General features: G+C 38.5%; 1 protein-coding gene and 1 pseudogene across 1 annotated transcript; both read right to left on the bottom strand.

Annotated features, from left to right (window-relative positions):
• Positions 1-62,012: 62,012 nt before the first annotated feature.
• Otc (ornithine carbamoyltransferase) lies at positions 62,013-128,486 on the bottom strand. The gene is made up of 10 exons (XM_035449765.1): positions 128,410-128,486; positions 114,884-115,022; positions 113,115-113,196; positions 103,406-103,493; positions 85,584-85,737; positions 77,048-77,170; positions 72,049-72,102; positions 71,813-71,962; positions 68,564-68,701; positions 62,013-62,191 (listed from the first exon to the last, which is right to left on the bottom strand). Exons 1-10 carry the CDS (start codon positions 128,484-128,486, stop codon positions 62,132-62,134), a joined length of 1,065 nt encoding a protein of 354 aa, XP_035305656.1. The 3' UTR covers positions 62,013-62,131.
• Positions 128,487-139,319: 10,833 nt separating this feature from the next.
• Positions 139,320-139,927, bottom strand: LOC100761606 (annotated as a pseudogene).
• Between the last annotated feature and the right edge of the window lie 4,252 nt (positions 139,928-144,179).

Here is a 144,179-nt window from a genome sequence, read left to right as displayed (position 1 = left end):
GTCCATGTTGGCACTCCTAACATGTCTATCACACACACTTTGTATTTAGTAACACTTGTTCATTTCACAACTAAAAGGTTACTTTTTGTTTTGCAATTAATCAATAAATAACATAGAAATACTAGTTTAAAAGTCTATGATTTTTTTAAAAATATCCATGCAAACTTTAAAAAAATTTCCGTGTTTAAATATTTTTATTGGCATACAAGATCCTAAGTTTTATCAGGGCACTGCCTTGCATAGGATGCCCTTCAATCGTACTTGGTTCCTAATACTCTCTTTTGTTTCCTTTCTCTCTGTTAGTGTCCTCCATTCCCTCAACAGTCCCCTTCTATATTCTCATATTTGTAGAAAAACAAAGAATCCAAACAACAGCAGAGTATTCTCTTTGTAATGCATTTTTCTGGGGGTAGCAGTAAAGATGGAGCCCCAGGGTGGACTAACTAGCCTAGTCCAGCTGGTAAACTCTATGTTCAGTTAGATACTGTGTTCCAAGAAGTAGAAAGGAGAGTAATAGTGGAATATACCCTAAGTATGCTTCAGATCTCCACACATACACATAGACAAGCACACCCAAAGATGTGCATATACATGCACACATTACATGTACATATACATTCCAGAAACAAATAAATAGCATTCAAATGATGAAAATAGTTTAAAAATGTAAGAAGCACAATTTCACACATGGATATAGTATACACTGACTACTCTCAAACACACACACCCCACAGACACCTGTTCATCCTGTCTTCTTGCCACAAATCTCCCTTTCATGTTCATGTCAGTTGGTTCTTTTGTGACATGTTGAACTTAAATTGCATTTTCAATGTGACCAAGGGAATACAGTTATGCTTTGGAACCCACTGAGCCCAGTTATCAAATGAGTACACAGCTGAAGACAATGGCTTCTCTTCTTCCCAGATTCTGTCTAAAACCAATAGTTTCAAACGACTAAGTAGCATCCTGTGAGGCCCTCTGCTATCAAAGATATGTTTCACCGATTCCATGTTTCCTGTCACTTCTTCCACATTGTTTCTTTGTCTTGTATAGGACTGGATGAGCACACAACCATTACTTAATTTCTGCATAAACATCAGCCATATGTTTCTACATTTGATGTTATATAAGCTTCTGAGTGACTCAGAGCCCCTTTTGTCTACTGATAGAAGCATTGATGTTGAGAAGCCATTTTGATGCCATGTCAGTTAAGTAAAAATAGTAATAAGCCTGTCGTATGGGCCTACGACTTCCCAAAGCCCCATTTGTTAGCCCTGTTTGCAGTCCAATGGGGTGTGCTCAAATCCAGTCAGAGATCAGTTGGTTACACACAACGTTCATCCTACAATTGAACAGATGGATAAATACTGACATAGAGTTTCATCTTTGGGTTCTAAGCCCTCACATCTGAGTGAGACCAATGATACTCTTTTTCCTCTTGCAACTCACATGACATGCCCAGGCACTTAAAATCTAGCTAGTAGGTTTCCAGCTCAGCTCCAGCTTTATTTACTTATATCTTGTTCAAATGATTTCTTACTGCATGCTTTTAATTGCTTTCTGTCCTTCAAACTCACACTCCTATCTCAATTTTCCACCTTTCATTTCAATATACCATGGAAGTAAAATTAGTAAATCTCTCCAATATCTGCCACCTCTTAGTTGAAGAAATAGAATTTATGCCACTACCTTAAATGATAAATTCTGTCAGCAGGGTATTTATAGCTTTCAAGGAGAAAAACTTAAGAAAACAGTTTCTTTATTGCCCCACCTCCTATTGGAAAGCAAGAGAGTTGAGGCTTCTGAGAGTTAATTGTTGTTACCAGGGTGACCACCCATTCTGGTTTATCCAGGACTGAGCTGTTTCTAGGGACACAGAGCTTTCTGTGCTAAACTGCCCCATTTGTTGCCAACTATTGTTTGACAAGAATGGGGGACATGTACATGTTTCCATGGAAGCCAAAGGACATTATTCATTTCCTCTTACACTCTGGAATTTCCCTACTCCTAGCATCATAGCTATTGACTGCTATTAAGTATCATTCATCCCTTTATTATGTTTTCCTGCCTACTAAAGGGATTGTTTCAGGTTGCTGAAGTAGTTGGTGGGTTTCATTTTCTTCAATTTACTTTGAAAGTCTCTGATGTTTGATCTACCATTCCATGTCAATGAGTGGGATAAAAAGTTGGAGAACACATCCTTGGGTGGTTTCCATCTGCATGGACCCCGATTAGTGTTAGTGATGTGCATGGGTAGAGAGAGAGGCACATATTGGGGAACATGTAGCCTACTAGGAGGCACTGAACACAGCTTTGTTTAAATAAGCAATAGACCAGCTGGCACCAAATTTACACTGTCCCTTATTGGTTGTTTAACTGGTTGAAACAAGCACAAAAACAAAAGCTTATTTTAAGGCGTTAAAATTTTTCCTGGATTCAGTCCTCACTAAGAATTTATTTGTTGTTTGCCTAGCTCTAATAGCATCAAGTACCAATCACACTGGAAATGTAATACTCTGAAGGGGATTATTGCCACCATTCTAAGTTTATTAGACTTTAATATCAACAGAATTGATAGATTATGAGTTAGAATTCCTGTTAATAATTCCCTGAGCTGCAGCTTTCAAGTATGCCACAATATAATAAGACTCTTCTGTTTCTAGGCAGCAAGATTCTTTTTACTACCCCACATTTATTATCTCCTGGCTTCAGTGGATCAGGAATGCAGACCCCACTTTCTCTAAAGCCTTTTGGGTCAAGATCTCTTAAGGGCTTCAGGCAAGATGCAGTCAATAAATACAATTTTATCTCAGAGTTATCTGCCTGTGAATGATTGCTCCCAAGCTCACTTATCTAAAAGTTGGCTTGGTCACGTGATCTGAGGGCCTCAGAGACACATTGGATCTTAACTAGAAGCTACTCTAAATTTCCCATCATCCGGTTTCCCCAATGTGGCAGCTTGCTCACTGAAGCCAGTGGGATGATCTGTTACAAGTCTGGCATAACTAGCTAGGGAGTTAAAATGAATTTTACAGTATTTTATTTGTGAAAAGCAAATCACAAGATCCAGCTCTCATTAATGAAGTGGTGATTATACATGTATATTTATAGCAGTAGGCATTGATCTCAGGGTCCATATTAGTTGACTGCTTTCTACAAAACAATGTGCCACTGAATGGATTATAGCAAATCAGTCAATAGGCTACTTTTGAAGTCCTGTTTAGATTCTGAGCATTGCCAACTACTAGCTATACAGCTTTTAGAGGTCTTAACTCCCTTAAACTGTTGTTTCTTGCACTGTTAATTCATAATATGACTTGGTACTCAGAATGGATTTCAGGGTTAAAAAAGAAATTATTGATAGGCACTTTTAGCATGGTATCTGGCACTTGGTATGTACAGTGACCCACCAGTTGACACTTAGAGACAGGTAAATGAGTTAGAGAGTAGAGAATGAAACTAAGACAAGCAAAGGTGAGATCTTATCAGAAATACTACACAATGAAATCACTCTAATCCCCAAAGAATACGTCTACATAGTGAATTAGGCCTTCAGGTTGCATCTCCACAAAGGCCAGGATCTGTGCTTCTCTATTTCTACACAGTCTTCTTGGGAGGCATGTGGGAGGATGGAAACTCCCAACTGCCCCTTCTGAGACTGTAGGCAAAGCTCCAATAGCCTAAGGGCAGCTTTCTTTGAAGAACTAGCAAAAGACTTTGGCCTGGCAATTTGAAGAACACTGAAATTGATGAAGGGACATCATACAAGAGAGACATTATAAAGAGTGATTTAAAATAATCTGTGTGGAGCAATGATGTTGTCTAATAGATAGCCACATGGAGCTAAGTCCTTCCCTGGCTATATGGTATATGATATATATCTTACTGCTTACTTAGACCATATAGTAAATATAGACACAAACCTCATAAATATGCTTCAGTCAACAACAAACTATTTCTATCACAGTGGTACTGTAAGATTATAATGGAGCTAGAGTAAGTATATAAATAATACAAGTTGGACTTTTGTTGTTGTTGGACTGGGTGTCACAAGAGCAGAGGGTGGACGGTGGAGGGCTGGGACATGAATGTGTTGGGGTGATGGGGTATATGATGTGAAATCCCCAATGAATCAATAAAAATATTATATTGGAAAAAAGATTATAATGGACCTACAAAATTCCTGTCACCTTGTAATGTTGTAGGCTTCATGACACTGTAGCACAGAGTTGTGCACTCTAGCAAATGAAGTTAACTTTGTTGGAAAAGAGGAGAGAAAGCACATGCTTATCACAAAAGACAAGGTGAATGATTATGAGAATTGGGAGCAGGGCAGTTGCAATGATGAGATACAGAGCACTGATTCAGATATTAGAAAGAGAGATCTTGCAAATGTGTGAGCTATTCAATAAAAGGAGAAGCAAAGATGGGCTTTGGGCTCTGAGAAATGAGACACCTTGTGGACGGTCAAAATGAAGTTAGCATTGGACCTGTTGAATTTGAGATGCTGTTGTATTAACTGGTAACAGCTATTAGGAAGTTGTGAGCATACTAACAGAAATTGAGAAAGTAAGTGACTTAAGAGATGCAGCTTAGGGAGGCAAAAATATGGACACTGGTGTACTTACCAAGATAAGAGAGATAAGCAAGAGCCAGAGACAAAGTCCTAGCAAAACCTTAGGATCAAATGGAGGAAGAAAATCAAGGCAGGGGGCTGTGAAAGACTATTCCGAATAAAAAGAACAAAACGGTTTTGGAGTTCTAAATGGCAGGGATAGGGGAGGTTAAGAGCAGTGCACAAAGATCTCTGTGAGGAGGATAGGAGAAAAAGGAACCAACAATGGGATTGACAATCTGTGGACAATCACAGTGGGCAAGCCATCTGTGTTATTGGCAACTGATTTCAACACAGTAACAGGAGTGCTATCTATATTTTAAAGAGGTGAATAGAGAGAAGGTATTGGGAATTTCTTTCAAAAAATTTTAGTGCAGTTAGTTTTGTGGCTAGTGGGAGACAGGAGAAAGTATTTTTAATACAAGATAGATTCAAAAATATAAAGGGAAGGGCTATCAAATTAGGAGAAATTAAAAAATAAATACATAAATCCAGTTCAAAAGCATCACCAGAAGAAAATGAAGTTAATATTTGAATTCTTCCTCTCTTTAGATTCTAGTCAACCCCTTTGTGGCAGCTTACTGTCATTGGTGTTGATGTTATTATTACAGCCTTCACTCTTCCTTTTGAGCTTAGAAACTGTCAAATTGTGATTTAAATAGCATCTCTAGTAAAGTGCCTAATTTCAGATGAAGCTTGCCATTTGAGAAAGTAACATGCAAAAGATGACTATCAGGATGAAGAAGAATGGATGCCTGACTAGAGTGAAAGCTCACAAACCCACCCACATACTCATCAGTATGGAAAGGAGCAATCATGCTCAAACAAAATGCCATTTACAGATGTAATTTTTGGTTTCTGTGGGAACAAAAATTTGTATCAGCACACAGAAAAAATAACTTGCATTTGGATTTCCTGTGCCCAGGTCCCTTTTCAGAGCTTTAAAGAGAAAGATGAGGGGGCAAGATTGCTAGTCAAAGGCTCCACACAGAACCCCAGATGATTGAATGCTGAAGCTAGTTACTGTACTGTTTTCACCTTCAATGCATTGCTCTGTTGTTTGGATTCCTTTTCTCAGACAATGGGGATTTGGGTTCATAAAATAGGCCTGGTAATGAAAGAAGTAGGTCTACATCTGTAACATCACCAATGTTTTACCTCAGTTTATTAGAAGTACCAAACGAAGGCTCTTAGATACCGAAAGCCCTTACTTTGTGCAGAGCTTTGCTACGCTGTGCAGCAACCTTTTTGTAAATTGCAAGTTAAACAAACTGAGAGTTTAGTCATATGGTATGTACATGGGATAGTTTCTTAAATCCAATCTATAGTCAACATGAAAAAAGAATCTAAACATCAAACAATAGAACAGAAACCTAGCTTACAGTCATTACTGAAGAAAACATTGCTGGAATAAAAGGTGTCTTGAATATGCAGATTGAGGTGATATATCCTGGAAAAACAGGCACTAAATGAATATGCCAGTAAGGTTCTCAGCTCTAAACTCACCTGCCTCTAATACTGAAGCTGGGATTCTGCAAATTCTAATTTTTATTACCAGTAGGCTCCCTAGAGACAAGCCATAAATAAGAGGGAGCATCTAGCCTCCTGTTAGCATCATGTTCCTGTTCAAAGTATCCCAAGGAAGGCTCTTTGTGGCTCCAATTTCATTTGCCATTCTCACAACTGACTTGCTACTTCAGTAATATGAATAGCATCCAGGAACATGTTCTGTGCAGAGTTCTGAAGTTCAGTTCAAGTTTCTGAAATGTTGGCATCAATCAGACTGCAACGAGTTCCTCCTCCAAGTCTAGGGGCTTTGTTCCTTCCCTTTGTTTCCTCTGTCTTTAGACCTGGGAGCTGTTTTCTGCAGGTAAGTTACTATCTTTGGGTTCCATAGGTGCTTCCCCTTTGTTCAGTTAACTCTTTGATGTTTATTTAAACTATTATCTATACTAAATCTTCACAGAGTGTGATATTTCTTTTTATGATGACACATTGATAAGATGGTCCAAAACAAAACTTACCCATTTTCTAAAATTTTTATTTCATTTTTCCTTTCTGATTTAAATTTTTTTCATACAATATATTTTGATCCTGTTTTCCCCTCCCATTACTGATCCCAGATCCTCCTCACCTCCTCACACACAATTATATGTTAATTCTCTATCTGTCTTCTTTTGCAAAAAAAAAAAGTAACAAAAAATCAAAACAAAGAAAAACAACGATAAGACAAAAATGATTAAAATTTAAAAATAAAGAGGGTACCTTAAAACATAAGTCACCGCCCGGCGTTGGTGGCGCACGCCTTTAATCCCAACACTTGGGAGGCAGAGGCAGGTGGATCTCTGTGAGTTCACGGACAGCTTGGTCTACAGAGCGAGTGCCAGGATAGGCTCCAAAGCTACACAGAGAAACCCTGTCTCAAAAAACCAAAAACAAAAAGAATTAAAAACATAAGTCACCTATAAGGATCATAGCAATGACTATACACTGCTAATGGAAAGAATCTATGGGTATTATGGCAAGATAAAATATTGTTCGTATATAAAGCCATATTTTTAAATATGCAAGGGTTCAGGAAATCTTTTTGATGAAACTGAAATAAGTTTTCTCAAGCAAGAGACTGATAGACTGTGGTAAATGAACAGTAATAGACTTGACTTTAATATATGTCTAATAATAATGCAAGACAGTAGACTGCAGATAGCAAATAAAATTTGCATATTAATGATATGAATGTGCTTGTTTATTTTTACATAAAGAATTAAATCGTGGCTGAGTGATTGATACTGCAGGGCACAAATCATCTTCAATGCTTTTCAGAGTTGATCCACATTTTGATACTATAATTATCAATGCTAAGAACACAGCTTTGCATAAGTATAAAGTACAAAATGTCACAAGTATGCACTTAGATTTGGATTAATTTTTGATTATTGCATGTTCAGAAACATTTGTTGTAGCTAAATAGTTCATAACCCCTCACGGTTTAAGAAGTAGTGTTCCAGAAAAGGAAGAGGTCAAGAAAGTAAAGCACATGCATCACAAGAAGGCTTACTAATATAGTAAACTCATCCCTGTGACAGCTAAGCTACTGCTAGAGATAGCAGCATTAACCTATTTGTGAGGCAGGGCCTTCTAGGATCCAGTCACTTCTTTAAAATATCATCCCCCAATACTATCATAGTGATAAAAAATATTTTTCATATTTTATTCATTTTTATTTTGTCTATATGTGTGTTTTGCTTGCATGTAGCATGGGTGTCCAGTGCCCACAGAGGCCAGAAAAGGGTGCCATAGCTCCTGGAACTGAATTTACAAGTGGTTGTGAGCTGTCATGTGGGTGTTAGGATCGAATGCTCTTAACTGCTCAGCCATCTCACCAGCCCCATGGTAATAAAATTTTAATATGAATTTTGGAGAAGACACTCATCCTTACCATCAGTATGGTCTTTCAGCATTAAGTGATTGATGTAGTGAGCCATAAGTATTGATTTTTCTAGTATCAAATCAATTTGCATTCCTGAAGTCAATTAAACAATGATTTATTTATTTCTGTCAATTTATTTGTTTTTTGCCTTTGTTTTTGTTTGGGGTCTAAAAACCCATTTAGTTTTCTTTGTTTCTATTTTTCATAGTCATCTTTTTATACATTTCAAGATTGTTAATGTAATGTCTAAGGCTCCTTCATGTATACTCAGTGATGATAACAAGCCATTACTTTCTTTTCTTGTACTATCCTTGATTGATTTTTGAATCAAAGTTGTGCTAGCTTTATCAAATGAATTGAAAAGTTTCCTTTTTTGATTCATCACCTAGTCTGTATTGAATTTTACTGACACCCAAATATAAGTACTGTTTATGTGAATAGGATTTGGCAGATTCCTATTTAAGAAATAGTCTCCTTACTATCTGTGTCTGACATGACAGGCAGATTGGGAATACAATGGTCAACATGTATTGACAGGGTCAAATTTTCTTAATGTAATAATTAAATCTACATCTTACTACTTTTTCTGCTTTCCATAATTTCTGAGGTAAATTTGTTAGTATTTTTCTATGAAAATCAAGGACTTGCTAATATCTTTTTGTATTCATATCCATGTACTTATATGGCATATACAAATTTGTTAAGTTACATCTTCTTGTTGATTTAAAATGTGATAAGATAGAAATATGTTTACCCTCCACTTGAGCAGCACAAATACCCTAAGGCTTTCTCTTAAGACAGCTTTTAGGCAGGTGGTGATGACACACACATTTAATTCCAGCACTTGGGAGGCAGAGGCAGGTGAATTTCTGAGTTCAAGAACAGCATGTACTACAGAGCAAGTTCAAGGACAGCCAGGGCTATACAGAGAAACTGTCTTGAAAAAGCAACAGAAAGACAGCTTTCCATACAAGCACATTTGTTAGTATGTTAGTTTTATATTATTTAGATGTCACTATCAGTATATATCAGCATATCCCTTGTTTTAGACAGCCAATTTGATTTCATCCATTAGCATTTGTCCTTAGGTAAGAGTCTTTTCTCTTACTCAGACATAGCAGTCTTCTGAGCTTTAGTGGTGTGGTTGTCTGAATAAGAATGACCCACATAGGCTCATTATATTTGAATGCTTAGTCACCAGGGAGTGGCAGTACTTGAGAAGGATTTAAAGGTGTGGCCTTGTTGGAGGAAGTTCATCACTGGGGGTGAACTTTCAGGTTTCAAAAGCCCAAGTCAGGTCCCTACTGTCTCCCTTTTCTTTGTATGGCAGCTCCTCCAGCATCATTTCTGCATGTCACCATAATGACAATGAACTGAACCTCTGAAGCCCCAAGCCAGCTCCAATGAAGCGTTATCCTTTATTAGAGTTTCTGAGGTCATGGTGTCTCTTCACAGCTATAGAGCATTAACTAAGACAGTGGGATTGGAAGAGCAGCCCAGTGTGAGATACCAGAGTTGATCTACATCACTGTAAAACTTGTTTTCCTTCAATAAAGTATCTTGCTTTAGTGAAGCTCTGCAGGAACCTTGCAAGTTTTCAGTGCCAGCTTGGGAATGCTGAGGCACCCATCCTTCTGGACCAACTATGCATCAGATTATCACCTTCTCCAGGCCTAGTTTTCCCATTGTTTTGATTTAAAAAGGTGTTGGATAGACTCTGTTTGGTTCTAAGTTCTTTCATTGTTACAAACTTGGTTTTCCATACTGTGTATTCTAATCATGCTCACAACTTCTACTCTTCCTACATCCAGTTCCTCACCATAAAATTAATTTTGTTGCTGCTTTATAACTGTACTTTTGCTGGTGTTATGAATCATAATGTAAATATCTATGTTTTTCCAGTTGTGGTAGTTTGAAAGAAAATGGCCCCCATAGATCTATAGGGAGTGGTACTATTAGGAAGTGTACTCTTATTGGAGTAGGTGTGGCCTTGTTGGAGGAAGTGTTTCACTGGGGGTAGGCTTTGAGGTCTCAGATGATCAAGCCATGCCTAGTGTAACAGTCTTTTCCTGGTGCCTTCAGATCAACATGTAGAGCTCTCAGCTCCTCCTCCAGTACTGTGTCTGTCTGTATGCCACCATGCTTCCCACCATGATGACTATGGACCTAAACCTCTGAAACTGTAAGCAAGCCCCAATTAAATGCTTTCCTTTATAAGAGTTGCTGTGGTCATGGTGTATTTTCACAACAATAGAAACTCTAAGACACTGATGGTCTTAAGTGACCCCTGTGAAAGGGTCATTTGAACCTATCGAAGGGTTTACTACCCATGAGTTGAGAACTGCTGCTCTAGAACAAAAAGAAGAAATCACACCCAAAAGGAATAGAAAGCAAGAAACCATCAAAATCGGAGCTACAATCAATAAAATAGAAACAACAACAACAAAAATAAAATAACAGAAAATGGATGAAAAAATTTGGTCCTTTAAGAAAATCATTAAGATTGACAAGTCCTTGTTGAAATTAACTAAAAGGCATAGACAATATCTAGATAAATAAAATTAGGAGAGAAAGGGAGGACATAACAACAAACACCAAGAAAATCCAGAGAATCCTAAGGACATACTTAAAAAACCTGTACTTCACAAAATTGGAAAATTCTAAAAGAAGTAGATAATTTTCCCAGCACATTCCACTTAAATCAAAATCAGACAACTTAAACAATTAAAACAGATCTATAACCCCTAGTGTAATGGTAGCAATCATTAAAACCAAGAAAATCCCAGCACCAGAAGGTATTAGTACAGAATTCTACCAGACTTTCACAGAAGAGTTAATGCCAATATTCTTCAAATTATTCCATGAAACAGAAACATAAGGAACATTTTACAATTTGTTTTATGAAGCAACTGTTGCCCTGATATCCAAACCAAATGAAGTCCCCCAAAAGACAATTACAGACCAATTTTCCTTATGAACACAGATGCAAAAATTCTCATTTAAATACTTGAAACCAAATTCAAGAAAATATCAGTAAGATCATTCACCATGATCAAATAGAATTCATCTCAGTGATACAGGGATGGTTCAATAAATGTAATCTATAGTAAAAACAAACTGAAAGACCAAAACTACAGGATTATCTCATTAGATGCAGAAAAACCTTTTACAAAATCCAGCACTCCTTCATGATAAAAGTCTTGGAGAGATAAAAAATACAAGGAACATACTTCAACATAATAAAAAAATTACAGCAAGCCTATGGCCAACATAAACTTAAATTGATAGAAACCCAAAGCAATTCCACTAAAACCAGGAACACATAAAGATTGTCCATGCCTATTCAATATACTTCTTGAAATCTTGGCAAGAGCAATTGGGTAATTTTTATCAAAGGGATGAAAATTGGAAAGGAAGAAGTGAAATTATCTTTTTTTGCAGCTGATATGATAGTATATATAAGTGACCCCCCACAAAATCCACCAGGAAATTCCTACAGCTATTAAATACTTCCAGCAAAGTGGCAGGATACAGTATTAACTAAAAAAATCAGTATCCTTCCTATATACAAATGACATACAGTCTGAGAAAGAAATCCAGGAAACAACACCTTTTGAAATAGACTCAAATAATATAGACTATCTTGGGGGTAACTCTAACCACACAAGTAAAAGACTTGTCAGATGAAAACTTTAAGTCACTGAAGAAGACATCAAAGAAGATATCAGAAGATGGAAAGGTCTCTCATGCTCATGGATCAATAAGATTAAAATTGTCAAGATAACCATCCAACCAAAAGCAATCTACAGATTCAGTGCAATACCCAAGACAATTTTTTCAGAGATCTTTAAAAGACAACTTTCAGCTTCATATAGAAACACAGAAAACCTAGGTTAGCTAAAACAATCCTGAGTAGTAAAAGAATTGCAGGATGAACCACCATTCCCAATTTCATATTGTACTACAAAGTTATAGTAATAAATAACATGGTATTGTCACAAAACAGACACGTTAACCAATGGAGGGATAGCTCAGCCGTTAAAGGCTAGGCTCACAACCAAAAATTATCTATTACACTTTCATAAAATGATGCAATATATGTAGTCTAGAGAGCTCGGTACAACCTATCCGTATTGTGAGTATTTCCTTCACAACAAATGCAAACAAACAAAAACCTCAACTTCTGGTTAGCTTTGCAAATTAGAGTGAGTACATGGGAAAACTATTGATTGTCTGGGATGAGCACACACTAACATCATCTATTAACAACTCTAATTAGGGGAGCCATCAATGAATGCAAATCAGGCCTTGGGCTGACAATAGACATAACAAAGCAGTCAGGTTCTACTGATTACCTAATCACTAATGGACATTTCGAAGTTGAAGGGTGTTATGACTCATAAAAACAATAAATTTTAAAGTAAAATACCACTTGTTTATTATGTATGCAAGAAGCTTAAAGAGATAGATAAACCTGAACAGAATATAATCATCTTAGCAAATACCCTGACCTACACAGAGACACTAGTAATATTTTGTTAAATATTTATCTAGAAATATAACCAGTGAGCTCCTATATGTTTTTATGTGTATGTGTTTTGACTTTATTTATGTGTGTACACCACATTCATGACTGGTGCCTGCAGAAATCAGAAGTGGACACCAGAACTCTTGAAACTGCAGTTACAGACAGCTGTGATCCACCATGTGGGTGCTAGAAATGGAAATCAGATCCTTTGCAACAACAACAAATTCTTTTAAAAGCTGAACTACCTCTCCAGCCCCAGACATGCACTCTAAAAAATCACACTTTATTATGGTTGAGAGTGTACCGAAATTTTGTTTTTCAAAAGCTTTTCAGTCTTCACCATAAATTTTCCACATTTCCATTTTCTAGGTTACAGAAGATTAGCCTCTGTCTGTCTGTAGATGTTCACCTGGAATAGTCATCCTCAAGAACACAATGCAAAGAGGCTTATGGATCCTACTGAAGAACAGCTAAATTTCAGCTAACTATAGTGTTAGGGAAACTCTCCAACACTGATGATGAAGAGTACATTTAAAAGTCATGGTGTTAGCATGTTCGTTTTGCTTTATTGATCCCATGCTGGTGTTAAAGCAGTGGTAAATTCTTTTTGCTTTCCTCCTGCATGGGTCTTCTTTATAATTGTTGTCTTTGTAATGTTTTTTTTAAATTGCTAATTATGACTGCCACCTAGCTTCAGTTGTCTATGCTGTCAGAATGTCAGTGCTTCCATCAGACAGTGAATGGTCAAGATGGAGGTCCTGTCAAATTCCCTTATCAGTTATCTTTATCACAGCACAAAGAATCTCTTCATTTGGAGAACTGGGGTTTGGGTTTGGTTATATTATCATTGTAGGCAATGAAATTTTCAGAAGAAGAAGTACAACAGTTTCTCCTTGTATAATCAGGAGATGACATAAAAGAACAGAACCTTTGGCCATGTCGAGAATGAAGCAAAGAAGAGTGTGTCATGGTTCTTGGTTAAGGGTAATAAGGGCACCCTTCTCCTACCAGGAGACTGAATCTAACTTTCACACACCACTCATAATAGCAGGTGCCTCATAATAGAAATAGTTGTTTGAATGGCCATCACAGTCAATAGTCCTTAATCCTGCTTGCGCATTAGGATTTTCTGAGAAGCTTTTAAACTGCATCGATTACTAATTCTCATCTCTGGAGACACTGATTTAATTGTTCTAAGATGCTCCTTAGGCATTGGCTATCTATAATGTCCTCAGTGATTAACTAAATTAATTAATTAAATTAACACTCATAATTTCAAATTTCAGGTAGAAATAAATAGAAAATAGAAGCTTCATTAAAATTTAAATCTATAATTTAAAACATGCAAGATGTCACATTGAAGAGATCCTCAAACTCTTTGGGAAAGGAGAAATGGGGTGGAGGGAAGACTTGGGGAATGTTGGTTTTTTTTTTTTTGTGTGTGTGTGTGCTTTAGTGTTGTTGCCTTACAGATGGGATGGCCTTATGGTTGATCATCCAAATATGGACACATTATATAGTGAAATGAAGCTATTACCAATTATACAGGACAAAATTCTGAATTGTAACAATTCAGGCTGCTCTGCTCAGAACTATGTTTTGCCTCTCCTCTTGGTCTCAGTATCTGCTCAAAATTAAGCTATGATGTTGTTGATGTTTTAATATTTCCTTGATTAGAAGCTCTTGAAATCACTTGGAAACTTATTTTTAAGATTTTAAAATTCTTTCCCCCAACATTTTAAATTCACCTCTCCTCTACCATTCTCTTCTGATGCCCATGTATGTGGGCATTAAAATGATTTAACCACAATTGGATACTCTCTAGGACCAGAGTTTAATGAAAGGTAAGTTAGAAACTATTTGCTCTAATTAAGTTTTGAGATTTTATGTAAATTTATACACAAACTGGGTTCATTTTCCTTTTACAAAGATAATTAAATGTTAATGGGATTAAGACAATCATGAATTCATGGTCTTAATTAATTAACTTTATTGATCAGTTTTGTTCTTCTGGCTAAATGCAATGTCAGTGAAGGCTATCCAAAAGAAGTAGAAAGTGACTTCTAAATAGAAGTCATTATTATATCATGGAAATTTTAAACATGTATAATTTTAAGAGAAAGAGAAAGGACACACACACACACACACAAACACACACACACACACACACACACACAGAGAGAGAGAGAGAGAGAGAGAGAGAGAGAGAGAGAGAGAGAGAGAGAGAGAGAGAGATACAGTTATATATGTGTGCACCCTGTAGGGCATCACAGTTTACCTGTGGAGAGGATGACTTTTGGGGATTTGTTCTTTTATCTTGTGGATCCTAGGGACTGAACTCAGCTTGACAGACTTGGGGACAAATACATTCACCTGCTGAGCCAACTCACATGCCTTAAATCTATATTTTAAAACAACAAAACTAGCTTTCTGTTACAGCCTAAAATATGAGTGTACTTCCAGAAGTTTTCCTTGTAGTTGAAGGAGACTAATACAGTCTACCATCTGTCTGCCACTCTGGGATGATGTTTGAGCCAAAGATGATAGCTATGATATGCTTTTATTTCTGCCAATGAAAATTTACACACATCTAATATTTAGTTTGTACAAACAAATCATTACTAATACATTTTTTAAAAAGTCAAGAGGTCAGGAGAGAAAATGTAAGACAGAAGTGTAGCTTCTGAATTAAGGAACATTCTAAGCAGAATCTTATTTTCTGTATTTACTATTTTTAATACAGTCAAGTGTGGTGGTTTCAAGGAGAATGGCCTCCCAGAGGCTCACATATTTTCATACTTAGTCCCCAGTCAATGAAATGTTTGGAATGATTTGGTAGTATGGCCTGTTGGAGCAGGAATTCCCTTGGAGGAGGTGTGTCACTGGGAGTGAGCTTTGAGGTTTCAAAAGCCCACACCAGGCCCAGCCTCTCACTCTGCTTGCTACCTATGGGGTAGGATATAGAGCTCTCAAATATTGCTCCAATACCATGGCTGTCAACTTCCTACCATATTGATAATGGACTGACCCTCTAAAACTGTAAACATCCCCCTAGTTAAATGTTTTCTTCTATAAGTAGCCTTGGTCATGGTGTCTCTTTACAGCAATGGGACAATAATTAAATCACAAAACTAAAAGAGTTCATCCACTCTTGGAATTTTCTTCTCATAGACCAATAGTTGAATAGGATGAGTAAATTGAGATATATCCATAGAGGACCAAATCTCAAAAACGTTGTAAGTGAAAGATGCTAGATTCAAAAGAACAGTTTATAATTCTACTTTTGTAATATTTGAGGAAAGACAGATCAAATATATAGAAACAGAAAGCAGGCCAATTGTTGCCTGTGCCTGAAATTGGAGAGGACTGACTAGAATGGAGTACAAGAAAGCCTTTGGTGTTTCAGAAATATTTTGTATTTATATGGTGAAGCTTACAAGCATTTTTATATATTTGTCAAAACTAACCAAAATATTCATTAAAAGTAACTGCCATGAGATGGTGTAGGAGGTATAGATGTTTACCACCAAGTGGGACAACTTAAGTTCAATAACTAGGTCCCTAGAACTGACTCTTTCAAGTTGTTCTCTGACCTCCACACATGCAGTAACGTATGCGTCCACCCCTAAGGAGGGAGGAAAGAGAGGGGTAAAATGATGATTCTATTTCAATTTAAAATGTATTTAAAAAGAAATAAATATATAAAATTGAAGACTATAGGTACTTTTCAGTATATATAAACAGCATGTAAATTTAGTTGGTTAAATGTCTTATTTTCAAACAAGCAGCCATTTGTTCTTGACAGTGATGAAATATTATTTTGAAACAAGTCTTGTGTGTTATATACACTAGTTGGTCTGCTTTATCCCTTAGACATGATTATATATCTCAAAATGATAAATTCTAAATATGAATGCTACTTCACACTTTTCTTCACTTTATCCTCTGGATTATTATTATTTTGGGTTTTTTTTCAAGACAGGGTTTCTCTGTGTAGCTTTGGAGCCTATCCTGGCACTTGCTCTGGAGACCAGGCTGGCCTCGAAATCACATCCTCCTGCCTCTGCCTCTGGAGTGCTGGGATTAAAGGTGTGCGCCACCAACACCCTGCTATTATTTTTATTAATTAAATTTATTTCCTTTGGATTATTTTATTATTTAAGCTCATTTTATTCTTGCTAATTTTAAATGTTTGACATATATCTAGATGAATTATATGGAATTGCTTCTAGTACAAGGTAGAGGATGTTTTAAAGTAAACTGAAATAAACTTATTTGAGCTTTCTTTTACTATAGCTAAAGGTGACATGTGTTTTTATCTTAGTGTCTTTACACATATTATAGTATTTTCACACATATACACAAAAACCCTGACCACTAAGATACTTGGAAATTCAGTGGAACTGGCCAATTTCAGAAGGCATTTCATTACTGTGGTAAGTTAAATGAATGAATTGTTCTTGTATTATATAAGTATCTTCCTGAAATAAGTAGAAAGTCAACCAAATAGTTTTAACAATAGATACCCTGTAGATGAGAAACCTGGTCAAAAATAATTCTAAACAAATATATAGAAAAAGTATACTGTAGATTTAGGTATTGGTTCTCATTGTTAATGGTGGCAATGGTGATTAAAAAGTCCCTAAATAGACAGGCATTTAGGGATATTCATAATAAACTTTTCTTTCTTGGAATCAAAACTATATCATGATATTAATGAAATGTATTGTTTGAGGAAGATTTGCTATTAGTAAATGTGCCCAAATAAAGGTAAATATGTGAAATTCTAAATAAGGAGTCAATGGACTAAATCTAGAAAAACCCCAATTAACAAGACAAAAAGGAGCCCACAGAATGGAAAAAGATATTTAGCATCCCCACATCTGACAAAGAGCTGATCTCTAAAATTTACAAGAACTCAAGTAGCTAGTCTCCAAAACACCAAATAATCCAATTAAAAAGTGGCATACAGAGCTAAATAGAGAATTCTCAATAGAGAAGTCGAAAATTGATAGACACTTAAGAAAGTGCTACTTAGCCATTAGGGAAATGCTAATCAAAACAACTCTGAGATACCATCTTACTCCTGTCAGAATGGCTAAAATCAAAAAACACCAACAAGAGTTTATGGTGGAGAGGATGTGGAGAAACGGGAACACTCTTCCACTGCTGGTAGAAGTGCGAACTCATACAGCCACTTTGGAAATTAGTATGGCAGTACCTCAGGAAAATGGGAATCAGTCTGCCACAAAATGCAGTAATTCCACTTTTAGGCATATAACCAAAAGATGCACATTCATACAACAAGGACATCTGTTCAACCATGTTCATAGCAGCATTATTTGTAATAGCCAGAACCTGGAAGCAACCTAGTTGCCCCTCAACTGAAGAATGGATAGAGAAAATGTAGTACATTTACACAATGGAGTACTATTCAGTGGAAAAAAATCGGTGTAATCTTGAAATTCGCAGGCAAATGGATGGATTAGAAGAAACCATCCTGAGTAGGTAACCCAGTCACAAAAAGACAAGCATGGTATGTACTCATTCATATATGGATTTTAGCTATGGATTGGAGGATTGAGAGCCTACAATCCACACTGCCAGAAAGGCTGGGAAACAAGGAGGACCCTAAGAGAGACATGCATGGTACCACAGAGAAGAAGGGGATATGATCTCCTGAGCAGATTAGGAACATGGCAGGAGGGCAGAGGGAACTGGGAAAAAGAGGAGGAGGAGGGGAGAGGAGGAAATGGGGGAGCAGGAAGGTTGAGTTGGGGGAAGAATAGAGGCGAGCAGAATGAGAGATATCATAAAAGAGGGAGCCATTATAGATTTGAGGAGAGATCTGGCACTAGGGAGATTTCCAGAGATCTACAAGGATGACACTAACTGGCAATCTAAGCAATAGTGAAGAGGCTACCTTAAACACCCTTTCCCCGATAACGAGATTGATGACTACCTTATATGCCACTCTAGAGTCCTCATCCAGTGGCTGATTAAAGCAAAGGCAGACACCCTCAGCTAAACACTGAATTGAACTCCTGGAATCCAGTTGCAAAGAGGGAGGAGTGAGGAGCAAATGGGTCAAGACAGAACTGGTGAAAACCACAGAAACAGTTGACCTGAAAAAGGGGGAACCCATGGACCCCAGACTAATGGCTGGGAGGCCCGCATAGGACTGATCCAGACCCCCCCAAATGTGGGTGTCAGTGAGGAGGCCTTGGCAATCTATGGGACCTCTGGTAGTAGACCAGTATTTATCCCTGGTTATGAATGGACTTTGGGAGCCCATTCCACATGGAGGGATGCTGTCTCATGGGGGAGGGTCTAAGCCATGCACTGAATGATATAACAGACAGTAGGGATCCCCCATGGAGGACCTCACCCTCCCTGGGTAGCAGAGGGGGATGGGGTGGGTGTTGGTGGGAAGCGGGGAAGGAGGGGATGGAGAGGGAGCTGGGATTGACATGTGAAGCAGGCTTGTTTCTACTTTAAATAAAAATAAATTAAAAAAAGAAAATTCCTATGGAGTATTTCATGTCTTGTATATGAAGCATTTTAAAACCATATAGAAAAAAGCCCTTGTAAAATTATAATAAGGATAAGAATGAACAACTCTGAGTTAAGGTAAAGATGTGAATATATATATATATATATATATACACATATATATATATATATATATATATGTGTGTGTGTGTGTGTGTGTGTGTGTGATTATAATATGAACTTGTAGTTAAGACCTGCAAATTAAATTGAAATTAAGAAAAGACCAAGTTCCAAACTTGTTCAGAAATTTAAAAACTATTACAAATACATACAAAGTAAAATCACAATCATAACTCAAATTTTACTATCATTTCAAGTATTTTTGCTATAAATTAAATGCCAGTTTTTCAAAGTGTTTTTTATAACCATAGATATACTTTTGTCTAGTAACTTAATTTTCTTTTCTTCTTCCTGAATGTTCATAGGGAAATGATATCATATAAACACTTTTTTGAGTTGAAAAGAGAGACACGCTAAGAATAAATTTGAAATGTTTATTGGCTGCAAAATTTGCAATCCACATTATCTCCACGTTTAACTCTTGGTGCTTCAAGTGTGGTCCACAGCTAGATACTGGATGTACAAGCACCACTTAGGAACTGTAAATGCAGATGGACTCCATGCCATACATTTTGAATCAGAATCTGCATGTTCACAAAACCCCCAGGGAATCTGGATACAAAACAGTTTGAGAATCTCAGTCCTAAATTACTAAAGTAACTAGACGTATTGAAAAAAATGCTAGGATGAACAGCCATTTCTGTTTAGGAACACCCAGGACTAAAAGATGTTACCTTGGACTTGAGTTCAGCTTTAGAACTGGGGAGGAAGAAATCTAGTCATGAGTGTTATGATCATGCTATGCCAGAAGCACATGTCTTTCCATAATATTAGAATTTATTAATTAACATTCAGCTCACAGACTATGTCAGTTTTGTTGATTACAGTTTACCGAGTAATCCCTGATTCCCTTGATAGTATCACCGTTGACATCCACAAATCACCTTTTTTCAAATAACAATTACTAATATTAACTTGCAGATCTCACATTATGCTTTACATAATTGTGTGTGTGTGTGTGTGTGTGTGTGTGTGTGTGTGTGCGCGCGCGCGCGCACATGAGCATGTGCATACACACATAAAACAGAATGGATATGTGGATAAAATAAGCTGCAGAGGTCAAGAGAGTCCACTGTAGGCAGAAGCAGATGCAGATAGAAAGAGATTTACAGTAGATGGTTTGGTGTGATATTAATGAACCCTGTTGTAACACTGCTGGAGGGATGTGCAGAGCTGAGTTGGTTTAAGACAGAGCTTCTTCGGGAAAGTAGAAGCAAGACACAAAACAGATCTGGGTAGACAAACAGCAATTTTGGTTGTCAGTGTCAAGCAGTGTACTATGTGTGATGAATTCCTAGAGAGAGTTGGGAGTTCCCTGCCTACTTGTCAGTGGGGTTTCACCTAGTGCAATGTTAGGTGTCCCTCCTACTCTCTCGCTCTCCTTTTAGGTGAAAGGATTAAAGCATTTGTTGGTCTGGTGTATTCAGTAAGCTCACAGGCCTTGTTTTTCTAAGATGCTTTTGATATGACTGTGTGCCCACATGTTTACAGCTAACTTGAATTAGTTTATAGGTGGTGTCTTCTCTACTGCATGAGTAAGTTGTCAGCTCATTTGAATTTGTGGTTTCCATGTGCCTCAGCAACATTCAGAACCATCCCCTTTGCATTTGCACCCAACATGGAGCTAACTAAAAGCCAGGTAGACTGCCCACAGACCTCCTTTGTCTGTTCCCCTAGACTCAATCCTCCAGTCTTATCCCTGGTGCTGCAACAGAACAGCAGCTGCATCCTTCTTTCCCTTCCTGCCCACATCTCCTCTGGATCCACAGACCTTCCCCTCCTAACCTTGTTGCTTTGTTCCAGACCCCAGCTGTAGCAGGCATCCCCTGATAACCCAAGGGCTGCTCCTCTCAAGACAACAAATAGGCTGGCAGACACACTGTTCCTACTGCCCCCAAGATTCAATCCTGCCACTCTCATCCCTAGCTCTGTAGCTGGAAACCTGCTATGGTTTCCCTTTCCTCTTAGACCCTATCCACAAGGGATCACAAAGACCTTCTCCTCCAAACTTCCTCCATAAACTCACCCCAGCCTCCAACACTAGAAGGCTTTCCCTGTGAACACACCAGCTGAGAAGGCCAGCAAAATAGGCAACACACAGCCATCACACTCTCAGAAGATCCAGAGAGGAAACAGAAATCAAGGAACAAAACACCTACCCAACAAAGACAAATCCAGAAATCAGCACATAGACCTATATGCATCCCAATCCCAGATGCTCAGTCTCCAAAATAAAAACAAACCAGTAACAGTCAGGGCAACATATCTCCTGTAGAGCCCATCAACCTTACCACAGCAGGCCCTGAATATTCCAACATAGCTGAAGCACAAGAAAAAACCGTAAAAGACCCTTTATGAATATGATAAAAGTCTTTAAATAAGAAATGAATAAATCCCTTAGAGAAATCCAGGAAAACACAAACATAGTGGAAGAAATGAATAAAACTGTTTAAGACCAGAAAATGGAAATAGAAACAATAAAGAAAATCCAAACAGAGGGATTTCTGGAAATGAAATATTTATGAATTTGAGCAGGAATTGCAGAAGTAGGTTTCACAATACAGTAAAAGATCTGGAAGAGAGAACCTTAGGCAGACATTGAAGATATAAGAAATGGATACATAGGTTAAATAAAATATCAAATCTAAAACCCCCCTAGCACAAAACATCCAAGGAGTCTGGGACACCATGAAAACTCTAAACCAAAGAATAATACAAATAGATAAGGAGGAAGAAGAAACATAGCTCAAAAACCTAGAAAATGTTTTGACAGTTGTGTGGTTTGGCCTGTTTGTACAGCCTCTAGTAGTAGGACCAGGATCTACCCCTGGTACATGAGCTGGCTGTTTTATGCCTATCCCATATAGTGTGATGCCTTGCTCAACCTGGAAGCAGGGGCTTGATCCTGCCTCAATTTGCTGTGCCAGGCTTTGCTGACTTCCCATGAAAGGATAAGATAACAGAAGATGGAATGATCTCCCATGCTCATAGATCAATAGGATTAACATAGTAAAATGGCTATCCTACCACAGGCAATCTATAGATCCAACACAATCCCTATCAAATTTACAACACAATTCTTTACAGACCTTGAAAGGACAATTCTCAACTACACATGGAAAAACAAACAAACAATAACAACATAAAACAGGATATCTATAACAATCATGAATAATAAAATAACTGTTGGAGGGCCCACCATTCCTGATTTCAATTTATACTGCAGAGCTATATTAATAAAAACTGCATGGTGTTGGCATAAAAACACACATGTTGACCAATGGAATTCAATTGAAGACCCAGACACAAATCCACACACCTATGGACACCTGATGTTTTATAAAGAAGCCAGAAATACACACTGGAAAAAGAAGATAATCTTCAACAAATGGCACTGGTTAAACTGGATGTCTGTATGTAGAAGAATCCAAATAGATCATTATTTACAACCCTGCACAAAACTTAAGTGGATCCAAGACCTCAACATAAATCCAGATACACTGACCCTAATAAACTAGCAGGAATAGTCTTGAATGCATTGGCACAGGAGACAACTTCTTGAGCAGAACACCATAGTTCAGGTATTAAGAACAACAATCAATAAATGGGACCTCGTGAAACTGAAAAGCTTCTGTATTACAAAGGGCACCACCAATAGGACAAAACAGCAACCTACAGAATGGAAAAAAATTTTCACCAACTCCGCATCTGACGGAGAGCTAATATCCAAAATATATAAATAACTCAAGAAACTAGACATCAACAATGTAAGATGGGTACATTAAAATGGGGTAGAAATCTAAACAGAATTCTCAACAGAGGAATTTCCAATGCCTGAGAAACACTTGAAGAAATGTTCACCATCCTTAGCCCTCAGTGAAATGCAAATCAAAACTACTTTGAGATTCCATCCTATACCTGTCAGAATGGCCAAGTTCAATAACTCAATTGACAGTTCATACTGGCAAGGATGGGGAACATTCCTCAACCGCTTGGAGTACAAACTTGTATAGCCACTATGGAAATCAGCACATCGGTTCCTCGGAAAGTTAGGAATCAATATACCTCAAGACACAGCTTTACCACTCTTGGATATATACCCCAAGGATACTCAATCCTATCACAAGGACACTTTCTCAACCATGTTCATTGCGGCTTTATTCATGATAGCCAGAAACTGAAAACAAATTGGAGTCCCTCAACTGAAGAAAGGATAAAGAAAATGATGTATATTTATACAATGGAATATTACTTAGATGCTTTAAAAATGACATCATGAAATTTCCAGGCAAATGGATGGAACTAGAAAAAAATCATCCTGAGTGAGGTAAACCAGACCCTAAAGAACAAATGTGCTCACTTATAAGTAGATAGCCCTTAGAAGCCTGTTTTTTTTTTCTAATGATAGAAAGGGAGTAGTTCTGGAGGGTATTAGAAGTGGGGAAGAATTGAGGAAAGAGAAACTATGATCAGGTTGTATTGTATGAAAATATAATTTATTCTCAATAAAAAATACGGAGCTAACTCCTTCTTTGTAAAATGGAGGCACCCAGGGCAAAGCTCAGCTCAAAAGCCACTGTTCCATATGATATAAAAGTAGGGCAAGGCAGTAACTTAAAACAGAGCACAGCTTTGTCTACAGAGTAGGAAAAATGACTGTATAAATGTTTCTTATTTACCTCTGTTCTTGGACTTTACATTTCTGCTCATTGGTTTTGAATATTAAGAAAATAAATGGAAACTGGAGAGATGTCTCAGAGATTAAGAACATTGGCTACTCCTGCAGAGAACACAAGTTTGATTCCCATGACATACATGGCTGCTCACAACTGTCTGTAACTCCTGTTCCAGAAGATCTGAAACCCTCTTCTGACTTCTGTGGGCACTAGGTACACTTCAGACCTATGTGAAGACAATATGGCCATATACACAAAATAAACTTTTTCTAATTAAAAAAAATAAATGGAATTAGTAGCATATCTTGGCTCACTGTCCTGCTGGGCTCTTGCAGCTCCTTGGATCCTCAATAATCAAGAGAATGTCACAAAGAGTTAGGTCCTACATGTCTGAAGAGTTAGCATATGGAAAAAGCAAGCTGGCATAAAGAAAAGCCAGACTGATCGCAAACATATACTCCAGAATGTCTTAAGTTGACCTATAGTTCATATTATTACTAAAATGTACATCCCCAAGGTGAGAATAAAGATGTGAATGAGACTTGTGATGTGGGAAGTTTTATGTAAAAGTACATGTAATAGAGAATTCTTGAGAAAGTCCACGAAGTGCAAATGAGCCCACAAGCCCAGTGGCATCAAAGTTTCATCATATGCACACAGCCCCTTTCTCCCCTAATTTGAAGATTTCTTTTTCTAAACCAACTATCTCTGCTTCTACTGCAATTGTAAATCTCAGTGCAATTCCTTGTTCCAGACACAAAAACCTTGAATCCTTCAGGCAGTACCTTCTGACCCCTGATGTCTACTGGTATCACTCCAATGAATCAAAACACAAGCTACCAGAGTTGAAAGCTTAAGTGTGCAAATGTGTTTTGTCAATAGGATTTTGCCTCTGGGTTAAAGTACTTGCTAATCTCAAGTAGGTTCTATTCCTTTTCTGGGTTTTAACTTTGTAAATTTGAACTATACCTCTGGCCTGTCTATGATCATCTCATAGTTGCAAAACTTCCAAAGAAGGCCACCAGGGATAGCGCTGTTTGCTCTCATTATCAGGAAAACAAAGCTCTGTTTATTCCTCTTGCCACTGTCAGGGGAACCCTAGTTTAATTCCAACACAAGTCTGGGTGTTGATTTCACACAGAGGGATTACCTTGCACATCTGTGAAATTTCATAGGCATTCTCAAAGGAGCCATCTGACTCAACACCGTGTGACTAGGGAAAACCGGGTATACATAATACACTATAATTTTCTCTTAGCACGTGATTAGCAAACAGTTGTGGAGGAAAATCAAGTAAAGAAAATATCAATGACACATTCTTATTTACTTAGAATAAAGTATTGGTTCTGGTCCTTCCTAACAATTCCCATGTGTACATTGCTGACCTCCCATTGGATGGACAGTCACTCATGGAAGAAGATGCTGTCCGAGTTCTACCCATAGTTTCCAATTCCTTTATCATTTTCATGCTTCTTAGTTTCCTTCAGGTATACATCTCCAATAGTCTGGATATCTTAGTTGGATTGTTATTGGTGAAGAGAGAGACATATAGCTTCATGCTGTCACCTTCAGCCATTCTAGGAATTCCCTTGATCTTTTAGAGATTTTGACTCAGGAAAACTCAGGAGGTGTGGCTTGCATCATAAGAGAAAATCATTCAGGGCTAGCCAGAATGAGGCAGGGTTAGAGCTGTGCTAAAAAATAATAAAGGGGATAGGAGCAGCAGTTAAAAGTGCTTCCTGCTCTTCCAGAGGACCTGAGTTCAGTATCCAGAGTCAATGTCAAGAGGCTCCAAGGGGCCTTCTGACCCACTCTCACCCATACACATTTCAAAAGGAAAGAGTAAAATCATAGTCAAAGCATAAGTGTGGCCTTTCCAAAGGATAGTTGCAATTAGTTGTCTTAGCTTTAGCCATAATACCCATTTGGTGTCCTTTATGGTAAATCTCAAAGGGTTATTAAGAAACTTTGCCTCCTTACTATAGGCTAATGCAGAAGTATTTGATGTCATTACAATCTGATAAGATAAAAGCCGAACCCACTAAGCTTTCACAAAGGTTTTCTGGAGAAATTCCCAGAAAAGTGTAGGTTTTCAGCTGGTAAAGGAGAAAGCTCATAAACTATAGGTTATTATACTGGAAATTTTGCTTCTCAGGTGGTGAGAGGCTTCAATCAGATTTCTGGTTGAGAGCTTCTCTCTCTTCTTATGTCCCCATCTTTTGGTCCTGCCTGTAGATGAGCACCCTCAAGTGGCTAGGGCTTGATTTGCCTTGAGACAGACTCTGGATCCCCAAGGACTGTTCTTAAGCAAACAGTGTCTGATGGTGAAGAGAATAAACATCCCAGCTCTCTTGGCATCAGCTGGCTACAACACCAAAGTGCATCTCACATTGCAAATACCCTGAGTTCAAGCCAAAGCAAGATTCCTTGGATCTTTCCTTGCTCTCACAATTCAGGCTTCACCTCCTTCTCATCTTCTCCCCTACTTCCACCAACACACCGCATTTTAATGTACGTACACCCTAACTCATTTCTACAGGAATCTGTGCCTTAAAGTCAGCCCTAGGAGACTTAAACTAAAATATCATCTAGAGAGCATTCCAACCTCGAGGATCCCAAAGAGATGGACTGCAAAAATTGGCACACAAAAGACCAATCACCCTATGAAAACATTTTCTACAATAGCCATTATAGAAAAATGTATATTAAGACTACACTGAACAACCATCCTCCCCCTTATAAAAATAAATTCTATTTTCCTTTTATTGGACAACCCCTTCCCCTAGTCATTTATGAGCTACCTAACCTCTGTAGACATTCTAAATAAAACACACATATCTAAAGCTTAAAAGGAGAAACCAGAATAAGAGGATTAAATGGGAGTGGAATAGTAGGGAAAATAAAAGAGGAAATATGGGAGGCACAACTAACACAAAAGGCCATTTGAAAAGCCATATGGAAACCTACTACTCTAGAAGCTTTCTACGATGTATAAATAAATTTAAATGCAATTACCATACAATGGCCCCAACTATACATCATATGCTGCCAAGTGAAGACCTCAGTGCTGGGAATGAATTACATCTCATGCAATTGGCCAAAGAAGTCCCAAACATTACAAGCTATTGCCAATGTTATCGATTACTGTCCACAACATGATGGTAATGCCCTATTGCTGAGGACAACATTTACTTATGTCATTGAACATGGATGTGAGGGTTTGAATAGATATGGCCCACACAGACACATGTGTTTGAATACTTGGCTCATAAGGAGTGGCACTATTAGGAGTTGTGACCTCATTGAAGTAGGTATGGCTTTGTTAGAGGAAGTGTGTCACTGTGAGGGTAGTGTTTGAATTCTCAAATGCTCAAGCCCAGTCTCAGTGACTCACAGGCCTAGGGATTCACATGTAGAACTCTCAGATCCTTCTCCTGTGCTGTGTCTGCCTGCGTGCCAACATGCTTCTTGCCATTATGATAATGGATTGAACCTCTGAACTGTAAGCCAACCAAAATTAACTGTTTTCCTTTATAAGAGTTGTTGTGGTCATGGTGTCTCCTCACAGCAATAGAACACTGAGTAAGACAACAGGGAAACTGAGCTAGTGGATAACTAGAAGCTTCAGCCCTACTGACTACCTTTTATGATTCTAAAAAGTATGTGCACACTATTGGAAGAGGAAAGTAATCAATATCATCCAGCTACAAGCCATGTGACCTACAACAGCAACTTGCCTGAAAAATATACTGGCACAATAGTGGCACAAAAATTATTGGAGTAACCCATCACTTTTTGATTGAATTTAAGTTCCACTCCATGAGATAGAACCCATACCTGATGCTACTCAAGAGGCCAAGAATTTGAGACTAGATATATCATGGGCCCCAAGGGAAAATCTAATGCTATTCGTCTGATAAATGAACATAGAAATAAAATGACATCCAATGCCATATTGCTAACTACCATTGATCAGAGCTTCTCTCAGCCATCATCAGAGAAGCTGCTTCTTGCAATGAATGGTAATTAAAGAGACCCACAACTTGGCAATGTGAAGTGAGAGACCTTGTATCACTCAGCTGGAAATGGGATGTCTTCAACAAACCCACCCCCTTTGAAGCTAAGGGATCTGTGTGGAAGAGGACGTGGGAAGACTGTAAAAGCCAGAGGTAGTGAATAGCCTTCTAGACACAGCAGGGCTGATGCACATGTGAAGTCACAGAGACTGTGACATCATGCACAAGACCTGCACAAATTCAAGCCAGACACATTTTAGTATGGAAAATGGACATGAACACAAAGTCCCACCCCTAATCAAGAAGCTATTTGCAGCTGACAACTGCTGGGAGAAAAACAATCAGTTTTCTCCAATGGGGTATATCAATCACACTCCAGTGAAAGCCTCATGCTCATGAGTTTGATCAATACAAAGCTGACCCCATGCTTGTTTGGTTGGTTTGTTTGGTGTGTGTGTGTGTGTGTGTGTGTGTGTGTGTGTGTGTGTGTGTGTGTGTGTTGTGTATATTTTTCTGTTTGTTTTGTTGGGTTTGTTTGCTTTTAAATGATTTTAGCACAATATTTTTATTGGTTATTTTGGAATTTCACATCATGAACCCCGAAAACACTCACTTCCCAGTTCACCCAGGTCCAGCCCCTACACTTGTGACCCCACCCCCAAAGAAGAAGAAGAAAAAGAAAAAGAGGGAGAGGGAGAGGGAGAGAGGCAGAGGGAGAGAGGCAGAGGGAGAGAGGGAGAGGAGAGAGGAGAGAGAGGGAGAGGGAGAGGGAGAGAGGGAGAGGGAGAGGGAGAGGGAGGAGAGGGAGAGGGAGAGGGAGAAGGAGAAGGAGAAGGAGAAGGAGAAGGAGAAGGAGAAGGAGAAGAAGACGACGACAACGAGGACAAGTCCGATTTGTGTTGCCCATATACTCACTGGAGCATGTCCAAACTCTAATTGTCCAGTCTCCTAAAGAAAACTGAGCCCTTCCTCACTCCTATCCCATCAGACACCATCAATTGTTGAGAGCTACACTTTAGCATCCTCATCACAATTTTTATTAACATAATTAATAAAATGCTTCTTTGGGAACTTCACATTATGCACCCCAATCCCGATACTTTCCTAGTCCCTCCATATCCTCTCCTCACCCTCATACCATCCCCCCAAAAATATTAGTTAATTCTCTTTAAACCTATAATGGTTCCCTCTCTTGTGGTGTCTCTTTTCTTGCTCTCCTCAATTCTTCCCCTGACTCAATCTTCCTACTCTCTCATGTCCTCCTCACCCCTCCTATTCTCCCCCTCTCTTTCTTCTAGCTCCCTCTCCCCTCCCCCATGCTCCAAATTAGCTCAGGAGATCTTGTTCCTTTCCCCTTCTCCGGGGGACTATGCATGCCTCTCTTAGGGTCCTCCTTGTTTTCTACCTTCTCTGGCAGTATGGATTGTAGGCTGATACTCCTTTGCTCTATGTCTAAAATCCATATATGAGTGAGTACATACCATGTTTTTCTTTTTGTAACTGGATTACCTCACTCAGGATGGTTTCTTCTAGCTCCTTCCATTTGACTGTGACTTTCAAGATTCCATTGTTTTTTTTTTTTTTCTGCTGAGTAGTACTCCATTGTGTAAATGTACCACATTTTCTCTATCCATTCTTCAGTTGAGGGGCATCTAGTTTGTTTCCAGGTTCTGGCTATTACAAATAATGTTGCTATGAATATGGTTAAGCAGATGTCCTTGTTGTATGAATGTGCTTCTTTGGGGTATAAGCTCTGGACAGACCACCGGCTGCTGTCTCCCGTTCCTCTCCTGATGTCTCCCTTTCCTCTCTGACCCCATCCCTAAAAGATCACACAAAGACCTCGTCCTCCAACCTTCCTTCCCCCGAACCCATCCCACTATTCCAGCCTCTAACACCAGCAGACATTCCTTGGAAACACACCAGCTGTGCAGGACAGGGAAACAGCTAAGTTAACAGAAGACATCCTCCACAGCCTCCTATTCAAATCCAATCCCCAGTCACATCCCTAGCTCTGCAGGAGAACAGCAGCTGCATCCTTCCTTCCCCTCTGCCCACATCTCTAGTGGATCCCACAGACCTTCTCCCCCTAAACTTCCTCTCCCCAGTATTGCTTCATCACAGCCCCCAACTCCAGCAATCACTCTCTGCTAACCCACAGGCTACTCCTACCTAGAAAGCAGGTAGGCTGCCTATAGGTCTTTCCTCTCCTTGTGCTCCTCTATATCCAACCTTCCAGTCACATCCCCAGCACTATAGCAACCCTCTGGGGTGACCTCTCTTCACTCTCTCCCCATTCCAAGGAGACAAAATCATCAGATCATGGTTGAACACTATGTTCTCCTTCCTGTGAACCCCTCTAGACCTCTAGCCTGTGCCCATTCCTAAGGGTCAGCTTCCAATACTCAGAAACTCATTTTATCTGCAACACCCAGTGGCCACAACTATCAGATCCACAGAAAATTTCCTACAAGGCAGCGCACAGCCACAACACTCTCAAAATACAGAGAGAAAACAGAAACCAAGGAACAAAATATCCACAACAAAGACAAACCTAGGTAACAGCACCTAGACTGATAATCATCCCAATCCCAGATGCCTAGACATCAGCATCAAAAACACAATAACAGCCAGGCCAATATGTCTTCACTGAAGCTCATCAACCTTACCAAAGTAGATCCTGAACATGCCAACGTAGCTGAAGACCTTAAAGCCACCTGTATGAATATGATAGAGGTTCTTAAAGAGAAAATGAATAAATCCCTTAAAAAGAAACCCAGGAAAACAAACCCAATGGAAGGAAATGAATAAAACTGTTCAAGACCAGAAAATGGGAACAGAATCAATAAAGAAACTCCAGACTGAGGTGAATTCTGGAAATGAAACATTTTGTAATTTGAACAGGACCTACAGGGACAAGCTTCTTGAAGAGAACACAAGAGATGGAAGAGAGAATCTCAGGTATTGAAGATGTGATAGAAGATATGGATACATAGATCAAAGAAAATGTCAAATTGAAAAATTCCTGACACAATTCCTATAGAAAATATGGGACACTATGAAAAGTCCAAACCTAAGAAAAACAGTATAGACACTAAAATCAACAATTAATAAATGGGACCTCATGAAACTGAAAAGCTTCTGTAAGGCAAAGGACACCATCATTTAGACAAAGTGCCAAACCACAGAGAGGGAATTTTTTTGCCAACTCCACATCTGGTAGAGGTCTAATATCCAAAATATATAAAGAATGCAAGAAGCTAGGTATAAAAACCCAAATATCCAATTAAAATTGTGTTACAGATCTAAACAGAATTCTCGATAGAGAATTCTTAAATGGCTGAGAAACACTTGAAGAAATGTTCACCATCCTTAGCCATCAATGAAATGCAAATCAAAACTACTTTGAGATTCCATCTTACATATGTCAGAATGGCTAAGTTCAATTACACAAGTGACAGCTCATGCTGGAGAAGATGTGGAACAAGGGGAACACCCCTCTATTGCTGGTGGGAGTGCCAAATTGTACAGCAACTATGGAAATCAATATGGTGGTTTCTCAGAAAATTGGGAATTGATCTACTGCAAGACCCAGCTTTACCACTCTTGGACATATACCCAAAGGACATTCCATATTATCACAAGGACACTTCCTCAATCATGATAATTGCACCTTTATTCATGACAGCCAGAAACTGGAAACAACCTAGATGCTCCTCAACAGAAGAATGGATAAAGAAAATGTACTATACTTACACAATGGAGTATTTATTACTCAGCTGTTAAAAAGTTACATCATGAAATTTGCAGGTAAATGGATGGAACTGGGAAAAAATCACTCTGAGTGAGGTAACCCAGACCCAGAGAGGTTAGGAAGGACACTTGGATCTCCTTTGGAGGGGGAAATAACATATATGTTACAGGTGCACTGGGGCAAGTGGGGAAGGGGATGGGAGTATCGGGTGGGGATGGAGAGGGGAGATCTGATTGAGGGAGGGGCTTGAGGAAAGGCAGCTGTGATTGAGGGTCATTTAAGGGATGATATGTACAGCAGAAAATTCCTAAACATTTGAAGGTGATCCTAAAGAGGTCTCCTAACAATGGGGGATACTGAATCCAAACTGGCCATCTCTTGTCAACAAATGAGGCTTCTAGTACCAGGGCTGGGTTGCAGTCAATTGAGTTGTTGTTTCCAAGGGAGTCCTATAGAAGTCCTCAAACAACCCAGGCTGTTGTTAAGACAGTGATTGCTCCCTACAAACTGACAATAGGGCCCCATTGCTACATGTAACACTCACACAACCAATTAAACATGGAGAAGACAAGCTGGTGTCTACATGGAGCCTATTCCTTTATGTTCTAGTGTCTTTGGTGCTGGATGGTTACTCTGCAGGGTGCTCAAAGAGGATCATGAAACCAACAAGCCATAAAACCTTTGACTTACAATCTGTTCTGACTGAAAGATATGCTAGGGCAATATGGCACAGAACTTGTGGGAGTTGTTAACCAATGTCTAATTTGACTTAAGACCCACTCCACCAGGTAGATCCCAACACTGATACTTCTTGGGTGACCAAGAACCAGAGACTAGATTGCCCAGGGATCTAGGGTAAAATCAAACACGACTGATCTAAAAATAGCAATAAAAATGACTTCCAATAACATTCTGCTACACTCATAGATCAGTGAGTTATGCAGTCATCATCAGAGATGCTTCCTCCTGCAGCAGATGAGAACAGACATAGAGATGCACAAGGAGACACTATACAGGGGAGAGAGAGAGAGAGAGAGAGAGAGAGAGAGAGAGAGAGAGAGAGAGAGAGAGAGAGAGAGAGATTGGAACACTCTCAGCTCTAAAAGGGATGTCTCCATCAAATCCTTTCCCTTGGAGCTCAGGGAACCTTGTGAAAGAGGAGGCAAAAAGATTGCAAGAGCCAGAGGATAAAAGCCCTGTAAATCAACTGATCAAAGCTCGTATGAACTCACAGAGATTGAAACAGAATGCACATGGTTTGCACAGGTCTGCACCAGGTCTCTGTGTATATATTTTGGATTCCATTTTAGTAATTTTACAGGACTCCTGCATGTGTAAATGAGTAGGTCTCTGATTCTTGTGCCGTCTTTTGGGGCTGTTTTCCTTTTGTTAGATTGGGTTGCCCAGCCTTGATATGATGGCTTTTGTCTTACCCTTTTGTATTTTATTTTGTCATGTTTCATGGTTATTTCTTACAAGCCTGTTCTTTTCCAATGAGAGACAGAATAGAAGTGGATACAGAGGAGAGGGGGAGGTGGGGAGCCACTGGGAGAAGAAGAGGTAGGAGAAACTCTAGTCAGGATAAATTGTGTGAGAGAAGAATGTTTTCACTGAAAAAAAATAACAACAGAGAAAGAACATAAAGTTGAGTGAGCAAGGGGTGGAGGAAGACTTGTGGAAGGAGAAAGAATTTGATCAAAATACACAGCATTAAAACTTTCAAAACATAATTTTAAAATGTAATTTGAAACATAAACAAATATCAGTTGGACATGGTGGCACATTTGAAGCACTAGGGAAGCTAAGGCAGAAGGAGTGCAATAAAGACCAGTGTGGGCCAACCAATGCTACAGTATCAGACTCAATCTCAAAAAATAGAAAGTTAAAAAATAAAGTAAAAGGAAATAAAGAAAACCACAGTGTGATACTACATGAGGGTAAAACACCTAAGGCTTGACAACATGTTACTCTGGACAAGTTTTGTGTACATAGGCATTCCATAAGAACTGTTGGAACTGTTGGAAGTACAATTTATTTGAAGGATTTCTAATATCATTTTTTCTTCTTTTTTTGCAGATGTTTTTATTTGAATTAGAAACAAGATTGTTTTACATGACAATCCCAGTTCCCTTCTCCCTCCCTTCCTCCACTACCCCCCCCAACTAAAACCCTACCCATCACATATCCTTTCTGCTCCCCATGGATGGTGAGGCCTTCCATAGGGTGTCATCAGAGTCTATTGTGTCCTTTGGGATAGGGCCTAGGCCCACCCCCGTATGTCTTGGCTCAGAGAGTATCCCTCTATGTGGAATGGGCTCCCAAAGTCCACACCTATGATAGGGATAAGTACTGAACGACTACAGGAGGTCCTGTAGATTTCCGAGGTTTCCTCACCGAAACCCATGGTCTTGGGGTCTGGATCAGTCCCATGCTGGTTTCCCAGCTATCAGTCTGGGAACCAAGAGCTTCCCATTGTTCAGGTCAGCTGTTTCTGTGGGTTTCACCAGCCTTGTCTGGACCCATTTGCGCTTCACTAATCCTTCTCTGCAACTGGATTCCAGTTCAGTTCAGTGATTAGTTGTGGGTGTCTGCTTGTACTTTTCACCAGTTGCTGGATGAGGGCTATCAGGTGGCATGTCAGTCAATCATCAATCTCATTATCAGGGGAGGACATTTAAGGTAGCCTCTCCTCTGTTGCTTAGATTTCTAGCTGGTGTCATCTTTGTAGATCTCCAGACATTTTCTTAGTGTCTGGTTTCTCTATAAACCTAAAATGTCTCCCTATATTATGGTATCTCCATTCTTGTTATCATCTATTATTCCCCTGACTCAGCCTTTCTGCTCCCTCATGTCCTCCTCTCCCCTCCTCTTCTCCCCTTCTCATTTTCCTAGCTCCATCCCCTCCTCTTCCCGTGCTCCCAATTTGCTCAGGAGTTCTTGACCCTTTCCCCTTATCCAGGGGACCATGTATGTTTCTCTTAGGGTACTCATTGTTTACTAGCTTCTCTGACAGTGTGGATGTTAGGCTGGTAATACTTTACTCTATGTCTAAAATCTGCATATGAGTGAGTACATACCATGTGTGTCTTTTTGTGACTGGGTTACCTCACTCAGAATGGTTTCTTCTACTTCCATCCATTTTCCAGCAAATTAAAAGATTCCATTTTTTTTTCTGCTGAGTAGTACTTCATTGTGTAAATGTACCACATTTTCTGTATCCATTCTTCAGTTGAGGGGCATCTAGGCTGCTTCCAGTTTCTGGCTATTACAAATAGTGCTGCTATGAACATCGTTGAACAGATGTCCTTGTTGTATGAATGTGCTTCTTTTGGGTATATGCCTAAGAGTGGAATTGCTGGATCTTGTGGTAGACTGATTCCCATTTCCTTAAGGAGTCGCCATACTGATTTCCAAAGTGGCTGTACAAGTTGGTACTCCCACCAGCAGTGGAGGAGTGTTCCCCTTTCTCCACATCATTTCCAGCATAAACTGTCATTGGTGGTTTTGATTTTAGCCATTCTGACAGGAGTAAGATGGTATCTCAGATGGTTGTTTTGATTCGCATTTCCCTGATGGCTACGGATGTTGAACATTTTTTTTATGTGTCTTTCAGCCACTTTAGATTCCTCCATTGAGAATTCTCTATTTAGTTCTGTACCCCACTTTTTAATTGGATTGTTTGGTGTTTTGGAGACTAGCTTCTTGAGTTCTTTGTATATGTTGAAGATCATCCCTCTGTCAGATGTGGGGTTGGTGAATATCTTTTCCCAGTCTGTTGGCTGCCGTTTTGTCTTGCTGTCCTTTGCCTTACAGAAGCTTCTCAGTTTCAGGAGGTCCCATTTATCAATTGTTGATCTCAGTGTCTGTGCTACTGGTGTTATGTTCAGGAATTGGTCTCCTGTACCAATTCAAGGGTATTTTTCACTTTGTCTTTTAATAGCTTCAATGTGGTTGGATTTATGTTGAGGACTTTGATCCATTGTGACTTAAGTTTTGTGCAAGGTGATAGACTTGGATCTATTTGCAGTCTTCTATATGCCTGCATCCAGTTATGCCAGCACCAATTGTTAAAGATGTTCTCTTTATTCTATCATATAAATTTATATTGTTTGTCAAAAATCAGTTGTTGGTAGGTGTGTGGGTTAATATCTGGGTTTTCAACTCTATTCCATTGGTCTACCTGTCAATTTTTGTGCCAATACCAAGATATTTTCATGACTATAGCTCTGTAATAGAGCTTGAAGTCAGGGATGGTGATGCCTCAAGAAGTTCCTTTATTATACAGGGTTGTTTTGACAATCCTGGGTCTTTTGTTTCTCCATAAAGTTGAGAATTGTTCTTTCAAGGTCTGTGAAGATTTGTGTTGGGATTTTGATGGGGATTGCATTGAATCTGTAGATTGCTTTTGGCAAGATTGGCATTTTTACTATGTTGATACTACCTATGCAAGAGCATGGGAGATCTTTCCATTTTCTGGTATCTTCTTTAATTTCTTCCTTTAGAGACTCAAAATTCTTATGGTACGGGTCTTTCACTTTTTGGTTAGTGTTACCCCAAGGTATTTTATGTTGTTTGTGGCACTTGTAAAGGGTTATGTTTTTCTGATTTCCTTCTCCACCAATGTGTCATCAGTATATAGTAGGACTACAGATTTTTTGAGTTAATATTGTGTCCTGCCACTTTGCTGAAGATGTTTCTCAGCTGTAGGAGTTGCCTGGTAGAGTTTTTCCGGTCACTCATGTAGACTATCATATCATCTGCAAATAGTGAGAGTGTCTTCTTCCTTTCCAATTTGTATGCCCTTGATCTCCTATTGTTTTCTTATTGCTCTAGCTAGAACTTCAAGGACAATATTAAGAGGTATGGAGAGAGTGGACAGCTTTGTCTTCTTAATGATTTTAGAGGAATTGCATTGAGTTTCTTTCCATTTAATTTTATGTTGGCTGTTGGCTTGCTGTATATTGCTTTTGTTATGTTAAGGTATGTTGCTGTTATCCCTCATTTCTCCAAGACCTTTATCATGAAGGGGTGTAGGATTTTGTTAAAGGCTTTTTCAGCATCAAGTGAGATGATGATGTGTTTTTTTCCTCAATCTGTTTATATGGTGGATTACATTGATGTATTTTCGTATGTTGAAACATCCTTGCAACCCTGGCATGAAGCCTACTTGATCATGCTGGATGATTTCCCTGATATGTTCTTGGACTTGATTTGCCAGTATTTTATTGAGTATTTTTGCTTCAATGTTCATGAGGGATATTGGTCTGTAGTTCTCTTTCTTAGTTGTGTCTTTGAGTGACTTGCATATGAAGGTTATTGAAGGCTCGTAAAAAGAGTTTGGCAATGATCCTTCTGCTTATATTGAGTGGAATACTTTGAGGAGAATTGATATTAACTGTTCCTTGAATTTCTGGTAGAATTCTGCACTGAAGCCATCTGGCCCTGGGTTTTTTTTTTTTTTTTTGGTTGGGAGAATTCTGATGCCTGCTTCTGTTTCATTAGGGTTATAGGTCTATTTAAGTTGCTTATCTGTTCTTGATATAATTTTGGTAAGTGAAATCTGTCCAGAAAATTGCCCAGTTCCTTTAGATTTTTCGAATTTTGAGGAATATAGATTTTCGAAGTATGACCTGATGATTCTCTGGATTTCCTCTGTGCCTGTTGTTATGTCCCCCTTTTCATTCCTGATTTTATTGATTTGCATGTTCACTCTCTGCTGTTTGGTAAGTTTGGATAAAGGTTTGTGCATCATGTTGATTTTCTTGAAGAATCAACTATTCGTTATATTGATTCTTTGTACTGTTCTCCTAGTTTCCATTTTATTGATTTCAGCCCTCAATTTGATTATTTCCTGGTGACTGCTCCTCCGGGGTGTATTGGCTTCTTTGTGTTCTAAAGCTTTCAGTTGTGCTGTTAATTCTCTAGTGTGATTATTCTCTTGTTTCTTTATGTGGGCATTCAGCACTATGAACTTTCCTCATAGCATTGCTTTCAAAGTGTCCCATAAGTTTGGGTATGTTGTGTCCCCGTTCTCACTGAATTCTAGGAAATCTTTAATTTCTTTTTTATTCCTCTACCCATGAATTGTGCAATTGTGTGTTACTTAATTTCCATGAGTTTGCAGGTTTTCTGCAATTTGTGTTGTTGTTGAATTCTAATTTTAAAGCATAGTGGTCTGAAAAGATACAGGTGGTTTTTAATTTTTTTTGTAATTGCTGAGTTGTGCTATGTTGCCAAGTATGTGGTTGATTTTAGAGAAGGCTCCATGTGGCACTGAGAAGAAGGTATATTGTTTTGTATTTGGATGGAATGTTCTATAGATATCTGTTAATTCCAATTGCATCATAACTTCTATTAGTTCCTTTTTTCTTTGCTAAGTTTCTGTCTGGTGTTCCCTTCCAGTGATGAGAGTGGGGTGTTTAAGTCTCCCACTATAAGTGTGTGCGGTTTTATGTGTGATTTTAGTTTTAGTAATGTTTCTTTTACAAATATGTATGCCTTTGTATTTGGGACATAAATGTTCAGAATTGAGACTTCATCCTGATGGATTTCTCCTGTGATGAGTAGGAAATGACCTCCTTCATCTCTTTTGATTGATTTTAGTTTATAGTCCAATTTGTTGCATATTAGGATTGCTACCCTGCTTGTTTCTTGGGTCCATTTGATTGGAAAATCTTTTCCAACCTTTAATTCTTAGGTACCATCTGTTTTTGAAGTTGAGATGAGTTTCTTGTACGCAGCAGAAGGATGGATTCTGTCTTCTTATCCATCCTGCTAATCTGTGTCTTTTTATAGGCGAGTTAAGACCATTAATTTTGAGGGCTATTAATGACTCTTGATTGTTCCTTCTTGTTTGTTTTGGATTTGGTGGTGGTTGTGAAATTAGGTGTGGGATTCTATCCCTTTTTCCTTTTGGCTGTTGGTAAAGTGGGAGTGTCTATTGCCTATATTTTTCTGGTTGTAGTTAACTTCCTTGGGTTGCAGTTTTCCTTCCAGAACTTTCTGTAGGGCTGGATTGGTGGATATGTATTGTTTGAATCTGGTTTTGTCATGCAATATCTTGTTTTTTCCATTTATATTGATTGAAAGTTTTGCTGGGTATAGTAGTCTGGGCTGGCATCTATGGTCTCTTAGTGTAGGTAGAATATCTATCTAGGACCTTCTTGCTTTCAGAGTTTCCCTGGAAAAGTCAGGTGTAATTCTGATAGGTTTGCCTTTATATGTTACTTGACCTTTTTCCTTTGCTGCTCTTAATATTTTCTCTTTATTCTGTATGTTTGGTGTTTTGATTATTATGTGGCGAGGAGACCTTTTTTCAGTTCAGTCTATTTGGTGTTCTGTAGGCTTCTTGTGTTTTCATTGGCATGTCTTTCTTTAGGTTGGGAAAGTTTTCTTCTATGATTTTGTTGAATATGTTTTCTGTGCCTTTGAGTTGGATTTCTTCACCTTCTTCTATACCTATTATTCTTAGGTTTGGTCTTTTCACAGTATCCCATATTTCTTGGATATTTTGTCTTAGGGATTTGTTTGACTTAAGATTTTCTTTGGTTGATGAATCTATTTCAGCTAGTGTGTCTTCAGCTCCTGAGATTCTCTCTTCCATCTCTTGTATTCTGTTGGTTATGCTTGTGTCTGTAGTTCCTGATCGTTTACCCAGCTTTTCAATTTCCAGCATTCCCTCAGATTGTGCTTTCTTTATTGTCTCTATTTCAGCTAAGTCTTGAACTGTTTCAGCTAAGTCTTGAACTGTTTCCTTGTGAGATTTGTTGATATCCTGTATTTTTCGGTTTGTTCTTCTTCCATTTCTTTAAGGGATTTTCTCATGTTCTTTTTGAGGTCCTCTATCATTTTCAGGAAGATGTTTTTAAGGTCATTCTTTTCTGCTTCGTCTGCATTGTGATGTTCAGGTCTTGCCAGTGTATGGTTCCTTGCCTCTGGTGGTGTCATATTGGGTTTTCTGTTGTTGATTGTGCCTTTACATTTTCCTCTTCTCATCCTTTCTTCTGGTGGGTGTAGCAGGAGTCTCTTCCTCTCCTGGTGGGTATGGGACCAAGATTCCCTTCTGGTAGATGCAAACAGTTCCAATACTCTGATGTCTGTCCTTTTGTCGTGGATGGAGGTGGCACTGTTACCGGGGTCTTGGCAGTGTCTGGGTGTGTTCGATCCTGATGCTGAGTTCAGATCTGATGAGCAGATCCCTGGTGTCAGATGTTTCTGAGCAGGGCCGCTTAACCAGAACAGGAAACAGTCCCTGGCCTACCTGGGCCGGTGGATGGAGGCAGAACTATTACTGTGGCCTCGGCAGTGTTCAGGTGTGTTGGGTCCCGATGCTGAGTTCAGATGCAGTAAGCAGATCCCTGCCATCAGATCTCTAGTATATTTGAAAACCAAGTATGCATTAATGAATTTATAAAACTACAGGATGGAATTTACCAAATAATTCATTTTATTGTTATTTATGATAGCAAAATTTTGGAAGTAACTAAGTACCCTAAAAAGGAGAGTGGTTAAATAAACCACAATAATTCTATATAAAAATATATATGTTTACAATAAAAGGATGAGGATGTCTACATATTGCTATAGAATATTAGTTGGGCTAATTTGTAAAAAGTAAAATGAAGGATGTTTGATACCTTTGATAAAAGAAAGGTCTTAGACATACATATATGCATTTTCCTTTTCCATAATACACAATAGATGGAAATAAAAAACTTATTATTTATATGAGGCAGGCAGAAATATATTGGAAAGAGCAATTAAAGCTGGAATTCTCTGAATGTAACTTGTTCTATAGTTTTGACTATGCATTATATAACTGTTATAGACAAAAAAGACAAAATTAAATTATAATAAGAAACAAAGCAACCAATATAATGTAAAACAATTGTAACCACAAATCTAATTATAGTCAGGTTGGGGCATAAAACACAAGTGACTTTAAAATGTACCCCTTCTAAATCACTATTTATTCCTTGAGAAATACAGTCTGAAAACCAAATAACCCCAAGATCAATGTTACACTGCAAATAATAGCCTTATTTCAATAATAATATTGTTATTTCTGAAACTTGATATGTAAAGTAGGAATGTGTTACATGATACTTATGTCATTAAGAATACTTTTAATGTAAATTTGTCTTGGAATGGTCAGTATACAGTCAGGTTTATTTGCAATTTCTAAAAATATACAGATTTCTGAATCCTTTTCATTGAAAATATATAGAAGCACTGAAAACCCAGTAGAATCCACAGTACCCCAATTATGATTTCTAAATAGTAGTTGCCAGGAAAAGAATCAGGACTTCTAGAGTAATTTTTGCTTCCAAGTTTGGAACATAAAATGTAAAGGGAATTTGAGGCATTGCATTGTTCTGAAAAGCAAGGAAACTATCAAAGCTTTTTGGGGTCATGAGGAAATAGCAACAACACGAAGGAACTGCCACTGATGACATCTGCCAATTTGAGTATCAAAAGAAGTAATGGAGCATTCCAGACACATAAATAGTTATGGGTTTGTAAGTTTTGAAATGGGAAGAGATTTTTTGGAGAACCCTAGACCATCAATACTATTCTGAAAACTGATAAAGAAAAATAATCAAGGATTTATGATATTTCTTATATAAGCCATGTTTTAAGAAGCTTCACAGTTAGTGAAGAACATACAGTAAGAATCATCATAAATTGTCAAAATCATTAGACATATCAACCAATACCTTAATTCTGTGTCATCAGTAAAGACATGTCACAGAATTAAACAGCATGGCACTGTCAAATGAGATAGCTAGAAAACAGTTTAATAAAAGGATGGCTTACCAAGTGCTAGTGCTACTTTTCTCATTGCTGTGACAAAATACCCAGGAGAAACCATGTAAGAAAGAAAGAATTTACTTAATTCCCAGTTTCAGGGACTAAATCCATTATGGTAGAGAAGACATACCAGCTGGAGTAGCTCAGTCCATGTTGAGAGCACAAAGTGACTGATCATATTGTAATAGACATTACAAATCCAAGAAAAACCTATATGGAATAATGAAGTGTCTTAGCATTCTGATGATTGATTCTCAGTAGCCCAATGCCTAAATAGTAGAAAGGAAGAGCTAAATTACTAGAATCTAGACAGAGAGTGACAGTTGTAGGAGAAGACTACTAGGTGGGGGTAGTACCTTTTTGTAGAGAAATGTGATCTAGGAAGGATAGAATGGTAAGGAATTATGCTGACATGGGAAGAGAAGCTTAGAAGAAGGAAGGGGCCCACTGTCCTGGTGTGTAATCTGATTTTTCTGCTGAGAAAGCCAAGAAGTCTCAGTTGTTACTAAAAGGCTGACATGGCTCACGGAGGCAATGTATGCTTTCCAAAAGGCACCTCATCAAAGACAATATTAAATTGTGCTTACTTAGACTCAAATAATGCATCCCTGAAGACAGTTTAATCCAGGAAGTCAAAAATGACATAATCCAAGGACCTTTTCTCTTTCCTAACCCTAAACAGTGTCCCTCATAAATCCATTTTACAGCTTTGTGAACAAGGAAAAATTCTTTAACTCTTAACCTTGTAACAAACTATCCTCTGTGAGCAAACACTGAAGATGTGATGTGAGAGCCATCCACATCCTGTAAAGACATTTGCATACAACTTTGTCTCTAGAAGCCATGCTCAAAGTGATGGATGTGTTGTTTTCTTTTAGGGTCACCTTTCTATTTCTAATACAATCAATTTCTGCATCATATTGGCTTATCTTGAAACTCGTTTATTCATCAAGATCACAAATCCCAGTTTTGCGTGAATGGAGATTCCCTAAGAAGGGGAACTCTTTAGACTATTGTGGAGGTCAGGCCAACACAGAGCAGAACTGTGCCTCTGCCTATATCATAATCATTGCTAACACAGAATGCAAGCAACTAGAGGGATAAAAGCTCTTTGCTCTTTCCTTTTTAGTCATATGTACATTTCTACCAATGGCCAAGCAAGGGCTGCAGCCCATTTAGCACCTGTTTCGATGCTTCCGGCACTCCAGATTCAATTCTTCTGCCTTTTAAAGACAAATTGGAAGGACTGAAGGAATAGGGTGGGGATGCTGAGCCACAGAACATGTAATTGACACATTTAAGGTCCAGTGTTCAATTTCTAGCACAAAATGAAAGGAGTAAAGGAAAGACAAGCAATATGAAGCAGGCTGTTGTTGCAATCGATTCTATCAACTTCCTCAGAATGAAGGTTACATTGACCTTGCTTTTGTATCTCATCAACAGCAGGCAGATTAAAACACCTACAGTGAAATTAAGGAGATCTGGATAATTCTGAGTTCTGGGGACTCCAGAGAAAGATAAAACCTGTGGCAAAATCTTGTTCTCAAACACCAAGGTTTCACTTTCTTCACATCTTTACCCCCCATCTTCACCAGTATACAGCTTTTTCATGTTCCTAATCACAGGCCACATTTTAAGTAGGTCATCTCTAGGCCAAAGAAGCTATTGGCATAGTATTCAACAGATCATTGAATTGGTGGAGATGAACCTATGAACAAATATAATGTACAATACCTTATATAGGTGAACACAAAACCTAGTTCAAAATGTTATAGATACAGATCTGGAGGGAGGCCACTGAAACTTCCAGGATCTTGTATCCCAAGACAAAATTCTTACCAGGTCTACATATTTAGAATAAACATGGAGATAGTTTATTAAGGAAGGGAAATTATTCCTGAGAATGAGAATTGAGTAGTGAGCAGGGAAAAGACATTGGCTCAAAAGGTGTTGAGCCACAAAGCTCATGACTTCATAACACTTATGTAGCACTCAGCTCTACTATTTGCATACTATGGTTTGTTTGTTTTTTTCCTGAATATGCTCTGTCTGATGCACACAGCTAAGTAGGGAAGGATTTCCAGTCTTTCTCTACACACTGGCTTCTTTTACATGTTAATCTTTATGCTGCTTTCTCCAGTCCTTATGCTGGTGCCATAATAGCACATAAACATATTTCCCCAATACTTCACCTACCTGTCTAAAAATGACATATGCAAGTCACAAAATGACAAATAAACTATTTAATGCATGTGAACTATTAGGAATGATTTTTCTTTGCTAAAAATATATACTCAAATCAAAATTTTCTGCTATCATTTGTTTGTTCTATGAGATATATTGTGAAATTTAAAAAGAAACAAAAAGCTCATCTGGACTTATTGGTGCATATCTGTAATTCCAGCACTCAGGAGACAGAGAAAGGAGGATGGTGAGTTCAAAATCTGCCTGAGATACGTGGAGAGAACTTGTCTCAACAAAACTAAGAGAGAGATGAGGGCGAGAGAATGGGAGGGGGTAATTTTCTCATAGCTATCATCATGAGCAAGTATTGGTGAATGAAGATTCAGACAACTTCTAACTCAATTACTGTTGGATCTCTGTCTGATCAAGTAGAAACAGGGGCTATTATTATTACCATGTCATATGACAAAAAACAATGAGAACTCATGGCAATGCACTAGGAACAAGTTTTAGATGCATCAGCATGTAACGTGACAGGTAGATAGGAGCTAGATCATAGTGGGATAGAGCCCTGCTTCTTGAAACATGATGGTTTCTGGCCATTCCCCTCTAGATTTCCTCTTGAATGGGTTGTTCTCTTCTTGTCTTCGTTCTTCCCCCAAGAAGAGATTTCTGAAGACAGATTGGTTTGAGAGCTTCTGTGTTAGAAAGCCAAAAGAAAGTGGTGAAATGAAGTACGTATGCTAGAGTTTCACAGATGTGTAAGAAGTGGATTGTTATCATCAAGGTGTTGATGGAAAGAAACACTTTTGGGGATTTTCTTGTTTATGCATGAAGAATAAAAAAGTTTAAAGAGGATTGCCCAGCACTGCATGTTTTCTTTCATGGACTGAAATGTATTATGCAGCTCATCTATTGTAGTTCTAGGAAATGTGTTCCTGTAAAGACAATGGCACATGATGAATTGTTTTTTATCATTAATACTAGCTTATTATTTCCTTTGAGCCAGCAATATAAACTAGTAACACTTGACCTTTCCCTGTCAAAGTGTACAGCATTCAAAGTACCTTCTACACCAGAGCTATCACATCATCTTTTAATAATGTTGAAAAATTTTCTCCACCATTCACAGAGGGAAGGGCACGTCAGCGACAAGGTGCAAACTGACACTGGGGGCACTGCACCTAATCTGCAGCAGACCAATCAGACAACATTTGAAAAAGAAGCACAGTCAGTTATACTTTGCTAAAGCTTTCTTTCAGAGCATACACAAAATTAATTTGAAGTGAAGCTTGTTGGCACACACCTGTAAATCCCAACACCTGAGAATATGAGGCAGGGGTATTATGATGTAAAGCCAGCCTGGGGTAAAAAGTAAGACCCTATGTCCAAAAGAAAAGCTTTAAACCTATTTTGAAATTGTAAATACCCATATTGGAGGCTCTGTACTTACTTTGTTTTCTCTTAAGAAAAGATATACACCCCCTTGGCCCTCATCGCCTGCTATAGGTGAGAAAGCTGGACCTGGGGTTACAAGAGTAAGAGAGATAACTCTGGCCCTCACCGGCTCCAGCATTCAAGAGAGCAGGCAATGCAACTTACCTGGGCAACACAATAGAGCTGACCCTGTTGACAGGGGCACAGGTGATCTGATCCCTTGAATATGCATGGGAGATATGGCCCTACCCCTCATCTGCTATATGGTGGAGTGGGAGAGGGAGAGCTGCCTTCCCCTGTCCCCCAGCCCTCACCACAAGCGGCAGGTGGGAAAGCTGAATTTGAGGTCAAGAAAATGGGAGAGTTGGTCTTGCCCCCTCACTGGCTGCAGCACGTGGGAGGGCAGCACACTAGAGCTGAATCTTGACAGAATTCTTAAATTTGAAACACTGACCTATGAAAGAACACCAGACAAGACCTCAGGATTGCCCAGGAGGTAGTGGCAAGCAGGGTAAAGTTCCAATCTCCATGGAAAGGCTTTGTAGAAGCCTCTAATGGAGCTGTCAAAAAGCTTTAAATCTTCCAGAACACCTCATGCCAGCCCCAAGGTTTGGATAGTACAGCTCTCCAAAACAGTGGAATTCGGTCACTGGTATGTTCATCCAGCACATAAGTAAAATAAAGTTCAATATTAAAATACTCAGCTTGAAAAATATTCCCAGTTGCTTCAAGATTTAAATATGAAACACAAGTTCAAGCATTTAAAAACTCTTGTTATCACAATTAATTTTCCCAGAACACCACATCACTCATGTTTCATTGTTAACATGAGGCATGATTGCTCCTGGCAGCACTAATCTACTCCCGAGAGGATGTTGGGAATTTGTCTTCTTCTTGGCATAATGGCCTGTTGGGCAAAGAACTGTCCTTGCCTCTGCTGCTGACAGTAAGTACACTGTCCATTCCAGATGACTATGACACAAGAAAAAACGGTGGCTGAAAGTTGTCAAGTCAGGGTAGGACAGTCTTTCAAAATTCCAAAATGTTCTGCATCTGAAAATGGTCTGTCAGACATTCTGGACTTGTAGGCTGAAGATGAATGTCCCCAACGATGCAGAGGAACTTTGGGTGACTGTTCAGGCAGCCAGAAGTCTCTGTCATTTCTAGAGTTTTGGAAGTTGCTTACAATGCACTTCCAGTTTACTTAGATAATATTATATCCTTCTGGGGTCTTTGATAGAGTTGAAGACTATATAGTTATAATTATAGTTTTGCTAGTTTCAAAGTAGATATAAAACTTTAGATTCACAAAGATATGATAGATGATAGAGTATTTTCTTTAATTTTGCCAAATATAGACTAAATATTGTAACTGTAATTCTTGTAGTCCTCTACAATTTATTTTAATAAGTTAATTTAAGGCAGATTGTTTCTCTATCTTAATTGCTTATGTAACATTCTAACCGGTGCTAATTGTTCATACAACAAGGCTGACTATTTGGAAGGGTGACTTACCTGGTCAAAGGGAAGAGAAATTATTTTGGGAGATAAACTTCTTCCCAGCATTGATGCATTTTCCAAGATGCTGCAGTAAAATATCATCTTGCCTAGGGATGTAGCAAGAGCTATCTATCTACAGCTTTCTCAAGAACTCTTTCATATTCTCTTTCTGGTTCTTCCAAGGCAGCAATGCAAACTCAGCTTCTAACCAATGGGTCATCGTCTGATTTCTCTTTGTTATAGACTTCTAAGTATATAATGCAATGTGTGCTGTTTCAGATTCTCCGAGAAAGAATTGACTGTGAAAAAGATTTATTTAGAGAAAGGCCTTTAAGGAAAAATTGGGTCAGGGGTAGATGTGATCTGAGGAAACCCCTATGAATCCATAGGCCAGATCTTCCTCCATGGTCAAACCTAGAAAGAGAAAATTAGTGAGATGAACTATGAGCCTTGGGACTAGATTGGACTTGGACCTAAAGTCTCTGTTTATCCTCTTCTCCTCTGCTAGCCCTTCTAATTTTCTATCACCCTGAGCCCTCATCCACATATGTCTTGCTAGCTTTACCAAGTAGTTTGACCTAAGCTGTCTTTCATCCCTGAGTGCTTTGAATCTTTAGCAATCATACCCTCTGAGTTTAGGGCCACTACACTTGCTCATTCATAGTCATCCTTAGGCAAAGGAGTACTGAGAACCATCCAAGTGTATCAGCTGGCTAACATTGGCCCAGAAAAATTTAGTCCTAGTATATGAGAACTGACCACAAATGGTTATAAAAACAAACAATGGCAAAAAGATACAAATTACAGAGTTTGGAACTCAGAAATAAAAGTGTAATGTGGGTATTAGCAAGAGGCTTATATAGTGGTTAGAATAAATATGACTTTCATCTGAGCGGAGCTGTTATCTGATTTATTTATTTATTTATCTGATTTATTTATTTACTCAAGATGAAGTAAAAAATATCAGATACGTTCCTGGTGCTGACAGCAATAGATCCGGACATAAACTTACATATAACACTGGCATGTTTTTATTTATTTATAATATGTAGGAAACCTAGATAAAGGAAACACAGCAGAGATGCTCAGATATAGTCATGACAATTACAACTCAAGTTTACTGCAATTGGGTATAGCTGGATACAAAACACATGGTCTGTCATTGGATAAAATCAGCCCCTCTTTCTTTTGAAAGTAAGTTTTGCCTCAACTTGCTTGGTCCCCAGTTGGTAGAACTATTTGGGAACAATTAGGAGGTGTGGTCTCATTTGAGGAAGTGTGTCACTGGGGGTGGGCTTTGAGGTCTCAAAAGACCATGCCAGGCCCAGGCGCTCTCTCTCTCTCTCTCTCTCTCTCTCTCTCTCTCTCTCTCTCTCTCTCTCTCCTTTTTCTCTCTCCCTCATGCTTGTGGATCAGATATAACCTCTCAACTACCTCTCCAGCATCATGCCTACCTGTCTGTTGCCATGCTCCCCACCAACGGTTATGGGATAGCCTTCTAAAAGTGCAAGCAAATCCCCTATTAAGTGCCATTTAAAATAAGTTGTCCTGGACATGGTATTTTGTCACAGCAATAGAAAACTAAAACAGTGGGTGAAGGCTTGCCCCTTTTATAATAATTGTCTCACAAGAACTCAATGAGTCAGTTTTTTACTACCAAGGAATTCCCCATAAGCTGTCTCATACCCTCAATGACCTAAGGACCTCCTGTTATGTTCAACTTCCCAAGGTTTCAGCTACATTGCAACAGCACCACCCGAGGGACCAAAGTTTTAATCACAATGGACTGTAGAAATATACCCAGACTTGATCAGTTCTTATTTTACATGGGAATCTTCGCATATGAATCAGGCTTTCCATATTCCCTGGATGGGGATGTTGGGTGAAGTTTGGAAGCAGGAAAGACAAATTTATGTTGGAAAATGTATTTGTTGGTGTGAGGAAAATTGCTGTTCCTTATAGAAAGCCCCTTTATTGTCAACTTGAAACCAAGTGACTAGGAGGAAGTGCTATGGACCATGTCTGGAGAGTTCAGTATGGGTCACTCTTGCTAACAAGCTGGCCATTCAGAAGCATCTTTAGCTAGATCAGCCTTAGAAAGCATTGCTGGCCTATGTCTGACAGCATGAGCACTCTGTATATATGTCTGTTGTGCTGGTTCTAAATGGTGTAGAAGGCTGGCTAAGTGGCCAAGTCACTATGGCCCTTAGGTGACACTTTCTGTGATGAGTGCTTACTGGAGAACATTTTTGTGTGGTGCAGAAATCTTTGCATGATGAATTCACTTTCATGGGTCTCTCCACTAGTCTCTATCCCAGAACTCCTTCTCTTTTTATCTAGCTTTCTCCTTGGCCTTCTGACCATGTGACTAGAAAATACAGTCAGTTGCCTATTGACCTGTAAGTACTGTCACCTCTATTCCCCCACACAATGGATGAACAAAGGTACTAATCCAGTTCCATGTGCTTAGATTTTCCCCTCTGTCTTTCAGGCTACCAGCTAACACCACCCTCCATTACAGCTTTCACACGCATATTGAGCATATCCCTCTGAAAGCAAATTAGGAGCTTTATTCTTCTCATTTAATTACTTATTTATAAAGGAGTCCACCTTGTGGGGGTATGGGTAAGAGGCATGGGGGAAAGTACCAGTATACATCACAAGGGTGACATGAGAGTTTGGCCTACCTGCTCATGCAAGTTACTTGTGCCCTCAGGTTTCATTCAGGCTCCATCCTGGATGTTCCATTTCCATAGTAAGATGGATTGACATTAGGCCTGTCTCACATTGTCACCTACTTTACTCTAAGAGGTAGCTCAAGCTACATGATTATTTGCTAGCCATTGTCAAGTATTCTATCTCTGTCAGGACCTAGTAATATGCCAGGACCTGTTTCTCAAAGGACATAACATTTATTTCTGTAGACTGCATGTCCTTCCCCAGACTCCTAAGATTTTCCTTGTTTTTCTCCCATTGGATCATGAAATCCATGCTGCATAGTTCTCCATCACTGACAACTGTAACACCATCTGGTCTAGTACGTAAGAGACTGCACAGATTTGTTTGGATTTATTTTCCCACTGGAGGGAGCAGCCTATCATATCACTGCCCACTCAATTCCTCTATTGGGACATTTTCTCAAATTTCTATCACTGAATTCTTTTGCAACTGATCCACAGCCATGTTTCAGGGGTTAGGTATGTCCAGTCTATCAGCTAGTACAATATCTTTTTGCAGAGGTGTTCGACACAGGGTTTTGTGTGTGTGTGTGTGTGTGTGTGTGTGTGTGTGTGTGTGTGTGTGTGTGTGTGTGTGTGTGTGTGTAGCCCTGGCTGTCTGGGGACTCACTCTATAGACCAGGCTGGCCTTGAACACAGGGTGATCCACCTGTCTCTGCCTCCTTAGTGCTGGGATTAAAGGCGTGCACCACCACCACCAGGCTGTACAATGTTCTCTTTATATACTGGATACTAAATGCCTGAGTCCCAATTTCACATCCTACTTCTTATATTCTCATACTGTACCTAGTACTACTTCCACGGTGTAGATTTTACATGAATAGACATTACAGTGGGATTAACTGCTCAAGAGATGTAATATGAACAGTACTTATTAGGAAAGATGAGAGGGAACCAGGCAAAGCTGGTGGCCTCCAAGCATATCTGAAAGAGAAAGAAGTATAAAATAGAAATAAAGGAACAGAAAGCTAAATGTAAACACACAAGTCTGAAGTCCAGTTCCTTTTGTTTGTTTGTTTGTTTTTGGCTTTTTGGGATAAAGTTTCTGTTTGCCTTGGCTGTTATGGAACTCACTCAGTAAACCAGGCTGGCCTTAAACTCACGGAGATCCACCTTCCTCTGTCTTCAGGGTGCTGGGATAAAAGGCATGTGCCACTTGCTGTATTTCCAAGCTGTGCCAAGCAGGGTACAAATATTTACAGAGTACAAGATTACTTAGTAGATTTGAAAATAAATAACATATTCCTTAAGTTATAAGAGGCCAAAATTTAAGACACAATCATGGATACTTCAAATAGGAAACAAAGATACATTGTTAACATTTTTAGGATGTACTATATATCAGGCCATGCATTAAGTAATTCCTTTGTACTTGAATGCTTACTTCTGTAAGTATGCACAATAATTCCCTATTTATAGGTGATGGATTTGAAGCTAAAGTTCTTATCAATGGGTCATCATACCAGTAAGATGAGAGATGGAATTTGAATAGCCCATATTCTCATCACCTGAGATCTCTGTAAGAGGGACTAAAAAGGTTCAAGTTCAGTTGCCTCATGAGGAAATCAGAGAGACATTTAGTGTGTTGAAATAGTAATAGAATGGTGAATAGAGAGAAATGGAGAAGTGCGTGTGGCAAGAAACACCAGGAATATTGGACCTCTGAGTATGCCTGTGAGAGGCTATCTTAATCACATTAATTGATGTGGGAAGACTCATCTTAATTTTGGGTGGATCATTCATTTGGCAGAGGACCCAGAAGTATGTAAAACAGAAAAAGTGAGTTGAGCACTAACTTGCATTTGTCATTAGATTTCTTGATTGTGGACACAATGGGACAAGCTGCTTCAAGTTCTTGATGCCTTGATTTCCTCATCGTGATGGACTATATGTGTTAAAATAAACATTTTCTCCCTTAAGTTTACTGTCAGAATATTTTACCACAACAATAGGGGGAAAAAGCAAAGGTTGAGAACTAACACAACTAGAGTGGAATATGCATCAGGAAAATGTTAGTTCTAGCATCATTGACTGTTCCCCCCGGCCCCCATATTCTATTTATGAACAACTTCATCTAGGTTCTATCTTGCCTCAAATTTGGTAAGATATTTGTTTTTCAGTTTAAGGCTGTTCTGTTTTATTTTTTATTATTTTTTGGCTTGTCAACAGTTGAGTAGACTTCAGGGGCTGTGTCATATCAATTAAATAGCCAAGAAATCAAAGTAATCATAAAGTTAGCATATGGTGTATTAATTTATAATGACTAAATTTTATGATACATAATGACATACTTTTATGGTACATTGACTCAAAGTTGTCTTCACAGAACATTTCCAATAGATAGGACCTATTGATGCTCTCTAACTGAATGGAAAATAAAAACAAAAGTTATTCTATTAGCCTGAAATGTCAACATGTGGTCACCACTAACAAACTTTCCAGAGTCTCTGTGTTCATTTCTTCCTTGATCCCTGCATTTCCACTACCTGTCCTCTCAGATCCTTGAAGAATTCAATTCCCCTTTCCATCTTACACCAATCAATTCACTATTCTCCCCAGCTAGAATTCTCCTCCTCTCCATTCTTCACTTAAATATATGGGAATCAGAAATTAAATACTTTAATTTCTTTTACTGACCTTAGTTAAAGACATGTAATTTTTACAATTATATTTAATGAAAAGCCTTAAGGGGAGATAATCGTATTAGAACAAGTACTTTGAGAATTAATTTGAAGTGTCATGCTGGTTGTTAACCTTAGCAACACAATGGAGTGAATTTCAGAGAATTTATAGTCTACTGAACATGTAAAAAGACTCTAGGAGGAAGATTCCTGTGTTATTGGTTGTTTTTACTATTTTTACTCTTTACTCTTTGCTCCCAAATAAATCACACACAGAGTCTTATTCTTACTTATGAATGCCTGACCTTAGCTTGGCTTGTTTCTGGTCAGCTTTTCTTCAATTACCCCGTCTACCTCTTGCCTCTAGGCTTTTACCTTTCTCTATTTCTGTATATCTTTCCTTTCCTTCTTATTCTGTGTCTGGCTGTGTGACTGCTGTGGCTGTACCCTTCTTTTCTTGCTCCTTGATCTTTTCCTCCCAGATTTCTCCTGATATTTATTCTCTCTGCCTGCTGGTCCCACCTATTCTTTCTCTGGCCTTGCTATCGGTTGTTCAGATCTTTATTAGCTCAACCAGGTGTTTTACAAAGACAAAGTAACACAGCTTCTTCACAGAGTTAAACAAATGTAGCATAAAAGAATGCAACACATCTTTGCATTAGTAAGCAAATGTTCCATAGCATAAACGAATGTAGCACATCTTAAATTGATTACCACACATACCTGTTAGGGCATAAGTTATTACAGACATACAATCTATCTCATTTTTAAAAATATATAGCTTTACATGTCTTTAAGCATATTCAAAGCTGTTCCATATTCTAGATATGTGATCCGAATTCAATTTTTTATTTTTTGTTTTTGAGATTATAATTTATCATTTCTCCCTTCCCTTTACTCCCTCCAAACCTTGCCATACACCTCTCAGTGCTCTGTCTCAAATCTCAAATTCATGGCATCGTTTGTCATTAATTGTTGTTACATGAATATATATATATATATATATATATATATATATATATCCTAAATGTACCGATATAACCTGCTCAGTGTGTATAATATTACTTGTAGGCATGTTTTCGGGACTGACCTTTTGGCATTGGATCCAATTTTAAAGAGATAAATCTTTCAGAGAAATATTCTGTGTTAAGGCTTATGTATATCCAATATAACCATTTATGCTGAAAAGTATTTGCTGAAAAGTATTTGAAAAGTAGCTGTTAAGTAAATAATGTAAAAAATATTTTTTGTGATAAGAAATGGAATTCAGGCCTGGAAAGATGATTCAGCCCATTCTACATAGAGGGATACTCTCTCAGCCTAGACACATGAGGGAGGGCCAAGGCCCTGCCCCAGAATAATGTGACAGACTTTGATGATCCCCCAAGGGAGGCCTCACCCTCCCTGGGGAGCAGAAAGTGGATGGGATAGGAGGTTGGTAGGGGTAGGGGAGGAGGGGAGGGAGAAGGAGCTGGGATTGACATGTAAAGCAAGTTTGTTTCTAATTTAAATTTTAAAAAAGGAAAAAAGAGAGCACTGGATCTTTCTGAGGACTAGGATTCAATTACCAGCACCCACATGGCAGCTCATAGATGTCTGTAATTTCAGTCCCAGGGGATCCAATGTCTTCTGGCCTCTATGTATACTAGGCATGCACTTGGTGTACAGACTTACATGCAGGCAAAAACTCAATATATGTTTATAGAAAGAAAGAAATGGGCTCACCTAATGACTGAGTGAGCTTGCCAGTCATATGGGTGAGCCGTCATAAGAATAGCATTACCTCCAACACTTCTGGCCCAATCCCAAGGTTTTCAAGTTGGTGTCATCACTTCCAGATTCGCTTTTATTTTTATACACATATTTTTATTTAATTTAGAAACAATCTTATTTTACATATCAATCCCAGTTCCCTCCCCCATCCTCCCATGGCCCCCACCAACCCCCTATCCCATCTCCTTTCTGCTCTCCATGGTGGGGCCTTCCATGGGGGATCTTAAAGTCTGTCATATCATTTGGAGCAGGGCCCAGACCCTTTCCTGTCTGTCTAGGCTGAAAGAGTATCCCTCTATGTGCAGTGGGCTCCCAAAGTCCATTCATACACTAGGGATAAATACTGTTCCATTACCAGAGGCCCCACACAGATTGCCTCCTAACTGACATCCTCATTCAGGGGGTCTGGAACAGTCCTATGCTGGTTTCCCAGCTATCAGTCTGGTGTCCATGAGCTCCCCTTGTTCAGGTCAGCTGTTTCTGTGGGTTTCCCTAGTATGCTCTTGACCCATTTGCTCATCCCTCCTCCCTCTCTACAACTGGATTCCAGCAATTCAGTTCAGTGCTTAGCTGTGGGTGTCTGCTTCTGTATCCATTGGCTACTGGATGAAGGCTCTAGGATGGCATTTAAGGTAGTCATCAATCTCATTTTAGGGTGAAGGCATTTAAGGTAGCCTCTTCACTATTGCTTAGATTCTTAGCTAATGCCACCTTCTTTAAGAGGGCTTGTGCTCTGGCTACTACATTTCAAGCAGCGCTTGTAAAAATTTGGAAATCATTTTGTAGAGCCACAGTGACCCAGACTCTTCCCTATGTCCTCCACAAGCCAGAACTCCTCTATTCTTCATTCCCTCTCCAGATGATCCTGTCACCCACTGAAATTTGAGACCTATGGATCTAAATATGTATTTTTATAGTATCTCTTCATTTTTCTATGACCTTTGTTTCCCACACAGATCTTGTCACAATTTCGATTTCAGGTGGTGACAGTCTCAGCTTCTCGACCAGACAACATGAGAACAAGAAACAGATCTTTCCTGCCAATTACTTTCATCCCAAACCTCAACACAATCCCTGGCACAAACCTGGAGCTAAAATCTTAGATTAGTAAGATAGTCTTTGTAACAGTGAGTCACAAACTTTTTAGTATCCAAGAGAATGTTTTGGAAGATAAAAGAAGTATGTAATCAGTTGTTCTAGATTAATCAAGAATTGACATTCCAGAGCTTTTCTCACTTGGCTTTTGTTGGATCTCTGAGGGCATTATAGCACCATGATTCATGTAGTCTCTGGACCTGGTATATCAAGGAATGATATGAAAGGCATGGTGGCTAAACTTTAGTATAAGTTGAAGTTGAACAACCAAGAGCTATTGTACTCTTCCTAATCACACAGAGTCACTTTGAAAAACAGCTAGGTTCACTTTAAAAGATGCTTTGATTAAGTGGTAAAAAGTATGAGTATCAAATTTCAACCTGCAACTACAGATCTTTTTTGTATTCTCTGTATTATAAATTTAGAGCATTAGACCTTGTATAATGAAGTATGTACATAATAAAGTTATACTAAAAAAGGAAAATTGTACAGTTCTTTGAGCTATGTATTGAACAAGTCATTGTTTTTAAAAATTAGGATACTCATTTTACTTGTAAAAAATGACTAACTATGGTCATTTGGATTTGGACATTTGCAAGACATTGCCTTCTTAAAAAAAGAGGTAAGGCTACCACTTCCAAGAAATTAAGGAAAACTTGAGATTTAATATATATTTCAAAATCTATAAATTTGTATTAGCTTCTCAATACTTAAAAAAGTTTTCCTTTTCTTTTTTCTGGTGAGCCCATTCCTGGTACTTATGTTTATATCAGTTATTCTAGTTTGTCATGATAGGTCATATGTATACATACAGACCTCTCTCTCTCCCTCTCTCTCTCTCTCTCTCTCTCTCTCTCTCTCTCTCATCCAACTTTTATAATTCTTTTAAAGGATTTAAGTATTAGAAATGTTCAAACAAATAAAATGTGAATAATATTTACTTAGCATTTTTTCTTGACTGAACACTAATACATAATACTTCATTTAATCTTTCCAATAACCCTGTGAGATGAGATAGACACTATTTGTATTTTGGATATGATGAGGGCATATCAAAAAAGAAAGAAAAATGCAGGATTCAATGACTTTGAAGACTGAGCAATAGTTACAGCCTTGAGTTGTGTGGACTGCTGTACATTTATGCTTCGTGGCTGTGGAGATGAAAACAACTTTCACAAATCTTCAGACCTGCCTCAGACTGGTGATTCTCAAAGTGCAGTCCCTGGACCAGCAGCACCAGTAACTGGGAATTTGTTAGAAATGGAGACAGGGATCACAGGGGCTCACAGAGACTGAAGCAGCAAGCATGGGGCCTGCATGGGTCTGCACTAGGTTCTTTGAATCTAGTTGTTAGCTTGGTGTTTTTGTTAGACTCCTAATGGGAGTAGGGGTGTCTCTGACCCTTTTACCTGGTCTTGGGACCCTTTTACTCCTGCTGAGTTGCCTCTTCCAGCCTTGATATGAGGGTTTATGCCTAGTCTTATGGAATCTTAGTATGCCTTGCTCGACTGATATCCCTAGGAGGCCTGATTTTTTTCTGAAGGGAAAGGAGGAGCAGTGAAACTGAAGGAGAAGGGAAGTAGGGGGTTGGGAGGAGTGGAGGGAGGGGAAACTGCAGCTGGATATAATGTGTGAGAAAAGAATAAACAAAAAGAAAAAGAAAATAAAGGAAAAGAGACTCAAAGGCCTCACTGTAGACAAGCAGAAACAAGTTTGGAGTTGGGATTCAGTAATTGTGTGTCCAGCTCTAGAGGATTCTGCTGCACCATCAAATGAAATGACTACTAAGTATGCTAACACTATCTCAGAAAGGCAAAGCAGAGGGCAGAAGCACTCAACAGTTGTAAAGATTGCCTAGCCATAGCAATGCAAGATCACCATAGTAATACATCACAAGTACTGGGTCAGTTAGCTTATTTCTGTTACTCTGCAGAGAAGTAGATTGGTCTCCGTCCTGTTCCATATAGGTGATACATTCCCTGTAATGAATTTGAACATTTGAGAGGAAGTCTTTGCTATTATTTATATTCAGAATACTGAAGTATGATCTTGGTAACTGAAATGCTTATTTCTAAACACAACTTTGTCCATATTTGTCTAATGGTCTCTTCCTACTTCTTTGATGCCAGATGGATGAGTAGTACAGTACCCTCCATGTCCCAAAATATCTTATTCAAAGACATATTTGATCTAATTTCCTGGAAGCAGAGCCTGGGGTGGGAATTCTGGTGTAAGCGATGTACTGAGGAAGCATTCTCAGAAGAAAGGAAACAGATTAGAGCAGTGAGGGGAAGTTAAGTATGTTGGTTACAGGGTGGCAGTGAATGTGACTTCCTGCCTAAATGTTCCCTGAATCCTGAGAACAGTACTTGAGAGAAATGGGTAGCTGAGAGCCATTATTAGAAAACCATAACAGCCAGGGATGGGGGAGGGGTAGAGTGAATAAATCCAGGTAAAGAAACCCAGAGGGAACCGCACCAGCAACTATTACATGGATGTTTTTGTGATCTAAAGAAACAGCTTTAGATGCTGGTGTCTATCTCTGCCTCATGTGAGATCTCTCCTCCTTCCTGTATTGCCTCTGACACCACAGAACCATAACTGTGGATCAGCCAGTTTCCTATTCTCAGCCACACCTATGGATAAATCAAGCCAAGTGATTACACCCTAAACAGTTTATAAAGGAGTACTTAGCCCAAGAATCAATCACCTTTGTCAGTTGAATATATATTAATTTTAGAAACACTTGTTATTTATTAATTTTCCCTGTAAGATGAAGGTATATAGTGAATTACTGTTAAATGCTGCTCCATTCATTTTTAAAATAAATTTTATTTAAATTAAAAACAATCTTATTTTACATACTGATCCCAGTTCCCTCTCCCTTCCAATCTCCTATGTCTCTATCAACGCCCCATTCACTCTTGTGAGCCCTTCCATGGGGGATCATCAAAGTCTGTCACATCATTTGGGGCAGGGTCTAGGCCCTCCCCGATGTATCTAGGCTGAGAGAGTATCCCTCCATAGAGAATGGGCTCCCAAACTCAGTGCATTTCCCTGGCCTCCCAACTGACACCCACGTTCAGGGGACCTGGATCACTCCTATGCTGGTTCCCCAGCTGTCAGAATTCATTTGAATAATGGTTTTTGTTCAGAAAATAGCTGTTTCACAAAAACATGAACTAAAAACTAAATCTAGTATTATTGACAAAATCAATTATTAATAAGACTGGAATGTTTTTTTTTTGGTTTTTTGTTTGTTTGTTTGGTTGGTTGGTTGGTTTTTTGAGACAGGGTTTCTCTGTGTAGCTTTGGAGCCTATCCTGGCACTTGCTCTGGAGACAGCCCATGACCCATGACAGGGAATCCCATGCCATTTGATAGGACTATGATTCTTTTATCAATAATTGATAATACTTTTTCTTGATAATTTTAAAGAAGAATATTTTTGTAATATCATAGAACTGCAAAGTTGATCCTCAAATCTTTGTTTCGATGATTTGTGTCATGTATGCATTCCACAAAAAAATCATCAAATGCCATAATTTTTCTACTGTAGGCTCTTAAAGAACACAGCAGGAAATGAGGCAAGACATCAAAATAATTGCTGTGTTATTTGTGTGCCTTGTCCTCAAGTACAAGGTGATATTGAAAAACTGCCTGATGTAAATTGTAGATGGCTGATTACTTACCAAAGGATACCAGCCTTTTGTGTTCATGAGAACAAAGCACCTATTCAGACATATGCAACACTGAAAAAATGTCCCCACTGAGGGGAGAAGTTCCAACAGCAACAATAAAAGCCATGTGTCCTGGCTAAGAGGCCTGCAAAGGCAACACAAGATTGTCACTGAGGTACAGATTAGATTTCAACCTTGACTTGGACTTTTCCTTGTGGATTTGGCCAGAGTACAACTTGCACAGCACCAAAGACATTTCTGCTTGCAGGACCCCTTGACTGACTTTCCATTTTCATTATTACCCTTCATATTTGTCAAAGGTAACAATCCTGAAAGCACCACTGAGTCATTCCATCTCTCAAGACGTGACTTAAAAAGTCATCAATGAGAACTTCTAAAACAAAAAAGGTCCTGAAGGAATGTGTCCTGGCTATCTTCTCAATCAGTATGCATTCTCCACTCTTATGATCACTTGAGAAGACTTGCCCTGGAATTTTAGCAATGGAACAAGGAATCCCCAGCATGCTAACTACGGTTCCAGTGTTATGTGTCATTATGGTTTGAATATAAACTATCACTCCATGGACTCATGTGTTTGAATAGTTGGTCCCTAATAGGTCGCATGTTTTGGAATGCTGTGAAACATACAGGATGGGAATCTTCTGTGGTGATATCTTCTTTATACTCTAACAAATAAAGCTTGCTGAAGATCAGAGGGTGAAGCTAGCCACTAATTAACCATGGAGGTATGGAGGTCTGTAGAGACAGACAGGAAGTGAGATGGCTGGACAGAGAGAGGAATATAGGCAGGAGGAGACAGGAACTTGGTATCTTTTCAGTCTGAGGATTTCGTAGAGCTCTAGTGGCTGGCTGCACTGTTTCTCTGATCTTTCAGCTTTCACCCCTTAATATCTGACTCTGGGTTTTTATTATTAAGACCTATTATAATCCATGTTACAAGTTTCACAGATAAAGGTGGGTCACTGGCGATAGGTCTTTGAGGATTGCAGCCTGGTTCTATGTCCACACTGAGCTCTTTGCTTCCTGAACTGTCCAGATGTGAATAAACTTCAAGCTCCTGCCACCATGACTGATGCACCTTCAGGATAATAAACCCCTATTTTAAGTTGCTTTTGTCAGTTATTTTTTGTCATAATGATACAGGAAGGAACTAATATACATGCATAAGAAGTATAACATGGTGTCAGGTGTTGATCTTCTGGGACGCTGTTTCTACCCTGGGATTTTACATTAGTCAAATCATTAGAACTATGCGTATTAGAAATATCTGACATTTAATTGTCTTTCTGGAAGTAACTAAAGATTGATCACCAAAAATAAAATAAAACACTACTGATGATTCCTTCCCAATGGAGAAATCACTGGAGTGCAATTATGTGTGCTTTTCTATTCCCAGTGTTACAGCAGAGAGAGCTTGGAAGAAAAAACTCTTTGGATAGTTTTGTTAATTAAATGGATAGGATTTCTTATATATGCCAGGGACCCAAGGGTCACTGTTACAGTTTTGTTAATCTCTGGAGTTGTAGTAGTTATATAAAGGGCAGGTAGAACAAGGAGGAAAATGTAAGAAGATACAAACAGCATTGAAAACACTTTAAGGTCAAACTTTCTTCTTTGATTATTTTTTTCTGATGATATAAATAATGCTTTCTTAAAAAGAAAAGTTTTCAGAGCTAACAATTTTTCCAGTTTTTTTTAAATAGAAGTTAAATCATGTGGAACAGAGCACTTGGAGAATTCTGAGGAAAAACTAACTACAGTTTTTACCATAGAAAATGATTTCAAGTTATTTCTGGTTTAGGAACAACACTAGACCATACATTTGGCTCAGGTAAAGTATGAGAGCCCATCACATGGGAGACCATCTGGTACTTGGAAAGATATGACTTTGTGTATATGTACATGTGTTTCTCCATGTGTGTATACAAATGCCAAAGTTCAACATCTGCTATCTTCCTCAGTTGCTCTACACATTATCTTTTGAGATGGGTCCACTCATTAAACCTGGTGCTCACCTACTGCCTGGACTGACTATCTAATGAACTCTGGGTATCAGGCTGCTTACACTCCCCATTCTGCCATGGCCGTGTTAGGGTTACACACACACAAACCACATCTAGCTTTTTAAACATGGATTTGAAGATCCGAATTCAGATCCTCATGTTTGTATGCTGGCAGGTACTTTACCAATTGAGCCATTACCCTAGTATCATTACTTTTAATGTAGTAGTTTGAAGGTGAGCCTTCATAGTCCATATAGCTAGTACCTTCTGGTTGAATTGTTCCAATATTCCTTGCTGAAAGAAGATATTCCAGTAAACCCCATTCTATTTCTCTTTTAAATGCTTACAATAAACTTCAATAGATGTGAAGGTCACTTTTGACATTTACTGGAAAGTTCGATATTTTTCATGATATTATAGAATGTTTTATTGTATCTTCATTGTAAATCTAATTTTTATTCACATCTTGCTTACTCATTTAAGTCATAAATGTCTGTTAAACAATATTAGTCAACCAAACTGAAAACCTTTTTTTAAATAGAAAGGGAATATAAAGTAAATTGCATTATTTGGTCCTGTGTAAAATTGTTGTTTACAAGAACAACTACCTATATTATTTAAGATTTCAACTAAAAACATTTAAAAACATATCATAGTCATTTGATGACATACATTTTGATAATCCACAAAGGAGATCTATTCAAATTGTGATGATCCCAGGTATGGAAAAAATGACAAGCTAAAATATGGCAAATAGAAGATATATGTAAATAGTCAATGTGTATATGAGTAAATTTGTGATAAACACAGATGTGAAAAATTAAATTGCTCCTAGTGGAAAAATCAGAATCAAAGGATATGTCAGTCTCCAATGGACCTGCATTCCTGGATGGGAACCCACGGCTTTACCATATCCTAACAGAGCTTCTTTCCATTTGTAACATGAAGTAGTCCATAAGTAGAGAGATGTATGCTCTTGAAGGTCTCCCATCTTCCCATAAATGACTGGAAAAATACTTCCTCATGGTCAAGTTGTTATTTTTAAACAATTTCATGATTTCTTCTGTGACTGACTTCCTCATTGGCCTGAAAATTGTGCTCTATTTGCAGGATGTCTGTCATTTAATTTTCTCATTGGTCTTAAGGCCAGTGAACATAGCCCATAGACCTGCTAGCAGTTGACTGCCTGGCAAATGTTTATTTATAAATGAGCACGAATGATCATTTATTAAGGTAATAAGCATAGGTTAAATTTAATGAGTAAGACATTATACATTTTAAGTGTAGTGTTTTATGTTTAATAGAAGTAAGTGTGTATAATAATTAATATGATACCAAAATGTCATTCAGTAATTGTGAACTGAAGAGTGAGTTTAAACCCAGTCAAGCAGGGTATTAAAGGGCCTTGACACTTAAACTAGAGGCTTCAATAAAGTCTCACAATAACAAACCAATGACATATGTTACTCATATCATGTATTAGGGGTTTGTTTACATTTTAAATTCTTCTCTTTTCCCATAAACTGACTTATTCTGTTGCTAAAGAGCAGTGATTTTCTCTTGACATGCATCGAAGCATCAAAATTTTGGCTTCTGGAGCACAGGTGAGTAGTCTGTCAGCAGGGATACCATGACAGCCTGGGATGACATAAGAAAGAGAAAGAAATGGATAAACATTAGCAACACTCTGCCTTAGGACCTAAAACAAGAGAATTAGGTTTCAGGTTCCCACACCTAGACTTAAAATATGTTTTCCCAAGGACATGATAAGAGAACAGTTCTCAAAGGATACTCATTTTTGTTTGTATAAAAGAAGGTCCTGAGGGATTAGACAGACTCAAATATACTCATAAGCACCATGCTTACTTAGGATTCATTCCAGGTCAGAGACTGAAATGTGAAGCCATGGTGCTCGAAATGACTGGGTGTTCCAGTCAGTAGTTTGAACATGCATACTGGCTGGTTTTATTGCCATATAATCCCTCCTAACCCTGTTCATTATGTTTACTCTGTGGCTTCGCCACTTTGAACCTAGAGAAGTTTGGGAGAAGCCATATGTAAGTAATAAATGTAAACTATTCAGGCTGATAAATGCCTCTGGAATTTTTGTCCTCTGGAAAATAAGGTTAGCTTTATAGACAAGAGTGTAACTTGGTCTTTGGCTGTCAACCACAAATAGTTATTGTCAATTTTATCTTACTTTCCTCAATATCCATGCTAGGGACAGTAGAAAGTTATCAGAAACAATAATAGTGGATACACACACACACACACACACACACACACACACACACACACACACACACACACACACACCACCATCACCACCACCACCACCACCACCACTACACATCAAGTATTTGTTAGGGTACGTATCAGTATAGTATACTAAATACCTTATTATCTGCTAGTCAAAAATATTTGCCCACCACTAGGCTAGATGATTGGGTGAGCTAGAAATGAACCCTCATGTATTATCTTATTTAATGCAATGACCTTCTAAGGTAGGCATCTGTCATCATTTAGAAATGAAAGAGCAGATAGGGCAGTAGTGGGTTTAAAGCTGAATTCTCCGATTCTACTTTTTTGTGTAATTTTGCTGGTTTTGTCATTTTTTATATTTTAAAAACAGTATTTTCCAATTTTACATACCAATCCCAGTTCCCATTCCCTCCTCTCCTCCTGCTATGCCCTCCTTCCCCTCAGCTAAGCACTGGGCCGAGCTCCCAGAGTCCAGTCTAAGAGAGGGAGGAGCAATAATAGGAGCTCCAAAGGGGTAAAGACCATTTGGGAGAAACCCACAGAGACAGCTGACCTGAGCTAGTGGGAGCTCAGACTCTGGACTGACAGTGTGGAAACCCGCATAGGTGGGTGACAGTAGTGAGGCTTGGGCAGTTTCTATGACCACTGGCAGTGAGACCCGGATTTATCCCTAGTGCTTGAACTGGCTTTTTGGAGCCTTATGAAGGGAAACCTTGCTCAGCCCAGATACAGGAGGGAGGGCAATGGTGTTGCCCCATTTGATGTAACTGACTTTGTAGACTCCTCATGGGAAGCCTTACCCTCTCTCAGGAGTGGATGGGTGTGTGTGTGTGTGTGGGGAGAAGTTGGGGGCAGCAGAAGAACAAGAGGGAGAGAGAACTGGGATAGGGCAGTCTGTAGGGTCACTGGTAGTGAGACCAGGATTTATCCCTGGGGCTTGAACTGGCTATCTGGAGCCCATTCTCTGGAGGGATGCCTTGTTCAGCCAACTCTCCTCTTAAGAAGCAATTTTAGGGCAGAGCAGTGTTGGTGCACGCCTTTAATCCCAGCACTTTGGAGGCAGAGGCAGGCTGATCTCTGTGAGTTCAAGGGCAGCCTGGTCTACAGAGCTACACAGAGAAACCCTGTCTCAAAAATGATAAAAAAGAAGCATCTGTGTTGCCTCTGAAGTACATTCTTCTAAGCAAGCGTGCTGTACCAGTGTCCACTGGCTACAGCAGCAAGGCAGTGTTGTGTTCCAAAGAAGTTCACTGAATATGCTTTAACATATTTTATTTTAATTGTGGGAATATGTGTGCATCTGTGTGTGGGCATGTGCATGTAATTGTGCTTAAGTGCAGGTGTACACAGAATCCAGAAGAGAGCTCTGGATCCCCTGGAGCTGGAGTTAGTAGGCGGTTATCAGCTTCCCTTTGCGGATGCTGGGAACTGAACTCATGTCCTTGACACAAGCAGTAGGCACTCCTAACTGTGGAGCTATCTCTTTAGTCCCCTGAATGTACTTTTAGGCAGCTAGCCTGAGCTGCCTGGTTTCTGTACATCATACCATTTTAGGACCTTTTATAATATATGCAGTGGTAAGATACATGAACTATAAATAATAAAGATGAGGTACAGTTCTTCTGAATGGTTGGTGGTAAAAAGTGGGTACATCCATGCTCGTCCTGGGAATCTCATCTCTGTGCTCAGATAACTCTTGCCTCATTAAACTCTCAAGACCATTGAAATCTGCTTCTGTTTTTAGCCTCAGTTTTTTTCATGTGAGAAAATTTGGTTAAATGAAGTTAAGATATTTCCCCAAGATCAGAAAACTAAATTTAAAACCATTTTTCAAAGCCTACATTCCCAGACCAGTATCATATACTGCCTTCAGAGAAAAAATGCTTCCATCACATATTTAGGATATGTTGCAAGCACTCTTCTAGACATAGTTCAGAACATCACAGACCAGGTCATTATTCTTAGGAATGATCATTGTTTCTCATTTCAGTAGGAGAAAAACGTACAAGGTGTTACTTTTAGACAATAAAATTTTAAAGTAGTTAAAAGGATGCTGAAGAATCAAGTTAGAGTGGACGACAGCCTAGGGAGGCCTTGGTAAAGAGAGACACTGATAAAATGGAAAAGGACCCAGGGAGGCCATTCTAGGACAAAAACATGTAAGAGACAAAACTGTTTTAATTCTTCTAGGAGTTATAGGTCTGCATTTTCAGTCTTCTTTTATTGCTCATACTCATACAACATGTCAAACTGATCTTCATACACACACACACACACACACACACACACACACACACACACACACACACAATTAGAAATGGGCAGTGTTGCCGGATAGACTCGAATTAAAAATTATACTTACATAGAGATGTCAGCTAAACAATACTTTTTTATCTTTACTATAAGTATACCTTATGGAATATATTTATATTAAAAATGCATTGTTCATCTGAAATTTCAATGTAATGGGGCATAATGCATTTAATCTGCCAGTCCTAGCTTGGAGAGAAGTGAATGATTTCAAGTACTGTGAATTGTATTTGCAAAGGTGTTCCATACTTAAGGACCATCCAGATAGCAATGTTTTTAAGTATTTTCATTTTTAAGGAGTCTCTTTAGGTTACTTTAGTAGCATGGGTTAAAAAATGTAGACAAAAGAAAAAATATACCAGGAGTTTTGCAAGTATTGCTTTCTTACTAATCATATAAAAATACAAAACCAAACTTTCTGGAGAGGAAAGGGTGCCTTTTGTTAATGTTTTAAAATGAAAGAGCCTAAAGGCCTGTGCACTACAGAGAGAATGATGTGTTCACGAGAATGCTGGGAAAGGATCTGTGGCAAAGTACTTGGTGTGGAGGTCTTCCAAAGGAACTGAATGAGCACACTTCTGCTTAAAGATCTTACACATTTTAGGAACAGGCTCTACCGTCTTTGAGCGATATACCTTCTAGTAGTCATTGTTTGCATCTCAGACATGGAAGTAAGGTCGTATCTTTTCTTCTTCCTTCTATTTTGATTTTAAATGAAGTTAGATAGTAGAAAATCATTCCCCAGAGTAGGGTTGTTCAATAGAGCTGTCTGCAGTGATGGAAAGGCTGCCTTGCTGTGTAATATAGTAGCCACTAGCTCCATACAGTATTGAACACTTAATGTGGGTTTGAGGTTAGTTTGACCGAGAAATTGAATCTTCAATTTATTAAGTTTAAAATAAATTTAAATAGCTATGTGTACCTAGTGGCTCCTGGATTGATAGAACAATTGTCAGGTATTGTCCATTTATAGCATCCTGTCAAAATTATCACAGTGGTGCTGAATCTAAAGGCCATTCTGAACAAGCAGAGAAGAGTTTCACTGCCTGTAAAACAGGAATGCAGTCGAGATGACCTCTCAGGTCTCATTCTGCTTGTAAATGTTCTGCACTTTGAAAATGTAAAAGGCTGTGTAAGGGTTGCATATTATCCTCTTGTATTGTCATTTTAAATCCCCCAGTGCCTGGCAGAGTATTTGGCAAAGTTTGGAAGCTAAAATCATGTGGCTGAAATGAATGGAACCCCAAGAGACCTCCAAATCCTCCAGCATAGCCATTAGGAGTACAGCCATGTGCTGCCACCTTTTCAGCATTCATGCCAAGTTTCTTAATCAGTTATGCCTTAACAGATTTACTTGGATCATCTTTGGAACTTCAATTTCCCTCTGATTAAAATAGTGTGTGGCTTGGGCAGTCTGTGAGGCCACTGGGCCGTGGGACCAGGATTTATCCCTAGTGCTTAAACTGACTTTTTGGAGCCCATTCCCTATGGAGAGATACCTTGCTCAGCCTAGATATAGGGGAGAGGATCTTGGTCGAGTCTTAAAGAGATGTTCCAGACTTCCTTGACTCACAATAGGAGGGCTTACCCTCTCTGAGGAGTGGATGGGGGGTGGGCTGGGAGATGGCGGGCTGGGGGTGGGAGTGGCAGGATTGGAGAGAAAGGGACTGGGATTGGTATGTAAAATGAGAAAAGATTATTTTAAAAATAAAAATCAATCAATATAAATAAATAAATAAATAAATAAATAAATAAATAAATATGATCAGTAATAGCATTTACCGTCCAGCCCATTTTCTATTTTTTATCATCTAGATCTTTACTACTCAAATGGTGCTCCATAATACAATGGCACCTAAGTTCTCTTAGTCCTCATTAGAAATACCAACTCTTCAGCCCCATCTCAGAACCAAACTTTCACCTAGCAAGATGCTTGATGAGTGAAATGAACATTAAATCTTCAGGGACTAGCCTAGATGACAGAGCAATTGCAATTTTAACCAAAATTGGTGTCCCGCTATTCACTGTATCAGATCAACACCAGATAAAATAATTATGATGCTAATTATAATACTTACAATACTTTAGACACTAAAGAATAAAAAGGTAGTCCTTCCCGACTTGCTTTATTCTACTATGGTTATTAGAAGCTAATACTACATTGCCTAGGTTTCCTTGAAGCTTTAGTGCAGGAATGGCAATAAGTTGTATCTGCTGAAGACTTGGATATACAAGTGAACGACACACAATGGAAGCCATTCTCTGAAAGGTTGAATCTTCTGTTTCATGTGCAGGTAGAAGCATCTGTTTTGGCTAGTTCATCTGATTTCAATTGCCCTAGATACCAGGCTGTGTGGGTGGTTGTATCTCCAATTTTTCTGGCTATAAAACATTCACAGCAATTTGGTGTAATCCCCCTGCCTGTGATGTTCTTGCTATGTGATGCTCCATAATGATTCACTGTATTTCATCTCCCAAGAGATTTTTAATGCCTATTAATGAATCTATTTCCATTTATCCACCTAGGATGGAGTCTGCTGTTTACAGTTAAGATTCTGCTAGTATAGTAATTGAGATTGGTTAAACTGCTTTAAAATGGTGGCACTAACTAACAGAATGTGTGTTTTCACTTTTCCAGAGAAATTTCCCACTGAATATTGCAAAGTAGTTTTAAGGTTGCTATTTCTTAGCATATCAGTGATAAAGATGACCAATGGCTTCATCTGAAAGGGACTAAAATTTGACATGAATTTTGAAAATGTTCTAGATCTATAAACACATATATCTATATGGTCAAAGTCAAGCAGAGAATTACAGTCATTTGGTTAAGGTACCAGGAAAAGAACGATAAAGGAAAAGAGGGAGAGAAAGAAAGAAAGGCTAATTTTTGATAGCCCATTTTATACCAGGCACTGAATTAGCTTCATTGAACACAGATTAAAATCGAAAAAATTCTGTTACATGTAACAGGTGGCCAATAATAGTAGCTACTTCTCACAGCACTAAGAATTTTGTTTAAAATCAATGAATTTGGAAGGGGATCAAGTTTAGTTCATTAAAATATACTATATTTGCTAATAAGGAATACTGACTTGTGAACAAAAATAGATACTAGGCTGGCAAAATAGCTCAGCAGGTAAAGAAAACTTGCCACCAAGTATGAGGATCTGAGTTTGGCCCCCAAAAGCCACATGGTGAAAGTAAAGAGCTGACTCCTGCAAAAACTTCTCCTGGCCTCCAATTACATGCCATTTTAAGTGTATGCCACCCCTGCACTCAGAAATAATTAAATAAAATATAATCTAAAAATAAAAATAGATGCCATATGAGCAATCAATACAGTTGGATAGCCTTGGTTGTTTATTTACCTGAAAGCATGAATTGCCAAGTTGCAAGCACACTTAGAGTTTCTTACCCTTCCCCCACCCCTTTCCTTACCATGATTGTCCACTTCCTATTTTCTGCCTCTGGGAATACTAATGACCGTGGAGAATAAAACACTTCATCATCCACTTCTTCTGGCTTCCTAGGCAAGCAGTGTAAAAATGTCCAGTCAGACGCAGCGACTTGAGCAGTCTAAAGAGATAGGGATAAGATGGCATTTTAAGTATTAACTTTTATATATGTATATAATTTTCAGTATTCAATTGTGCATCTGTCCTGGCATAATGTATCACTACAAAGTAAAGGGGCAGAGTGAAGCTTTAAAAAGACACTAGGGCTAATGCATTAATTCCTTTAACCTATGGCATTTTGTAGCCACTCTTTTAAATTGGGGAGATGATCACTCCAAGTTAAACCAGTAATTCACTTTTCTGGTGTTCTGTCTAGCAGGGTAATGGACAATTTTAGTAATGAACTCTCCTAATATATAGTTGATAGAAAAAGTTGCCAATATCCAAAGAAGTTACTCTGGTGCAGTGGTATTATATTTTGAGCCTTTTTCAAATTACGAGTTTTAGCATTTGATGCATACTTTGTCACAGTAATTTTGAGGAAAGCAGTGAGGTAGGAATACATTAAAAAGGATTCTGAGCACTCTGCATTAGTTATTTTCCTCCCAATGCAAATGTGCTACCACTCGCAATTTTCACCCGCAGTTAATTCCCCAAAGTACCATTCCCCCATCCATTTCCGTTTTTCGCTTACAGATTCAAAACTACATTGCTTCGTGCTTTCTTACCTCAAAATTACTGCCTTTGTACTGAAATTTTATTTCACTTTTAAGTTGAGAATAATTGAGCTTCTAAAGTACTGGCAAAATGAGATGGAAAGGAAGTAACATTTATACCTGTCATACATCAGTAAAATTATTATTCTGCAAGCTTACAGTACCAGAATCAGACAATCACCCAAGGCAAGCAGGAGGCAAACCATAGGTAAGTTAAAATAGCTCCACCAAATATTTGAAACATATATAACAAAAGATTAACCACAGTGTACAAAAGCTCCTAAATACAGTGATAAAGAGGGGTTAGAAAACAAGTAAAGCTATGATAGCAATTTAAAGGCATAGAAATAGAAATGACCAATAAATATGAAAAAGGCTTAGCATAATCAGAAATAAAGCAAATTTTTAAAATCACAAGATACTATTTTCTCTTTAACTTACAAGATGTAAAATGTAAATTGCAAAGATGTATGGAGAAAGAATAATATTCATCTAGAAGACTTTAAACTATTCACCCTGTTGGGATGAAAACCACTGGTATTTTTAAAATTATATAATACATCACAAAAAATTCTTCCTTCAGAAACTTATCATGGGAGTCCACATCCATGAGGAGGAGTGGACCGGGGGTGGGCTGAGGGGAGGCAAGGGTGTGGGAGGAGGGGTGGGAGAGAGAACTGTGGTTGGAATGTAAAATGAAATTTAAAAGAATAAATTGTAAAAAATAAATAATTAAAACGAAATTATTCTCTAGTAACACTTTACAAAGAAATATAAATAAGGTAGAGTTGTTTGAAACTAGGATTTTTAAATACATAGATTAATATATCAATAGGAATCATTATGAACAAATTATCATTCACTTGTACTTTGGAATTTCATGTGCAATATTGTGAAGAATAAAATATCTAAATAGAGTTAACCTTTGGAATTGAGTTGTGACTCGAAGGAAGTGTCAGGGATACTGGTGATGTTTCTCCATCTAGATGCTGGGAGGAAATTCACTTTGTGGAAATAGGATCATCTTTATACTTAGGTTTGTGCCTTTTTTTTTTTTACATGCATACTGTTCCTAACAAAACCTTCATTCAAAAATACCCAGGGGCTGGAGAGATGGGACAGCAGTTAAGAAGAGCCAAGTTCCATTTCCAGCACCTAGATGGTGGTTCACAATTGTCTGTAACTCCAGTTCTAAGGGATCCAATGCTCCCTTCTGACATCAATGGGCACTGAATGTAAGTGGTGCACAGACATACATGGAGGTAAAACAGCCATAGACATAAAACGTAAATGAAAGTAAATGCATTTTTCCAAACTGAAATTATCTAAATGGATTGATAAGAAAATCTAAATTTTGTCAAGTGAAAAAAAGCAAGTGAGAATAATTTGTCTAAAGTACCATGTATCAAAAATCAAATCAGTATTTGTATGTAAATAGGCAAGCATATGTAAATGTGTAGAAAAGGACCAAAAAGAACCATATTATATAATAGCTATCTTTGAAAATAATCACTGTTGAGAGAGAGGTAGAAGGAGAGAAAATACTCATGTTGTTTACAATAGTTGTTAAAAGGGGGAAACAGTTTTGCTGTGTTTTTCAAACTTCCATTCTATTTGATATGTAATGTAAAGAAAATCATTTCTATTACTTTATTCATAATTTTTGTGTAATGGCTTCTCCACCCCAGTGTGCTTCTGTCATTTGGGGTATGCTTTCGAAAGACATTCTCAAAGTGTGGCCCTCAAGTAGCAGAATTGCATCACCTGGGAATCAGATTGAATACAAATTCTTATGTGCATGACTACTGAGTTAGAACCCCTGGGATTGAGGCCATCCAGCTGAGATCAGCAATACACATGGGCCATTCTGATGATTGTTCAAGATTGATGGAAGCAGAGAGTGTGTGGAGGAAGAACTAGTTGAGTGGTCGAGTTCTTTGCCTAACATGAACCAGGCCCTGGGATCCATGACAATGTCCAATACTACAGACAACAAAAGAAAAAGGTTGAGGGAAGGGAAGGAGTCAATCAGGAAAGGATAGATTGATATGCAGCTTGTCTGATCTTCCTGGAAGACATTAGACTGAAGGGGTGTCCCTTAGGAATCCCTAGGGAGAGTTGGCAAAGCTGTCATGAATTTAAGAGACATTGGTAAACAAAAGCAAGAACTAGCCTGGCAAGCACAGTTATGGGGCTTTCCTTATGGGAGAAACCTTAAGAAATTGCACGCACGAGAAGAAACCCAATGTTTCCAAACTTGCACACAGTAAAGCATTTTGGGACCTCTATTATTGTTAGGGGGGGTACTTAATTTTCTCTACAGCTCAGGTTTTGTAAGTGTTTTTTCCCAAAGGATATCACTAATGTTTTAGGGGAGGGGGACCATTTTGTGATGCAGTGAGTTCTTAATAGGGTATGAAAGGCCAGTCTACCGTCCCTAAAGTGAATGAGTGGGGAGGTGGTTCTAGCCTTTATGAATGCAATTAATGACCCTTCAGAGAAGCAGCAGTTTGTACCTTCATTGTAACCTGGTAACCCTGGAAAGCCTGAAGGCGCTTTTTCTTCTCCTCCTCTTGTCCCATGCTTATCCAAGTGTCTGTAATTAATACATTGCCTCCACGTGCTGCTTCCAATGGATCATTTGTCATTGAGAACTTGGTACCATTCTAGCACAGAGAAATTCACTGGTTAAAAAACAAAAACTCCGTGGGACAGCAAAAGGCAATTAGAATACTGTAAGTAAAGAGCATACCTCCTTGGCATACTGCTCTGCCAGCTTGACTATATTGCGATCTGGCTCATAACCCTACAAGAAGAAAAATAGCTGTTAGTTAGGCAACTAGTTTAGTTATACATGACACTATTATATCGTTTACCTGACACATATCTAATGACTTAAAACAAAATAAACAACAGTCAAAAACAGTCTCTCTCTTTGCTTTTAAAAAGATGTTCCATGTTCCATGATCAGTAGAGCACATTAGCTTGCTTGCTGTCCTCTGGACTTCAAAAAGGCAAATGATTCTTTCATATTTCCTGGACAATCTCTGTCTTCCTCGGTCATAAAGACAAATGTAGAGCATGGTTTTCTACCTCATGACAGACCTCTCTTTGACCTTTAAATAGCGTAAGAGGGTTAGGTACATAATTGTACAGCCTAGTGCATTTTTATCTGTGCCTTTGTGCATGTGGCTCTTCCTCACCCAGTCCATGGACAATATTTTGAAGTCTCAGTCAGAATGCCTGCTCCCCAGAAAAGCCCTCTGTGACAATTCAAGTTAAACACTAATGGGCTCTTGCCTTACTCTTTTGCAAGGGAGTGCGCCTTGCTTTGAAATGCCATTGATACATGTGTTTAGAATGATGTGAAGAGGTAAGCAAGCTGCCTATAAAGAAGTACTCATTCTTAGGATTAAGTGATTTTGCATTCTGGGGGTCTTGTTTATTCACCCTAGTCCGAGCACTAACGGACATTCTGTGAGCAACGAAAATGGCTAAAGTTATTGCTATGCTGTGATGAAGAGCTTTCACCACCCTCTTGTCTGTTTTGTATACAACAGTGTGAACTGTTTAGTAATTGCTTCTTATGTCAAAGCTTATTAGGAGTCTCCAGCCCCTCTAACTACAACCCCCACTTCCATCTCCTTTAGTTCATCTCAATGTACTGCCACGGGCAAACCGATCTTCTTGGCGTCCCTGTACAAATTTTGTGCTTTTCTACCATTCCAGCCTTTCACCCTTGGACGCCTCCTGGTGGATGTCTTCATCAGAACATGTCAGCTCACGAACTCTACTCTCATCTTGAGGGCCTCCATATAGCATTGTGTCAGTTCAAACCCCAGCTTATGCTCACCCTCCTCCATCTTCCTCAGTCTTGAATGCTTAGCATTTATTGTGAATCAATTTTTATACATTTTAAATATGGATTTCTGCTGAACATTGTGATATCCTATCCCCTTCACACGCCCACCAATATGGATAATCCTGGTTAAAGGTCTTATAATTCTCAGTTGCCATGGTGGTGCCAGAAAGTGGCCTCATCTGTCAGCCCCCTTGGGACACTGACTCAGCTATAGAAAATCATCTCACTCAAACAAACATAGACTTCTAGGGCCCCATATATTCAAGGAGTGACTGATAGGAAGTTATGAAAACCAGAACCTCTCTGCCCAAGCCCAGACAATTCCAAGAGGCCATTTCATACACAAAATTCTCTGTAGGTCAATTGAAACTGTGGCTTGGGACCACATCATAGCTCAACTTCTCTTCTTGCATACTCCTGTTTCCTTATTCCACCCTTTCCCAAAACCATTGGTTTCAAGGACTTACTGTCATGGGAATCTTATACACTCTACACACTAAACTCTCAGATTCTGCTTTTCAAGAGCCTCAATTTGTGATAGGCCTGCCCAGGTCTGTTCATTGGAAATCTGGCTTCTCTACACATACTTGTCTATCACGGTTCTGCCATCGTAAATTCTGGAGGAAAGAAACCACCAAGATATTGATTATGATAGATGCAGACATTTTAAAGCATGCTTTCTTATGCTCACACAGCCATGAGCTTCTAGAGTCTGGGGTTTATGGGGAATTGGGGAACGTAATTAATAAAGGTTTATGTGTTTGGTAGCAAATGTTGTGAACAATCATACCAGTAAACATAAGTAAAAAGACTTGGATAATACACCAGGTTACCACTGCTCTGAAAGTGTAGTCTTCCCCCCAGAGAGAAGGGTTTGGACCCTCTAAGAATAGAGGAGGAATCATAAGTACTAGACATGAGAGGGGGGGGTGGAAATTAGGAAACCACCCAACCTCACACAACCCGAGCTGTGACTTAGAAATGCAGAGACAAATTCTTCTCTCATGTCTCAGTTTTCAATGCTAAGTCCCCCAGTGGCTTCTACAAAAATCTTCAAACCAAATGAAGAAGATGATTAAGAAACCCAGTCGAGGACCAAAGAGATGGCTCAGCTGTCAAAGGCTAGGCTCACAACCCAAAAATATAAGAAACCCAGTTGACATATTCACTTAGAGCAATGTTAAAATGCATTACCATTGATGGCTTATGGAACACTGATGCAAATCATGGACAGAATAATAATTTTTGAACATGTAAGTTATTCTTGGTTGAGGCATGAGGAAATGGGTAACTTATGACTTTGAAATCTGTTTGGTGTTTCTTAAATTTGCAGCAAATCTCCTAGCTTCATCTTTAAGGGAAATATTTCTAGCAAGTGAAGACTTAGAAATTGATGGAACAGCTTCTGCACTATCAGGCTTACCAGAAGGAGATTGGATTTTTGGTTTTTGTTTTTTAAAAAACACCTTGCTTTCACCAAGATTTAAGTGGATTTTTGTACACTTTCTCATTTAAATGAGTTCCCATAAAAGAACAATATTAAAATTACTCTATAATATTAGAATTTTTCTTTTAATGTTAAAAAACATTTTTGACATACAATAAAATGTTTAACTTGTATATTTCTTCAAGAGAGTGCAGCCATTCCAAAATCACCTTACAGGAGGGAACAATTATTGTCAGTGCACATTGTTGTTGTAAAAACAAATGCAGTCACATGTTGCCTTAATGTGGAGCCCTTCTGCAGACCAGTGTTCTAGTGAGAGTGTGCTCAAATATGCCACATCTGAGCTTTTACTTCAGTGCATGATAAATGGAAGTATGATGATTGCTATAAGAGTCATCTCTCTGAGTCACTAAAATTCACTGTAATAGGACAGCTTCCACAGCATGCTGTTATTGAATGTGTTTGCCATTTGTTCTACAGTATAGCAGGTACGTTTAGAAGTCATGCCCTAGAGATAGGGCATAACTCAGTGGCAAAGTACTTAGGTAGAATATATGAGTTCCTGGCTTTGATCCCCTTGTACCACACACACACACACACACCACACACACACACACACACACACACACACACACACAGTCCAATGGGCAGAATGTAACTTTATTTGAAACAGGATCTTTGCATATATAAGGACTTTAGATGAGGTCATGGTGAGTGACAGTAGATTTAAATTTAATATGCTACTATTTTGAAGATAAGGAATATTGCACATAGAGATATATGGACACAGAAAGAAGATAATAGAAGAAAGGCTTGGAGTAATTCAGGAAGAAGCCAAGTAACAAATGGAATATGGCTGTGCTAACACCTAGGTTTCAGACAACATATTACTGTGTTTTTTGAACCACCCAATTTGTGGTTAATTTTTTTTGGTCATCCTAGGAAACTAAGAGAGAAGGACTGACCCAAATTGACTCAGCTAGAAGAACAGAGAAACTGATGCAGTGTTTTGTGTTAACTTGTTTGGCATATATAACAGACCATGCAAGTATGTTTCCGGCAGAGCTTGCAGCTATTTTCAAAGGCCACTCTCTGGCTACCAGGCTGCTCTTCTCACTGTAAGAATCAGAGAACTTGCCACTCCACTATGCCTGTTGTCACTCAATAGTAACCGGTCCAGAAAGATAGAAACTAGCTCTCATGCCTCCAGGTTGGAACAATTCTAAAGCATACCTTACACTCTGGAGCATGCTTATTGTATCAAGTTAAGCTTCTTTCTGTTGGGCTGAACATATAATGGTGCTAGGAAGACCAAAACATCTAGGTTTTCTAAATACTCTTGAAATTGTAACATTTAATGCCTCTCATCTCTAGAAACACATCAGGTCTAGGGAAGTCAGAATGGTTGGTCCCTGTAAATGGTACTCTTCTTTGATTCTTCCCTTTCCCTGATCTTCTCCTACTAGTTCCCTGTCAGTTTCCTAAATCCTAACCAGGGATACATTAGGAGGAAACATAGCTAAGACACTGGTCAGGTTTAGTTTGTGTAAAATGTGCATGAGATACTCAAGGACTGGGTGACTACTATTAAAACAAATCAGCTAGTCATCTTAATTGCTATAATTCATGTTCTTGGTAGTTTACAAATAAACATCAAATTCAAAAAGCAGAAGCAGAGAGAAAAATTTAAAATTCCCCTATATTCAGGTCAGAATGAGCCACAGGTGTGACTATTGAGAAACAGCAAACATCCCCTGGGGAAGACAATCTCCCTTTTACCTCTACTATTGAACCTTCTAGTTCTATATAGAGGCAACAACCATTACCCTTCCCTTATATAGCACAAGTTAAGATATGAAAGAGTAGACTTCCCATATATTCTATGAAAATTTATAATCAGGATAGAAAACATGTAGGGATAGTTTTCATAGACACATGAGACTCAGATTTAAAAATCCTCAAAGACCCTGGAGATGAGGTTTGAAATCTTAAGCTGGATACCAGCAATGTGTCCTTCACCGAGGATTGACTTTTTTCTTTCTTTAATTCTTTAAATCAAATTGCTATATTGGAGAGATTACAGAACCATTTTCAAGCACTGAGGATCCTACATTGTCTGCTTTTCACTTCATTTTTCAGCCTGTGTGGTGATAGATAATACACAAAGATGCCAGTCATCATAATGACCAGTATTAGGGCATTCAAAGACATAATTTGGATGTGCTTTTATCACAGACTCAGGAATAAAAGGCATCAGCCAAGACTAGTTTCCACTATAGAAATGGAAAATTGGGCTCTTAAGAAGCCAGATAGCCATTCAATAGAAGTGTTAGTAATGTAGCTTAAATTGGGTGGCCTCAGCTATGCTGTACTTGATCAGAAGCTTTGGGTAATAACATCTGATCAACAAGAAAGTTCTTTCAGGGCAGAAAGTTTTCCTACCTTTGGAGTAGCTGCTTGAATGTGCATCCCAAATTTTGCAGCACTCATCATGATGGAGTGCAGGATGTTGTTCCCATCCCCTATCCAGCTGAGGGTAAGGCCTTTGAGAGAGCCATAGTGTTCCTAAAAAACAAGAGGTAAAGTGGATTAACTATCATTTTTATGGAAGTGTTACTAAGGTTAAGATAAAGGAAACTTTTCCACTCAAAATAAATACCCTGTTGGAATGAATAAACTATATTTTGCATTAAATTAAATAACATGAACATACAATCACAAAACAGTAATTAAAAAGGTTCTAATATCTTGATCAGAAGTCCAGCCCCCAACTGGGGTGGAGACTCTATACTCAACCAAAAATCACCCTGGACAAGAGACCAGATAGTAAACAGAAGCCAAGGAACAAAGTAACCATCCAATAAAGACAAACTAAGAAGTCAGCACCTAGACCTATAATCACTTCAAACCCAGATGCCTAGATGCCAGGGTAAGAAGAGAGCCAACAACAGCCAAGGCAATATGTCACCACCAGAAACCAGTTATCTCACTACAGAAATCCCTGAATATTCCAACACAGTTGAAACATAAGCAAAAGATCTTAAACCCAACTTTATGAAGATGGTAGAGGTTAATAAAGAGGAATTGAACAAATTCTTTAATGACATCAAGGAGGGGACAAACAAAAAAATTGGAGAAAATGAATAAATCCCTTTTTAAAAAGTCATGAAAAAATTGAACAGACAGTTTAAGTAAATGAACAAAACTGTTTAAGGCTAGAAAATGAAAATAGAAGCAATAAAGAAAACAAACAGGGAATTCTGAATATGAAAAAATCTAGGCAAATGAACACCAACAGACTACAAGAGATGGAAAAGAGAATCTCAAGCATTGAAGAGACAATAGAAGAAATTGATACATAGGTCAAAGAAAATGTTAAATCTAAAAAATTCCTGACATAAAACATCCAGGTAATCTTGGACACTGAGAAAAGAAAAAAAGAAGAATAATTGGAAGAGAAGAAGGAGAAGCCCAGCTCAAAGACACAAAGTATTTTCAAGAAAGTCATAGAAGAAAATTTTCCTAGGCAAAAGAAGGACATGCCTATAAAGGCATGAGAATCTTAAAGAACAATAAATAGATTAGACCAGAAAAGACAGTCCCCTCAGCACACAATAATCAAAACTAGATATATAGAACAAAGAAAGAATATTAAAAGCTACAAGAAAAAAGGCCAAGTAACATATAAAGGCAGACCTAGTAGAATTACACCCAACTTTTCAATGGAGATCCTAAAGTTCAGAAGGACCTAGACTGTAGACAGACATTGAGGTATGTCCTGCAAATTCTAAAAGGTCACCTATACCATTCCAGACTAATATATCAAGCAAAACTTTCAATCACCATAGACAAAGAAAACAAAATATTCCATAAAAAAGTCAAATTGAAATATCTATCCACAAATCCAGCCCTAGAACTAGAAGGAAAACTTCAACCCAAGGAGATTAGCTACACCCATGAAAACACAGAAAATAAATAATTTCACACAGGCAAAACCAAATGAAGGGAAGCATACACACACACACACACACACACACACACACACACACACACACACACACACACTCACGCACACACCACCACCACCACCACCAAAATAATAGAAATTAACAATCACTGGTCATTGATATTTCTCAGTATCAATGGACTCAGTTTCTCAATAAAATGACACAGACTAACAGGATGTATTTAAAAAAAAAAACAGGATTCATCCTTCTGCTGCATTCAATAAATACCCTTCAACATCAAAGATTACCTGAGAGAAAAGGGATGGAAAAAGATTTTCCATGTAAATGGACCTAAGAAAGAAGCTGCTGTAGCCATTCTAATATGTGACAAAATAGACTTCAAACCAAAATTAATCAAAAGACACGGAAAAGAAAATTCATACTCTCATACTCATCAAAGTAATAATCCACCAAGATGGCCTTTCATTTATTAATGTCTATTCCCCAAACACAAGGCCACCCACATTTGTAAAGGAAACAATACTAAAGCTTAAATCACACATCGAGCCTCACACATTGAAACAAAGTTGGCTCTTTTAGAAAATCAATAAGATAGACAAACCCTTACCAACACTAACTAAAAGACAGAGAATATCCAAATTAACAAAGTCAGAAACAAAAAGGGGGCCATAACAGCCGACATCAAAGAAATCTGAAGAATCATTAGGTCATACTTTAAAAACCTATACTCCACAAAAGTTGAAAACCTAAAACAAATGGATGATTATTGTAGGGAGCCGTCCCTGCATTCTCCATTACAATGATGGCGCCTGAAGGCACTGAATGTAAATTATTGCGCAGGCGCTGGGTAATTTTCCATTTCCTTGATCTCTGCCTATTCCGTGGCGTCATTTGGCCTGATGAGCTGAAGCCAATCATAGGGTGACACGTCCCAGGCGGCGGCTGCCAGCCTTTATTAGGGGACGGGGTTCTTGGCTCGGGGTCTCCGCTCTGGTAAGCTTATCCTCTCCTCTCCAGATGCATTAAAGCTTTACTGCAGAAGGATCCGAATGTCCTGTGTGGTTCTTGCTGGCGAGGCGATTGCACGGGACATCTGGTGCCGAAACCCGGGAACTTGTTAACATCGCTGGCACTGCGGAGACCCCTCTAATGGGGCGGATTCAGAACTGCAGGGTGGTAAGTTCGGAGAGGTATGCTTTATGCTGACACCTTCTTTTTTGACTTTGCTTTTAATTTGTCACCACTATGGGATGGATCAGTAAAAGCCTTAATTCTAGTCTTTATTACATTGATCTTATATTGTGCCCACCGTGGCTGGTGTTCCAGTTCGCAACCAAGCTTACCCCAGGTAGCCTCCAGCATAATGGGCTCTTCAAAACAGAGAGACCTAATTAAAAACTGTCTAGAGATTGAGGCTTGCTGTCCCATGGTAGCAGAGAGTCAAAAAACGCTTAAAGAGGTACAGGATAATATATCAGAAACCGAACGAGATGAGAGATTAGGAGCTCAAAAAAGGAAGGACATGTCTAAGGAAAAAGGCCCTCCCCAGGATACAAAAAAAGGGGGAGAGAAAATAGGGAATAACCGGTCACACCCTGGTAAATTTAAGAGAAATAAAGACTCAAAACCTAGCCTCTACCCTACGGTGAAACTAGAGGCCTTGGAGCTGAGCAACTCAGACTCTGAGATTTTAGACTCTAGCGAGGAAACAGAGCTAGAGCAAGACAGATACCACCCTGATAGATATCGGCTGCCAAAAGTAAAAACAAATATGAGGCCACCGCCTGTTAATCCAGCGGGTGTACTTCCATCAGCACCCTCATTATTTGGTACCGACTCCTTTTTACCATTAGAGGAGCGGAGGAAACTACAGATGGCTTTCCCAGTCTTTGACAGGGGAAAACCAAACAAAAGGAGGGAATGGGAGCATCCTTACCCTCGGTGCCAAGAGTTGCAATATCCATGGCACTCTTTACCCTTAATTTTCTAAACATTGACACTCAGGGCCATACTGCGGCCAAGTGTCACACCTCAGAACCTAAAAGGTCAAAGGAAATGGTAAAAGATATCTTAACTGGTCTTTGGAGAGGCCCGGATCCTATTCTCATAAGATCCAGGGGAGCTATATGTGTTTTTCCACAGGATGAAGAGAATCCCCTGTGGATCCCGGAAAGACTCACATGAAGAGCCCCTTCGGACCCTCAAAAGTCAGAACTCCACCCTCTCCCCGGGAGTTGAGAGCCGCTATTATCCAGATTAACTCCTGTCCTTGACGGAGAGATTGTCATCATGGATTGCTTAATGGGTGGGGATGGGATTGTTTGGTGCAGCCGTTTGCTGCGGATTGATGTTGCTTCTCTGGCTGGTCTGTAGGCTCAGGGCTCAAACTAAGAGAGACAAGGTGGTTATCGCCCAAGCGCTTGTAGCTTTGGAACAAGGGGCTTCCACTGATATTTGGCTAACTATGCTTAAGCAATAGGCCGCCAGCCAGACAGCTCTTACACACCCGGAGCCTAGGCTCATTGCACAGGGTAGAGTGTCTGGTTTGAGCAGCCCATGAGGGATGTTGAGCAAGGCATCGCACAGAGAGTTGCCCAGTATGCAGGCTTCTCTGGGAGGCATGTTGTCCTGCATAAGGGTTGCCTGCCCTAGTCTCCCTTTCCCAGAAAAACGGCAGAGGACAGGTCGAGAGCGCTTCGGGTCAAGCTAACAGCCTGATGGCGACTCTTGTACACAGTCTTAATGTTTGATTGGGAAGGTACAACCTCTGCCTCTATCCCTCAACATATGGGTGACCTATTTGCTTGTAAAAATATAAAGCCTTATCATTAATTAATAAAAAAAGGGGGAGATGTAGGGAGCCGTCCCTGCATTCTCCATTACAATGATGGCGCCTGAAGGCACTGAATGTAAATTATTGCGCAGGCGCTGGGTAATTTTCCATTTCCTTGATCTCTGCCTATTCCGTGGCGTCATATGGCCTGATGAGCTGAAGCCAATCATAGGGTGACACGTCCCAGGCGGCTGCAGCCTTTATTAGGGGACGGGATTCTTGGCTCGGGGTCTCCGCTCTGGTAAGCTTATGCTCTCCTCTCAAGATACATTAAAGCTTTACTGCAGAAGGATCCGAATGTCCTGTGTGGTTCTTGCTGGCGAGGCGATTGCGAGGGACAGATTATCTTAATAGATAACACCAAAGTTAAGTAAAGATCAGATAGACAATTTAAATAGACCTATAACCCCTAGGGAAATAGAAGCAGTCATTAAAAGCCTCCCAAACAACAAACCAAACAAACAAGCAAAAAACCTGAGACAAGACAGTTTTAGCACAGAATTATACCAGACTTTCAAAAAAGAGCTAAAACCAGTACTTCTCAAATTATTCTACAAAATGGAAACACAAATAATATTGCTAATTTTTTTCTATGAGGGCACAGTCCCAACTCACACAAAGATTTATCAAAGAATGAAAATTATAGAACAATTTCTGTCATGAACATAAACACAAATATGATAAAGTACTTGCAAACCAAATTCAAGAACACATATAAAAAGATCATCCACCATGATCAAGTAGGATTCATCCCAAAGATACAGGGATGATTCAACATATGAAAATCATTCAACGTAATCCACCATATAAACAAACTGAAAGAAAAAACATATGATCATCTCATTAGATGCTGACAAAGACTTTGTCAAATACAACACCTCTTTATGAAAAAATCTTGGGCAGATTAGGGACAAAAGGGACTTACATAAACATAAGAAAGGCAACATATGGCAAGACTATAGCCAACATCAAATTAAATGGAGAGAAACTCAAAACAACTCTATTAAAGTCAGGAACAAGACAAGGCTGTCCACTCTTTCCATATAGTACTTGAAGTTCTAGTGAGAGAAAAAAGAAAACTGAAGGAGATCAAAGGGATACAAATTTGAAAGGAAGAACTCAAACTGTTGCTATTCACAGATGATATGATAGTATACACATGTAAGAGGGAAAAAATCCAGCAGGGAACTCTTACAGCTCATACATGCCTTCAGTGAAGTAGCTGGATTCAAAATTAACTAAAAAAAAATAAGTAGCCTTCTTATATACAAATGATAAATGGGCTGAGAAAGAAATTAGGGAAACAACACCCATTACAATAGCCACAAATAATATAAAAATATCTTGGGGTAATTCTCACCAAGCAAATGAAAGACTTGTATGATTAAAAAAATTCAAGTCTTTGAAGAAAGAAATTTAAGAAGATACCAGAAGGATAGCCACCCTACCAAAAGCAATCTACAAATTCAATGCACTTCCCATCAAAATTACAACACAGTTCTTTACAGACCTTGGAATGACAGTACTCAATGTTATATGGAAAAACAAAATACCCAGGATAGCTAAAACACTATTGAAGAATAAAAGAACTTCCAGAGGCATCACCATCCCTGATTTCTGGCTCATCTACAGAGCTATAGTAGTAAAAACAGCATGGTATTGGCATCAGAACAGATAGTTTGATCAATGGAATGTAATCAAAGACCTAGATGTAAATCCACATACCTATTTACACCTGATTTTTGATACAGAACACAGAAATACACAATGGAAAACAGAAAGAATCTTCAAACAAATGGTGCTGGTCTAACTGCATACTGGCATGTAGAAGAATGCAAATTGATCCATACTTAATCACCCTGCACAAAACTCAAGTCCAAGCAGATCAAAGACCTCAACATAAAACCAGATACACTGAACCTTAATAAAAGAGAAAGTGAGGGACACATTGGCACAGGAGACAACTTTCTGAACGCAACACTGATACCACAAGCACTAAAATCAACACTTAATGAATGAGACCTCATAAAATGATAAAGCTCTGCAAGGCAAAGTGCATCATCAATAGGACAAGACAGCAGCCTACAAAATGGGTAAAGATTTTCACCAACTCCACATCTGACAAAGGGCATATATATATATATATATATATATATATATATATATATATATATATATATATATTAGACATCAACAAACCAAATAATTCCATTTAAAATGTACACAGTGGGTTTCACCTCGATCATTATATTTTAAAACAATAAATAAATCCAAAGTAATTGCTTCAGCACCTCAGAATTTGTCATAAGTGCTCTAAAGATGGGGCTTATTAGTAAAGCTCTTTCCAAGCATGCATGAGGCCAAAGTTCCCATCTGTATAACATCCCCAATACCACAAAAGAAAAAAATGTTAAAGTATTATAATGTGCACATAAAAATTGGGTTTCATTTTTGTTTTTTTTAAGTTTAAAAATATTTATTTTATGGAGGAATGGCAAGCACATGCTATAACATGTGTGTGAGTATCATAGGCCAACTTCCAGGGTTAGTCGTCTTCTTCTACCATGTGGTTCCCCATAATTGAACTTGGGTGATGAGGATTGGTGATAAGTGAATTTACTCACTTAGCCACACCACCAGCCCCAGTTTTTATTTGTCTTGAAATTTCTGTAGGCTTAATAAATTAAAATAGTTAAATATTTATAAAGATCAAAAAGGAGGAAGACTGAGACTAAGTAATTTGGCTAAGCTAGGATATGAAGCCAGGGTCATGTCTCTTAGACTTCATGCTCTTGATAAACTGATCTTTATTCACCAAAATCCTACTTTGGTGTCTCTTTGGTAAAAACACTGTGCAGGGGCCAGCAGGAAACCCTATGATGATTAGAAAGAACAGCTCATCCCGACTCCCAGTGAGCTCATGATTTAGTAATGATAAAGTCCCAGGGAGAACCACGAATCCATCTAGTGTCTATATAAGGTTTCACTAAAAAATAGCAACTATCCATCTGACATCAGTATTTCATCTTCTCTGTGTGGATCTTGTCTTCATCTCTGAACAGCATCTCTTTGTGTCTGACCTCTCATTTCAATCTTCCTAGCTTATTCAAATGAGAAATAAGATGAGCGTATCCAGTTTGTCCTGTCTTCTCAAAATCATCCAGAAACACAGAAATCCTGATTGTTAAGATTCCAAGTGACAAAAAACATGTACTTTGGTTGTGTCTAATCAAATAACATCAATCTTAAAAGTTATTCAAGTTCCTGGTGTGAAAGTACATGGCTGAATAGGACCCTTAGCTCTATAACATCAACATTCTATTTTTAATCAATTTATAAAATGAAGATGTTTTCCTCTTTCCATTGCTAACCAGTTATAGACCACCACAAGCATCTGCACTGAACTCCTCTGATCTTCATTACTAAGTTATAAAGTCTGGTGAATGTAGGATCACTGTATTAGTTACTTTTCACAGTGCTGGGATGCAATACCTGGCAAATGCAACTTAAGGAAGGAATGAAGGCTTATTTTTGGCTTGAAGGCTCAAGGATACAATCTATCACTGTGGGAATGCCAAGACGGGTTTGCAGCAGTTGGTCACATGGCACCCATAGTCAGGAAGGAAAGAGAAAGATGAATAACAGTATTTAGCTCACTTCTTCCTTTATTTTCCACTTCAGAATCCCAGGTCATGGAATAGTACTGCCCATAGTTAATATGGCTCTTCCCACCTCTGTTGACCTATTGTAGACAGTCACTCACAGACATATCTAGAGGCTTGTCTTCTGGGTGATTCTAGATCCTACCTACCAAGTTGACAATCTTACACAGCGAAGTCACTTATGTAGGACAATTCTACATGTAATCGCAACCCTTATTCATCCATCGTTAAATCGAGCAACAGAAAGCAAAGTGATTGAAAGAACAGAAGATGTGAGTGGGGCTAGAAGGGGACTGGAAATGGGATTGAGAAGAAAAGGATCATACAATCTGTTTGTAGCAATGCACTGTTTTCTATGTCTATAGCACTCACACATATGCTATCATTATTTTTGAAGATAGTGAGAAGTAATTCATAATAATGATTAAACATCATTTAAGTAAGTGGTTCCACTAGATGATAGGAATTATTTATGATTTTTTCTTTTTTTTTGTAAAGAAAAGAAATACACCAACCTGGAGTGTGAGGTAGTCAGCCAGGATCTGGATAGGATGATACAAGTCTGAGAGTCCATTGACAATTGGGATGGATGCTTCCTTAGCCAGGATGTCCAGATCCGATTGTTTGTACACTCGAGCTAACACTGCATCTGTCATGCTAGATAACACACTGTGGCACACAAAGAAGACATATTCTAAACAAATTTTACTTAATAACCCCTCCTTTAATACAAGCTCCTTAAATATATGAATAAGTACTAACAAACAAAAATGTGTATTATAATATACCTATGAACATGACAGATTGAAAAACTAACACTAAACATATAGTCATTGTAGAAAATAGATGTTGTTCCAACCACATCCTATCCATTGTCCATGTTACATTTTTTGTGGAGATAAGAAATCAATTTGAGCCCCCAAAACACAATAATCTATAATTGATGAATGCCAGTTTGTCAGCTTATCTATGTATAAAGGAAGAAGACCAAACAGGAAGACATTCATAGAAACCTGAGTGACCTGATATGTGGCTTATTTTCTCTTACATTAGCCCACCGCGGGAAATTTTCACTGTTTCTATAAAATATAAAGTATCCATGTAGCAGCTGTGGAAACACACAGAAACTGTCCTACAAGAGAGAACCTGCTGTATAGGAAACTGTCCACTGGTAAGACTCTGGATGTCATTCTTTCTGCATCTGCAGCATCAAGGCCAAGCCCACCTTCTCCACAGGCTGTTCACACCCAATGGCTTAGTTCAGCAGAGGAGAATGGAGCTGGACTATTTAATCTTTCTTCTGGAGCTCCCCATAGCCAAGGCAAGCATTTTTCAAAACTGCATTGCCACCTAGATCTCTCCTACTTCTACCTATGTCTTCGTCCTTACTTTATCCTGTATGCAGGTCGATCTTCCATGGGTGTTTCCTCTAATAAATGTCTTGCATAACTAATTCCATCTTGAAGACTGCTTCATAGTGGACCTATACTAACAGCTCAAAATGAACTCTGGTGCTAATAAAATTCAATTCAAGCATTCCCTCAAGATTCCTTGCTTACAGCATCAACGACTGAAAAATATACTGACATATAATATAAACCTTTCCTAGACATTTTGATTCTTTCAAATGTTTGTAGATTGCTCACAGCTATGATTTCTGGACTTCCAGATGTTTTTTTTTTTTTTTGAATCAGCAAAGTTTCTAAAAAACATCTGGAGAGCTACAAAATATCCCCAACTCCCTGACTAGTAACTCAAAGGTATTTAAAATAAATAAGTATAATATATTGTTACCTTTCCATAATAAAGCAGTGAGCATTTGAAGATAAAACGGTGTGGGGAGTGATCCTTAAGATCTGTTAATTGAGCTGCCTGAAATTTACTTTATTGTCTTACTTCTTTTTAAAAATCTTGTTACATATGGGAGCTTTTCCATAGTGGGGCCTCAGGAGAGGAACCCAGATAAACTGTAGCTCTGAACTACATAATTACATTCTGTATGATAATATGAGATAGGTGAATAAAAAGCCATTCATAGATTAGGTAATATCACTCCTCCCCAAGGCTCAGGGACCATTGCAGAGGAAAGGGTTGGAAAAAATTGCAAGAACCAGAGATTGGAGAATACCATAGTAAATCAGTGTCCTCTAAACAGGACAGGACAACTTCACCCATGAACTCACAGCAGTTGTCGTTGCCTGCAGAAAACCTGCCCATAATTAAGGTAATAAGCACTCTAGGAGGAAATAGGAATGGGTTTATGAGCCCCTACCACTGAGGAGATATAGACAGTTAATGGCTTCTGGGGAAAGGGTTAATTTTCTTTAGGTGTGGTTTCTGGTAGTTCATCCCACACTCCAGTGGATAACCCTATACTGAGGGGTATATGGGCAGCACAAAATGGATTCTGTGGGGTTTTGTTATAATAAGACAAAAGTTGGATTTTATTTGGGAAGTGGGTGGGTTTTGGAGGATTGGGGAAGAATGAGGGTTAATATATCAAACATGTCATATTAAATTATTAAGGAATCAATAAAGTATTTTAAAACACATGTGTCTGTTATCCTTTGGCAGTGTACTAAGACAAGGCATTTCAAATCTTGCTCCACACAAAAATAATTTATTTTTGATGCTCACTCTACGTAATATACATCATGTAAGGAAAATCAGAATTTCTAGGGGATGCTACTTAGGAATCAGTGTGTTTGTTTGTTTAATTTCCAAGGAGATACCATTTTTAAGCTAAGGCCAAAAACTAAAACTAGCACACTGTTCTTCATATTAATATTGGCAGTACCTGGACCCTTAGCAGTGACACAGGGCCCCAGAGTCCACTGATGAATAATGTCCACTTTAACTGGATCTCCAAGCCCAAATTTGCACATTAAAGTTTGAAGTTCTTACTAAAAATGGAATCAAAGCTACCACAGAATCCTGTTAGGGAAAAAAATCAAGAATAAAAGAATGCTTCTGAGGTAAGAGCCAATAATAGATGGTAGAGAATACTTTCTGAGTCACTTAAAATAAAAAGGTATCTCAAATCCTCTGAGTGTAGAGTGATTCACCAGTAAATATTTCCCAGTAAAGCCTCCTGCATTAGAGCAACCAGCTACCCACAGATATGATGAGCTCAAACATTGTTGACTTGTACTCTTTTGAGTAAAAGAACTTTCTCCAGATATAGGGGATGACTTCTGAGTCCCTTAGGTGTTTCAGATAACCATCCAAAATGTAAGAACTAAGGCATTAATAGCTATGTTAAAATAATTTTACATCTGCTTTCCCTTTCTTGAGAATAATACAAATCTTCTTTCCAGTAGAATACAAGTTTCTAACACTACTGTGGAAAAGTAACTCAATGTAAGTAGACAATTCAATAAGATCTAAATCATAACCAACAAATAAGTCCATATTTAAAGGTAATCAATTTTATGATACCTATAACCTCATAAGAGAGATTCAGAATATCTGTGACCTTGTATGTCATACTTTAAACTTCTTTAAACATACATGACTTCCTAAAGTGTGTACAGATGCCTCCAAACCCAGTGGCTTTACCTAGGTCTCATCTCCTAAATTTTCATCACCTCCTATTATCCCAGCAGTTTATGATTCATCAATGAATGTGTTAATCTACTGATGAGTCACAGCACTCATGACTCAATTACTTCCCCAAAGTCCCACCTCTGAACATTTCTGCAATGCTAAATAAGCTGTGAACATTTGGGGATATGTCAAAATCCAAACCACAACAAGCCCTGTGTGAAAGAGTAGCCAGGTATGGGGAGGAAATATATATGGCTTGAAGACGTACATGGTTGAAATGAGAAGACAATATTAGCGCTGGACATGTCTCTAGATTTGGAGCAGACAAGTACTGTGTAATGTATCTCGGGGAGATTATACTCTAGAAAATTCTCTGTACTGGATGATTGCAAAGAACCTGGGAGTTGGGTATGGTGGTGCACACCTTGAGTACAGTACTCTGAAGGTTGAGATAGGAGTATCATCACCCATTCAAGGCCAGCCTTAGGTATACAGTAAGACACCTCCATCTACACACACACACACACACACACACACACACACACACACACACACACCAGGCAGAAATAAATCTGCATTCTAATTCCTTACTCGGGGTACAAATAAAACAATCATGTGGGATAATCTCTTCATGATCATGCAGAATCCAGCATTAGAATAGAAGTTTGTAATGACAAAATGGTACCCTACCCTTCAGGAATGTGCACTTCTCACTAGTGATCCATTACAGCTATTCAAATACCAGAAAGAACCCAGGATATTCTGGTAAATTCCCTCTTGTGTTAAAAGAGAGAGAATGGGAAAACAGCATGATATGACAGACTGGAAGGATTAAGATCTTATACACACATTAAGTATTTTTATTTCAGTTCAGTCAGTTACCACAAATGACAGTATAGAAGCTGTTATTTTTTACCCCCTAGATTCCTGCAAGCATCTTTAGCACAAAGAGTTTGGTCTTTAACATTATTCTATTTTTTAAAAAATGGAAAGAGAACCATTAGAGGATATTCAATTCAATGTCCTTGGAAGGATAAAATCAGAACAGGTCTGTAACATCACATTGTTGCCAGGAAGCAAGAGAGGCTTTTAAATGGCAAGGGCACAGCTAATGAGGAGGGAGTCAACTTAAAGGAGCTTCCATTTTCTATCGATAATTATTTATAGCAGTAAAAATTGTTACATGAAACAAGTTCTAATTGTAAAAGGCAGTGGTACTTGTAAGAAATGGATTAATAGGAAGAAAAGGTACAAACATAAAAGAGAAATATGAAAGAGAAATAAGTATTACCTCTGCATTTAAATTTATTTAAACAAGTAGGAATACATAATACATACATATGTATTTTCAGATAGCTATTTTATGGGATTTTGTTAAATATATTTTCTGAATATTAAGCATATGTATCTATTATTTTCAATCTGCATAATCCATAACAAGTTAACAAAATTTATCAGCCAGCTGGTCCTAGAAATAGTAGAAACTATTCCAAAAATGGGCCCCATCAGCATTTGAGGTCTCCTACATAAGAGAAATAGCAGAGACCCCAGCAGTTAACGAGCACCAGTTGTCATGTGACTTCCCATAGAAATGGGATAGAACTGTTATTCCAAAATAATGACTTAGTTAACTGTCCATGTAAAGTTTCTCATTCATTTTCCTGTTTCTCTCAAGGGGAAATCTTTTCATGACCTAACTAATTCTGACCCAATGCAAAGAAACAAGGTGTATACTTTAACATATTGAGAGAGGACAAGAGTGGTATATTAAAAGGCTGTGGCAAAGGGTCGTGTCAGAAATAAACAGCAAACTTGAGAATGGACGTGCAATATAGTAATAAGGATCCCGTGCTAAACATAATAATGAGTTGCAAAGATGCCCATGCTCCAATCCTCAGAACCTTCACAAAATGAATTGCACAGATATAATCAAAGGATTTTGAGAGAGGAAAATTCCACTGGGGTATACTCAATAGAATGTCAGATGCCTTTATGAGATAGAGAAAGAAGATGAGAAATGGAAGAAAACGAAATGGTGAGAGGTTTGGGGATGAGCTGAAGGATGTGGGCAACCTCTGGGAGCTGGAAAGGGCCAGAATTCAAATCATCCCCGGAACATTCAGAAGGAAGCATCCCTTCTAAATTCCCCCCCCCCGCAAAAAAATAGCAAGTTTGTTTTTTAAATGCATAAGCCATGACATTTGGGACCATGTGTTAAAGAAGCAACAAGAAACAAACAGCCCCATGACAAAAGTGAAAACTATTGGGATAACAATATACACAGTACAGTTGCCTACAAGTGGAGTTCAACTCACCTTGATCTTAGCAACCAGTTCTCCCTAACCAATCAGAATTAAGTGCTTAACAACCCACTTAAATTGTATCCCTGTGTTCCTGAGATTATTTTCTTCCTTTCCATTCTGGTCAAATTATTTAAACCCTGAGAGGATGCGATATTTTATGTGTGCATTTTCCTTTGTAAAAGCTTAGAACATTCAGGGAAACATGAAATGTTGAGCTGTGCTTAAATGTTGAAAGCACTTGATTAAGTTTTTAATCAATATTGAAATGTTTGATATGTGCTTTGTTCACTTATTACATTTCTTATACATTTGTGTAAGCAATATGGATCTTTTTTGTTTGTAGTGCTAGGTATAGAACCCAGGACCTCATGCATGCTATACAAGTGCACCTCCAATGAGTTATACAGTCAGCCCTTCCATACACATCTTTAAAAAAACAGAAACTTGAATGCACATTAGAGTCACCAGGAGGGCTTGCAAAGCACCATCAGCTCTATTTCTCATTCAGAAGGTCTGGTTTCAGATCTGAGAGTTCTAATAAGCTCCCAAGGGTTGCTTATGTTTTGCTTTGGTAGCCAGATTTTGAAAGTAAGTGATTTACAGGAATACATTCTGTATTCTCCTTAAAGGATTGGAAAATGTTTGAGAAATTCATGTGGTTAATAGATTGGACCACAAACAAAGGATGGTGTAAGAAATATTGCAGAAAGGAAGTATGTCAAAACTTTGTTGAAAACACCACTTGGTCCTCCTTTAGCCATAAAAGGTGCAGATCAGGTGGCATCAAATGATGTGGCTATGATGTGGGCAAACTGGGAGAAGCAGTTCCCAGAACGTTTTTGCATTTGAAACACTTGGGGGAATAATACATATTGAAGACACTTTTAGGTAATTAGTGCATATTATTTTGTCTGTGGCATTGGTTCCTTCATGCTTATAGTTGCTAGAAATAGAGAAATCACTCTTTTTATGCTTCCATGCTAATAAAGATCATTCTAAAATATGAACAAACCCTCTGACTGAAAACAATGTCAAGCTTGCAGCTAGAGCTCGGGGCTTCATGCGGCTCTCTAGTCATGTAAAACCCCAGCTTTAAACATCTTAAAATCTTGATTGTACTTGTTACAGATGAAAGGCTGACAAGTCAAAAATACTTCCTGGCTCTGTAAAGATTTCTCATTTTGGTCTCTTTTCATTTCTACTGAATGGAAATGGAGGTCTGCTTGATTTCCTGTAGACTCCTGCAAGTTTTCAAATACTCTCAGGCCTCTGCCAACAATTATAGCAAAACAGCTTTGGCAAAATATGCATTTCCTGTATTTAAAATGCCCCTATACACACCAGCATGCCATAGGTATTTAATAGCCAATATTGGAATTTTTCATAGATAGATACAGCTTGAAATATTTATCCATGCTATTTTGTCTAGATGTTTGATATGGCAACATCATTTGTTCCTTTCTGTTCAGTAAAAGAAGAATAGTTGAAGACTTTCAATGGAAATATGGTAAAGGACAACCAATGTTAACTCTGACTATTTCAGGATGATGGTGGTAGTATCATTGCCAATAACATCTTTGAGTGGTTTTTTATCAAAAGGAGTTCTACTGTAACAATCAGAAAATATATGTCTATATTATTGTAACAAAAATTAAAAATGTTTATAAAAATTATCATAAAATAAAAGAAAAAATTCTACTTGTGGTAGTGAGCGCATGTCTGTAATACCAGCACAAAAAATGTTGAGGCTGGAAATTTACTGAAAGTTGAAAGCCAATCTGGCTTATATATTTATCTCAAGGCCATAAACTGATGCATACCAAAACTATGTCTCAAAGATGGAGGGGGCAGGCTAGGGATATAGCCCAGTGACAGGACACTCAGCATATGCAAGGCCTCAACATGGCATTAAGAAAATTTCTCTAAAATATGATCTTAAAATAACTTTAAGTGGCATAAAGCTTCTTACATTAATGGCTAAATCTTGGCCCTGTTAAAGAAATGAGATGATTCTGGAATGTCTTGTCATCACAAATGAATGGGACTTGTTTCAAAATGAGCCAACTGGGACACATATCACATTTTACAAATATGGGACAATATGTACATCCATTGGGATAACAACTGTTGTATATTGAAGCTTTCAAATATACTAAAATTCCTGAGTTTATAAATATATTAAAATGGAATTAATAATAATTAAGAATTATAAACCAAGTGGTTGTGGAGCAGATCTCTGTGAGTTCGAGGCCAGCCTGATCTACAAAGCAAGTTCCAGGACAGGCCCTAAAAAAATACAGAGAAACCCTGTCTTGAAAAACAAAAGTAAACAAATAAAATAAAAACCAGACTACATAAAACTGGAAGAATGTTGTTCAGTATGTTAAGAGTGCCCTGGGGCTGGAGAGATGGCTCAATGGTTAAGAGCACTAGTTCTTGCAGAGGACCCGGGTTTTATTGTTTGATTCACAGCACCCACAGTGTGGCTGTCAACCATTCAGAATGGGATCAGATGCCTTCATCTTTTGTGCATAAAATACATAAGTAGATCTTTAAGAAAGAATGACAAGACCAAAAAAAAAAAAAAAAAGAATGCCCTAATGATTGGAATATCCATGCAGGACCCTGGTATGGAAGAAATTTGCCCAAGTGCGGTTCATCTAAACAAATCCTTTCCAGAGCACAGTATCTGTTGTTGTTTGGTATGTTTTGTTTCTACTTAAGACTGTAAACTTAATTGCGAGTTAACTTAAACATCCTTAAAACTAAACAAAACTGAATAATCAAGTCTCCCATGGTCGAATAGAGGTCTGGTGCAGAGTCTGTGGGATTAAGTGAACACATTTTTAAAAGCACAGGTCATGTTTTGAGGCATGTTTAAAGAGCCAGTGTGGATGTTGATGAGATGGACAATCACATAGCAGTTTTCATTCCCTCAAGAAATTGTTGAGGAATATCTGACACTGGTATATGAAAAGCAGGCACAAGGTACTCTGAAAAGGTAGAAAGAGGTGGAGACATCAAAGACTGTCCAGTGCACAATTTCCTGGGGATTTGCTGAGAGCCAAGTGAAGAGGAAAGACTTGAGTAACAGGGAAGGTGTTCTTAAATGTCACCAGGGCAAAGGTGATTGGCAGTCAAGCTGAAATGTACCTGATCATATGCTGACACAGTCTAACTTAAAAAGAAAAAAAAAACATCAGCCATATTCCAGTACCTAAGGTGCCAGTGTTCGGTTATAAAGTTCCATAATACTGTTCGAATGGTTTTTGTGTATTTATAAAAAGGCAAGAAAGTTTTAGGAGACTATCAGGATGGCCACAAGTTATGATGTTCACAGTGAGTTCAAGATAGTTCCCTACAAGGTTATAAAAGCCAGAAGCAAAGGGAACTTCAGTCTTATAGGGTCCTGCAATTCACATCTTCCCTTGTTCTTATCCTACCTTAACCAAGACTGTGTACCTTCTGAACTCCAGTGTGTTCCCAGTGACACATATTACTTGAATAGCTAAGTAGGAAACTGTGGGAGGAAATTTGGTTGTATATAATGACAACAGTGAGAACTTTGTAATCAATTTCAAGGTGAACATTTTCTTTCTTTCTTTCTTTCTTTCTTTCTTTCTTTCTTTCTTTCTTTCTTTCTTTCTTATTCCAAAACAGTCCGAGGCCCTACAGTGGACACAGGTAGTCTCTCTAGTGTAAAATGATCAATACTCTCTAATGAGTATATTCCAGGAAAGAAAATATCTCAGCCCTCTAGCATCTCTAACCAGGTTAAAATAACTTTGGCCCCTTTGGACTGTCCTGATAAAAATTGATAAAGAAACAAAAATATAGCTTCAGGAAACCTAAATGTAATCTTCTCAAATGGATTGATGCTGAAGAACTAGGGATGAATTCAATTGCCATATTTATTTCATTATGAAATTATCTCTAATGACCAGATTGTTTCGGCTTAGGTGTTAGATTCTGAGTCGGAGGACTCCAGAGGAAAAATATCCCTTTAAGGTGTAATGGTTTTTGGAATGATTTCTTCACAATGTGCCCTAGAAATTTCAGAGTTGAATCTGTGCAAACTGTCCAGGAAACCACAGAACTGGCTGGAGTTGAGTCATAGAGTATCCTGAGATTGAGTTAAACCATAACTTGCTTCAATCAACATTGCATGAACTCCTTCTCTGCCCATGTCCTTTACAACACGAGCTCATTACTCTTCATGAAACTCATGAAATAATATCTTCCTTTTACAACTCAGAAAACTGGAAATCAGAAATAACTGAACGAACCCATAAGGGCTAGTATGTGGGAAAGCTGTGAATTGAATTCGAAACTGGATCTGCTTCAAAGTCCTTGATCTTTACCTTATACTGTAGTTCCCTTAAAAGAATATAGCATGATTAAAGCTTGAAGAAATTGGCTTTTATGACCATTTAACCAAGGCTATGCAACTGTCCTGGACATGCCATATAGGTCATAGCAATTTATTAGCATCTAATTAGGCACCTATTTATTGTTAGGTGTAATTTTGGAAATGTTTTACCAAAAGCCTCAGAAATTTGACATTTCTGATATTAATGTTGATAACATAAATACTTTAATGATAATATTCCATACTTTTACAACATTATTTTCAATAAGATGATAGTTTGATGCTCTCAACTGTTTCCGACGCTCAAAACTCTCCCTGAAGTCCATCATTTGAAGTATCAGCATGGTACTGATAGGTGACATTGTGCACGATCCAACTTCCTTGGACTGTTTCCTGGGTAGCAAGGTTGAAAGCATGGTTGTGCAGGAAAGAGCTATATGTCAGTCTTGAAAATGTTATCCTTTGAAATGGCCTGTTCACAAAGGTGACCCTGGGCTGGCATCTGGAAATGTAGCATTTAGGAGGGGTTTCCTGATCTGGTAAGTATATACATGTTGTGGTTATGTGGAACACCTTCCTTCTAAGAAGTTGGCATGTGGATTCGTGCTAGGCAGATTGCTGAAGTGGCCAGTCCCCAATAAAAACCCTGGGATCTGTTTTTTTCTGAGGGACTAATTAAGTGTCTTTATGTACCAGCCTCCAATGAAAACCTTGGGAACTAGGCAGGCGTTGGTGGCACACGCCTTTAATCCCGGCACTCGGGAAGCAGAGGCAGGCAGATCTCTGTGAATTTGAGGCCAGCCTGGTCTCCAGAGTGAGTGTCAGGATAGGCTCCAAAGCTGCCTTCCACACTGCTGTAAGGATAAATGCATATGTGGCCAGAGTGGTTTCACTGGTGTTCCTTCAAAACATCTGTTCACCCAGAAACTCAGAATATGCTTGCAAGTACTGTCTTTGAAGACTAAATTAGTTAAGATGAAATGATGCTAATGTAAGAGAGATCCTAAAGTCAACAGATGCTTCTCCTCAACACAAATTCAACTCTTTTCCTCCTTCTTCTCCTTCTGCTTCACAAGGGTGGGGGTGGACCTGGGAAGACTGGGAAGTGTGAACTGGATGCATACTGGGAAATTCCCAAATAATGATAATGATGGAAGAGAGGATATATAGAAACAGAGAGAAAAAAGCTGAGAAAAAAATGGAGGCTGACTTATAAGTGATGCAACTTCAAGCCTAGAAATATGAAGAACTGCTGGGAGACAGCAGAAAAGAAACCAAGATGTTGGTGAACATGAATGTGGGTTTTCTACTCTCTAGAATTGTGAAAGAATAAAGAAATTCATCTTCTAACTTTATGGCAATTTGTTATGGTAGCTCCAGAAAATTAATATAGTGGTTCATGCAGACTCTCTTAGTGTCCCATCAGCAGGACACTTCAGCAATCACTACCATATGTAAACGACATCTGTAGTGAAAGTTATTAGGGTAGAACAACATCACACTCTTTGTTATATTGAGCCTTTCGTAATATGGCTTCTGAAGCCATATCACTAAGTACTGTATTAGAGTGAAAATGACTGTGAAGTCATTACACCTTTCAGTAGTGCACTCAGAACATTAGGCATGAACAGCTGTCATTATGGAAGAAACACAAAGGCTTAGAACAAGAGAGATAATGTCCTACTGTTGTAGCTGAGCTCCATCTGATTTAAAAAATTCCAAAGAATCAGTGACTTGAGTCATAGCTAAGTGTCACTCCTGGTGTGACACCTAAAAGTACAATCTCAGAGCAAGGAACAAAATAGAATATCTAACTCAAGCCCAGGAGAACATCAGAGAATCTGAAAATATCTTCAAATCTGAAGGAAATTTCAGGGAGCATCCACAAGCATATTTTGTGTTTTCTGACACATTAAGTGGTGGAAGACAGTTGCCAAGAAAGATTTTAAGAAAGGCAAGGAAGCAGTGGGGCAGATTTTATTCTGTGGGTTTCCAATCCTTCAATGATCCATGCTCCATTAAGGAAATGACAAAGTTTAAGGCTGTCCTTGCACGATATAGGATAAATTCAAGTTCTCTGACCAGTTTTTAAATTGAGTTTTGCTTGGCCACTGAGAACCTATCCCGTTATCAGTGAACACTGGAGAGCGAGTCTGTCTATCCTCTAGGGCATGCTTTGAAAAAGAAATAAAGTAGGGGACAATTGTCTAGAAAATGATTACAAAGCTCTTGAAGGTGACATTGTGCACGATCCAACTTCCTTGGACTGTTTCCTGGGTAGCAAGGTTGAAAGCATGGTTGTGCAGGAAAGAGCTATATGCCAGTCTTGAAAATGTTATCCTTTGAAATGGCCTGTTCACAAAGGTGACCCTGGGCTGGCATCTGGAAATGTAGCATTTAGGAGGGGTTTCCTGATCTGGTAAGTATATACATGTTGTGGTTATGTGGAACACCTTCCTTCTAAGAAGTTGGCATGTGGATTCATGCTAGGCAGATTGCTGAAGTGGCAAGTCCCCAATAAAAACCCTGGGATCTGTTTTTTTCTGAGGGACTAATTAAGTGTCTTTATGTACCAGCCTCCACTGAAAACCTTGGGAACTAGGCAGGCGTTGGTGGCACACGCCTTTAATCCCAGCACGTGGGAAGCAGAGGCAGGCAGATCTCTGTGAGTTCGAGGCCAGCCTGGTCTCCAGAGTGAGTGCCAGGATAGGCTCCAAAGCTGCACAGAGAAACCCTGTCTCGAAAAACCAAAAAAAAAAAAAAAAAAAAAAAAAAAAAAAAAAACCTTGGGAACTGTTTTGCTGGGTGATTTAAGTACATCCTGTGTGAATTCACTTAGTGAAGACTTAGAAGCCTGTGGCTAGTCTGGTCCACATTTCACTCCATATGTTGTTTCCCTTTGTAATTTTTCCTGCAGTGTTGGGATGAAACTCAAGGCTTTGCACATGCTGGGCAAATGCTGTTCACTGAGTTGTATCCTCAGCCCTCATTTTGTGATTTTCACTTGTAGTTTTTACTTGCCATGAATCGTAGCCAAGAAGCAAGTGAACCCTCCAAATGAATCATTGAACTTGTATGTGGTGTTGAGAATCTTCAGCATAGCAGCTTCTTCCCAATGTCACTGGACAGGTTATTCTCATATTCTCTCTCTCTCTCTCTCTCTCTCTCTCTCTCTCTCTCTCTCTCTCTCTCTCTCTGTGTGTGTGTGTGTGTGTGTGTGTGTGTGTGTGTGTGTGTTTTTCAAGACAAGTTTTCTCTGTGTAACAGTCCTAGCTGTCCTGGAACTCACTTTATAAACCAGCCTGGCCTTGAACTCACAGACACCTATTTTCCTCTGCCTCCTGAGTTCTGGGTGCCACCACCACCCAGCCCCAAGTGTCTTTCTTAATTTACCTACCTTCACACGAGCCAGTATTCAACTTAGGCTTAGATAAGGAGAATTTATCCTCAATATCTTGTATGATAAACAGGTTATATTTTTACAAATCAAGAAGTAGAATATTTGTTCATTAATTATGAAATCATTCTTGGTATATTTTTCTACTAGTCTTTATGATCTTGTATTGCGTGCACTCAAAGATGATCCGTAGGCCGTAATGCTAAGATTTCTTTATTCAGATAAACACCAGCCCAAACGCAAGCCAGAGCATGCCCAGAGGCCGCAAGCTAGCGTGGCCAGAGAGAAGGGAGTTCCATGTGTTTGTGGCCAGGCACACCTGTAGGGGCTACTAGGAGGCAGGGCTACAGTGTCTCCCTACAATCTTGCTTGATGCTAAATATAATTTTTTAATGTGGGAAAACCAACCATAAGAGCAAAAGGACAATCTTTAAGAAAAGAAAAAAAATATTTGCAAAGCATGTATCTGAGTATGGGGGTCAAATGCAAAATATTTAAGGAATTCCTACAACTCAATACAAAAAACAAACCCTAATTTTCAAAGTGAACAAAGCATGCAAGTTGACACTTCTGCGAAGAAGCTAAACACTGTCCAACATATATAATGGGAACATGTTCAGTGTGACCCTAAGGGAAACGCAAATCAAAGCCACACTGAGCTATTACTTCACACCTATTAGAATGGCATCCGAAATACAAAAGGTAAGCAGAGGTGAAGGTGTGGAACACAGCAAAGCTTTGTTTGTATGCTGGGTAAGAATGTATATAGGTATTGGACTTAGGGAAAGGAATAAGGAGTGTCCTCAAAATATTAAAAGTGGAATTATCTATCTCTTGGCACTAACAATACTGGGCATTTATTTATTCAAAATAAATTGAAATCAAGACCTAAAAGACCTTTGTATTTTCACATTCTTGGCAGCATTAGCCACAAGAATTGAGCTGTGGGAACCACTAGATAAACATATACCTGGAAAATGAAAATGTGGTATATACAGCCCTCAGAAGAAGGAAATCATGCCACCTAAAAAAGTATAGTTATACCTAGAAGACATGTCCAATGAAATAGACCAGCCACAAAAGGCCATATGGTGCAATTTCCATTTACATGACATATCTGAATAAGTCAGACTCATAGAAGTAAGGAACAACATGGTGCTTTCTAAGGAATTGAGGAAATATGGACATGCAAAAAAATCAGAGTTGCTATTCAATAGGCCTAAATAGCCTGATATACAAATGAATGAGTATGCTCAGGGACATTCCATATGATGTACTTTGTGATGTTCAGGTAGTTAGTACCTGAGAAATGCCACTGACAGCTAACCCTACCTTGTCTCCATTCTAGTTTATAGTCCAGTCTACTCTGCTATTCATGCTTGTTTACCTGCTTAATACAGTAATAGCACATATCCACACCCCAAGAAAGATCTTGTTTGACCTAATCAGCATTTGATTCTCAATGCTAAAACAAGGTTTAGTAGAAGAACCAGACATTTAACAACCACTTTGGAATAACTGAAAATTTAAATCATTTGAAATAATGTTATATTCTGGAAATTGCATTTAACAGTTATCAAGAACCCAGCCAATTTTGCTTTTATCCCCCATCTTTTGGTGGCTGCATCTATTGAATCCCCGCCTCCTGTTTCATCTTCCACCAACATAGGGCACTTTTTTATTGTTCCAGGACCCCAAAGCAGTCAGACAGGTAGATTGGAAAAGCAGTGTCATCAATCAGTGTCAGATGTGAACTGTTCTCTTGACGAGAAAGGGTGAGCACTGTCATTCAACCACCACACAATGTCTTTGCATCTTCCAAAGTGAAACTTCCACAAAAAGCAAAGGAACCAATTGCTAAGGGTTGTTTGGTGCATATTGCAGAGTAGATGTCATTAAGATTCACTTCCCTCCTCCTGTTCAATTGCTTCTGGGGAAGCCAGTGGATTTCTCTTGTCTTTTTCAATTTGGGTTTATTGAATTTCTGAACCACAGCATATCTTGTTTGTCAGATATTTTGGCAGATTAAGCAGTAATGGGATACAGAGAAGGTAGTCAAATGACTACAATAACTGCTACTCTTTCCTGACACCCGCATCTCCCAGTCCAGCTTTTTCTTATATTAGAGTACACATACTCTCAATTTTACTCTAATTGCATCTGCCCTTGAGGTACTATGGCCTTCCACAATTCTCCCATAGTGAGCCCATGGAATTCAATTTTTAAACCACTGAGTTAATAATAGTTCTCCAGCTCTCAATGTCACCCAAGGTTCTTATCTACACTAGCATGTATATATGAGCTTGGCGGTTCAACCTTTAATGCAATATGCCCAATAGATAACCTATTCCTTCTTCCAAGAGGAAACACATACACACACATACTTAATTAACAACAAATATGGAATAATTTAACAACAATTATTTTTCATCTTTTATAATCAGTTGTCACGAAGCCATGTGGATCTCATATTATCCATCCCGTTATTTACTATGACTTCATTAATAGATCACCGTGCAACAGCCTAGATTTCCCACACAGCTTCCCAATCCCCACCTCTCTCTCCCCCTCCTTCTATCCCTCCCTCCCTCTCTCTCTCTCTCTCTCTCTCTCTCTCTCTCTCTCTCTCTCTCGTGATGTATGCACATTATTTTCATGTGTGTACATTCACAAGTGTATGGAGACCAGAAGTTGACCTTGGTGTCTTATTCTTTTGGTCTCCACCATATTTATTTGATATAGAGTATTTCACTAAACCTGAAGCTCATTGATTCAGCTAGGCTGATTGGGTATCTAATGAGCTACAAGGATCTACCTGTCTTCATTGCCCACCAGTGCTGGGGTTAAAGTTTCATGCCACAGTGCCTTGCTTTACTGTAGTGCTGGGAATTAAAACTTGAGTCCTCATGCTTGCACAGCAGGCACTTTGCTGAATAAGACTTCTCCCTAGCCCTCAAATCTCTCAAAATGACTCCAGTTGCTCTTATATCATCATTAGAGTCCTCCAAAGCATCTTAAACTTAACTGGGGAACAAACTTGTAAGTGCAGGGCCAGAATTTTACATTTTAACAAGCTTACCAATTCCCAAACTAGGTTTTAAAAGCCTTGTCATTAATCTCCTTACCTTCCATTTCTACTGTAATCCAAATTACATCTGTCCACATATCTACAGATGTTTACATTGGGACACACTTCTGTTTAGTGATCACCCCTTAGTAGGTCATATATTACATGCATTTGGTAATGGGATGTAAATTTTTAGGGTTGGTAACAAGGCTCAGTGGGTAAAGGCACTTGCTGCCAAGTCTGACGACCTGATTTCAATCTTAAGAATCTACATTATGGAAGGAAAGAACCAACTCCCTCAAGTTGTTTCCTGATTTCTACATGCACAATGTATGCTCTCTCTTTCTCTCTCTCTCTCTCTCTCTCTCTCTCTCTCTCTCTCACACACACACACACACACAGAGAGAGAGAGAGAGAGAGAGAGAGAGAGAGAGAGAGAGAGAGCTAGCCACACACAAATAAAAGAAACAGACAGACAACATCATCTTTTAACTACAATCCCAAAGGATCTGAACTACTTCATCTCACAGAGGAGACAGTGGTTTGAATTAACAAAGCAGACCTGACTGTTGTTATCCTTTAAAAGTCCTGAATCTAAGACTGGCTCTTGGATAACATCTGGGAACTTCATTTGGGGGAGTTTCCACCATTCCCAGGAAGTGATAACTGCCTGAAATGATTTAATGATTTATAAACATTATGACTTGAAATAAACACACTCATTCTGTTGGCAGGACAGGAATTTGGTTGGAATGTGCTAAAATGACTAGTCTTCAGCAAAAAGTGTGAGCTGAGTCTACTCTGGGCCTCTTTTCTTGTCAATATGTCACACACAGTGTCACATGTCATTACTCAGGGCATTAGGTATATCCTGTGTGGCTCCACCAGAAGAGTTTTGGAAGCTTACATCTGGTGTCTCCTAAACTCTAATTCATGTGTCTTTTCCATTGCTGATTGTTTTTGGTATCTTATTATCATAATAAATCATAATCATGAGTATGACTGTGTAAGGTCCTATGAGGGCTAATATAGTGACTCACCAAACCCCAGCATGGTCTTGGAGAGCTCCAACATGTCAAGTCAATATTGTCTATAACTTATTTCTTTCCATGGAAACTCAGCATCTAACTTTCATTACTTCTGTGCATCATGGCTTCTTCATGGGCTAATAATACATACTTTGTAAAGAATTTTTACAGTGATAACACAAGAAGACTATGGTAAACATATTTTAAGAAGTGACTTATTTTTATTTAACCTTTTAGGTTGGACTTAATGATCAGAAAGAATTATATGGATCCAATTTTACCCCTATTCTACCAGATACAACAATAGAAGAGCTAAAAAGGTCACAGTTACATTTTAATGGCCTGTCATTTTCTTTTACTAATCAGGAGTATCTTACTATATTAATACCTTGGCATTTGAGACTCTATCTCAGCTAGTATGCATGTTACTGATTATATCATTTCACATTTGTGTGTCAATCTGTTTGGACTGTTACTAGGGTTAAATAAGTTACAATAATACTCATCCATATAGTGCCTAATAAGTGTTTCCTATACATATTATAGATACAGATGATCTATGAGCCACTTGAAATGAATCCATCAGTGTTTGAAGTAACATTTGGAAAAAAGAAAATTTTTACAAACCGAGCTGTGTCCGTGAGACTTTCGTTCACACCCAAATGAATGTCTTGTGTGGTAAGAAAACAAGGGTGTCCTCCCAGAAGAGCAAAGCCTACAATAAAAAAAGAAAGTTTTTTTTGAAAATAGAACTAAAGTGCAAAACAAAATCATGAGGCATCAGCACTAGTACCATCTCAATAGAAGGTTTCTGCCTTAAAGTTCTTCAACCATTCTATAGGGAATTTCCAAACATAGTGAAATGATAAATCCAGAGATGAATATGAAAAATATCCAAAAATATGGATATGCAAAACCACTAGGAGCTGCTAATAATGGAGACACTGCTCCCTTTGGAGAACTATGTCTACCTTTTAATTCTTCAAATTATAGAAAGATATCTTTCTAGAAGGACAGAAAAATACAGGATGTCCTGGGTTTCAATGGAATATTAATTAGTAATACAAAAGGAATGAACCTTCAGAAATGTTGTGCTAAATGAAAGAATAACCACTTAGTGTAGGGAAATGTCTAGGAATAAGTATCTGGAGTAGAAGAAATTAAAATAGCTGTTGCTGTAGCTGGGAGGGTGTGATTGACTACAAAGGGGCACTGCAGTATTTTCTGTGTTAACTGAAATATTTTCATCTTCATCTTTCATCTTCATTAAATGTGTCATTCAGCATTTGACAATTGGCCATTTTCTAGACATAAATGATACTTTAAGTTAAAAAACAAATCAAGCACTGAGATGGTGGTTTAAAATTGCTAAGAGAACAGGTTACTGGCCATCATCTTCTACTGAAGATAAAGCTAAGTACCAACTGGGCCATTGCCCTCACTGCTTTCCATCATATGTGTGCTTAGAATATCACAGATGCTGAGAACAGGCATCTGGCTCCTGCCCTGTTCCATCAACACATTCTATTGAGAGGTTGAAGGGGATTAGACACACAGGAGTCAGCCCCAAGCCACAGTTCACCTCTGTGACGACAACAAGCAGTCTCTTGACACAGGATCAGAGGAAAATTTGTGGGAGGTGCTGACCATAACTTTATTATGCTACTTGAGACCATGGGCATCATTGCTGCAGTATATAATGAAGGGCAAAGTGCAAACTTGTACAGCCACTTTGGAAATCAGTATGGCAATTCCTCAGGAAAATGGGAATCAGCCTACCACAAGATCCAGCAATTCCACTCTTACGCATATACTCAAAAGAAGCACATTCATACAACAAGGACATCTGTTCAACTATGTTCATAGCAGCATTAATTCTAATAGCTAGAACCTCGAAGCAACCTAGATGTCCATCAACTGAAGAATGGATACAGAAAATGTGGCACTTTTATACAATGGAGTACTACTCAGCAGAAAAAAACAATGCAATCTTGAAATTCGCAGGCAAATGGATGGAACTAGAAGAAACCATTCTGCACCATGCAACCCAGTCACAAAAAGACAAACACTCACTCATATATGGATTTTACACATAGAGCAAAAGAATACCAGCCTATAATCCACACCACCAGAGAAGCTAGGCCACAAGGAGGACTCTAAAAGAGACATACATGGTCCCCAGGAGAAGGGGAAAGGGACAAGAATTGGGAGCATGCGGGGAAGGAAGAGGGAGCTAGGAGAATGAGAAGGGGAGAAGAGGAGGGGTGAGGAGGACATAAGGGAGCAGGAAGGTTGTGTAGGGGGAAGAATGGAGGAGAGCAAAATAAGAGGTACCATCAAAGAGGGAGCCAGTATAGGTTTAAAGCAAAATCGGGCACTAGGAAAATGTCCAGAGATCTACAAGGATGACACAAAATAACCATCTAAGCAACAGTGGAGAGGCTACCTTAAATGCCCTCCCCTGATAATGAAATTGACCACTAACTTATATACCATCCTAGAGCCTTCATCCAGTATCTGATGGAAGTAGAAGCAGATACCCACAGCTAAAAACTGAACTGGAATCCAGTTGCAGAGAAGGGGGAGTGATAGGCAAAGGGGTCAAGACCACACTGGTGAAACCTACAGAAACAGCTGATATGAACAAGATGGGGCTCTTGGCCCCCAGACTGATCACTGGGAAACCAGCATGGAACTGATCCAGACCCCATAAATGTGGGTATCAGTGAGGAGGCCTTGGAAATATATGGGTACTCTTGTAGTAGATCAGTACTTATCCCTAGCACAGGAGTGGGCTTTGGGATCCCATTTCACATAGAGGGATACTCCCTCAGCCTAGACACATGGGGGAGGGCCTAGGCCCTATCCCAAAGGATATGACAGACTCTGAAGACCCCCACCATGGAAGGACTCACTCTCCCTGGGGAGCAGATATGGTATGGGATAAGTAGGGTATTAGTGGGGGGCAGGGGAGGAGGGGAGGGATAGGGAACGGGGATTGACATGTAAAACAATCTTGTTTCTAATTTAAATAAAAAAATAAAAACGAAGGGCAAGAAGCAAATTTCAAGATAAATACTTGTATTTTGTAAACATACTTTGCCCTTTATATTGTGATGTGTCAAATTTATGTCCTGGAAAACATATGACTTTCACAACTTGTTAATCCTATCTGTTTAGGGGATTAGTTTGTAAGGAGGGAATCATAAATCACACAGTGAATTGGGTAAGAAATTTTGGACCTACAAATGGGAGTATGGTTCAAAATTTCCTAAAACTCTCCACTGTTATATTAGTATAATTCGAAAAATAATATATCAATGTGGACTATGTCCTGGCTAGACATTATTTTATCAACCTTACACAAGCCAGGTTCATTTGGGAAGAAGGAACATCAGTTGAGAAATGTCTCCAACCCAATCTTATGGGGGAGGGCCCAGCCTATTTTGGGTGGTGCCATCCCTGGTCCTGGTTTCTACAAGAAAGCAGGCTGAGCAAGCCAGTAAGCAGCATTTCTCTATAGCCTCTGCTTCACTTTTTGCCTTCAGTTTCCTACTTGAGCTCCTGACCTCTTCCCTTCATGATGGACTGTGACCCGAGAATTCTAATTAATATGAAATAAGCCATTTCCTCCCCAAGATGTTTTTTGGACATAGTGATTATACAACAATAGAAATCCAAACCAGGACAGATTGTTATTAAATGTTATTAGAAATCATTTTGTTAATGACATTGCAGCTATTGAGTAAACTATTCTGTATGTTTTAAATAATGTAAAAGAAGGTTTGGGGATAAAATGTCATAGTTTTGATTTACATTAAAACACTTTGGCAATGAGAAGAAATAGGCAAACTAAGGCAAACAATATGCTAACAATTGTTAGATTGATACAAGGGGTATTGTATATCCTTTATGCTAATTTTTCTACTTCTGTATTTATTTGAAAACTTCTATAATAAAAGATAAACATCAAAAACTACAATAATCATTATTTATGTTACTAGGTCTGTAATTTTACTAGGAGCCAGTGTATCCTGGATCTTACAATACAAATAAAGAGCATTTACTGGCATTTTATATACCTTTCTCCATTGATTTCCTCTGAGAAACAGTCTAGTAGATACTGTTGTATGAGTTTTATAAAACATAACTTTTTGCTTTTCTGTAATTTATACTGTAATGGGTGAAATACTGATTATAAAGTGAGTGAGTAACCTCATATATATTCGATATTAGATACTGATAAGTATTACAAGATTTGAGTAAGAAAGGGCAACAGGAAATGTAAGATAGGAATTGCCATTTTAAGTGTTATGATCACTGAAGAAAAATTTTAGTTTAAGTTGAGGAATGCATGAGTGTGGACCATGACAAACATGTAAGATGGGAGGAAGACTAGTTATTTGTCTTGTGTAAGGGTCACATATGTGTGTGAAAAATACAATGTGTAAGGAGGAGTAGAAGGGAGCTGCAAAAGGAAAGTAGGAATAAGAGGGAAGAACTGATTTTTGTCTGAGGGAAATGGAAATCTATTGATGGTTGGCGCAATGTGTAAGACAATTAGGCTTCAGTTTTAATGAAGTAGATAAATAATGGGGCAGAATCAAAGAGGCCAGAAGGAGAGAGACATTTCTAAAATTTGGATGGAAGTTCAGAACTCAGACAAGAATGACAGCAGCTTGAGTAGTAAGAAAGTGGTTGGACAATTGCTATTTACATAGTTTGAAGGTAGCAGCAGCATTAAACTACTGGGCCTATTCCCCCCTCAAAGCATATATTACAGCTATCAGAGGACTTCTAGCTCCTTAGCTGCACTCTGCTTACCTACATCTGTATCCATATATTCTGCTTTATTTCTCATTAAAAATAGATGAACTTCTCGTCTCTCATGTTTCCATGTCTCTTCCTACCTTCTTTTTTAAAGATTTATTTATTTATTTATTTATTTATTTATTATGTATATGCTGTTCTTTCTGCATGTATGCCTGCAGTCCAGAAGAGGGCACCAGATCTCATTATGGATGGTTGTGAGCCACCATGTGGTTGTTGGGACTTGAACTCAGGACCTCTGGAAGAGCAGCCAGTGCTCTTAACCTCTGAGCCATCTCTCCAGCCCCTCTTCGTACCTTCTTAACATGCCCAGTTCACCCACATTCTTTAGATCTTTACTAAAATGCTTAACAATTCATGTGCCATCTTTGTCCCATGCTCCCCTTCATACACTAGAATTCAACCCCATTGACTGTTCATGAACATTATCAATTCTTTATCTCTCATATCATAGCCATCAAGAACTATGCTCGATCATTAATAGAAACATTTTTCTTGGCACTCCATTCACTTTCAAGTATCACTTTAATTCTTTGCTCCCCTCTAATCAGTCTTTCTCTCTTCTCCTCATTTCCATCAAAGCTCCGTAAAACTTTGCTAGTCATCACTGCAGCAAAACTCTTCCCATCAATGTTAATATGACCTCCACATTGCTCCATTCTTTGCTACTCTTTCTTCTCAATCTCTTTAACAAAATGGAACACCAATCTCTCCTTAATAATCATCCTTTATATAAACTCCAAGATACCACACCTTCTTCATTTTATATCCAGCTTGGCAATTATTCCTTCTTGGTCTTGATTTCTGGTTTCTACTATTTTCCTCGACTTCTAAATACTGGAGCATTCCAGGGTCAGTTCTTGGTCCTCTTTTCTCAATCAACAAAATGGCCTACTGACTTGCCTACAGGCAAATCTTAGGGAGGTATTTTCTCAATTGAGAATCCCCTTTTCCAAACAACTCAAGCTTGTGTCAAGCTAGCAAGGTTGAATACTGCTTCTGAGAAGGACTTTTGCTTTTTCACTGGCCAAAACAAATTCAGACCCCAATCCAAAGTCTTGAGTCAACTCTTGGCTAATTTAGAAGGCTGGGTGGTGGTGATGTGGTATTCAAAGTGTGTGAGAGGATTTGAACATCACTAAGAGCGGCCATGGCAGAGGAGAGGACAGAGGCTGGGTCTCCACTATACTTCCACCCCTCATTCAGACAAATCCTTTTACCTCTTACATTTGTTCCTGCTTTCATATCAGATATTTTCATTCAGTGGTTTTTCTCCTGTTAATTTCTCAATGTCTGTTTGAGAAAATAAAGTAAATTTTATGTTTCTTTTTGTTTTCTTTACATATCCCTATGGGCTTTGGAACAAATGGTATAAGTAGAATCTATTCAGTATAAACAGGAGGGATCTGATGTCATTAACCTCTCTGTACCCTGCTGCCTTAGCTTTAGACTATAAATCCAATTTTTGTATTTGTATCTTTGTAAAGATGATGAATTTGAAACAGCTGCTACAGTACCAACTTCAATTTCACCTTGAAGTGACATGTTCATGTTAAATAATGGGAAGAACCATCACTTGGAATTCCCTGTGTGTTTTTCTTCTCTCCGCTACTGCATTTACTAAGATTAAAAAACATGTATCTGTCTATCAGCCCAATTAATTTTCAGTAAAAGAATACAATTGCCAGTAGATACACAGGAGAATTGTCTAGTTTGCCAAGGAGCCTTACACTGATGGATGCAGAGTGAATAGTCTAAAACTACACACAGACATGAACATTGTCTTACAAACATAATGTGGAGGAAAGAAGCCAGACACAAAAGAGCTGAATGTTTCCTTTAATATAAAGGTTGAAAACAGGCACAGTTAATCTGTGGTAGTAGAAACCTACATAATGGTTCCCCTAGGATGGATGAGTAGCAGCTTGAAGGAAAAACAGGGTTGATGCAAAAGACTTCTGAGTCCTGTTTATATCCTGCTTTCTTAGGTATTTGTTACAATTATGTATTTACTGTAAGAATTCATTGAATTGTCATATACTTAGTGATCTGCACACTTGCCTGTAAGTGTGTTAGGCTTTAATATACATGTTTCATAAAGAATTAATATGGGTCTATGATCATGTTCTATTTCATGAAATAAGTAGAAATGTTGCTGGGTCCCTGAGTTTCAGACTTAAGATGAAATCCTAAGAACTATACTATAAGAATCACCTCATCCTGGAGGTAGTACAACTCTGTAGCAGTAATATACAATGAGATACAATCTATTTTCATTCTAAATACCAAGGGCATGTATTGTATCTGTTGAAAAAATGTATACTAAAGGACAACTATTAAAATGCACATGCAGAGGTTGGGATGCAGTGCTGCGACAAAGTGCTCAAACAAGATCCTGGTGTCTATCCTCAGTGGCAATACATTTACACAGCAGAACTGTTTTCCCATGGCTTTGTCATTTCTGCAAGCATTTAAGACAGCTTCTGACCCTGATTTGTCTGTTATTGAGTTTGGTTGGCAGCATGCCATGTCCAATTAGGCCCATAGGGATTTACCGAGGATAATGACAAATACTCTGTGAACCATGAATTTTAAAGGCCAAATATTCCGGTTCTCATGAATTTGTTGATAGAGTTTGCAATTTTGTGCAGCTTTTAGAGCACTTCTTATTTTATTTTATTAACATTTTTATTTATTTTACATACCAACCACAGTTTCCCCTCCATCCTCTCCCCCCATACCCTCCCCAATGCCTATGCCCTCCCCATCCACTCCTCCTCCATCTCCATTCAGAAAGGGGCAGGCTGCCCATGGGCTTCAACAAAGCAGGGCACATCAAGTTGAGGCAGACTGAGCTCCTGCCCTTGTATCAAGGCTGGATTAGGTAATCCAGCATGGGGAACAGGTTCCCAAAATCCAGCTAAGCCCCAGGGACAGGTCCTGCTCTCACTGCTAGGAGACTTGCAAACAGATCAAACTACACAACTGTCACACACATGCAGAGGGACTAGGTCAGTCCCATGCAGGCTCTGTAACTATTGGTCCAGAGTCCACGAGCTCCCAGGAGCTCAGATCAGCTGTTTCTGTGGGTTTCCATCATGATCTTGACCCCCCTGACTTCTACAATCCCTCCTTCCTTTCTACAGGATGACTCCTGGAGCTTGGCCCAGTGCTTGGCTGTGGATCTCTACCTCTCCTTCCATCAGTTACTGGATGAAGGCTCTCTAATGACAATTAGGGTAGTCACCAATCTGATTACAGTAGATGGCCAGTTCAGGTACCCTCAGAGCACTTCTTTAGAGACAGCTGTCATCTAACAAAATGCTAAGTGCCATTTGTGGAAAGTATTTCACTAGAATAAAATGTGACCATCTCATGCTTCAATTAAACTAGATATTTTTAGAAATAATTGCATCCAATCACATGTCTGCCATATGTTAGCTATATGCATTTGTAACATTTCTTGAACCTAGGTCAACCTGCTCTCCTTAATCTTACTTTCATAGCATTATCATGAGAATGAAGTGAGGTGATCCATATAGTTAATATGGAGCACTTGTCACAGAGTCATTATCCAAAGCCTCAATAGCCTCAGTCTCCCCTTTAATGATAGCTTTAACACATTATTATGGAGGAAACTATTTAGGGATATTTCAATATAAAGTATAATATTTAAACAGAAAATTATGGAACAACCAAGGCATATTTGCTATAAATATTAAAAATTGAAAAGTTTTTATAAACTAATTCTTTTGGTGGCTTGGAAATAGTGTACCTCTTTTAATGTACTAGTGGTAATTTTTTAAAAGATAAAATAAAATTCTGACTAATTTCTAGAAGATCAGTGTTTGAAGGAAACAAAGTTTGAGAATGACTGGCAGGTTTCTTCATTTCTCCCCACTATGGCTCAGATGCCAAAGAAACGTCTTACAGGAGCCAGATTTAAAGGGGAAGATGGAGCCATCTGTTTCCTTCCTAGGACTTCTAAGATTAGGTGACATCTTACATATTTTCCTCTTCCTATTTCCTTCTCTCAAGGGGCAAGGGGAGTATTTTAATAAGAAGAGATCCAAACCTTGGTGCTACTTTTACTGAGTAAACTTAGAAGTCACTTAATCTTTGTGGAATTCTTTTGGGGGGGACTACCTGTTTGATGAATTTCATGATTAATCATATGAAGCCAAATCTCATATAATAGAGTGGTAGCTCACTTTGAAGCCTGAGTAAGTGCCCACTGATGCTTATAAGGTAGGGTAAGGCATTTGAGGACTGAAAAATCAGCCAATGTTTATGTGGTACTTTCTTCTCAACCCTAATTGGTCATTCGGGTCATGTTATTGATTCAGTTGAGGTCTGATAGAGGGGAAATACAGAGAACAAGAAAAGAGGTAATTTGTGGCTTTCAAGTTACAAAATAGACTTTTGGAAACTTGCTGTGGAAACAATAGCTTTAGAAAAATGAAAACAACTTGAATTTTGACTGCCTGGCATCTAGGCACAGACAGTAGTACTAGATTTGGAAGTCAGAGCAGGTTTATTTCTAACATGTCTTTTCCTCACATGACCTCTAATACAGGAACCTGGAAGGGAAACAAGGAGAGTATGAGAGAAGAGGTAATAGCAATAGAAAAAAGTGGACCTTCGTCACTGTACATGCCGTGTGTTCCCCAAATCAACTTCCAAGGAATGGGAAACATAAAACCCTCATATGAGTTTAAGGAACTCCAATACTGAGAACATCTCTTTTCTGCCTTTAGTACACAGCACTGGGAGGCAGTAATGGCCTAGAGTTTCCTTGCAATGTCTTTGAGGAATGCACAATTAGGTAAAAATGGCCTGCCTTATGGTATCTCCGTTCCAGTGAAGTGTGGAGCACTACCAGGAGCTAGGACAAGATAATCTTAACAAGATTTTGTACTCAGAGTGAGACAAACCCTGCAGCAAACTGCAGAGCCGATCGAGGTAGGCACAAAAGTCCCAGAGGTTCCAGTATAAACATGACCAAGCACACTAGCTGATCCCTAGCTATCTAGACATTCAAATATCCACTAGGGCTTGGGTATAATAAATGGAGCCAGGGAAAAGAGACCCAATACTCACAACATAAACCCTGAGACAAATAAGAACTGCCAAATGCAGAAGAGGTTAAGTTCCCACAGTCTAATAGAATTGGCACAGAAGAAAATGTTCATTAGAAAAAATAGACACATTTCTCACATGAATTTAGGTCCTCAGGATTTGTGTCCACTTATGCTTGGCCATTAACATGAAGCAATATCTGAAGATTCTGGTCAATTCTTCACAGGCTTCTTAAAAAGGAGGCTGATCTTTCTGCCTATAGATTTTACAAGAATTGAAGGATACCCTTGCACTGCTGTGCAGAGTGAAACACTTATTTACTGTGGATGCTAAAGAGACACAAAAACTCCCCAGTGACATAAAACTTCCAAATGCTCATACTACAGCCAACTCTTCAACAGGAGTGTGGGCTTGTCAGTGGACTCACCTGTTTCTGTGGAGAGTCTTGTTCGAGTACTTCTTTTCTCAAAAATCATTCCTAAGGATTTCCCTTGCAATAAAGGCAAATACTGAAAACCAAGGACAAAATTACAATTAAAATGAAAGGTATACTTCCTATCCAATATCAAGGATTGTATTTCAAAGTGTTAATAAAAATATAGACCAATTAATCACTACTTCTGAAGTAGTGGTCACAATATTGTTTAAAAATTAAATTAAAAGATGTTTCACATTCAATACACACAGCTTATTAACATGAAATTAGGAATTAACACTGGCTTGGGATACAGGTTTCTCATGTAGCCCAGGCTAGCCTTGAACTTGCTGTGTAGCAAAGGCAGGCTTTGAACTCATGATGCTATTATATCTTTCAAGGCTTAGGGTTACAGATGACGTTCACTATACCTGGTATATATTATTTATGAGTAGGTTCAATTTGGAAGCTTATCCAAAGCATGCTATTTCACACTGGAGCGATCATCTTATTGAACTCTATTGCATCCCATTCAATTTTCAGTGATGCTGAAAATGTTTTATTCAGAGGGACTTTCTCAGCTAGTAAGATCCTACTCTGTCACAATATGGGACACCAAGAGTCTTAACTTAGGACACCAATAAACCTCAGCTTTTCAGCTTCATATTTGTCACTCTCCCTCATGAGAGAACATAAAGGCTTTGCTCCTGGAAGTCATTTGAAAACATTCTGGGAGTTTGAGTATTGGGTGGAGCTCTTCTTCCTTCCTCTTGTGTTAGTAGACTTCCTGTTAGGATGCGCTGTGGTCGTCTGGTCTTCAGTCAGCAAAGCATGAAAAGGCACAAGTTTGTAACCCAAGGAAGTCTTTCCCTCTATTCTAGGTATTCTACAAGAACATCAGCACATAGAAGTTGGATCACAGCCTTACCTCTTCAGGGCTTGGAAAGCTAGCCAACTAGATAAGAAAACCAGAATCATATCAAACTTTCTCAGCTTGAAACCAAATCTTTTAAAAAATACTTTTGAGCCAGGCAAAGTGAAACATCCCAGCACTGGGGAGGCAGTGGCAGGTGGATCTATGTGAGTTTGAGGTCTGTCTGATTTACATAGTGAGTTCTATGTCATCCAAAGCTGTAGAGAGAGTCTCAGTCTCAGAAACAAACAAACAGCATTTGAGCAAATTCATAATACAAATGTACTTTCACAAATAAGACCTCTAAATGAAGCCACTACATTAAGCATTTTGAAACATAAATTGCTCAAAATGCAGAACAATGCCCAGAGTTAATCACCACATTCAATTTGTTCCCCTATTTAACTAGCATTTACTTGTTCCTTCATAATTGGGATGTTTTTAAAAACACAATCTCATCATTGTGAATATTGTCCTAATGATGACATATCTGACACATATCTAGAACAGAAGTGTATTTTTAAAAGCCAATATATCATCTTTGAGTTTTAACTGATAGAAAACACAAAGAGAAAAGGGATGTATAAGAACAAAATCTTTCTAGACAAATGATATCTCAGTTTCCAATCCAGTTACTAATGAACTTCAGCATTCTTCTGAGGAAAAAAAGTGCAAGGACTTGTCATAGAATAACTGTTTTTCATGCTTATTTATATGCCTGCACATTTGCTGCTAATCAATTACCTTGCCTCTGAGGTTTCATTACTTAGCTAACACTCAGGAATTTGAATGTACTTTGTTTCCCTCTGCCTTAGGAACGCTGCATCCCAAAGGTAATGGAAGAGAAGAAAGAAGGAATGTCACTCACTTCTCCTTTGTGCTTTATCCGGAATTTCAGATCTGCAGACAGCCATAGCATGTACTGAATCTCCTCTCCAGTGAAGTTCTTCAGAGTGAGGAGGTCACGACCTTTCAGCTGTACTTGGCTCTGTAGCGGCTTCCCACACCTACAAAAGAAGGGGAAAACCGGAAGAGGACAATATGCATTCAAGAAAATGGCGCTATGGGGTAGTCCATTGGCCTATTCTTGAAATCAAACATAGTAAATAACATGGTATAGCATGTATCTCTGCAAAGTGTTAATGAAACAGATATGACTATGGTTTTGATTTTATTGTTACATTTGAGAGAAAAGAAAAATTTGTGGATGTTGAATTCGGGCATACTTCAAATTAGCTGGATGGGCATCTTTGCCATTTATTAAATCATACAACTTCAGGCAAGTTACCCAGCCTCTCTCTGCAGATGTTTCTCACCAACAAAATGAGTGTAATACTTACACAGTGTCATTGTGAAAATGAAATTATTTAAGTCATGCAAACCATGCTCAACATAATATGCATTAGGTAGAACTTACCTACTTTTATTGAACTCTATGCAAGCAAGATTTATAATGTACAACAGATGTTTACCCCCTCCTCTTTTCAGATCTCTTCGTGAAGACTTGTATTCCTTTCACCACTAGGTGAAGATATAGTCAGCCCTGTAGCTTCTTTTCAATGGTACAGAATTTTTAAATTCCTCTGGTTACTTTTACACCCAGAAGAATGATAGTAAAGTGATAAACAATAACATTTTAACAATGATAAGCACTTTTTAAGTTTGTAAAATTCATTGCAAGTTGACACCTTTTACCTTCAGCTCATTTCTGATTCAGATTGGTCTCATTTATTGGGGGAAAGACAAGTCAGAACCTGGTTGCTCTATTTCCTTTTGTCAGTTCCTCAAGGTGAAGTCAACAGGAGAATAAATCTAGTTACGTTCTAGTTTTCTAGTATTGGTGTAGGTGTTTGAGGGTGACTGTTTATTTATGGGAGCCCTCTAGAGAGACTCTCCCAGACAGTTTTTGATGTGAATAAAAACAGTTCTTCATGTATTAATGGTTTTATGTTTATCCAGACACCACCACCCCAATGAGATCTTTACATTTCTCCAGGATATCTCTTGTCATGATCAGAAACAATGCCATGCTACCAGTTCTTTTTCTTATTCCATCCTGTCTCATGGGAAGCACTCCATATTGCTGACAAGACTAAGGTCCATTCTATTAAAGTCCTCTTTTAATCTGCCATCAAGAGAGTGAACTAGTCAGTACCTCTTACTTTAAACAACCTGTGCGCGCGCGCGCGCGCGCGCGTGTGTGTGTGTGTGTGTGTGTGTGTGTGTGTGTGTGTGTGTGTGTGTGTTCAAGTGTTCTAGAACCTACCTAATTTTGTACCCTTTGATTAACATCTCTCATTTCTCTGTCTACTATTCTCATCTTCATCTCTTGATAACCACTGTTCTACTCTCAATTTCTGGGTTCAACTTTTGTTTTTCAAGACAGGGTTTTCATGTGTTACCCTGGCTGTTCTAGAACCAACTGAGCTCTGTAGACCAGGCTGGCCTCAAACACACAGAGATCCTCTGCCTCTGTCTCTCAAATACTGGGATTAAAGATCTGAGCCACCACTGCCCAGCTAAATTCAACTTTTTTACATTCAACATACAAATGAGATCCTGAGGTATATGTCTCTCCTGTTCATGGTTTATTTCACTAAACATATAGTATTCTAGGTTAGTCTGTGTTGTCCCAAATGCCAAAATTTCTTGGATATATCCCACATCTTAATTCATTCATATTCATTCATCTATTGATGAACACTTATCTTGGATTTTGTGACTGATGTCTGTCAAGATGGCTGGACTACTATTTTTTAAAAAAAAAAAAAAAACTTCTGTTAATCTCTACCCCCTGGCTTGGTTTCTGTAATGAATTTTAGCAATCACACATGTTTTAAAACTGATTTTCTATTATATTTGCAAGTCTGTTTTGAGGAATCTGACTACTCACTCTGATCGAGTGAGAGCAAAGGCAGCACTGGTTTGACCAGAGTACAAACTAAAACAGAAATATATCTATTTTAGTATTATTTTGCATTGTGTTTATTCCTGTGATTTGAGGTAATCACTGTATAAAATGGCAGCTTTTATTTAATTATTCCACTGTTACCTGTATTTTATAATAACTGATGTCTATCACACTAGGAGGTGAATACTAATTAGAAAGGATGATAAACTGAAGGAAATTGATTTACCATATCTAGTAAACAATAATTTTTACTAAGAACATACTGTCACAAAATAATGATAAGAAAATAATCATAAGAAAATAATTAAGGTATATATTCTGTTGATATAGATTTATGTATACATTTTTTCAGTATTGACATGGGCATAGGTCTGAAAAAATCACAAGTTCACTCAAACTGTTGATTGCACTTTGTGGGATCTGATAACATGGACAAATTTCACTAAATAATTTTCTAGAAAGGTGAACTTGTTCAAAAAGTGAGTATATTTTTTTCAGAACACATGATAAAAACTGTTCATCTCAAAGTTATGAGTTGATAAAGAAGATTAATTCCACAAGGATTGAGAGAGCTTTTAGGCAGGCTGGCTAATTAGTTGACTATATTAATATAGAATACTAATGGTATATTTCACTATACATAGAAGGAAATTCATCTTTTCAGTTTTTGTGTGGAACAAAATTTTGGTCCATACTCCTATTTCAGAGATGTAAGGCCATCTTCAACTTTACAGGATACATACAAAATAGACTCTACAAATGGGAATTTCTTTTAGTGGTCTTCAAATTTCTAGCTAACTTTCAACATGGTGCTGGAAAGATGGCTGAATGGTTAATAGTGTTCACTGTTCTCTGGACTCTGGTTTTGTTCCTAGAACACATATGGTCACTCAAAATGCCTGTAACTCCAGTTCCAGGGAATCTGAGGTCTTCTTCTGCAGGCTTCTGCATGTATGTGGTGTAGGTGTCTTGTCAGTGAACTTGTAACAGTGGCCACACCACAATGTGGTGCACATACATACACTTAGGCATACACACATGCATTTAAATTTAAAGATATTCTTAAAGAATATATTTAATATTAAAAAGAATATAAATCTATAACATATACTTATTTATAATATATGAGCTAGCGTAGTAACATTATATATACACAACAAAGCATAATAAAAATTAAAGGTAAAACATAAATTATAAAAATAACAAAATATTTAAAAATAATTTCTAAATATGCAAAACATTTTGCTACCTAAGAAGTTTCTAGAACAGAATGTTACTTCCTTCCTTGTACTATGGACAATATCTCCATGCTAGTAAGTCATTCACTGGATAACTTTAGTTCATAATATTTATGTAGAAAATTAGACTTCACATAATAAATTTGGTTATGCATTTGGCTCTGCTAATAATAATTAATGATAATATTAACAAACACATAGTATATACAACCACAGATGCTGTTGAGAAGTAAGGTTTTGACTAATATTCATACACTTCCAAGGTCAACTGCAACTTTCTTATGGAAATCTGTCTTAAATAGAGGTGTGGCAGAATAATCTTTACCACTTCACATTTAGGGCAGTTTTGAAAATACGTCTTTTTCTGGAATACAGTCTAAGCAATGTATGATTATAAGTGACAAACTCTTTTGACTACATGCATTATGATAACATATAACCATTGTATGACCTGAGACTTCCTCCAACATTATTTTTAAAGGAAAAATGTTCAGTTGGAAAACTCTAACCCCTGTGTTTCAGGGAATATAGGAAACGTGACTATAGCTGTTGGATTTTCATCTATCAACAACAGGAAAACATACTCATGGGCTCATTTTAAGGACCAACTCTAAACACGGCATTTAAGCTCAGTCTTCTGGTTATTTTTGGAATACACAGAAGCTGGATTTCCAAGTCCATGCTCATAAAGGATTCACTGCCCTCGTTCTTACATCCTCTGAAGAATTTTGATGTACATTTTCTTCCTGATTTCCATGAAAGGAAGCAGAAAAGAGGACCAATGCCTTTTAGTGATTCAAAACTTCTAACTTCTAGATCTTATTACTGCTCTTTCAAAAAGACAGGTTGGAGGAGGTATAGGGTCTCCAGGTCTTCCTAATATTTGTTCTTGTATATTTCAAGCCCCATATTAAGTCGTAGGGTAAATGTCTTACCATTGAGATTGATGTAAGATGCTAATATTGATATTTCTCCACTGACAGAATATTTGAGTATCAAGGTACAAGTGGCAGGAAAACATCATGTTTGACTATCTTTTGGTGAAGCCCATTAATTTATAAGTTTTTATACAACAGAAAACATTCATTCTTCTTGTGGAGTGTAAGGGACATAAGTCTCTCTTTATAACACAAGCTAGATTTTCTGTAGCATCAGCTGATAATGTTTCCCTGACTCTTATTGCCCAGAGATTATACTGGCAACAACCATTGAGAAATATACTTTCCTGATCGAAGGTTCCTTGTGCCCTTTTTGGCATTGTTTTTAGTTTGTTTGTATTGTTTTTTATAAGTAAAATTTTTTGTTTCAATTAGTAATAAGATTGTTTTACATGCCAATTCCAGTTCCCTCTCTCTACCCTCCTCCCCTGCTCTCCACCAACCCCCTATCCCATCCCCTTTCTGCTCCCCAGGGGAATCTTCAGAGTCTGTCATATCATTTGGAGCAGGGCATAGACCCTCTCCCATGTGTCTAGGCTGAGAGAGCATCCCTCTATGTGGAGTGGGCTCCCAAAGTCTATTTGTGTACTAGGGATAAATACTGATCCACTACCAGAGGCCCCATAGATTAACCAGACCTCCAAACTGACATCCTCGTTCAGGGGGTCTGGAACAGTCCTATCTGGTTTCCCAGAAATCAGTCTGGGGTCCATGAGCTCCCCCTTGTTCAGGTCAGCTGTTTCTGTGGGTTTCTCCAACCTAGTCTTGACCCCTTTGCTCATCACTCCTCCTTCTCTTCAATTGAATTCCAGAGTTCAGCTTTGTGTTTAGCTGTGGGTGTCTGCTTCTGCTTCTATCATCTACTGGATGAAGGCTCTAGGATGGCATATAAGGTAGTCATAAATCTCATTATTGGAGAAGGGCATTTAAGGTAATTTCTCCACTTAGATTGTTAGTTGGGGGTCAACCTTCTAGGTCTCTGGGCATTTCCCTAGTGTCAGATTTCTCTTTAAACCCATAATGGCTCCCTCTATTATGGTATCTCTTTTCTTGCTCTCCTCTATTCTACCCCTGAACTCAATCTTCCTGCTCCCTCATATCCTCCTCTCCCCTCCCCTTCCTCCCAACTCCCTCTCCCCTTCCCCATGCTTCCAATTAGCTCAGGAGATATTTTCCCTTTCCCCTTCTCAGGGATCCATGTATGTCTCTCATAGGGTCCTCCTTGTCTCTTCACAAATGTTGAAATGGAAGACATCATTGTAGCCATTACAACTACTGCACTATACAGAGGTCTCCGAACTTGTTTGTATAGCATAACTAAAGCTTTATATTCATATTTCTCATTCTCCAGCCTCACAACCACTTCTGCAGTCTCTGATTCTCCAAGAGAAACTACTTTCAATGTGATATGTATGTGAAATTACATAGTAGTGGTCCTTCTGTGGCTAGCTTAATTTACTTAGTGTGAGATCCTCCAAATCTTGCTTTAGAAAACATGCAAGGGTGTTTTCTTCCTTGGCATGCTTGTGTTAGATCATAAATAACCATTAATCTGAATCAAGACAAACTAACCTTAATAATTAGTGGGAAATTACTATTATTCTGTGACTTCTAAGAAATCATCGCCAAAGCATTAAAAGTTCTCTTATTTCCCACCATGATCATGGAGAGAACTGAAAAAACATCACAGTAGATGCATCTTTAATGCACTGCAGTTCTGAAGGAAACAGTGTTTTGTTCCTTTTGTAAAATCCATCAAGAGCAGTTTTCACAGTGCTTGAATTTTTTTATCATGTATCTTCCCAAACACAGCAAGGCTCTCTTCTAGTCTTTGGGGAATTGCCATATTCCTTCCTCAGATTGGATTAACTTCTTTGCACTTTCAATATTGTATATTATGTCTCAGAATTCTTTAATACCTAGTGTGTAGTCAGTATTACTTCCTCACAGACAACTTTGTTCTTCCCTTACAACCATTTTCTGCATTTATGTCAATAAATTGTTCTTCATTAAGTTGCTCTAGCTGTATAATTACTGTCTTTCAAACAGAGGCACAATCAACAATTCCATAGACAGTTGTTTATTCTACAATTTCATGTGGATTCAACTCAAAGACTTATGAGGCATGGAGAATAATTAATTGTGACCTAGGATACTGCTAAAGCTGAAACTCCCCTAGGACTCAACTTCTCTGTGACAGGATTTGATCTACTGAGAACAATGAATGGGCATGTCTTCAGAAATGATCGTACATCCTAAGCATCTCTGTTAAATTCAGGTGCCCAGACCTAAAAAAACCCTGATGGGAAAAACATGTGGAATCAATGTGTGACCACAGCACCAAGATGAGTTTTAAGTATGGTAATAGTGACCCACAAAACCCCTTTAGACAAAATAAGTTGCCATACTTCTCAGTGCCAAAAGTGTACATAAATAGACATGCTACATTTTGAGACATCAATATGGGAGGGTTTGACCAATTAAAAAAGATTAATATTAAATGTACCTCAACCTGTTTATACCATTAAAAATTCATTAGAGTAGTCATTACCTTTTTGAATTCTATCCAGGAGGTGGAGCAGGAAATGTTAGCTTGGGAAAAAGTTGTTTTTCATAGATATCAAGAACTAACCAGGAAAATTTATCATTAAAAGGAAAGCAAACACAATGGTCTTAGTTTAATTCCTATCCTGTTTATTATCAACTCATAGAACTTGCCTTGGCTAAAAAATGAAATTGCAACACCTCTTTCCTGAGCTAGTAAAAATTAGAGAAAAGTACAAGAGCTCCACAATTGGGCCACATTGAGAAAACTCACACACAAACCTCTTTTTACCTGGTCCTTGCTAAACATTGACCTGTTTGGGGAGATAAAGCCACATTCGAATTAGCCAGATAAAGGCACTGGCATAAAGTTACTAATCTCCAATCAGGCACAGCCTGCTCTATCTATCACAGGAGAACTGAAACCAAGGCACGCATCACTCTTTTTAAAAAGAGAGTTATTTAATTTTTGGTTTAGTGGGTGGTGGAGAGGTATGTGCATGCAAGTGCAGGTTCCTGCTTGGGCTAGGGACCCTGGATCCCCCTGGGCTGGAGTTATGTGTTTGTAAGCTGCCAGATGTCTGTGCTGGGAACTGAACTGAGATCTTGTGCAAGAAAGGCTCCTGACCACTGAATCATCTCTCCAGCCCCACACAAACTACTCTTCATTTTTTTCCCATGAAGTACTTACCCATATTGTATTAAAATATACAAGACAGAAACTAAAATTAAACAAATCACCTCTCAGATCAGAAACAAGCTACATTATCATTCTCCTTTTTTTTAGAAATACATTTTTCTTATTTTATCTTATTGAAAAACTGGGGATTTCCAGAACCTTGTGCAGGCCAGAAAAGCCCCCCGCCAGTGAGTGCCATCTACAGTCCCTCATTATCATCCTTCAGCTCACATGTAACAGAAAGAATACAACATTGGGACCAATGAGAACTGTGTACAGATTTCCCATCAATGATATCAAGGAGACGTGTACCAGTTACCTGTAGTTGGGCTTTACTCAATATTAGATTCATAGACATGAATCTAAATGTATTTCACCCTATAAATATATACAAATAGTATTGCCAATTCAAAACTAAAATCAAATAACGTTTAAAAACCAATTTGCAGTCTAATTAGAGCCAGAGCCTTTGAGAAAAGCATAATTAGTTCCCCAAATTAAACAATTTGAAAAAAATAAATGAAGAGCTGTCTTAAGCCCAAATCACTAAATACTAAGAAGCTCATTGGAGAGTCACATATGAGCTTTACCTAACTATCTTTCTAACTAGGAAATGGAAGCATATGGGCTACTGGCAGAATAAAGCCTTTCATCACTACAGTTTGCATTTTCCAATTATGACAGATTAGTTTTTTTTGGGGGGGGGCTTGGATGTGTTCTCTGGAATAATTCTATTTCGTTGGAATAAAAACTGCTTGATTTGCATAAAATGTGTTCAGTTAGGACCTGACTTTTTGAGAGAAGGAAAAACTTGAGTGTTAACTGATCTTCTGATCCCCACAGAGAATTTGATGAAGACTTTAGCTTCTGGAGATGTTAGAGAGAGCCAATGGATCGATCTCATTCCAAAGATTTTGATGCTTCTTTAACTTTGCAGTAATGTGAAAGTTAACATATATTTCCATATTTTGTTTATTGATATATTTTTGCTACACCTAAAAAGGGATATTGGATCCTTGTAGGTTGGCCAATCTCACCAGTTTGGAGGGATCAAAAGTTTCAAAGTCGGAGAATTACTTTTTTTAAGTAGTTGAATTGCAGTCCTAGGCACAGGAATAAACTATGACCTTGAGAAGGTCATTGTCAGCTCTGGCATCAATTTATTTTCTGCAAAGCTGAGCCAGGAACTAAGTTAATGGTTGTTCCTGTCTTTAGCATTCCATAAAGTTAGTAAACATAAGAATTTGCAATGGCAAACTTAAATAGTATTCACTTTATTTGGTCTTTTGAGACAAGATTTCTCTGTGTAGCTTTGTAGACCAGGCTGGCCTCGAACTCACAGAGATCCACCTCCTTCTTGCTTCCTGAGGGCTGGAATTAAAGGTATGCACCCCCACTGCCCAGCTCACTTTCTTTCTTAATAAGGCACATTAGAAAGCAGTCAAGGGTTTTTATTTTCACAAAACTCCAGAATGGATTCCATTGGTGTGAACAGACAACCACAATTTTTTTCCAAATATAGAAACTACATTAAGAGCAGTTGTAATAATTTTTACTAAAATTATTTGAAACCTTCCTTCCTGTTGCTATGTACACATGTGTGCCATAACTTACTGTTGATAATTCAATGGAAATTTCTAAAAACATTGTAGAACATCAGTATTGAGAAATTGTGGAAATTCTTTGAGGACCGAAGAATATAGACCTGCAGCAGCTTTGTGTGGACCTATTGCTAAAAGCCTGATGACTTTTTTTTCCAAGAAACACTAGAGTGCTGAAACTATATGGCTTCCATTATTTTCATTAAATTACTAAATGGTAGATGGGGAAAATCCACTGTTGGCCTGTTATCTCCATTCCAGTTTGGTCCCATGCCTTATATGGTTTTCTGAGGTCAGAATAGGAAAGCATTTTAATTTTTAAGGCATTTTAATTTTGACATTAAAACACAAACAATCAAAGATCCTCAATGCTTGTCTCTCCTCTGTGTATTGTTTGTGATCACTTTATCTGAGTGTCTGTGTGGGTATGGGTGAATGTATGTGTGGGATGAAGGAAACATAATAAGTCACGTGAGTCCTTGTGGAGGTCTGGAATGAAATACCCCAAAAAAACAGTCACCTCCGGCTCCAATCCATAACCTCCACAGAATTGGCTGGCTTAGCTCAATATTCTCTGAAGAAATTTCTATTTGGAAGATGAAATTGAAGTGCACTTATAAATTGGTCTTCTCTGACAAAGAAAGAGATTTTTAGTGGTTTCTTTAAAAGCTATAAGTGGTTTTCCTAACTGGCAACAAATCATAGAACACTATTATCCAAACCTAGCCAGGCTCCACAGCCTTGGGCATGAGATGGAATGCCTGATGATTTGCTGTTTTCACCATTCTCAGTGTCTGAGCCTATTGATTTTGAAAAAGAAACGAAAAGAAAAAAATAATTGCCTAAAACTGATTGATCCAGGTGTCTTGTGGATGACTTCAGCATCACTCCAGCTGTTATTTTATTATGTACATTGTAGTATGTGACTATACACTTCTGTTAAATCTCAGTTTTGTGGCACTGCCAAAATCCTAACCACATATTTGCTGTTTAGTCTCTAATGGTAAATTCATATGGTATGTTGTGTAACATGGACCCTCCACTTTTCCCCAGTGATGGAAAAGAGAGAAAGAAGTCAAATTTGGATTTAGGCCGAAAATCTAAGCAAAGGTGTAACAGTGAATACAGGGAGCTTTTCTATGTCGTTAAGGAACCTTGTCAAATTCTGAGGGTCATAAGAGAAACTAGCAGTTTGGAATTAATCTATATGGCACATAGTATGCCTAAATAATGCAGCAGAAATGCCAAATACACACACTACATGAGAATACCACAACAAAGCATTTCAGTGTGTGTTCATAGCCTTTGTGTCATTGGGATGAAATAGATAATATAAACAACTTAAGGGAGATATCCTTTTGTTCAGACTTCCAGAAAGTTCAGTTCATTGTGTTGGAAAAGATTGGTCAAAGAAGAGCAGCTCACATTATGGTGGCCAAAAAAGCAGGAGAATGGGCAAGTGTTCTTTAATGAGTTAATCCTCTCTGACACACCTAGAGCTATGCTTTACTAATATCCTAGATGCTCCTCGGTGTGGTCAAGTTGAAGAAATTAACCACGGCATAAAATTATCTTATTTTTAATAAGACATATACTATTCAGTTTTTCAAAAACCTAGGTGACTTGTATTCAAACAGCCAATACATATGTGGGCTACATTAGCTGATTTTGCTCCAGAGCCTATTTGGTTTTAGAAATGGCTAACTAGGAATTTCAGAAATTCAATCTCACTAGTAGATGTCCAGAAGAGAATATTAGTACCAAGGCTAGTACATGTGGTTAAGAGAATATTAATACTGGTCAAATAAGACAACCATTTGGGACAAGTTTTACTTACAAAATTCAACCTGCAGACTTTTTGATCCCCCATAGGAGACCTCCCCCTCCCTGAGGAATGGATGGGGGAAGGATGGGGAGTTGGTGAGGGGAATGGGATGACAGTAGTAGGGAAAGGGAACTGGGATAGGTATGTAAAATAGGATGGATTTTAATTTAAACAAAATTAATTTAAAATTTCAACCTGCTATGAATATAAAAATTAAAGCAGCACATAACCTGCTAAAAAGGATATATGTTTAAGTTTTAAGCATTGGTTATTTATTCACCATAGTATTTTCAGTTCAGTGATTTTTCTTTGTTGAAAACTATAGAGTAAAGTGGAATCACCCTTTTATCTGATGTTACTCAGTGAGGTGGAGTGAAAAACAGGAAGCACTTATCTGTTATTTTACAGGTTTTTCACAAATTATCTCATCAATTATCACTAGAGTATGACTTCATGTGACTGGAATGAAGTATCTTATGTCCTAGTTAGGGTTTTTATTGCTGTGATGAAACACCATGGCGGAAGCAACTTGGAGAAGAAAGGATTTATTTAGTTTATGCTTCCACATTGCTGTTCGTCACTGAAGGAAGTCAGGACAGGAACTTAAACAGGGCAGGAACCTGGAGGCAGGAGCAGGTACTGAGGCCATGGAGGGGTGCTATTGAATATATTGCTCACATGGTTTGCTCAGCCTGCTTTCTTACAGAACCCACGACTACCATTCCAGGGTAGCAGCACCCACAATGGGCTAAGCCCTTCCCATCAATCACTAATTAAGAAAAAAAACATAAGGCTTGCCTACAGCCCCATCTTGTGGAGACAGTTTATCAGTTGAGGTTCCCTCCTTTCAGGCAACTCAAGCTTGTGTCAAGTGAACATAAAACTAGCCAGCACACCTTATCTGCCATTGCATCTCTAACATAATGCACACTGAATGAACCAAATTGGTACTCAATAAATATTTGTTGAATGAATGATTGACCCACCCTCTAATATGGAGCATATATTATATCCCTATCCATTTTATAGGTGAAGCACATTGCAGAAAAAAAACAATCCATTAGTAATGTTGCCAAGCCTGGAGGCCAGCTCTATAGTTTCCAATAACTCAGGGTGAGAATATACTTTGGGGGATTATTTCTGTAGTGGTTAAAACCTGAGGGTTTTTTCCAGGTGATTTTTAAGATTTATTTATATGATGGCAATAATTGGTGGGACACCACAATCTCTGGGCTCCACTTATCCTATCTATCTATAAAATAAGAGAATGCATGATTAGATGATCGAGTTCTCAGCTAGTCTGATAACATGAGATTAATTTACAATATCATGTATAACATTTTTTCGTCTGAAAGCCATATAACAAAGAAGGAGTGTTAAAGATAGAGGCCAGTGAACCTAGATCTATCAGGTAGTTGAGAGCAAGTAACCCCAGAATCACCACCACACATACATTTATTTTTGTTTGTTTTTCAAGACAGGGCTTTACTGTGTTGTGTAGCCTTGGCTGTCTCCTGAATCTTACTCTGTAGACCAGGCTGACCTCAAGCTCAAAGTAAGCTCTGCCTCTGCCTCATGAATGCTGGGATTAAACGTATGCAGCACCACTGCCTGAGTGTAAGGTATATTTCTTAATAGTGAGAGAAAACTGCCAGCTGGAACCTCCCCTTAGTAATCCAGGGATGTTGTTTCACTGGTAGGTTTAGACTGCAAAGTCATTCTTGGGAAATTCTGATTGTCATCAGACAACTTTTCTAGAAGCGTTCTGGTCACCATATCTGTACCTGATGGCTTTGCTGACCAGCTAAGTCATCTCCCTTCCCCCTTTACCACTGGTGCATGGCATGCCAACTTCAGCCATGTGCTCTGTGGCTGTGATTGGTCAATGGATAACCTTTTGTAATAAATTCATTGGAAACAACTCTTTGGCTGTATACATTCCACCAATGATTTCAGAGATGAATTTTTAATTTTTACTTTGTTAAAAAAAAGTCATTGTAGATACCAGTAGCCCCCAGATACTTAAGCTTTCTTTGCAGCAGCTCTGTAAATATTTGCTTCAATTCCATTTTCACCTTTTTTGTCTTTTAGGACTGAATTAGTCCCGACACCCTAGAGTGACATATTGTTGTTCAGAAAAATCAGAGTCGAAGGCCCTTGTAAACTACTGCCTCTAGTTTCCTTCAGCCAGTAGCTCATTTAGAATGTACTCAAATAGGAGATGTCAAGAACATTTAGTCTAGTGTACTTGCCTTGGTTGGCATGGTATAATTCAACTACACAATGACAAAGGGATGAAAACCCAGCTAGAATAAGAGACAGCTGTCTCGTGCAACTGTTAACTATGGCACTACAGTTACTCAGCAGAAGGAAGTACTGTGGGAACTCCACTGCAGAACATAATTCCAGGGTTCGGTACTGACCAGCTCCCATTCTTTGCCACTTACCGGAAATTTCGAACCATGGAATTGTGACCTTTTCTAAGAGTTGCATTGTTGAACAGGATCCTCAAATTAGACAGCATCTTCTTTGGCTAGTGGAAAAGAAGAAATCTCTGCTCTGAAGAGCTCCTCAACCAGGCAGCCTGTGGGGCCACTGGAAAGCTGAGAATGCTTTAGTTGCAGAGAGGGAGCAAAGGTCCTAGCACCCTTCCACTACCTTATCAGATCAGCCTGCTTAGAGATAGAGCAGGGCACGGTGCGGAGCCACTTGGACTTTAAGCCTAACTCCGGCATTGTTTTTTTAAAGAAAGAATCCTAACTCTTTCAGAGCCCAGCTTCTTCTCTTTCTTTCCAGTATGTATTTATGCTGTCACTTGCTTGTATAAAATCAGTTGACAAGTACCCATTGAGCATATAATATATGCAAGGCACTGCCGTGCTGGCTGCTGTGAAGGTACACTGAAATAACTCATTCAGAAAATGGGAATTGTCAGTACAAAACCCCAGATGGAGATATGACAGCCTTGAATATTTCTGTTGATTTCACTTTCCTACCTGGCACTCCCATCCTTTCCACAAAAACAGATAGGAAAAAGGGCAACTCTTGAAGTTGGGTTTCCATGGCAAAAAGCTACAGAGGCCTAGAGGTATAATAAAAAGATCTCAGTCCCAGGGCTCCTTTTATGTCTTGCACATAATAGGTCTTTAATAAATCAGTAGGCATTTATCGATTCTGGTATGAGCTTCCATTGAGTAGCAGTGATCCCCCAGAAACTTCTCAGGTCACCGAGGTTCACAGTTTCACATCCATCCATTCCTTCATCCATAACTTTAAATTGACTCATTTCAAACTCTCATCTGTGTCAGACAACAAGGGTAGACTAGAATTTCAAAAGAGGAAATGATCCCATCACTGAAGAGCTTGAGATTTCAACAATGGTGCCGGCATTTGTAAATAATATTCCTAGTACAGGCCCATATGAAAAGTCCAGATAAAGTTGTTGTCCTGCATAACACACAAGAGGAAAACCTTTAAGCCAGGAAGGGTGGAGGACAAGGGAGGAGGGAAAGGGGGGCAGGTGCCTCCCTCCTCTTGTCAATTCATATGACTTAGCACCAGCCCCCTCGTATGCACCCGCTGGAAAGTCTGTAGAATACTACAAGTAAATGCAACTAGGAAGCCAGCTATGGCTACTTCAGGATCAGAGATGGTTATGCGATCATGATTGGTATTGCTGGGGAAATAATCTTGACACTCTTCCCTTCTACCTATGGAGAATGATTTTGGATGAGCAGAGAGTAAACTGAGTTTCCAAACTTCTTCTATATCTTATGCTCTGGAAAGAGCACTCCAGGCAGAAGCAATTGTTTGTAAATGCACAGGAAAGAAAGGAGAGGGTCAATGTGCCAAGTAGGAGAATAGACGGCTGCGTGTTTGAAAAGACGGTTAAACACCTTAATGCAGAGAGGGGAAGTGTATGCTTGAACAGACCCTGAAGACCACATGATGATAGGAAGCTCACAACTTCACCCCCATATTGTTAGTAATTTGTGCTACCTGTACAAACAACTCAGAGGTGAAATGTTTGGGCAAAGGGCAAAAGGCGAGACATGTCTGTAGTTTTAGGCTAGAGAATATGGGCAGCATTTCAGAAAGTAATTCACCAGTCCTTCTACCTGTAAGGAAGTTGAAGCCCAAAGTCAGAGAAACTGAAGCTACCACAGAGTCTGAGTTAGAGGTGCTGCACCACAGTTGGGAGGGTACTAAAGTCTATTTCAATGAATCTCAAAAGGCAAGCTGTTTCAGTGAAATGAAGAGGTACATCTCAACTAGCCCACTTTTGATAGAACAGTACATGGAGTTTTTGTATTGTTGTTTGTTTTGTTGTTGTTCTGTTTTTACCTTATGGGCTTTTGTGTTTGTATTAGGTACTTATCTCATTATTGCCACAAAACACCAAGAAAAGATAATTTGAGGAATAAAGGGATGATTCTGTCTCACAATTTGAGGGGGATAAACATCATATGGTGAAGACAGCATGGCTACCGGAGCCTGAAGTAGCTAGTCACATCACATCCACAGTCAGGAAGCTCATCTCCTTCTCTCCCTTTTATTAGCCCAGGATTCATGTCCTCGGAATTGTATTGCTCATATTCAGGGTGGGTCTTCTGCCCAAAATAACCTTTTAGAAATTTCATTTGACTGAGATTGGTTTCCATGATGACTGTAAATCCCATTAAGTTGATGATCAAGATTAACCATCACAGTGGTCATCCTCAAAAGTCACCCATGTGAAATACCCTAGAATTAATTAGTACAGGAGACCAAGTCCTGAACATTATACCAGTAGCACAAACATTGAGATCAACAATTGATAAATGGGACCTCTTGAAACTGAGAAGCATCTGTAAGGCAAAGGACACAGTCAGCAAGACAAAATGGCAGCCCACAGACTGGGAAAAGATATTCACCAACCCCACATCTGACAGAGGGCTGATCTCCAAAATATACAATGAACTCAAGAAGCTAGTCTCCAAAACACCAAACAATCCAATTAAAAAGTGGGGTACAGAACTAAATAGACAATTCTCAATAGAGGAATCTAAAATGGCTGAAAGACACATAAGAAAGTGTTCAACATCCTTAGCCATCAGGGAAATGCAAATCAAAAAAAACTATGAGATACCACCTTACTCCTGTCAGAATGGCCAAAATCAAAAACATCAATGACACTTTATGTTGTAGAGGATGTGGAGAAAGGGGAACACTCCTCCACTGCTGGTGGGAGTGCCAACTTGTACAACCACTTTGGAAATCAGTATGGCGACCCCTCAAAAAATGGGAATCAGTCTACCACAAGATCCAGCAATTCCACTCTCAGGCATATACCCAAAAGAAGCACATTCATACAACAAGGACATCTGTTCAACGATGTTCATAGCAGCACTATTTGTAATAGCCAGAAACTGGAAGCAGCCTAGATGCCCCTCAACCTAAGAATGGATAGAGAAAATGTGGTACATTTACACAATGGAGTACTACTCAGAAGAAAAAAAAAACAATGGAATCTTGAAATTTGCAGGAAAATGGATGGAACTCGAAGAAACCATTCTGAGCGAGGTAACCCAATCACAAAAAGACAAACATGATATGTACTCACTCATATGTGGATTTTAGACATAGAGTAAAGGATTACCAGCCAACAATCCACACTCCCAGAGAAGCTAATAAACTAGGAGGACCCCAAGAGTGACAAACATTGTCCCCTGGAGAAGGGTAAAGGGCCAAGATCCCCTGAGCAAATTGAGAGCAAGGAAAAGGGGGGAAGGGAGCTACGAGAATGAGAAGGGGAGAAGAAGAAGGATGCAGAGGTCATGAGGGAGCAGAAAGGTTGAGTCAGGTGAAGAATAGAACAAAGGATATGTGATAGGTAGGGTTTTAGTTGGGGGAATGGTAGGGGAGGGCGGGAGGCAGAAGGGAACTGGGATTGGCAGGTAAAACAATCTTGTTTCTAATTCAAATAAAAAATCTGAAAATAAAATAAAATGTTTTAATTAAAAAAACTCACTCATGCATACTTAGTGGTCCCTCCATTTCTCTGATTTAGCATCAGCTGCCTTCTTTGACTACCTACTTTTCCATTTTCAGACATTTATTCATTTCTCTCTCCCACAAAAAAAGGAATAGTCATGATAAATCACGTCTTTGATAGGCTCTGAGAAATACAGAGATAAAAAGGGAAGGTGAGTCATGTAGACTTCATGATTTGAAATGACTTAAGAATACAACTTCTGTCTCTGTACATATATCCTAACTGAGCCCAAGTGACTTGTCACTTATTCTTTTGCTTCAGGGCACATGAGACACCACTTCCCTAGCTTGTCCTGATGACAGTGTGGTATAGGATGGGTTTCCTAAAGAAGGTATTATTGATCTTTGATTAGTTACAAGAATTGGGGGCTTTCCTAAACTTTAGAGAACTATAGATCATACAGCAAGACAAGGAAGTTGATTGTAGACTCAAAGGAAGGAACAAGTGGCACATATGGGTAGTCACAAATGATCACACCAGGATCATACGAAACCAAGATGTATGTGTCCTGTTTCTATCCCCCTATGGTCTCCTTCACCACACTCATAAATATTATACACTTTATAGTTCAAGCTTTCTGCTTGAAAATAAATTTCCAATTTTTCTCCTTGCTGCTTTTATGAACAGCTATGAAGTATTTCAACATATGCTCTTAAAGAGTCTTCACTGGAATTCATTTAATTTCTCTTATAGTACATGGCAAGTTGGTCATCAGTATACCTAGTGTAGGTGGCTTTCATGAATCATTTTTCTCTCTATCCTGCTCCTGCTTTCAAAGATTTGTCCTGTCTCATTTTGTATCAACTTGACACAAGTCATCTGAGAGGAGGGAACCAAATTAAGAAAATGCCTCCATAAGACTATGCTGTAGGCAAGCCTGCAGTGGTTCTCAAGCTATCGCTTTCAACCCCTTTACTAACTTCCTTTTTCCAAAATATTTACATTAAAATTCATAACAGTAGCAAAATTACAGTTTTGAAGGAGCAACAAAAATAATTATATGGTTAGAGGTAACCACAACATATTAAAGGGTTGCAGCATTAGGAAGGTTGAGACCCACTGCTGTAGAGCACTTCTTAGTGATTGATTGGGGAGCTCCCAGAAAATTGTGGTTGTCCTGGGTCCTACAAGAAACAAGCTGAGGAAGCCATGAGGAACAAGTAAGTGAGCAGCACCCTTCCATGTCCTCTGTATCAGCTCCTGCCTCCAGGTTCCTGCTATGTTTCAGTTCCTGTTCAGACTTCCTTCAATGATGAACAGCGATATGGAAGTGTAAGCCAAATAACACCCCCCCCCAACTTGCTTTTGCTCATGGTGTTTTGTCGTAGAAATAGAAACCCTAACTAAAACAGATCTCTTCCTTGGTGCCTGCTTTCTGAGGAATTAATTCAACCTTATCCCCAGTCCACCTTGCCAACATTTCAACCCCCTGATTGCATTGCCTTCCTCTAAAGGTTAGAGTTTAAAGCGTCTTATCTTGGACTTTGAGGTTATCAGTGTCATCATCTTGGTCTCCTATACCTTCCCCACTCATTCTCAATTTTAATATGAGTTGGCTTGAGACTGCTGGGAAATGCTTGATGTCTACTTCTTTCAAAACAAAATGTTATGATTCATACCACTTTCTTTTTTGTCATATGAATATTCCTAGAACAACCAACTTCAAGCTATGAATGTGACTTCAGTAATTACAGAGTTCGGAAAAACTGAGTGGAAAAAATATTTCCTGCAAGCTGCTTTGAGTGGGCATCAGTAGTACACTGCTGCTTACAGCCAATTTCCACCCTTTGTCCAAGGCTTGGAAGGTATTACTGAAGCTACACTGTCATGGACCTTGAAAACCAGGTGAGGGAGTAAATGTAATCCATTGTCCAGGAAAGACTGATGAAGTTTTAAATCTGGGATAGACTAGAAGACATACATCATTATCTTCATTGTGTACTGAAAACATCAATCTGGTACTCTTTTGAGACATGCAGTAAGGAGAGAAGTGGAAGCAAAACATGAAGAGATTACTGTGGGGTAAGAAGGAGGTGAACATATGAAGGGGCTGTAAAAAGAAATAGAAAATAAGAAACTGGGACTCAGAACTTGCTTTGGATGGAGCTGCCTCTAAGTTCAGCTTCAGGAAATCCAACACCCTCTACTGGCATCTACAGGAGCCCCCCCACACACACACACATATGCACGCAAACACACCCATGCATATATACACATGCTCACGGCATATACTCCCCACATACATATATAATAATAAATACTTAGAGAGTTAGAATCACAGCATTTGCATACAGTACACGTCTAGATCTTAAACGTTTTTGTGAAATTGTTAAGGGTGATATACCTTAAGCTGGATTTGAATAAAGAGGGCTTGTTTTGGTGTCTGAGATGAGCACATATCATGTGAGCAGGAGGGGAAGCAACCTTAGAATGGGACTGTGATAGGCAGCATCACAAGGAGGGCATGAATCTTAGTCATTCATGACCTTATTAAATTTCAGCAGCAGCCAACCTCATGACCTTCCCTACCACCGAACCCCTTTGCAATGTAAAATAATAAATGTCTTTACTATTTAAAGCATTCTGGACTTTTTTAAAATTATGCACTGGTTGTCAAATGCCAACAACACAAATTAGCTTTGTGTTTGAAGGTTTATTTCTCATAGAACAATACAGAAACAGCAAAATCTTTCAAAGAGGTGTGGATTCTGCTTCAGATTCATATTTATTGGTTGAATGACCTTGAACAGGTAAGTTTCTTCACTTGCAAATGGAAAACAATACGTATATAATTTCATTTTTGTTTAAATTAATGTATTTGATCTTTAAAGATTTATTTGAGTTTTAATTATGTGTTGTGTGCTTGTTTGTGAGGGAGAGTGTGCATTTTTATGTGGTGTGAGCATGAGCACATATGCAGGCACCCATAGAGGTCAGAAGATAGTATTGGACCTTCTGAATCTGGAGTTTCAGATTGTGAGCTGACTGATGTGGATGCTGGGAACCGAATTTGGGTCCTTTTAAAGAGCAGTATGTACTCTTAACCACTAGCCCATATCTCTGGCCTGATATATTCTATTATTGAATAAAATTGCAAATCAGTATATCATAACCTTAACTTTGTTCTGTGTTTACATGCATTTTAAGACCTACCTACATTTGAGGGTAGATTATTGAAGTACCCCACTATATAATTGTGTGAATTGTACAGATTGGATGACCACCACTACAACCTGGGCACAGAATAGTTCTAACAACAGAAGACTACCTTTAAAATGTACAGGTAATCACATTCCCTTCTCTCCTAAGCCATGAAATATTAATCTTTTCTCTCTTCCCTATAGTTTTGCTTTTTTCCTTAATGTAATGCAAACAAACCATACAGTATATACTCCTTTGAGACTGGCTTCTTTTTTTGTCATTTTTTATTTGAATTACAAACAAGATTGAATTACATGACAATCCCAGTTCCCTTCTCCCTCCCTTCCTCCCCTACCACACCCCCAACTAAAACACTACCTATCACATATCCTTTCTTCTAATCTACACCTGACTCAACCTTTCTGCTCCCTCATGACCTCTGCATCCTTCCTCTTCTTCCCTTCTCATTCTCGTAGCTCCCTCCCCAGTCTTCCCTTGCTCTCAATTTGCTCAGGGGATCTTGGCCCTTTACCCTTCTCCAGGGGACACTGTCTCTTTTAGGGTCTTCCTTGTTTATTAATTTCTCTGGCAGTGTGGATTGTAGGCTGGTAATCCTTTACTCTATGTCTAAAATCCACATACGAGTGAGTACATATCATGTTTGTCTTTTTGTGGTTGGGTTACCTCACTCAGAATGGTTTCTTTGAGTTCCATCCATTTTCCTGCAAATTTCAAGATTCCATTGGTTTTTTTCTTCTGAGTAGTACTCCGTTGTGTAAATGTACCACATTTTCTCTATCCATTCTTTGGTTGAGGGGCATCTAGGCTGCTTCCAGTTTCTGGCTATTACAAATGAGACTGGCTTCTTTAAATCATCATAACGCCTTTGAGATATATCATTTATCCACATTATTGTACTGTCACTACTGTGTTCCTTTTTTATTAAGCAGTATCTCATTGTGTGGATCAGCTTATTTCCTAATTTCTTATATTAAGTAACATTTTGGTTATCTCTTGTTCAGGGAGTTTGTTAAAAGTTCTTCTGCAAACATCTGTGCATAGATTTTGGTAAGAATATAAATATTATCTATCTAGGATAAACAACTATAAAAGAAAGGCTTTATTACACAGTAGATACGGGTTTAATTAACTGTTGAAGAAACTTTCAGTGCTCTCTAGGATGACTGCATGATTTTTCAGTATCGTGAGGAATACAAGAAAGGTTTAGTTGTTACACATCCATGTAAGAATTTGGTATTGTCAGTATTTTTCATGATGACTATCCTAAATGTTGATAATAACTTCCATTTCACTACAGGATAATAATGTCAAACATTCTTCCCTGTGATTAGTTGTCATCCCCCTTATTGAGAGATATAGGTTAAATCCTTTTGCCTGCTTTCAAAAACTGAATTGTTTTTTCTTAGTGTACACACATACATGTGTGTGGAGGGGGTGTTTCCTTGGTATGAGACCTTTATTGGATTTTTTTAATTCTTTTAATTCTCAGAACAGTACCTTTCATTAAACAAAACTTTGTAATTTGATCAAGTTCAGTTTACCATCTTATTTTGTTGTCTTCTAAAGATTTTATAGCCTTACATTTTATATCCATTTCAGATCCATGATCCATTCTTAGTTGTTTTATCTAAAGATTTAGGTTTATGTTGAGCCCCTTCCCCTATAGATTGGTGTTCAATTTCCCTTTTCTTATGTTCCCTTTTTGTCCTAGGTCATATCCGCATGCTGGAGAATCCAGTAATTCTTATTATCTTGGCAGTACTTCATAAGCTGCAAGTAGCTTGGATGTGCATGAGAACTGGCAATAGGAAATAAAATTGAATCAAGATAGTGAAAAAACCAAATTACCTATCATCTGGCTATATTTTTCTTTCCATGTATAAATATGTCATCCAAGGAGCTCATGATTTATAGAAAGTCTGAAAATTACTGTTCAATTAACAGATGGTAATGGGACTTTGACTAAAAATATTGACTCAGGGATGTTTTCTTTCTACGTCATTGCTAAATATTTGTTCAAACAGGCAGGCTGTAGGGAAAACTGTGAAATCAGTAAAGATTATCTCCACCCCTTCCTCACCATACCCTTTCAATTGAGACATTTAAAGACCAAAGTTCTGAACACTGTGCAATGCTGATCAAAGGATTGAGTTCTACTATTTCTTTCTTCCCTCTTGTGAAATAGATCGTATTACCGTTGAAATCATTCTCCCTTTATCATTTACTCTGCTAGCTCTTGATTTTGAGCAGATCTAAAAATTTTTCAGAATTCAGAGAGCAACAGAAAAATCTCAACTCTTGCTGAGTGGTTTTCTTTTTGTGATCTGGTAAATTTCAGCCAAACAGAGAAGACTGTGAAATGCACAGCACAATTTATGAGACTGGAAAAAGGCAAGTAAGTATGGCAATTAATCCAAGTTTGTGTCTGAAGCAGATGAGATGCATGGGGCCAATTCTCTTTCAAGGATATCTTTGTTAGCTCAAGATGCCACTCAGAATTCTCGATCCATCTCCTCTCCCATAGGCTGATTCCTATCCCACCCCTTAGAAGTTCAGAGATCAACCTGAGAATAAAGCAGATTTATTAGCACACCAAAGGCTATCAGGCATTAAGCAAACAAGGAAATCACAAAGGTTTAAAGTTCATCAAACATCTAAGTGACTAGCAGACACTTATGTGGCCAGAAGAATGGAGGCCCTGTGAGAACCTTGCCATTGTTTTCTGTTGACAAAAGTTTAGTAGAAAAGCACTGTCTGGGAAATAAATTCCATGACAATATTCTCTCTTAAAGCCCAGGTCATATGTCCTTGAATACCCTCAAAAGTCACTGCTTGGTGAATGCCCCCTTTCCCAATTTTAGTTCTTGATGAAACCTGTAGCAATCTTTCTGGTTGATACCTCTCTCTCTCTCTCTCTCTCTCTCTCTCTCTCTCTCTCTCTCTCTCTCTCTCTCTCTCTCCTGTTTAAGAGTGTCAGGCAATGACTTTATTTCAGTTAACATAACCAGTCCCCAATACAACATGTGAAATCACAAAGTACAAATTAGAGAATAGGAATGCCTTTACTGAGTCACAAAATTTTGGCAAATCAATACAGTACCAGTTAATACAATAAAATTCTAGTTTTTCTGGAGACATATATTACTTTAGTGCTAATTTTTTACTCCAAAAATATCACTTAAGTACCAAATCCAAACACTGGTTTCCAAACGGGGCAAGTTATTTTATACAAATTAATGCCATTTGAAATTATACAATTTCTCTTTTTCAAGTGAGTTCCTCACACAGACTGTTCTAGTTCACAGCATCGGACAACTATGTGGACTCTAGGGCAGCTGGACTGTGTTCTCGATGGTCCACAGCCAGACAGTGTTCCAGTACCTGAAAGGCATTAAGATTCTACCTAAGGAGACTCAAAATCAACATCCATTTCTTCTAAGTACTTAAACAACAACAAACAAACCCGTGAATTGTTCACATGAACACAAGACTCTTCAGTCAGTTCCCTCAAGCCCTTCCACCTCAGAGGACCACTTTGGTTTAGAAGCTCTCCATCTTTTGTTTTGATCAAAAGTTACAGCCTTACCTCAGCTCATTAAAAAATATAATAAAATCTACCTAAAATAGTTGTATCTATTTATATTTTTAAAATTTAGAAACAATCTTATTTTACATATCAATCCTAGTTCCCTCTCCCTCCCATCCTCCCATCCATTCCCCAGGGAGGGTGAGGCCTTCCATGGGGAATCATAAGTGACTGTCAAGTCTTTTTCAGCAGGGCCTAGGCCCTCCCCCGTGTGTATTAGGCTGAGAGAGTATTCCTCTATGTGGAATGGGCTCCCAAACTCCATTTGTATACTAGGGTTAAACACTGGTTCCACTTCAAAGGCCCCATAGATTGCCCAGGCTGCTCCAACTGACATCCATGTTCAGGGTTCCTGGTTCAGTACAATGATGGTTTTCTGTCAGTCTGGGGCCTGTGAGCTCCTACTTGCTCAGGTCAGCTGTTTCTGTGGTTTTCCCCAGCATAGTCTTGACCCCTTTGCTCATCACTCCTCCTCCACAACTAGACTTCAAGAGTTCGGCTCAGTGCTTGACTGTGAATCTCTGCTACTGCTTCCGTCAGGATGAAGGCTCTATGATGCCATTAAAGTAGTCATCAATCTCATTATAGGGGAAAGGCATTTAAGGTAGCCTCTCCAAAGACTGAATCGGGGGAAGAATAGAGGAAAGCAAAAAAAAAAAAAAAAAAAGAGATACCTTAATAGAGGGAGCCATTATAGGTTTAAAGAGAAATCTGACACTAGGGAAATAGTTGTATCTTTTAAATAACAAATAAATATGATGTCAGCTTGGAGAGTCCTGGGGACCTTGTGGCTCCACACCAATTTACATTGTCATTTTTCCATCAATACTGCTGCAGCCACCACTGGTGTTCGTATGCTTCCTCTTGCTGGTGCTGTCAATTCTCCAGTCTCAGCGTTCAGTTTCAGTATCACCCAGTCCATCACTTCTCGGCCTTTGTTAGCATTGGAAAATATGGTGCTTGCCGTGAGTCCTTCAAGGTAGCTTCTGAGGCTGACCCCTTTCACGGTGATGATGGCTTTCTGGGTAAGGACTGTTTTCTCTGGGTCCTGGAGATACACCTTATAAATGAGCCTCTCATCTACTAAGAGCATATTTGTAAATGAGATGTTAGTTAACTTGAGCTCCATTATCTTTTTTTTACCGGATCAACTACAGAATGCTCTTACATATGTTTTCATTCTTACTGCACCAGTAAGAGACTTCACAATGGATGGCAGGGCCCACCCTGCCAAATCTGTGGCTGTGCAGTTTTCTAGAGGGATCTACATGTCTGTCCAGCATGTTAATGCCAACCACACTTGGGTTTTTGGGTTTGGGGTATTTCTGCATTGCAGCAGTGGTAACCATTTTCCATGGGTGGTCAAGGACATTCTCCGATGTCCACTTCTTCATGGTGCCAGCCACCTGCCTGGTATCCCACAGCATCCGGGGGCCACTGAGGCACAGAAGTTCACCAGCCCCCCTCTCGGCTGGCCAGCCTTGAATCTTGCCTACTTGTGAATTCGTCTTGGTCTTCTCTAGATTGTCTTAGATCATATCTGCTAGACAAGGACATTGCCTCACCTTAAGCTATTGGTTTGCTCCAGCCATCTTTTCTTAAGGCTGTTCCACTATTAACAACTCTGTTGCTTATACAGTGGGACATAGACATGTCTAGAAGATAAATTTCATGAAAACATTTTTTACCCAATATTAAAGTTTACCTAGAACTGCATTGAGGCTTGTTCATTGGGTTTGGATGCTCACAATCCCTGATTTCCTTCACAGTTCTTCAGTGGAGATCAGTTGGACAATTTCTTCCAAGGAATCAAGTAACTCATATATTGTTACCCAGTGTACTTCCATTAAGGAATATTCAGGTCATGTGGGAATGGTTATAAGGAGAATAGATCAAAAGTTTGGGAGTTATTTATGGGTTGGAAAGAATCTTATTGTACACAGATTATTTAGTCTCTCTAAGGCTCAGTTTCTTCCCAAATTAAGAGGTGGCACTAGCAATTGGTAGATTTTTTGAGCATTAAATATTGTAGTAGACTGTAGAGTGCTGTAGGAAAATGCCTGTGCCAGCCCTTGATAAATACTAGCTTGTGAAAATTACAACTACAAGTATACGGGGAGTCTACTCTTGTCCTAGTTGTAGGCAAGTTCTAGTTATTTCCTAGTAATACAAGTATTGATGTCTGGTTCTTTCTTTCATCTATCATTTGGAATTGTATTTAAAAAGTCACTTTAAATCTAATCGCCAACCTCTAAACTGATCAAAGATAAAAAAAAAGAAACAAATTCAATGTTTCTCAGTGGGAAATGGTATCTTTTTCTTTTTCTTTTTTTTTTTTTGTTTTTTTTTTTTTTCGAGACATGGTTTCTCTGTGTGGCTTTTTTGGAGCCTATCCTGGCACTCCCTCTGGAGACCAGGCTGGCCTCGAACTCATAGAGATCTCGCCTGCCTCTGCCTCTGCCGCCTGAGTGCTGGGATTAAAGGCATGTGCCACAAACGCCCGGCTGGGAAATGGTATCTTCTCATGGTTTCTTTTCTCCATACATGATGTGAAAACAAAGAATGCTGTTCCTAATACATCAACTGCCTAACACAGTGAGTTTCTAATCTCTTACCGTTCTTGCATAACCTTGCCATGCTAATCAACCTACCCCATTTGAAATAGAAAGGAGATAAAGTAATTAATGATTGCAAAGTACCTCAAAAATACAAAGCACTCTAAAATGCCAAGAGCAATTTTTGGCCTGCCAGTGGAAAGTAGAAGTATAAAACTGGCTCACAAAATCACTTCACTACTATGGCCACAACCCCACTCTTCCAGTTAAAATTTGCAATTAAAGCTGGCTTATTCAAAACAATGAGAAACATGAAAGCAATCCAGTCATTTTCTAAAAGGAGGCTTCTCCCAATCAAGATCAGATGACAGTAATGTATGAAGATCACCTTCAATTCCTGATGTCATTGAGTCACCTAACCCAGAGTCTCCCTCTGTAATTAATGCATGTGCTACTCACATCTCTTTTGCATGTGTTGGTTAGCTTTCAGATGTTCCTCAACTTATAATGGGGGTTATGTCCAAATAAGCTCATGCATTCAAAATGCCTACTCTATGGAAAGTTGTAGCTTAGCAACACAGTACACAGTAAACTGCTGGTTATTTCCTTTTGTGATCATGCAGTTGAGTGGGCACTGTGACTTGCTCTTGCTGTCTAGCACAGGAGCTTATTGGACTGCATGATGTTCAAATAGAAAAAGGTTTAAAAATTGAATTGCATGCTCATTTTCTGTTAAATTTGTATTGTTTCATACACCATAAAGTTATAAATCACAAACTAAGATATCACTACCATGTGGTTTTTTCCCCATATGTTTGAATCATGGCAGTAGAAGCCCAGACAGAAAGGATAGCTAATCCAGGCAATCTGGCTTAGGAAGGGGTGAAAAGGAAAGTGCACTATTTTGTTTAAGAGAAACTATAAGATTGACTTAAAACAAAGGCCATTTGCTAGTTGTCCTACTATGATTCTAAGCGGAACAGAATTTTAAATTTGCCAGATGAAACTGCCTGCAAGCCCATCCAATTTTGTGTTTGAAGGAACCTGGAGACTTTCATAGGTGTCTACAAAAGATCACAGCATGTGAAAGGATGAGGAAAAATCGTGTCTTCATTGACAGGCATAAACATGTCCTTCACTCATGATTTAGAGCTACTCTGGAATCAAAGTCATATGAAAGTATTTCACAATTTTGAAACTGACCAAAATTTTCTGAACACTGTGTGCTGTTTTCTTGTTTTCATCCTGACATTGCCCTTTGTTTTGCAAAAGTGATGTTGGCACCTGACATTGTTCCTTAACTCTATTAAGTAAGTATAATTAAAAGTTATTTGTGTTCAATTATTTGCTTATCTGCTTGTCTGATTGTGCTTTCTCTTTTCATCAATACCAATTTTACCTTTATTTAATCAAAGTGGTAAAATAATTAGATAGATAAGAGATTTAAATACAGCTGATGCCTCAACCTTGATAAGACCTTTAGGCCTCCTAAAATATCAACTTCCTTTATCATTGCCCTCCTTGAGATTCACCTTGAGTTTTATATGCATTTTAAATTGGTAGAGAAGAGGTAAGTCATTAAGGAAAATACTAAAATCAATAAGAAATGTCAAGAAGCAAGTGTGGAACCATGCTTCTATAGTTAACATTATAGAGAATTTCAATAAATACATGGAATCTGGCATGTGTAAAAGCCTCACAGTCAAAGAGGAACTGGCTTAAAATGATCATTTGAAACAACTCATTAAATAAAAAGGAAAATCTTACATGGTGTATTTCTTAAATTCTTAATGTAAGCATAGTACCTTCCAAACTACAGTCAGGAGATGTCAGTAATTGCATTTTAAACAGATGGACCCTGAATATCTTAATCCAATTCTCTTCTCCAGGAACACTAGAAAAGTACAGCGACATTCTCCAAAATTGAAAAGGTAGGGAGAAAGTGAGAAATAGAAAATAACTTTGGTGTTCTTAATAAAAGTTCTTCCACCGTGGATTGAGAAATAAAAGGATTGTTTAATACACAGCATCAGAGCCTCACATGCAGTTCCCATTGTGTGTGTTACTGTACAATCGTTGGACATTCCTCTATAACCTACAAAGCCAGGTTATGTGCAGAGGACCCAGTGGATGCTCCCACCTAGGACTTTGAAACTTGGTGCTGATGAGATGAGATTTACTGTATCCTTAACAATAAGCAGTGCTGATTGTGTCAAGGTTTTAGCCTGGCTTTGCCTCGGCATCCAAAACCAATACCTGTAGACTATGCAAAGGCATCAACTGTATCCAGACCCAGGCTTCTGTTGCTCTTGCTTTCCTTCCACAGTTACTATCTTCACCCAGGCACTTCTCTCCAGATGTCTGTTAATTCTGAGTTATCTGATGTTTTCTTACTAAATCCTTTTCTTTCAAAAACTCTGATTCAGACATTGCTATCATAAACTAAGCTGCAGAAAAACTTGATAAAAATCAGAATTGGCTGACAGGCAGTAACATCCCTCTTCAGAAACACAGCAACATATTAGCCTATAGTTACCTGCAATGCCCACCATGTATCTAACTCAGAAGAATAGTATGAAGAGTCTGAGGAATTAATTCAATGACAGCTAATGAGGTGGCTGATCTTTAAATAGCTTAATAGTGTAAAAAAAAGTAATTTGCCTTAGTAGAACTGAGATGGTCAAATATAAATTCAGACTTGATCCAGTGTGCTGATGAATTATAATATCTGCAGTATTAGCAGCCATGACAGGTTTCAGAGGTGCACATTATAGTATTAACAGGGCTAGTTTGAAAGTTGAGAAACTGACAAAAACATATATGAGAGGATTTAGAATGCCCCATGAAGGCTGAATCCTTAATTCCCATTGAATGTCCCTTGCCAGATTAAGATATCTCTCCTACCTTGACTGATGAAACTCTTGTAACCTTGATTGAAGATATTATTTCACCTGAGAGAGTTACCCAACAATGTGAAGCCAGTTCTCTTCATCCACTTAGCTTGCATATTGGTTGCTGGATTTAACATGACCCTGAGGAGGTGACATTAACAAAGGCAAAAGTCAGATAAAGCAAACACATTTCTACTTTT

Source organism: Cricetulus griseus, chromosome X (genome assembly GCF_003668045.3).
Source record: "Cricetulus griseus strain 17A/GY chromosome X, alternate assembly CriGri-PICRH-1.0, whole genome shotgun sequence".
NCBI lineage: Eukaryota > Metazoa > Chordata > Mammalia > Rodentia > Cricetidae > Cricetulus > Cricetulus griseus.
This window is presented reverse-complemented; position numbering and strand designations above follow the sequence as displayed.

Coding starts and splice junctions, on each gene's coding strand:
- Otc (XM_035449765.1), bottom strand. CDS start 128,486: ATGCCGGAGTTAGGCTTAAAGTCCAAGTGGCTCCGCACCGTGCCCTGC. Junction 71,963..72,048: donor CAGAGCAGTATGCCAAGGAG/GTATGCTCTTTA, acceptor TCTCTGTGCTAG/AATGGTACCAAGTTCTCAAT. Junction 68,702..71,812: donor GTTACCAGGTTACAATGAAG/GTACAAACTGCT, acceptor CTATCTCTTTAG/ACTGCTCAAGTCGCTGCGTC.